The 144,179-nt window shown below is 39.7% G+C and overlaps 1 protein-coding gene across 1 annotated transcript; it reads right to left on the bottom strand.

Moving 5' to 3' along the window:
• Positions 1–30,730: 30,730 nt before the first annotated feature.
• On the bottom strand, positions 30,731–125,634 carry LOC131236971 (callose synthase 3-like). Its single transcript, XM_058234557.1, has 43 exons — positions 125,475–125,634; positions 125,039–125,266; positions 112,217–112,317; positions 87,442–87,566; positions 87,220–87,313; positions 86,937–87,047; positions 86,721–86,837; positions 86,478–86,570; positions 86,289–86,380; positions 85,302–85,428; positions 84,630–84,767; positions 84,454–84,530; positions 84,267–84,360; positions 68,913–69,035; positions 68,720–68,837; positions 53,482–53,816; positions 53,283–53,335; positions 53,113–53,173; positions 51,613–51,694; positions 51,490–51,539; positions 51,306–51,392; positions 50,251–50,385; positions 50,009–50,103; positions 49,752–49,836; positions 49,515–49,675; positions 49,226–49,349; positions 49,035–49,132; positions 48,811–48,949; positions 48,588–48,739; positions 43,229–43,338; positions 42,980–43,105; positions 42,785–42,853; positions 42,496–42,685; positions 42,232–42,406; positions 39,072–39,191; positions 38,867–38,985; positions 38,542–38,625; positions 35,291–35,403; positions 34,969–35,198; positions 34,091–34,882; positions 33,920–33,970; positions 32,078–32,263; positions 30,731–31,621 (listed from the first exon to the last, which is right to left on the bottom strand). The coding sequence occupies exons 2-43, from the start codon at positions 125,223–125,225 to the stop codon at positions 31,373–31,375; spliced, it is 5,868 nt and encodes a 1,955-aa protein (XP_058090540.1). The 5' UTR covers positions 125,226–125,266; positions 125,475–125,634; the 3' UTR covers positions 30,731–31,372.
• Between the last annotated feature and the right edge of the window lie 18,545 nt (positions 125,635–144,179).

The raw sequence follows: 144,179 nt of genomic DNA, 5'->3' as shown, positions 1-144,179 counted from the left end.
TTCCTAGCTTTGATACCATGTAAAAGAAGGAAAATAATATTTGCCTTTGAATGAATTTCTATTGAATCAGGAGACGTGGCTTTATACAAGAGATTTCCTTCCATCATGCTGATCTATTCTAAGTAGTGTGAGTATAATAGGCAACTAAACAAATATACAACTAATACAATATTTTTGTCAATGAATGATCGGATATTTTATCAATGAATGGCTAGATATCATTGACCTTCTCAACATACATGAACATGTTAGCCCCCCTTTGATTCACAGAGATTTTAAGAGCAACAACATCCTCTTGGACAAGAACTTTCATGCCAAAGTTTCAGATTTTGACTTGGCCAAGCTTGCCATCCCTTAAAAGTGCAGTTGGTTGGCTCTCTATGTATGAATTATGACTTTAAAACACATTGGTTTTCAATTATAACTATTAGTCCTATACATTACTAATCAAACCATTTTTTAGCTCTAAATTCCTTCCATATTGGAAGGTTGCACCCAATAATCAGTCCCATTGTTCAGGCTGATATTGTAAGGTTGCAGCCACTGGTATTAGGGGTCAGTTTGCTATATATGGTATATCCTCCCTTGTTCCTTCATTTCAGGACTGCGGTTCAATGATCCAAAACCTTTAAATGATGGGCCTCACAACTGATTGGATAACCCAAAAAGGAGAAAAAAATTAGAATGTCCTAACCTTTTATTATCTGGTTAATTTTCCTTTGAATATGAATTACCTCATTCTATGAACATTATCAAACTGGGCTGGATTTTTAAAAGCCCAGAACCGTGGAACCGATCCGAAATCGAACTATTTTTCATGGTCCGGTTCTAGGGTGCTAATGGTTTGGTTCTGATTCCAAAAATTGTAGAACTGTTAGGAACGGTTCGGCTCTGGTTTCACCCCAGAACCGGATCAAACCGACCCGTGTGCACCCCTAGCCCAAGTTAAGGTGGCAACCCTAGGCTTGTTTGATTGACCTGGGTTGAACACGGACGACCGACAGTAGCTGGACTACATGGGTTACTTGCACCCAATGTTGGTTGTGTCGGGGTCCTCCTAAGTCAATCAAATTAGTCTACTCGATGACTGATCATGTATGTTCACAATGTATGACATGACCAAATCGAATCTAGGATACTCCGTTCCCAAATGAGTTCATTCATAACCGTTAGTGCAATACGATCTATCTAAGACTCATGAGCCAGGCATGGTAGTATGGGACACCGTGTCTGAGCTATCGGCCTACGCTAGGGTGACGAGCATCCTCGTATTGACCAGTGAGCACTGATGGAGGTGATAAATTATTGTTCTAACGCCCCCTATCAAATTACCCAACTGATGGTTGCGTGCCAGAGTACCATTCGAACGACCTTGGTGTGAATGAAATTGGGTGACGAGCCATTTCCTTATGGTGATTTAGTTTAATATGATAAGCCCGCACCTCTGTAACGACCCAGCCACTGTTCATTCGGGCTGTGGTCTGAGCGTGGGTTGGGGTGAGCCATTTGATCTGGACCCCTTTCAAAAATAGCGCTTCAGTCGGTCGGGGCAACATGCTGGCTAGCAGTACTGAGTGATCATACTCGGTTTGGGTGACGACCCATACCGAGTTGATCCTCATACATTTAGGTATCATACCGTACCTTTGTAATTGTTGATTGGTGAGATAAACGGGTGATACTTAAATTTGGATTAAGGGACATTGGTAAGGATTCGCTACGTGTGGCAACGATCCACTTGATCCGAATAAAGACTTGTGATATAACATCGGTATCCTAGCTTCGCCAATATATTGGATGAATTGAACTTAATAATTACTCGGCTAACATGATCATTCATCGCATCGCATTAATTTAGAATGTGGTAAAACATGCATTGAAGTCACATGTTGAGGAAGTGTTGTCATTTACGAACCAGGTGGTCGGAGTCACATGCTGAGAAAGTGTCAAATGATGAGAACATGCATCATGTCATATCTTCATATGCACATTTAACAAGAATATTTAGGAAATGTTTGATTTCTTGTTTTATCATTACCCGCGCTGATTGGGTTGATAACATGTGTAACTTAGAACTAATGGAACCATTGAGTTAGCTACTCACTCCCACCTGATACGGTGTTTTAAAACACCAACTAGATGTATCATTGATGTAAGTACCACTGAGACCTCAGATAGGTTGGCTTATATTGGGTTGTGTTAACGCCGTTATGTTTTAGAAAATTGGGTGTAAACTGAAAGTTTTACACTTTAACTGTCTTGAGTATATATATTGTGGATTGTGGCTTGTATAATCCCATTTTGAGCGATCATCACTATTGGAATTGTATTTTTGACTCTTAGCCCTATATTTTTGAATCTTTTGTTATCTCTGCATCACTTTGGATCCACTAAGTGAATTGTGTTACTCTGATTATTCATGTGTAGAGTGAATGTGAATTTGAATGAGGTCGCATGTGCATTCTCATTAGGTTAACACCCGGAAACTCAAGATCGGGTATTTATACTCGGGTGCCGATTTTCGGGGTGTTATAAGTTGGTATCAAAGCGGAGTATTGAGATAACCAAGACCTTGGGAATACAGATTGTACAAACCACAATAACTAAGGTCGATATACTTAAGATTAGAGTTTGGTCCTTTGGGGGATTTTCCTAAATTTAGGAGTATCCATTAGTGTAGAAAATGTAATAAATTAGAGATAATAAACCTTAGGACCAAACTCCCTTGTTTGATGTGGTTTGAAACTCAAAACTCGAAAATTGGAGTCTAGGGTTTAATTTCCTATTGTGTTGATGATTTGGAACTTGAACTTAGAAATGATGAACTATAGAATCAAATTTTCGATTTTGCGATGCTTTCAAACTTTGATATTAAAAAAAATATGAATATAAGGACTGCCCTAGTTAGTTTTGTCACGTACGAAGTGTTTAAGTACGTGCGATTCCGACTTGGAATGAATAAATACGACAAATCCTTAAAGGGAGTAAAATTTAACATATGAATTCAATGGCTCTGTGAAATGAGTTATCCGGGCTTGGTAGAAACCCGACCAACAAGTACAAAGTTAAAATTTTATAGAATATGAATAGTGGGGCTTTGTTCCTCGAAGTAATAGTTAGGGGGTCGTTTGACACCATGGATTTAAGGATAATTGAGGGGATTTGAGAGGGTTTCAAGTCCCCTGGTTGTTTGACACCATAAGGGGGCGCTTGGTGCAAGGTATTAGATGGAATTAGGTGGGATGGAATTGCATTTGGTCCCATGCAGGATTTTCTTGATTTTGAAATTCACTACACGTGGGCCCCATATTGATGCATGTGTTTATCCATGCCATCCATCCATATACCCCATTTACATGCGACATTCTGGTTATACATATTGTTAAACAGATGTCTAAAATCTTGAGTCCGAGATTCTCGACCAGTTGAAGGTCCCTTCATGTAACGCCCTGAAAATCGGGGGTCGAGCAGGAGCCCAACACCCGAGTTCCAACACATCACTTATGCAACATAGATAATGATGATTTAATGTTTTCCGTATTAGTGCCTTAAACATGATTGAGATTATACCAAAACAACATATCATACTCCAGAGACAGTTAAATTACATAAGCGGAAGACTGTGATAGATGTATAAGATATATAAACTATTGTAAGTCTCCAGAGTGTGAACATGTTACCAGGTTAAATATATACATGTATACTCCTAAAATGAATAAAATGAACATACATGTGTATTCCAAAAGTACAAGAAAAATGACAAGTGTAATGGCGTCTAATCAGCATCCCTGTAACCTTGTCGATTAGAACACGGTCTACATAGACCCGCCTGATAACTACATGAAGGAGAACTCCTCCTCATCGTCATAAAAATCCGGCTCTGCTTTGTAAGCATCGTCATCATCTGCAACTATAATAGGGTCTGGTTGGTGTTTAAAGCACTGTCCCAGAATGTGGGAGTGAGTGATCAACTTAGTGGAACTATAAAGCAAAGGTTAACATGTTATCAATTCAGTCAAGCAGTAATGATAAAGCAGTACATCACTCATGTCCTAAGTACTCTTTTTAATGCAAGAATGATATGTTGTAATAATGCATGCCCTTGCCTGCACTCCCTCTTGCGACAACATCTTACGATCGCAACATGCACCACTCCCAGTAAACGTGCACTTCCTCACCAAAGCACCGTGCAATGCGATACATGATTGTGTTATCCAAGTTCTTAATTAGCCCTTTTTCATACAGTAGGATTGGGAAGCTAAGGCACATCCCTTTATATTATATACCCAAACATTGATCCATCTAAGGTCATCACTCCTAGTCATTCACATACGATAGATGATTCCAAGTCGCCACAGAGAGGCTCGTCACCTTAGTGCAGGTCTGGTTTATACTCTAGTTTACTACGGAGAGGCTTGTCACCTCAATGCAGTTTAGAGTATGCTTGAGGTCACTATGAGAGGCTCGTCACCTGATCGTAGGCTGACGGCACGAATACAATGTCCCATACCACCGTATTTGGCTCACGAGTCTGGGTTGCTTACTGAACACTACGGGGAAGCTCGTCACCCCAGCGTAGGCCGACAATTCGACCACGGTATTCCATACCACCATGCTCGGCTCATGAGTCTTAGCGGATCAAGGTACCAAAGTTAAACGGGTTTTCACTGGTGAGTTTGGTACCTTAGATTCAAGCAGTAACGTCCATACATGTGAACATACATTAGGCCAATCAGGTTGCTTGACAAGCTCGACTGGTACGAGCATACGTCGAGCCGATCGACATGGAGCGTGTAAGCACTCCCCGTGGCCTAACCATTGTCAACTAGCAACGTATGATTCGGATTCCTTGAACCTATCTGGCGTGGCGAAACGACCTCAACCACAAACTCAGAAATCCTTACTGATCGCCTGGACTATGTCATAGTCCCAAACACACTCCAAATAGCAATATACACATGTAGTAGCCAAAGATAGCATGTGAGAACTAAAATCAAATATAAATCATACTTTAAGCAATTCGATAAAACACATACTACACATGTACCGTACATAGGCATTTCATCCTTATCCCACATAATAGTAAGATAGGTTATATAAAGGATTCTATAATCATAGATAAGGAGTTGAGAATCTCATCTCAACACCCTCATTACACCCATTTTAAACAAGCATTTTCACATTCAGGCATTTTAACAAATACTTAGGCTACACATATCATATATATGTAATTCAGTAGTTATAGCAGGTTTTATAACAAATCCCTTCACAAGGGGTTCACCATACGTACAACAATCACTTATTCTCAGTCAATGAACATAAAAGGCACGAATCATAATTCCATACTCATTCAGGCATTTCAACAAACACGTGGAATGCATTAAAAATCAACATAGTCTACATATATACGTAATATACGAAAAATGTCGTATCTACGCACATGTGACAGCAATCAAGTCAGTTATAAATCATTATTGACATTGAAAGCCTTGAAAACCATAACCTAAACATTTATAATCCGCACCTTTCGCCGGTAGACTCACAAACTTAGTTTAAATGCTAAGTCATCGTCTGCAGCTCAACGGTAACTTATGACATGGAATAGGTTAACTACTGCACCTTTTACTCTATTTGGATCCCTAAAACAGATTAGGGTTAAGATTTCTTACCCAAGTATGGAGTCGGAATTGCCGAAATCGTGATACAGACGTGGTGGTTAAGCACGTGGAGCGGCAGGGATCGAATCCCAAGAATAACTCCAACTCACACTCACACTTTCCCTCTCTTTCCTTCTCTTTCTTCTCTCTTCTCTCTCTAGGGTTTAAAAATTCGTATGTGAAGGGAGAGAGAGGGTTTAAGGTCCTTACATAGACCTAGAAGTGATGAGAATGGCCCCAGGGCCATGGTACACTTAGGTTATAGCCAAAGACTGGCCGTTTCGGTCCAATGGAGCACATCTAGAGGCCTTTTTTCTGTATGCGGTCGGACTTAAGCTTCTTGACATTGGATCTAGGTCAAGCTGAGTTTTCGGTCCGATCGAATTTACAGATCGACCGTGGCGGACCAGTTTCAGTTCAACGGTCACCGGTACTCGATCAGGGCCACAAGTGCACTGATATGTGTTAAAAATTTTTCTGATCCGAGGGGGTAATTGGGTCAGATTCTGATGGTCTGAATCCTTAGATTTGGCCTACGAGCGAATGACTCAATTCACTTAAATCTGGGTTCGACTTCTAAAGATATTTGTGTTTCTCACACACTTCGCTCTGGGCTCAAGTTGTGCATTTTCGGACATTGTTAGGACTTGATTTCCGAGATGGTTATCAAGCCTAGTGAAGTGGTCATATTCGTATAGTTTTGCGATCATCAGACTTTCGACGTGTGATCCAAGTCCGATACGGAGTTTCAATGTACTCCCGAGAGCATCTGGGTTTAGGGATTAATCCTAGACTTTAGGGTAATATAGCGTTAACGATTCTATACATTTTGGGTCTTACAGTTCGTATTTAAAGTAATTAGTGCTAATTCCACAGGTAGTCTCGTTTAACACTTATAATTCTCGTCTAATTTCTAAAGGATTTGGTCATTAGTGATTTCTGCTTGAGGTGATACTCGAGTCTTTGTACGGATTTTTCCAAGATGTTACACTTCAACTAGTCGAAGCCCTTCTTCGACTAGTAGAAGGTTACGCAGACAGCGCGCGAACTGCGTAAATTTGAGGCGGTTTCCGGACTTTTCCAAAGTTGGTGCGTAAGCGGAGTTTCCTAAACTATAAATATAGGTCTCTAGGGCTATTCTAAGGTATTTCAAGGCTTTCTAAAGGTATTCCAAGGGTTTCTAAAAGGGTTCTAAGGTTATTAAAGGGTGTAGCAAGGGTGGGATTCGAGGTTGTTCGAATCGGGTAAGTCCTCTCTTTTTGTAAGTTCTATTTTCTTAGTGGATTTCTGTCGCTTTGTGTCATGGTTTTTTTCCGAAAGGGTTTTCCACATTAAATATTTGCATTCTCTTGTGATTGCTTGGTGCTCTTGTGTAATGACCCGGGAAATTTTGTGCCAAGACCCGAGTACTACCTCTATTTTTCTTAGTAGTTGTTTTTGGGGTAATTAGCGCTATACTCGATTGCTTGTGAAATTGGCATCAATCACTTTAAATTTGATTTGCATGACTCAGAATTTGTAGAATACTTAGCGCTATGTTACTCTGAAATCTGGGATTCATCGCTAAATCCAGTTGCTCTTGAAAATTTTTGGAAGTTCTGGATCGGACCTGGACCGCGCGTCGTAAGTCCGATAGTGATGATCTTAGGCTGTTTTGGTCACTATGTTGGACTTGGCTATTACCTCAAAAATCAAGTCCATGTGATGTTCTGGGTTGATTTGATTGAGTCCGGAGTAAAGAGTGTGAGAACGGTTGGAAATTTATTAAGCTTTTATGAAATCTGAGTCGTGTCGCTTGCGCGACGATTTTAAGCAATCTGACCGTTGAATTCTGACCTAATTTCACCCTCTGATCAGGAAAGGTGGCCCAGGCATGTTCTTATGCTTGTGGAACTGATCGAGATTCGGTGACCGTTGAATTGAGTATGGTCCGCCACGGCTGATCTGAAGATTCAGTCGGTACGAAAACTCAGCTTGACCTAGATCCATGGTCAGTGAGCTTAAGTCCAACCTTTCGTGGTAATAGGCCTACCGAAAGTGCTCCGTTGGATCGAGAGAGGCTTATTTTGATTATACCCTAAGTATACCTTGGCCGTGGGGTTATTTTCATCAATGTTAGGCCTATTTATAGACCTTAAAACCCTAGCTCTCTTTTCCATACGAATTTCCTAACCCTAGCTAAGAAAGAGAGTGGAAAAGAGAGAGAAAGTGAGAGAGAAGTGAGTGAATCATCTTAGATTCTTTCCTATTCTTCTTCATCTTTAAACTTTCACTTTTGAATCGTTATTCCGGCGATTCTGAGTTCATCTTTGGGTAAGTTAACCTAATCCTAATCTGTGTTAGAGCTTAGAATAGTCTTTGTGCTGTTGTATCTCATTTCTATTCTTGCCTTAGGTTATCCTGTCATCGTTAACGAAGACATATCGTCTGAATCAGTTCGGTGCTCTATTTCTGGATTAAGGTGCGGATTTTAATCGTATAGGTTATGGTTTTCAAGGCTTTCAATGCCAGGGAATGGTTTATTCTTGTTATGGATGAGATTTCACATGCCAAATGCTATGTTTATTCTGCGTTCCTGATATGCATGTGTTATATTGAGATTTGTGTATTCTATACGTATGTATAAAGTACCGTATACGTATAAAATATGAACACATGTTTGCCATGATTATTTGTCATGTACTTTTGCTAATTGTATGTGCGACAACTCCTTGACAAAAGGAATTGTCCAAATGTGTGTATTTCAACGTACGTCATGTATGTTGAGCTAGGTATTCTAAGTGTTTGTAGAAATGCCTGAATGAACTAAAGTGTAATATATTAACCTAATTGCGGGCGTCGAGAAGCGATTCTCAACACTCCTACTGTTGTGTATGATTTACTACATGCAAGTCATATTCCTTGTTGTTTAAGTTCGAGCATTACTTATGCTTACATTCATGTTAAGTTGATATTCTTCAAGTGCTCATATGCTACATGGTTGAAGTTGTTGTTCCATTACTGTTCTACATTCAATACGAATATCTGTTGTAGTGTAATGTGTTTGGGACTATGAATAGTCCAGAAAATCGGTAATCGGCCTTAAGTTTGTGGCTGAGATTGCTTTCGCCACAGAGGACGTGATTAGACGAACCCGAGTCGTATTAGAGTTGTCGGCAGTGGTTTGGCCACGCGGAGTGTTTGTGCACTCTATGTCATTCAACTCAACATGCGCTCATGCTAGTCGAGTTCGTCAAGTAACTCGATTGTCCGATGTATGTTCACCATGTATGGATGCTACTGTTTGAATCTAGGGTACCAACTCACCGATGAAATCCTGTTAACCATGGTACCTTAATCCGCTAAGACTCATGAGCCGGACATGGTGGTATGGGACACCGTGGTCGAGCTGTCGGCCTACGCTGGGATGAAGAGCCTCCCCGTAGTGACCAGTGAGCAACCAAACTCGTGAGCCGATTATGGTGGTATGAGACACTATATTCGTGCTGTCAACCTACATTGATTAGTGACGAGCTCTTATAGTGACCTCGAGTATGCCTAGATACCGCATTGAGGTGACGAGCCTTAGTGTGGTAATAAAGGTATGATAGGCGTGCATTGATTGGTGACGAGCCCTTTGTAACGACCTACAACCATATGATCGTATGAGATGCCTAGGACTAACGACCTTAGTATGGATCACTGTTTGGATGGTGATATGAGGAAGGTACCTTAGCTTCCCAATCCTGCTGTATGAAAAGGACTAATAATAACTTGGTAATCATGTTCATGCACCGCATTTGCATGTGTTTTGTAGATGTGGCGCACTTTGAGGCGATGTCATGCGTAACGTAAGATGAAGACGCTGAGGGTGTACGCGCGAGGGCACGCATCATTCTTCATACATCCTTACATTAACAAGAGTACTTAAGACATGTTTAATTGTTCTGCTTTATCATTACTGCTTGATTGAACTGATAACATGTTAACCTTTGCTTTATTGTTCCACTGAGTTGATCACTCACTCCCACATTCTGGGGCGGTGTTAAACACCCACCAGACTCTGTCTTAGTTGCTGATGTTGCAGATGTTGATGCAATCTCTGAGGCAGAGCGGGAGATCGAGGATGATGAGGCTGCTTTCTCTTTTATGCAGTTTTCAGACGGGTTCTAGTGAGCCTTGTTCTGATGCGAGGGATGCTGAGATTTCTTTTGGGAATTAAATGATGTAATTTGATACTTGTAATTTTGATAGCAACACTTACATTACGACCTGGTATGTATATGTATTTCAGGGATTCGCACATGTACACATATATATTTCTTTAAGTCTTCCGCTTGCTTTCTTCACTTATCCCTGAATTATATTTGCTATTTGGCTTAATCTATTCCATGTTTTATGCACTACTACGGACAACATACATCCATCATTGAATATGTTGCATAAGTGATGTTTTAGAACTCGGGAGCTGAGTTATGCTCGACCCCCGAATTTCAAGGCGTTACATCTTGGATTGCTATCCTATATCCATATCTGTGTGATTCCGCAGCACAAATATCAACAATACACGTGTACAAGTGAATAACATCTGTTGTGAATTTGGTCCGTTGATTACAATTCCATGGTCCACCAAACATGATTTGGCTTAGTCCGGTGTTTTCCCGTAGCAAATTTTTTTATACCAAGCATGGGACTGGATGGCTACAATACCATGGTATTTTTAGACACGCAATCATTATGCAAAAATGATGTTAATCCCATCTAAGATAATTCCATACCATTCAATTCCACGGACCAAACATACCTTAAAGTAATTGGGGGTTTCAAATACCCTCAAACAGGAGGTTTGAAATCCTTGGTGAGAGCTTAGATTACATTTAAAATACTTTCAAGAGTTGCATATGTAATATGTGTCACTAAACTATTAAACCATTGGGCACATGACCCACTAATGATATCCTAAAACAACTAGATTATCAATTGCATCACTATAATTACTTTAATATAATGATCAGTGTCATCCAAACATTGTCCATGTAAATCAAAAATTAAAAGTTGTTTGTTAGTCGCCCAGACATGATCTTGTGCTTGTGGCCGCTCCAATACTTGGAATTTCATCATTTAGAGCAAAGTATATATTTCAATGGGCTTATTACAATTATTACATCAAACATTACATACGTTCACTAATTAGAGATATTAAAGTTGATTTAGTAATTGAATTCAAACCCTTTTAAATATACTATGTATAACTACTTTTGGATTAAAGTTGATTCCAAATCTATAGTGTCATACACAATAGGAGGATTTGAAATCCATGGGGTTTCAAGTCTAGAGGGTTCCAAATCCATGCTCCCAAACAAGCCCTTAAGAAAATGGGAGGCCTAAGAAATAAGAAAAAGGAATAGGCGTGATGAGGTCGATTGCCATCTTTCTTAAGGGGATAACTACACTGAATCCACGGAGTTTCTCTGGACTCCTCACAGAGATACCCTGAATCCACAAGGAAAAATAAGAAAATAGAAATAAAATCTAAAAAATTCAAGAATTCATTGGTAGATGATAAAAATGAATTTACAATCCTTTAAACAGTGATACTAGACCTTGTAAGAAGTTTCAGAATCAAACTCTAACTCAAACTCCCTAAATTTTGTAACTTAATATAAATAGTAAATTTGCTATTTATAGTGTCCTATCTGGATTAACCACTTTATTCTTCTAATTTTTTTGAGCACTTTTCATGTTGGACACAACTCCTAAAGCTCAAAGGATAAAGATTTATAATCAAACTAAAACTTATTATAAATAGTTAAAACAGAAATAAATTGGATTTTTGACCATCGAGCTAATAGAATCTTGGAGACTAACTAGGTTGGTTGACTAAAGTATCTTCTCCCACCCCAAAATCATATATGGTACATTATGTAACTCATTCTGGTTTGGGAGATATGCTTGTTGAGTGAATAAATAAAGAAAGAAAGAAAAAAAGAGAAAAAATTTTTATATGCTTATATATACATATATACATATATATGTAGTAGAGAAAAATATAGGAAAAGAAAAGTTTTATTTGTAAAAAATAAAATAAAGAAAATCTGGTGGCACCACCGCTGAAGCGTCGGTGCCTCGCCGGAATCCGCCAAGCGACGGCGGTGCCACCGCGGGAGCGGCGGCTCCACAGCCAGATGGGTGGCCCCACAGCCGGAATTTGGACAGATTTTTAGATTTTTTTTGCCAATTTCTAAAATTCATATCTCCTTCAAATAACTTCGATTTAGGTGATTCAAAAGCCACATTGAAGATTGATATGTTTAGTTTCATATAAAAATAAATAAAAAATAAAATAAAAATTATAATGTAGTTAAATTTAGGATGATTTGATAACTAAATACTTATAGTTACTGGTTATATTTGTGACAAGTAAATCAAGCATATATTGTTAGATAATAGGTATATAGTGAACCTACTACTGCTGAACATGCTTACCAAATTGGGTTATCGACACTTTCAATTGCATGCAAGTAGAATGATGATCCAGAGGTTTAATTATTATGGTTAGAAAGTGTTGGGAATAATCACATTAATATTGAAAATTGAAAACATCATCATAAAGGTTGTATGTTATGTGATAAGCACAGTAATGACTTATAATTTACTTTGGGGGCGGCCGTGGATGCACAGATATGATATAGTCCCTTCCACGTTACATTAATTAATGCTTCAAGTATGGTTGAAATGACATTTAACATAGAATCATGGTAGATATAAAACCCTATATAGTGTTAGAGTCTTTATTCGCTAACGCGCGATACTATGAAATTTTTTTCAAAGAAAAAGAGAAACATATAAATGAAAAAGGTTCAGGACACGATGAAATTGATATTGCTAGAAGAAAAGTAGTATCAATTAAAGTTTTAAAGAAGGAAGATTCAAAATGCCCGAAAGTTCTCAATTCTAGCATGACAGAATGAAGGAAGAATTTTTTTTTTAATATTTTTTCCTTAAGAGTATGAGGCAGTCATGGTAGCCTCCTTTTGTAATGTTATCACTCAAACAAATGAAAATATTGCATACGAATTGCACAGTAACGTGCCACAACTAGAAAGGGTTAAACTATTCCCAGTCAGATCAAACAGATTTTATGTACCACCAAACTCCAACAACCTAAGGCCCATATTATTTTATTCTTTGCCAGAACATGAAATTATTGGTAAAACCAATGAGATGATGCCTGATGCAAAGATCTCGTTGAAAGACCTGGAAAGATATAGCCTAGTGAGTGAAAGGATCATGCAAGCTATGGGCCTCGAATGTGACGAACCGACATGGTTAAATAATATGCAGGTCCTAGTTGGTGTTTATGAAAAGAGGTGAAAAAAGTTTCTCAGGCCGGGGGCCTTTTCTGAGGTTGTATAGGTCAATATGATTAGCAAATTTCAAGTGACCAACCCAAAAGGATTAACATAATCAATTCGAGAAGTAAATAAAAATGAAGAAAAATAAGTGATTTAGTTCGAAATGGCCCCGACATAGATAAAGGATGGGAGGTAGCCTACAATTGATGAATTAAGAGAAGTAAACATGAATACAAGTGAAGAGCCTCGGACAACATACACAAGTACCAATCTGGTAGAAGAAGTAAACCAATACATTGAAATCTTGAAGGAAAACAGACATGTGTTTGCATGGATATATGTAGAGATAACTGGTTTGGAACTGATAATAGGGTTGCACCGACTTAACATCTCCAAAGAAAAAAGGTTGGTCAAGCAAGCTCAACGACATTTTCACGTAGACTTAGTTCCCCAAATTGCAGGAGAGGTGAATAAATTGATCAACGTGGACTTTATTAGAGAAGTGAAGTATCCTGAGTGGATAGCTAATATTGTGCATGTTAAGAAAAAGAACGAGCAAATATGAGTGTATATCAACTTAAGGGACCTCAATGAAGCGTGCCCGAAGAATGACTTCCCGTTGCCCATTAAAATTGCTCATCGACAGTACCACAAAGTATGCAAACATATCCTTTATGGACTGGTATTCATGATACAACTATATACATATAATGCTAGAAGATGAATAAGCTACGGCTTTCCAAATGACTAAGAATATATTGCTATAAAGTCATGCCATTGGGGCTAAAAAAATACTGGAGTACCATATATCAGAGAGCAATGCAAAATATCTTTCATGACAAGACGCATAAACATGTAAAGTGTTATGTCGACGATTTAGTAGTGCGTTCGGATGGTCACGGAAAACTTTGAGAGCACTTATTATCAGTCTTTTGCATACTAAAAAGGAAACAGTTAAAGATAAATTCGTAAAAATGTGCATTTTGGGTGTCGTTAGGAAAATTTCTCAGATTCATTGTCAGGCGCCATAAAATAAAAATTGACCTCGAAAAAATCAAAGCAATATAAGAAATGCCACCGTGAAGGACACTTTGTGAATTGAAAAGCCTACAAGGGAAGCTTGCTTATATTCGTCTATTTTTATCAAATTTGAAAGAAAGATTGAAAGTGCCCTGGTTTGTTAATTAACGTGAGGGTTGAGTCGATGAGTCAAGAGAGCCTCATATGAAGATTGTTCAAGCCATTGCCTCAATCGGATGTGTCCTCCGAGCTTGTCAAAGGTAAAGTAAGCCTCACATCCCACGTCCCAAAACACCTAGGTAAATAAATCCTTAAAAACCTTAGAACAACACAGGAGGCAAAAGGCTGAAAACTTATTCTTAAACAGGAAAATTTTCCAAGTTTTTCAGCTCAATTTGATGACATCGAGCTTTCATCGATGACATCGAACACTCAATGTCAATGACATCGAACAGGCTTTGATAACATCGAATTGAGACACTTTATGTCCAGCAACACAAAGTATTTGGACGGAATTCTCGATAAATCGAATATACCTTCGATGGCATCAAACATCAGTAATCGATGACATCGAAGGCTAGTCGATAACATCGAAGGACTTAGAGCATTATCCAGCAAGTCTTCCTTGAAAAATATTTTAATAATGTTAGAGGAATTGAGATAGCCTCGATGTCATCGATATTCAAACTCTGATGACATCGAGGGAGTATCGATGATATCGAAATTGGACAAAAAGTGTCCAGTGAGCTTTCAAGGAATGTCTTCTATGATCGATGAATAGAACTTGTACTCGATGACATCGATCTTCAGTTAAAAAGTTCCAGGTATATCTTCAGTTGAGTTCGTATCATCGAACCCATATTCAATAACATCAAAAGTATACGTTCGATGACATAGAACTTAGTCAGCCTCTGACTATTTTATTACCGTTGGAACATTTTTACCTATAAAAGGAAAGCTTGCCCTTGGTTACTATGAGAGAAAAAGAGAGAGTGCCTTGAGAGAATACTTGAATACCACATACCCTAGTCCTTTTTCTCATGGGAGTTCATCCTTCAATCCACCCTCATCATTGATATTCAATAGAGTGAATTGATGAATGAACTTCCCCATTCAAGGATCATCCAACTGCCATCTTAATGGCAAACCATTGAGTTGGGATCCCTTGAATGCTTGTAAGCTTGGAATCACTCATTCTCCAAAATAGGTAAATATTTATTAGAGTGGATTCCAACATAACCTTGACCTAACCCAACGCCTCGCATTGGAGCATCATCAGTGTTGCGAATCAAGGAAGCTGAAGAATCTTCGTCATTAAGGAAGGATATTTTCATCAACATGCAGAATGAGGCTCATCTACTTATCTATAAGTCATTAGAGTCCAGAGACCCTGTTGATCATTCTTTGTGTAGGATTGGGTCATAGGTAGATCTCACCCCTTATAAGCCCTCATAGGAGGCCTCCGACGGGAGAGTATATTTGGGTGTTTTGTGTTAATCCTTGCTCTTATGTAGGGCATAAACATAGGTCCTTTGTATAGGTCCTTGGCCCGTGTGGCCTAAACTAGGGTCCTTGTGTGGATATTTGGCCTGTGTGGCCTAAACTAGGGTCCTTGTGTGGATCATTAGCCTGTGTGGTCTAAAATCTAGGTTCCTTATGTAGATCATTTGCTCTTGTGTAAGGCATAAAACTTAGGTGCTTCATGTTAACCTTTGCTCTTATGTAGGGCATAAACTTGTGACTTGTGTAGGTATGTCTAGGTTCCCTATATAGGTCCTAGAGTCGACCTTGTGTAGGCTATAAAGGTTAGAGGTGAACTTGATTTAAAACCTCCGTTAGTGAAATTTGGTACACTCAAGGGTTGAGTGTGTCCACCGGGAGTAGAGTGGGCACATAGCCGAACCACTATAAACGACTGTGTTTGAGATTGCTATTTGTGTATTCTTTTATTGTATTTGCCTTGAGTGTTCATTTAAATCATGATACCATAAATATCTAGAACTGATAAGAATCACATCCCACACACTTTCACATGGTTCATCCATCATAGACTAAGTGCTATATCTTGTTTAATTATTGAATATTCATATGATTGGATCCTCTACTTGGCTTGGAAACCATTAGAGTTACACTCAGTAATTCTTGATAGTGGCATATTAAATTAAGATTAGGTTAATAGGATTTTTAATTATCAAGAAAATTCTATAAAGTCTTATTCACCCCCCTTTAGGACACTTTAACCTATTCCTACTTCTACTATAACGGTTCTTACCGCAATTTTAAAGATGTCAATCATTTTTCACCTTACGAAGAAATGGGTAGAGTTTAAGTGAAATGAATCATGTCAGAATGCATTTGATTCCATCAAGGACTTACTGAAGCACCCTCTAGTATTGACGACACCGATAAAGGGTAGAGCTTTAATTCTATATATTGCAGCATGTGAAAATTTCGTTGGTACTTTGTTAGTTCAATATAACGAGAAAAGAAAAGGAAAGTGCTTATATTACTTAAACGAAACATTAGTCGGGACAGAGCACAATTACTCCCATATTGAAAAGATGTGCGTAGCCTTAATTTTCATGGCACAAAAGTTGCGGCATTGTTGTTTATCTCTCAATATAATGTTAATATTGCAAGCTGATCTGATAAAATATATTATGATGCACCCGATGCTTTCAAGAAGTTTGGAAAAGTGGGTGCTACTCTTAGAATTCATGATGACATAAATGTCATCTAAAGCTGTGAAAGGCCAGGTAGTTGAAGATTTCCTAACAACGCATCCAACTCTTAATTATAAATAAATATCAGATAGTTACCAGATGAACATGTGTTGTTAGTTGAGTCGGTTGTGCCCTGCTAAATGTATTTTGATGGCGTCGCTTAAACTTTGGGTGCAATTACTGGAGTGATTTTTATTACTCATCATGGTGATTTGCTAGCATATTCATTGTATTGGATACCATGTGTACAAATAACGAATCCAAGTATAACACCCTCATTATTAGGTTAAAGATGGCTCAAGAGATGCACATACAAGTCATACTAATTTTCGAAGATTCTAAACTAATGATAGACTAGTTAACTACAAAGTATGAGATATGGAAGCCAAAATTATTGCCTTACTACAATCAAGCCAAAAGAGCTGTTAGAGGGTTTTCGTAACATTGATGTCCAGCATGTGCCCCAATAAAAAAATACAAAAGTTGATGCATTGACTAGTCTAGCTACAACACTTTCACGCCCTTTTAAGAGTCTTTTTTAGGGAACAATAAAAGAACATAGATTTTTGTTGCCACTTGAGTTTGAGACTGAGGCAGTAAAGTAACAATCAGTATCTTGTTTGAAAATAACGATCAATGGTTAGCTGCAAGTTTCATAGATTACTTGAAGTACAAGATTTTACCTGAGGATCCGACATCGAAAATACAAATTAAGGAAAGGGCAAAGAGATTTGTGATCTACAATAAAGTTTTATATAGAAAGTTATATAATGAAATGTTGTTGCGATGCTTGGACACGAATGAAGCCGAACAAGTTATATAGGAAGTCCATTCAGAAGAATGTGGAGCACACCAAGCTGGTCGAAATTTATTTCACCATATACACCGTATGGAATATTATTGGCAATCCATGTTTAAGATGCGATATCATCTGCCAAGCGATGTCATGAATGTCAGATACATGGTGACATTATACATATACCGACATAAAATTTACATCATTCTATGGCTTCATGGCCCTTTGTGGCTTAGGGGTTTAGATGTTATCAGCCTATCAACTCGTTGTCTTCGCGAGGATGTCATATATTTTAACGGCAACATATTATTTCTCCAAATGGACGGAAGCTATTATGTTACATGGCATCAGAGAAGAGGATTTGACTGACTTTATCCATCATGCGATTGTATATCGTCATGGAGTTCTGCAGAATATTATTATTGATAATGGTACTCCATTAAAAAAAATAAGAACATGGAAAAGTTATGTTGAAAATTTAGAATAAAGCTAATAAATTGGCAGAGGCTTTTAACAATACAATAGTCCAAACTCTAAAGAAAATTGTCACGAAGAATAAATGGGATTGGTACGATAGATTACGAAAAAGCTTTATGAGCCAATCGAATGACCCATCATATGGCAACCAAAGCTACTCTTTACTCCTTGGTTTATGGAGTTGAAGTTGTTCTACCAATTGAAATGCAAGTAACATCACTAAGGGTTGCAGTGTATGAATCAATTACATGAAATGAAAACACCGGAATAAGATGAATGGAGCTAGATGACCTGAATGAGAAGTGATTAGTATCTCAAGAGCACTTAGAGTTGTATAAGGCACAAATAACGTTAACCTTTGATAAAAAAATGTTTAATACTAATCATTTAAAAAAGGAAACATGATTCTAATGCTTAAACAACTCATCGTGGTTACGCACTAGACTAGGGGCAAATTTGACCCCAAGTGAGATGGACCACATGTCATTTCAGAAGTTTAATCTAATGGAGCCTGTCGGGTGGTAGATCAGAATGGACCTGAAATAGGAATATCTGTCAATGTTTGTTATATAAAGAAGTATTACCCTTGAAAATGATGAAAATTGCAGTTTTGATTATGAAGATTGTTCATGAAAAATTCAACCTAATAAAAAAGAAGACATAGGGCACAATTTGAAAAAGAGTAAAAATGATGTACAATGACAAAAGAAATGTCACGTAGCGACAAGAACGCTCTTTAATGAAGCAAGAGTAAAGAATGTCAAATCTCAAACTCTTATATTTTTACGGATGATAATCATTAATTTTCCAAGATGATGATCACTGATAATCCTTCAGAACGATGACGCCGACCATATTCTTAAATGTATCGCCAATCATTGCCAATTTTAAGGCAACAAGCTGCACATGAGCCTTATTGTCCCTAAGATTATCACCGATTATTGTCATTACCAATTTCAAGACACTAAACAATGCATAAGCCCTAACAATAATCTTTACATACTGTGGTGTGAGCAATAAGCCAACCATGCGTAAGACCTACATGGCGTCAAGGGAAGGGTGAAAGAAACGACCCTTATGAACGCTAGAATGATATCACCAATTTTATACAAGCCGTGGTATGAGCAATATACTAACCGCACATAAGACCTACAAACCGTGGTGTGAGAAATAAGCTAACCATGTAGAAGATCTACTGTCCGCGGTGTGAGCAATAAGCTAACCACGTGTAAGACCTATTGTTTCTATCACTCTTAGTAGCATCATAAGGAAGCCGAAGGCGATAATAAACCCCATTGTAAATGCATCTGGGTCATGGAGGTGAAGAAAAAGGACTGTAGCGTGTGACTTAATTGGCCAACCGTGCATAAGACCCACCAACTCTGACTTCTTTTTGATAGTAACTCATGGAAAGGGCAAAACAATGAATAGCTCCCCATTGATAGATTATTGGCTTTAGACTTGGTACCCTGATAGGTAGCCTTGTGAGTTCCGCAAACTCAAGAGAGTTACTGAGGCTAACCCTATGTGTAAATCCTAATGAGTTTACTGCCCCAATAGCTTTAAGGGCCCCATTGATGAATCACGGTCTGTGAACTCCCTAGGCTGCTATAAGCTCCATGAACTCAAGAGAGTTACCGAGGCCAACCAACGTAAGCCTTACTTGCTCCAAATACTCAATAGCTAAAATTGTGGATGCTCCAAATACTCAAGAGCTTAAACTTTAGTTAACGTCTTAGTTCTACTAACAGAACCCTAAGATGGTTCCGCCTATTAGAAAGAATATAGCATATAATATAATGATGGGCAAAAATTAGAATGAATAAATTATAACGATGCTATATGATTCCAAGTAAAATAAGATGTACATATGCAATTGCAACATGATTAATAAAGTTAGACATTAGTCACAATTATATGTTAGAGATGAGATAAAGAATGACAATTGAACAAAATTGTTAGCTCATTTGAATCATGAAATTGTTTTGAATTACATATTGTAAAATTTTAATACGTCATATCATTCTAAAATGCCCAAAGCTGACATGTATCCTTGTAAGTATTGATTGAATTGAACTTAAGCCGCAACAACATTAAGCTTGGCTTCAACAATAAGCCCAACTCTATTCGAAATTCTTGTAAGCTCTTGTTCCAATGAAACATCATCAGTCTTTTTCTTCGAGAGCTCTGATTCCTTAAGCTTTGTGATACTCATGTTCTTAGCAACATCTGCTTGAATCTTGATAAGTCTTGATTCTTCGGTATGCTTTATGGCTTCTAGGCTAGTAATCTAGTCATTAATGGAAGTCAAAACTTGCTCGAAAGCTCTTGCTTTCTCTTAAAGAGAGTTGCATTATTTATTGTATTAAAAAATAATTGAAGAACGGTTGCATATATCTTCATTGAGGAGCGATAATTCTTGTTGTCGGCGTAATATTTCCAGCATAATTTGCATACTTTGAGCAGATTCCAATTGTTGGAGAGAAGCACAAGATTGAGAAAGTGAATCATGGAGCTGTGAAAATGGTAATCTTGAAAGCTTTGCGGATTGTCTAAAAATGCCAAAGCATCATCGAGAAGAGGCCACTGTTCTGTATCCTTGAACATGTAGGCAATTTGCTGAAAGTGTGTTCTTGACTAGAATAAGCTTATAAGGAGGAACTTTATCTTTAAAAAAAAGGACATCAGATGTTGTCACCATTGAATTTGAATCCACAAAAAAGTTTAGGACTTGTTTGTCTGCAAGAAAAGAAGATAATATGATTTACGATAAGAGATAACATGATAATCTCATTATAAATAAGAAGACAAGAATTCTATAGTTACACCTATTGTCAGAATCACTGATGGAGGATATATGTGCAAATAAGGATCCGATGACAATGGGGGTTGTGGAAGACTTAGGGATATTTGCATGAGAAATGATGTTGAAAGTTGGTTCTACATTAACCATACTTAAATCCATTGTCATAGGAGTTGTTGCAACAACATATTAGGATAAAGGAATAGTTAGAGGGCCCACTAATTGCATCAACAATCACAACGACGCAGCTTCTCGTGAGAATTTCCACTACAACCTTTTTCTCGTGCGAAAGGACAGCTTCTCGCGAAGCTGGTCACCCTAATAGTTAGGGTTGTTGATGCCCTAGTGTGGATGCTTGAGATGACCGGACGAGGCTCCCGCAGCAGCTCAGATCATGTCAGCCCGCACCACCCGAAGAGGAAATATTCTTTCCTTCTTTCTTCAAGCTATGTTCCTTCTTTTTTCAAGCCATGAAAAAGGCTACCCTCCACGATGCTTAAAGGAGGGTTGGGATACGCCCCAAACGAAGGGCTGAGATTGAAGGCAGGCTGTTGCCTCATATTGCCAGCAAATCAATGAAAACAGGTTTTCATTTTCAGAGATGCACCACATGCTCGCCCGTTTGTGCCAATGATCACATGCACGCACTTGCCTTTCAATGTGCAGAAGAGGGTTGGTTTTGGTCACTTTTGAGGGTCGTACTCAATGGACGGTTCAGATTGCTATGATCACTTGAGACGGTGGGCCCATATTTGATCAAACGAACGCTATTCATTCGGCGGGAAGGTTTCCTTCCTTTCAAACTTATCGGGTCAACTGTGTTTGACTGCCCTAGCCAATTCGGTGCTCTGCAGGTACACGCCTCTCTATGCACACACATCACTCGTGTGGGGTCCACCGTGATGAGATTCCCAATCCACACCATCCATTCACTTGTGAGGTCCTAGCCAGAGCCTCTTACCAAAGATCAGGCAAATCCAAAGCCTAGGTGGACCACACTAGGTGATTTTTATCTAAATTTCTAGATTCCCATCGATCTGATGGTCGGATCCCTAGAAACTTGATCATCAAGAGTTATAAAGGTCCCAAGGGCCTATCAATAGAATTCTAATGATAGCTTTCGTTACCGGAAGCCAAGGCAAGGATTATCAATGTTCGAAATATCGGTATCGCATTATGTATCGCACCCCTTGGGATACGGATACGTATTGGTTATCCCATGGGATATATTGGTTGTATCATATAATGTATCGTTGTTGTTGGAAACATGGACAAACATTGAAAATTGTCGAAGTTTTCGATGAAATTTCAGTGATTGTTAAAAAAAGACATCAATACACACTTACAAATCAAAACATTACAAAAACAAGTACGCATAATAGATTTTCTTTGTATGTGGTCCTAATCTATGCGTTGTCTAAGTTAATTGATGCAAGTATATTCATATAATATATAAATGTAAGAAGACGTGTAGAAATACAAGCAATACATTCAAAAGCAAAAGTATAACCACTAAATTAGGCTATATACAAGTTTGATTTTATGTTTGGACATAAATATTGCAATCAGTTTGCGAGAAATTGAGAAAATTTTGATTTTTTTTTTCAATTTTTCACAACTCGGTCATTCTCCTCCAAATATCGAAATCAAAGCTCCAATCCATGATTTTTCATGCAAAATATAAAATCATGGATTTGTAACAATTCAACAATGATTTAATATGATTTACAGGAAAAATGATTGAAGATAAAAAAAATGCTCACCGGATCGAACATGTGAGATATATCCCACAACTTGCGTGTTTCGTATCGCACAGGTGGTATTCAAGATATATCGTGCGATATATTGGCCGATATCGGCGATATTTAAAAAATTGGGGATGATTAAATGGTGGGTTGTGAACTGAGTGCTGTAGGCCTGATAAACGGTGGATCTGGCGTATTGGGCCTGGCCTTTAAGATGATCTACAATTAAGGTCTTCCATAGTCAACATTGAGGGGTTTGAATGGTTCCTGGGGTTGCCTATTTGTTAAATTTATTAAAAGATGGTCCACAATGTAATCTGCTGGTAGACTTACCCGATGGGATTATGTAGACTTAATGAATAATGGATTTAATGGTTCGGGCCCTGAAATTGACAACAGGCGGTCTAATTCACCCATCAGGACGAATGATGGAGTTTGTTACTTTTTGGGTTATCCAGACCTAGGTCTTTATGTACCCCCTCCTCATTATTTAAAATTTTAATCAGTGTATGTTATCAGGCTCATATAGTTATTTAGGAAGAAACTTTGCGGTGTCAGCTTGGGTTATCCGATACCCGAGTATTAGGGAGATAGCGTATTACAGTCTACTCCCTAAAAAAAAAAATTTGCCCTCAAAATTACATGAGTTGTAACATTGAATAACTGAGGTATTTATCTTTCATTTATGCTTCTCTCTCCCAAGTTGCCACCTCTTCCCCATGATGTGACCAGAGGACTTTGATGAGTTGGATTGTTTTTGTGTACATAATCTATTCTTTGCGATCCAAAATATGGACAGGTTCTTCTGTATATGAAACGTAGTCTACAACCCTAACATACGGTAGAGTTGTGTCTTGTCTTTCGGATGATAAATTTTAAAAATCTTCTAATAAAAAGGAAACAGCCAAGCTAGCAGAGCATTTTACTTTGTGACAAAGAAATAGATAAAAGAAGAACAAGCATCCAATTGCATGGTATGACCTTATTGGTGTGTTGCCATTAGTCCCACCATGATGTATGCGTTACATCAAACCGTCCTTCCATTTGGCAAGTTTATTTTAAGGCATGATCTTAAAAATGAGACAGATCCAAAGCTTAAGTAGACGACATCTCATAAAGGATTAGGGATTGAATGCTTACCATTGAAAACGTCTTAGGGCCCATAGAAGTTTTGGATCAAGCTGATATATATATATATATTTCTCTTCATCTATGTTTGGGTGACCTTATCAACAGGTCAAATTAAGAAAAAACATCATGGTAGGCCTTAGGAAGGTTTTAAAGGTGGGTGTCACTGTCCCCACTGCTTTCTGTGGTGAGATCCACCTGAACTTTGGATCTTCATAATTTTTAGGCTCAAGACCTAAAATCATCTCTCTAAATGAGTGGAGGGTGTGGATATAGCACATGCATTATGGTGGGGCCCACATAATTGGTGACGTCAACACACTAACTAAGTCGGTGGCACATGGCACCGCGCAAGCCGCTTAGTAGGGGAGTAGATCAGGTGTTGCGTGTAACACCTTTGTTACCCTTACCGTGTAGGCCTACCTTGATGAGTTTCTGTATATCTATGCCCTCCATCATTTTTCTTATAATATCTTAGGATGTGATCCCAGAACTTAAGCAGATCCAAATGTCAAGTGGACCATAGCACTAGAAATAGGGGTGAATGACCATTAAAAGCTTTTTATGGGCCACAAAAGTTTTGAATTAAGTTGATCTTTATATTTTCCCTTCATCCAGGTCTGATTGACCTTATTAACGGGTTTGATGGAAACTAAACATTACAATGGACATTAATGTGAGCCCTAGGAATTTTTAATGGTAGGCATTAAATCACCAATTTTTTCACTAATATGGTCCACCTGAGACTTTATTCTTCTTCATTTTTGGACTCATGCAATAAAATGATCTTGAAAAACGGATGGACATCATGGATATAAATTAAATGGATTAAGTTGGTCCCAAAACGAGGGCCGCACTATCACTGGTGAGACGGGGCCGCATCTAATCTACTGCTAACGACTGACCACGATGTCTATACCCAAGAACTTACTGCTGACGACTTTTCAGGAAATCCACATCCCTCTTGCCAGATGCAGCTGACCTCAGTGTCGTTGTGTTGCCCACGTGGGCCCACCATGATGTAAGTTTTATATTCCCACCGGTCATCCATTTGGCGAGATTATTTTATAACATTAGTAGATCCAAAGCTCAAGTGGACCACAACGTAAGAAGAAATGAGAATTGAGTGTCTACCTTTGAAAACATTGAAAATTTCTCAGAGGCTACAAAACTTTTAGATCAAGCTGATATTTGTCTTGTCCTTTCATCCAGATTCGTGTGACAGTATGAACCTGTTAGATGACAAATAAACATCATGGTGGGCTCTATAAAGTTTTCAATGGTGGGCATCATCGTCCCCGCTATCCTCTGTGTTGTGATTCATTTAAGCATTGGATCTTCCTCATTTTTGGGTTGATGATCTAAAATAATATCTTTAAAAGGACAGATGACGTGGATATCATATGGAATGAGAACTTACATAAAATATAATCAAAATTCAAAAGATCGTGCTCATATTTCGGGCTCAATGTTGCTGATATGCCCTAGCATTACCTACTACATAAACAAATGGGCACAAGCCTCAGACGAAGCTCAGTAGAGTGCGTATGTGCGTGTACAATGCATATGATAAGAATACAAATATCAAAATATACAGAAGATGATAGAGGGCTAAACTCGCAAGTCCATGAATGCTATTAGTCATACCAAGGCTATGCAATGCAAGGCCTATGTGACCGAGTGTCATATGCTAGAGATGCAATGCAAACATGTCAATCCTCAACTAGTCCACATATTAAAATAGTTCGTAACTAAAAATATCATTGGAGTCTAATATTCTCTGACACTGGCTGCCTCCTATCACGTGCATGATCAAGTGAGTAACAAAGACCTCACCATTTGCATTGTTAGTTGTATGTCAATGCCCACCCAGCTTGTTGATAACAGATCCATTTCATGTGCTGATCAGACTCAACCTAGCATAATAACCCCCCACCCTCGGGCAGATAAGGTTACACCCATTTCTAACCGACTTCAACATAGTGAGAGATGTGGCCTACTGGTATTTAGCACTCGAGCGCTTATGTTATCTAATCGGTCTCGATGTTGGAGTATCCTACTAGTACCACAAGGTTTATGGACTTTCACCTAAGTACATCCATAGTGCCCAAGTGCTAAAACATATATTTTTGATATCCAATCCGACAAGCCACGGTATGTCTTTGAGGCCACAACCCTGATATTGCTAGGGTATGAAGGTAATCTTAACATACAGAATATGAAATGTATGAGTTATACTATTCATGTCATGCACCAACCTATGCATACTGCGCGATCATGTGGGGCAACCCTATCTCACATGGGGTCCCTTAAGTATCTCAAGCCAAAAGGCATATGCTATGATCAATCGCCATTCACAACAGGCATATAAATGATGTGTATGGGCAAATGAATGGGCATACTATCCATTACAATAAGGATGTTATCAGTGTGTCTTATCAGGCTAAGTACACTAGTATGTTATCATACATATCATGTGATAGTCGACCTCATTGGTGCATCATATACAGAGAGTGAGACCCAAACAACAGAACCCACCAGAAATATAAATGCTTATGTGGTGTGGCCCATGTAAAGGTGCACAAGTCGAGCTTGGCACAACTTAACTTGGCTCGACCACTGGTTGACCCCAGCTCGAACTAGGCTCAGCTCAGCCCTCGAGCCTGACTGGCCAGCTCGGCTCGATTCGGTCAATAACTCGGGCCAGTTCAAGCCAAGATCGAGCCTGTGCGGCATTTTCACAAACACGTGGAGTGCACTTTCAATTTCTTACTATATGTAAAACAATAACAACTGTTTACATGTATTTCATCAAACACCTTCTAGGCAACATCAAAATCAAGAAAAATGGGTATTTGTTTCATTTACATACCTTCCTTGCCACTAGCCGATACTTCGTTGAGTTATTTCATCAAACACTTGGTGACCCACATCAATATCAAGGTAATCGAGTCACGAAACTGGTTTGATCCGAGTTTGATTCGAGTTGTGGTTCGATCTGAGTCAAGTTGAGCTTGGGCAAGCTCCAACTCGGTTCAAAATTTTTTCGAGCTTAAAAAATCAGCTTGACTCGGCTCAAACTGAGTTTCAAACCGAGTCGAATCGAGCTTTTTTGAGTCGAGTCAAGTCGAGCGAGCTAGTCGAGTTAACTCGGTTCGTGTACAGCCCTAGGCTCACGTTAGACTAACATTGGCTCCTTATGTAGCCTGTACATTAAAAAGGTCTAGTAACTGGATGTAAGGCATGGATAAAATACATATGCCAAGGCGGGGCCCAATGGAAGTGACCTGGGTGGGCACTCACATGTGCAACATATGTGCTACTAGGCTACCAATCTATTGGGCATATGGCCCACTGATGATATCCCAAAACAATTAGATTATCAACAGCATCACTATAATTACTTCTATAGGATGATCTACACCGTATGCACATTGCCAACACAAATCTTCGGTTACAAATCATTGGTTAGTCACTAGGATGTGATCCTATGCTTGTGGCCCATTTGAGTCTTAGGATTTCATCATTTCAGGAAGGTATATTTCAACAGATTTATTACATTCATTGGGTATTACATACATACACTAATTAGATATTAAAGTTAATTTAATAATTAAATTCAAACCCCTGAAACATATAATGTATAAGTTACCTTTGGATTATAGGAATTTTGAATCCAAGGTGTCAAACATAGATAAGGGATTTTAAAAGATCTAGGGACTCCAAGTCCAAGGATTCTCAATTCAAGGGATCCCAAATCCAAAGATTTCCACCCCATAGTTCCCTGTGGTGAGGCCCGTCCGAGGTTTGGATCGGCCTGATATTCTGGCCTATGGTGTAGAGTGATCCGAAAAATCAGATGGACGGTGTGGATGGAACATAAAGATCAAGGTGGGTCCTACGAATGAACCCCAATAGCTGCAAAAGGGGCAGCCCCCTGGCCCAACTGCTCCCCTCGGCGCGGTTCACCTGAGATTCGGATATGCCTGATCTTGAAGCCCCTGGCGTAAAATGATCCGGCAAAAAGTATAAATGGTGCGGATGAAACATATACACCATGGTGGGTCTCATGAGTGGGCCCCCACTCCACACTCAAGGAGGTCGTGCGCCCTCTTTAGACGCTGGCAACAGCCTACTGCCCCCCCTATTTTTATATATATATATATATATATATATATCGGTGCACAGTGGTACTGGGAACTTAGACAAGGTGGATGTAATATAATAAGTTAGTGAAATCCATAGTGAAATCCACTCAACTATTATGTCATTGATGGAAATTTATCCATAGGCTAAAAAATCATCCGGATTAATGATTCAGGTGGGCCACACCAAGGGAAACAATTAGAGAGGGGACGCTTACCGTCGGATTTTTACATGGCTCACAGTAATGTTTATGTGAAATCCAATTCAATTATTATCTTTTTCATGAAAATTCATACATGGAGATGAAAAATTAGGTCCATGAGTGATTCATGTGGGCTACACCAAGTGAAAAAATTTGAATGAGGGATATTCTTTGCACTATTTTTTCTTATGTGGCCCACTTGAAGTATGAATGTGACTAATGTTTCAGCCGTATATTTAAATTTGTGTCACACACCTTATGATTGGAGTGGATTTCAAATACACATCACTGTGGGCCCATCCAAGCTCTTCCTATCTTGATTTGCTTGGCCAAAAGCTCTTCCCATCTTGATTCGCTCGAGTACGGGCGACTTTGGCAACTGCCTTGGTTAGCATCACCGACGCCAATCGGGGTGGGCTGGGGGTGGCCCCACCATGACGTGCATATGAAATCCACTCTACCATAAGGTTTAACTATATGGCTAAAAACTCAGCTACATCAATAATTATGGTGGGCCACATGAAAGGAATAGGCAGGGGGATGTTTATCATCCAAACTGTGTCATTCGGTTTGGCCCACATAAATCAAGCATGGGTATAGTTGTTATACCCTGTGTATGAATTTTCTCAATGAAGCTAATGGTTTGGAGTGGATTTCATATAAAAAGTCTGCTGGACCATGTAAAAATGTAATGATATGCATCCCTTCTCCCATTGTTTCCTTTAGTGTGGCCCACCTTAATCATAAATCTGCCTGTTATCTCAGCCCTACGGCTAAATTTCCAACAGTTACCTAATGGTTGGAGTAGATTTCACGTACGCATCACTGTAGGGCCCACCATATCTAAGTTCCCGAGAGGACAGGGAGGTGGACGGACGCGGATTATATACTGACACGTTGAGTCGTTGAGCAGCGAGACTAGCTACTGATGTGACGTCACCAAGTTTTGTGGACCTACTATGATGTATGATGTATGTGTTCTATCCACAATATCCATTTGGAGATATTATTTTAAGCCATGAGCTAGAGAATGAGGCAGATCAAAAGCTTTAGTGGACCCGCCACAGAAAACAGTGTGAAGATTGATGCCCACCGCTGAAACCTTTCTAAGGCCCACCACAATGTTTCTTCGATATCCAACCTGTTCAAAAGTTAACAAAGACATTAAAGAAGGGAAAATACAAATATAAGCTCGATCGAAAACTTTTGTAGCCTTTAGAAATTTTTAACGGTGGCGTCACTCTCCCCACTGTTTTCTGTGGTGGGGGTCCACTGGCGCATTGGATGTATCACATTCTTTGGATATTACCCTAAAATGATCTCTCCGGATGGATGGACGGCGTGGATAACAGAATTTGGTGACGTCACTTCAGTAGCAGTCTGCTGCTCAAGCTGTGGTGTAGCCAATCCACTCTCTCTCTCTATGTATATATATTTCTTTTTCCACCCAGGTGGGGCCATTTAGATGATCCACTTTATCCACCGGATTTGCCAGCTCGAGAGGGGTCCAATGGGCCTGACTCATGAAGGCTTGGACGAACAGGGACATCATGGTGGGCCTTGGAAGGTTTCAACAGCAGAGCTTAATGGAGACTCAGATATTCCTCATATTTCAGCCCATGGCCTAAAATGATCTGGAGAAATAGATGGACAGCATGGATCTAACAAATACATCAAGGTGGGTCCCACAAGTGGAAACCCACTCCCACGTCTACATGGGACGCTAGTGGGGGTGGTTTTCCAGCCCCACCGCTCCTAGTGGTGTGGTCCACCTATACTTATTAATGGCGATAAAAAAGATGGGGAAAAAAAATACAACCACACCGGAGGATTTGGTTCGTCCTCAAAACCAAAGTCCTCTCCAAGCAAACAAAGATGACTATGCAACCATACAACAGCTGCCTTATCTGACCCTCATCGAATCGACAGCTGAAAAACAGCTTGAAGAATTCAAAGCGGGAGAGAACTTTCTTAGTTGCAACCAATCTTTGCTGAAGCTATATTTTCAGAAATTGGATTGTAGATGATCCCCTATACTCAAAATCTGTCCAACTCGCCAACTGTAGCCATACTCAGATAATGTCAATGCATAGAAATAATACAAACAAAAATAATTCCAAGAGGAATTGTACAAGTCATCTCATCCCATCCGGGGGATACATATACGCTTTGGCCTTGAGTTTGTAGAAGTGGGACCCTTGGTTTGGTGGTGCAGACTGTTGATTTGATGCACCCCGACATGAGCAGAAAAATCCAAGAAATTTCATATATTGGAAAATCCTAGCTATCCAATTTCTGCCTTTATTTTTGTTGTGTACTGTTGTTGCATTTTTGTTCTCTTAAACATCTATTTATAGCCCCTCAATCCAAGGCTTACCCTTGTTCCAATTTAGGGAGATTATCTGAGCATGCTCCATCCATGACTGAAACCATGAGTCCCATTTATACCGTCTCAAGGCCTTGTGAAGTACGCATGTGAACTCTTGCCAATGCTTCTGCTTTGATGGATATTAGGACCTGTAAGAGTTGCCATTCTAAAAAAATGTCCCATGCACATCTTGAAACAATACATTCGTTGAGGTGTCATCTCTCTCTCTCTCTCTCTCTCTCTCTCTCTCTCTCTCTCTCTCTCTATAAGATCCTCCCTTACCTTCGATTTCATAATTGCAGTAGACAGCATTTGGGTATTGTGAACAAGGTCAAGAACGATAGTTAAGTCTCTGATAATGAAAATCTGACAATTTTTTGGTATTGGAACCAAATATATACTTTACATGTCTCAGCTTTAGAGAATCCCAAAGGTTAGTTCAGAAAGTGGGAGGTGCCGACTATTTACAAGAAGTAGCATTGTGGAGCCTCTGAGCATGGTTCTACTTACTATTTAACCTACGGGCTTCTGACCCACTTGCTCAAATGCCATACAAACATGTTAGGCTGGCACATGTGATTGCAGGAGTGGGCTTAGAGAACCTAATAATACCAGAGATAAGAGATACGCTGATAAACATTGCCAAAGCAAGTATTGCTAATAATTACGGAACAGATTTCTCTTACTACAGAAGGAATTGCATTGATTTGATTATCGGACTACCACTGACAAAATTGACAGAGAAGACATCGCTTAATGGAAGATCGTTATCTGGAACAACTGCTTGGGTCAATACTGCTCGAGTCAATACCATCATAAACAAGCACTATTTCTTCTCTGTCGAGGACCATCACATCTAATACAGATAAACTTCAGCAGAGATATCCGCAGAGAAGTGATCTTGTGACCCCTCAAAAAGAGCTGATCTCATGGAGATCCTTCATGGTGTAGAGATGGCCATCTAGAGCTGATTTTACTCTTTGTTGCGGGATGACCGGTCTTTCTTCTGACCACCAAGAATACGTGAGATCTGTAGACCTCTGCTGAAGGCTTGGTTGAACAGCATCCGGGTTTGGAATTCCGAAACAAATGGAAACCAGGCTAGAAACGCAACTGGGGTGAACAGAAGTAAGCCCATGATGATTTCATAGCCACGAGCGAGCGCCCGGACTGACCCCCAAAAGCCTGCACGTTGAACAAGTGGCTTGCAAGCTTGCGCAATCTGAAAATAGAAATGCAAACAGAACAATTGAAGTAAGCTGACAAAGAAGGTACACCTGATTGATATGGTAAGCAAAAGAAAAAGACACTTGTTTTTCTTTTTATTTATTTATTTATTATTATTATTATTTTTTTGACCCAGCAATGGCACAGGAGAGACCACCTTCCAGTAACCTAAGCAAACCACTGAACTTGTTGGCCCCCTCATCGAAGGGCCATGCCTGACATCTCTCTGATGATCCTAGACATCCAATGGAAAGGGAATATTGCACGCAATGGGTGGCGTTTGATGGAAGTCCAATCTGAAAGTTGGGATCATCCAACAGTTGGGCTGCCATATGAATGATATGATCACAAAGTAGTTGGCCCCACATGTACACCATTTATTGGGTCAAGCAAATGGTCACTCAAACATTGTATGTTTCCTTGAGAGAAGTGGCAGAGAGGATTAACGCACCAGAAGCAAACCCCATCCACTTGGCATAAATGCCAGAATACATACAACAATGTCCTGCACTGTCATATGGGGAAGGGCTATCAGAGTGATCAGAATGGAAACAAATGTTAGGAAGATAAGGCCCTTAAATAACCGGAACACGAGCTGAAAATTCGCACTGAACTTGCGCCTTCCCACGGACACAGTCTGCAAAAGCAAATACGCCATCAGAATAATTGAAGTGCATGATAAATAACTTAAACCTACAGCCAAGACCAGTTGCAAGACTGATTATAGAATATCAGTGGGCACCCTTTGCTTAAAAACATCAGTAAATCTAACTAGAACTCTAACCCAGAGAGCAACAAATATCCCTACTATTATGCACTTTTGGGCGCACATTCTACAGGAAACATTTGCTACCATTTTCTGACACAGAAAACCTTTATCTGGCTACTAAAGAAAACAATCTGATTCACAACCATTGTTCGAAGTATCTATGATATTATCGAAATATCCCCGATATTATCAAAATATCCCTGATATTAACCGTATCTCCAGCTCGGCGATACCGATAGCACTGGTAATGATACCAGCAACTCTAGTGGTATCAGAAATTCCAGGTATTGGCGATGCATTGCCAAGTATTGCCAATGTATCGATATCACCAATGTATTGCAAATATTTTCAACTGTGTGAATTCCACGTGTCGGTTGTATCACTATTGTATTGGCGATATTTTGATAATATCACCAATGTATTGATATTGCCAAAAATCGGTTTATTAAAATAATTTCCATTTCAAACTTTTTTTTTAATATGGGGGCATGGTTATATGCAATGTTCAAATTGTCGACGATAATATTGATAATATCATGATATTATCGTCATCGCAACATGGGCGACATCGAGACAAGAATCTTTCATTTCCTTTCCAGTTGTCGACGATTTCTTGGTGAAATATTACATGTTATCAATATTCTGAAATAGCGATGGATGTTTGGATGGAAGGTTGAATGGTTGGTTGGTTAGATGGGATGGTTGGACTGATTTCTTAAGAGTACACATGCTTTTAGGCCCACCCATTAAATGGAAACTTATTATGTATGCATTTTTATTTTTATTTTTGTAAATTTTTTATTCATAAATATGCAAATATGTATATTTTAGCGTCTTCGGAGGTTTCACTGAAAAATTCCGCTATTTTTCAGATGTTTACCCAATGTTTCCCCACATTTCCAGTTATTGACGATATCGATATTGTTTCCGTATCCTTGGCCAACAAAACTTGTAGCGATACTGATATTTCAGAAACTATAATCACAACTAATTAGTGATTTAAATATTGATGGTATTTGTTCATACTATCTATAGTGCTATGATATACAAGGGGGAGAGTTATCAAATATCTTTGTAAAGAACAAAATATCGCAATGTATTGGCAATAAGTTGTGATGTTTTGCCAAAAAAACCTTTAAACTCATTTTAGATATAATTGCATCACTTCTATTGGACACCACACAGTTTAGAACCTCACACAAAGGAAACTTATTATAAATACTTGTTTCTTGTAATTGTTTAAGTGTGTAATTATTTCTTTTTCAACATATCCTAAAGTTTCATTGAGAAATTCCATTGTCTTCCCAATGTTTCTCTCAAACAGACACTCCCCACTACATGTGATACCAATATGTTTCCATATGCCAAGGGTGCGATACATGCATCCATACCGATATTTAAACCACTGCAGCTAATCAAGGTTGCCAGGGGATGAAATTTGAAGGATTGTTTTGAGAAATGCCTCATCCTTGTTCCTCTAATAAGTGGACACCAAGGCTTGAGAATTGAAGGATTGTGACTTACCTTCATGACCAGCAATATAGCCACAATCACAAGCCATGAGATGCCGTAGACCTGCAACCAAGCAGAATTAATGCATATTTCTTCGAGAATGCAGTGTCATTAGAGGAATAAAACTGTCAACACATGCATGCACATATTGGTAAAATGCAGTAGAATGCTTAGATAACATACCAAAACACTCTTGTTCTGTTTTGTTAGTTTCAAGTGATAGACAAGCCCGTATTGGTAGATAAAGAAGCGCAGAGCTAACAATATCTCAGCAATGAGCCCACGTTTTCCTGAATGTCGAAGATGCCCCTGCTCCTTCTCCCACCATGATTCCCAGCTTTTTGCTGCGGGCACGCCAATCCCTCCGCGGTTGCTGATCCATTTGTTCCAATCAGTCCAGTCATCAACAATCTTCTGCCACTCGAATCCTGAAGGATTGAAGAGGAAGGGAGCAAAAAGCCATGTGCCCACCATGAACCACATAGAAACCGTGATCAAAATATATGCTACTGGATCTCTATATGAATTTCCAAAGATTTGGTACACAATAAGCAGGATCATCAGCTCGAGGCCCTTGACAAAGTGACTTCGGGAGTATAACCTGTAGTTCTCAGCAAACTTGGCATGAAAGACCACAAATCCACGACCTGTGCCTCTATACTCAGCACCTCCATGCAGTAATGTCCTTCCATAATAATGGGTCCTGGTCCCAAGAGAAAATGTAAAAAATACAGGGGCCAATTGTAATTGCATGAGTATGAAATCACTTAGTGCAGTGCGGAATCCTCTTTCTAAGCCAATTTCCATCATCATAGGCAGGGCCATTAGAAATCCAAGTTGCACAAAGGACTGAGAAGCAAGAGCCACTTGAAGAGGCTTATTGTATCTAAATTCCTGAGCCATTCCTTCTTCAAGTCCACTAAGAACAAGATACAGACGCCCATAAAGAAATACATATACGGTGAGTACAGTCACCTGACATATAGAAACAAAATGAGATTCAGATAGACTTTATGAGAGAGAATCAGATTCATGAAGCATTGCAGGGTTAAGAATCATACCAATGTGCTAAAGTAGAAACCCACGGTGGTGAAATAACATGACAACATCCGGAAGAAATCAAAACGGTGTCCAAGCCTGTATATGTCACGACTCAATGTCTGCTCACCATTGCCATTAGCTATCTTTGTCTCAAACATTGAGATCTGGTTAAGACCCACATCCCTACCTTTGCCAACTTGCATGTATTCATGATGAGTTACATTTCCTTCACGAAGAGTAGAATTGAAACCTGCCACATCAGAGCCGCAAAAAAGGATGAGTGGGAATGAGTGGATGCAATACTCCACTACTCAACAAAGAGGAGATCAGTTTTAAACATGCCTGCAAATATGTCCTCACTGAGATTGATGATCTTGGATGCTTTACTCACACCACCTCTTGTAAGGTGAAATAGTCTATCAAACACATCTGGATGTCCATAGTGAAAGCGGACCCTACGAGGGGAAAAAAGAGACTAATTAATACGTAGTTCATCACATTGAAAATTCATAATTACAAAATTATAACAAAACACTCCCCAATAAATAAAGGAAAGAACTTTAGGGATCTGTCAGGCTTCACATAGCCCCACGATTCTTGTATCATCAGAAAAAGCATCACAGGACTTGATATCTTTGGTGAGCCTCAGATCCATGGATAACATTAGTGCAAGTAACAATGGGCATTACCCTCAGCCTACTTTCATGGGAATTTGACTGACAAATTCCATGGATACATGGTTCGACAAAGGTCTAAATTATTGGATATCAGGCACTGGGTTTGAACATGCGGGCCTTCAATCCTCCAATGTCAAAGACTTATACAAACAAGTGGAGGAAGACATGGGAATTGTTTTGTGCACACGAGCCTTATGGTTATGGATGTCAGTTGTTAGCCACTACTTGAAATGGATCGAGAATATTCTCATTGGGGTTTTCAAGAGGCCGATGAAAACCAGCATAGTAGTAGAATGTGCCTCTTTGCACTTTGATTGATTTCGTGCAAAATTAGGTTCGTAGTTTTCACGCAGTTAATTTCTCTTCCATCCAGTCAACAAACTCTCCAGACCCAAGTACTCTCTACTCCTGATTTTGGGTGTTCTTTCTGCTGTTATGTGTAATTTAGATATGCCAATAGTGTTAAGCAAACAAGATCATGCATATCTTATGCCATCCATTATTCCAGCTCGTTCAATTTAGAGCCCAAAAAGACAAAGCACTAACTCATCCTGAGTAAAAGAAAAATATAATAGAGGAAATAGAAGTCGATAAGAATGACACATGGGGCCTAGTCACATATGCCTACATGATTCTTGTATCGGAAGAAAAAAAAAAATCCTTGGTGAAACATGGCTCCATGGATCCTAGAAACAGTAGAAAACATTCACCCAGAAATTTTTTTGTCTAAATAGACTATAAACTCTTTGATTGTAATCAACCTATGTAATAGACTATTAGATAGTGCTAGATTGTAATCAACCTATAGAATAGTCTATTTGATGTAGGAACAATGCATGAACTCAAATAATGTGTGAGATCAATCAACGAATTTAAATTAATTAATGAAAACTATAAATCTTGCTACCATCATAAAAAATATCAAGATTCTACAAGGAAATCATGCATAGTTTAAGCCTAAGTTGGCAAGCATCATCCTACAAGACCATTAAACATGAGAAACTAGGATCTAATGGATGTAAAAACATCTAAATAGGTTATGTCTATTTTAAAGGTGAAGGTCTAATACTACCTAAGGTTTATTGGATTTGGGTGTGGGTGAAGCTAGGGTTAGGAAAGTTTGGGGAAAAAAGGTGAAATTAACGTTAAAGCAGGGAACTGAATAAAGGGATTAAATGATTTAGGTATTAGGAGATGGAAATTAAGGTTTTGGATGAAGGGAAGTTAGAGATTTCAGGTTAATTGAAGGATTTGAAGATCTACGGCTTGGGAATTTAGGAAAATTGAGATATTTGGGATTTTAAGGTTAGGGTTTTGGACAAGGGAAGAGAGGGTTTTGGAGGAAGGGTTCAAAGAGGCAAGGGGGACTAGAGGAGTGGCCATACGGACCAGCCCGTGGGCTCGAACCTGTGGCCGTACAGTCACGTGTGGGGTCCGAACAACTAGGGTTTGGTATATAACTTTATGGTTTTGAGGAAAAGGATGAAGAAGAAGAAAAGAACATGTTGGAATAGGTTTTGGAAGAAGAACTAAGGAGATTTCAACAAAATACTTTGCATGAAGAAGAAGAAAAACTCAAAAATGGATAATTGGAAGCCTCACACTCCCATGATTGAAGATAAGCATCGCATCGATCTTCGTTCCAAATCGCATGGAACAAGTCTTCATCTCACATGAAGAAGAAGAAACAAAGGAACTTTGTTTTTTTTTTTTTTTTTTTAAGAGAGAAATCCACCATGGAGAGGTCACACACCCCCCTCTTTGCATAGTCTCAAAAACTTTTCAAAATTACAAGATAGACCTTGTTTAATGACTTTTGACCAAACAAACCCTAGTGTAATAAAAAAAACAAAACCACTCATAAGGTGTCCAAAACATAAATCAAATCCTAAAACATAAATGCCCTATGATGACAAGAATGCTTCACGATCAATGGCCCGATCATGTAATCCATGCGATCCAACGGCCTGATCGTCAAATTGTTCCTTAAAGCAACGCATGTGCATCTTCCTAGTGTGGGATTTTTCAGATGCTCGCACATGCACATAGGGTCTTCAACATGGATACTCGCAGAACCACAAAGAAACTAGGAGCTGCCCGCCTCCTCCTTAGATACATACGTAAAGGTGTACGTGATGTGATGTCTTCATCAACTCTCCTCAGCTGAGAAGAGTTCGCCTCTGACGGATTAACACTCTTATAACGCTCCAGGATGTCGGGATCCAAAGTTTGCAACTCTACCTCTGTGATCCATGTGCTATCTAAAATCAGCCTGTGATTCCACTTGACCAGGATTTTCAGAAATTCCCCATGGTGAGTGGAAATCGCTTGCCCATCCAGATAACGAAAAGAGCTATGCACATAGTTAATTGTCACCACGGTAAATACAACTTCACCTAAATTTCATTTCCATCGGCTATTACATTATAAGACAATAGATTTATACCTTGCTTATCATTTTTCTTGAATTTGTGAAGAATGAAGATCTCTCATAAGTCATCAATAGAGAAAGCAATCTTGGATCAACTAACAAGTACACATGAACATGCAAGCAAAGCTACATCAACCAATTTTCCTTGTCTACATGATATTCACGAGGGACAATAGGCATCAATAGAGAAGGCATCTTGGATAAAAAAACCAGTGCGCATGAACATGCAAATAAAGCTACATCAACCAAATTTCTTTGTCTATATGATATTCACAAGGGACGATAGGCATAAATAGAGAAGGCAATCTTGGATCAACTAACAAGTACCCATGAACATGCAAATAAAGATACATCAACCAAATTTCTGTCTGTATGATATTCAAAAGGGACAATAGGCATAGCTATGGCCACAATCCTTCGGAATTCACTTTCCTTGCAACCATTGTGATATTTACGGCCCACTTATGAAAATTAGAAATACTTACTTTAAGGGATTGGCCAATAGCCTCTGTCCAATAGTCACAAAACTGGTCTCTTGATTTGACATAAACCATGCAAGAGAAGAAACACTGCACAATCATCAAATACGAAAAGTTACCAAACAAAAGCCAAAAATTTGAACAAATCCGATTGCATCAGCTATATTTCATAATCACTGTATTTCCACTTAAATCCAAGTCAAGATCATCCCACATCTAAGCAGTCAGTTTATTTTTCTACTCAAATCCAAGTCAAGATCATCCCATGTCAAAGCAGTCACTTTATTTTCCACATAAATCCAAGATCACCGACAGAGTTAAAGCAACTTACCTGCCAGTGAATATGTGTTCCCTGAGTCCTAGTATTGTTGGATACCTCACACCGTCATGCTTTTTAAGAAATTCCTCCAGTAAGTTCCTCATTTTGAAGGCCTCTTCCATGTAATTATCCTGTAGAAATGTCCATTCAACAAGGTGACTTTATCTAGAGATCTGAGGTCATCATCATGGACGACAACTGGAAGTTCATTCTCTACCTGATTCATATCAATTGTCTGCAGCCCTTCCCCACGAGTAAAAATAATGGCATGATTTTGATTTTCTGGCTTTCCTTCACCCAAGATAGCTGGACCTGGAAGCTTTATTCGATAAATAACCTGTGGACAGTAATAAAAAGGAAATAAGGAAAAATGACATATTGAAACCGTATAGCGGGATTATACAGCCAGATCAAGATGGTAGAAGAAGGAAACTGAGAGATTTGTCTATGACTTGCTCCACATAATTATCAACTTAGAGACTCCTGAAAGAACGATAGAAAACAGTGAACACACACATACACAAACATTTATATAGGGGACTGATTACATGGAGTGACTGCACAGTGAGTTACGACGAAGTCAACTTGTTTGGCACCTGCATGACATGTGTATGGCATCCGACCCATCAAAGAAGTGTCCCACCATGATGATCACCCAGCATGTACACACATAGAGTGGGTCAAGTGACTCTATGGCTAGTTACAATGGAGTCAAGTTGTCTAGGGCCCACAGTGACATGTGTATGGCATCATCCCATCAAACAATTGTCACTACCCAGCACAAGCACACACTAACAGCAATGAGAACTGATCTGGTGCAGCTGGAAGTATGGTAACTGGACATCCAACCAGATCTTTCACAGGTGCGCACACATACCACAGCAAAAAAGAAATGCCCAGGTACAGCTGGGGTGTAGCTAAACTTTCATCCGACCCATCAAAGAGGTGTCCCACCATGATGATCACCCAGCATGTACACACATAGAGTGGGTCAAGTGACTCTATGGCTAGTTACAATGGAGTCAAGTTGTCTAGGGCCCACAGTGACATGTGTATGGCATCATCCCATCAAACAATTGTCACTACCCAGCACAAGCGCACACTAACAGCAATGAGAACTGATCTGGTGCAGCTGGAAGTATGGTGACTGGACATCCAACCAGATCTTTCACAGGTGCGCACACATACCACAGCAAAAAAGAAATGCTCAGGTACAGCTGGGGTGTAGCTAAACTTTCATCCAACCAGGTCTTTCCTGCCATCATGCCAGCTATGTACGACATCTGTACCATGCAAATAGTAAGCCCCACCATGAAGATCACCTATCACAAAAATAGGCAGTGCCAGGAGATCTTCATGGAGAAATGGTACAGATGTTCTACACAGTTGAAATATTGGTGGTAAAGACCTGGTTGAATGACAAGTTAGTGTAACCAGGTCTTTCCTGCCATCCTGCCAGCTATGTAGGACATCTGTACCATGCAAATAGTAGGCCCCACCATGAAGACCACCTATCGCAAAAATAGGCAGTGCCAGGTGATCTTCATGGAGAAATGGTACAGATGTTCTACACAGTTGAAATATTGGTGGTAAAGACCTGGTTGAATGACAAGTTAGTGTACTTCCGGTCATACCCGATCAGTTTCTCTATCACAAATGCTCACATACACCTAGTTGGTTATGGTCCAACTAGCACATAATTCCAATGTGCCACATGTGCACGGCATCCAAGCTATCAAAAAGGTTGGATGACAGTGTTTAAAATAGCAACGCTATGTAGCGTAGCTTAGCCTTAACGCTACATAGTTCATGAAAATAGCTTAGGTCGCATGTAGCTTAGCCTTTTTACATAGGCTATGTAGCTCACAGTATAAGCTATTTTTCACCACAACATTAAAATCAATTAATGTTTTCCATGATTTGTTATATGTTTGTATTTTCAATAAAATTAGTTAATATTTTCAATGCTTCTAGTAAAATTATGTTATTTAACCAGTTTCATTTTCTTTCTTTACCTTTATACTTAATCATTGCCCTTTCCTATTACTTTAGGTTGCATTTGGTTGCACTAAATATAATAAAATTTTATTAAATTTCATTATTAATCAATCTAATTTGGTAAAGAATATCATGAAATTGGTGCAACCAAGCACAAGCTTGATTAAAAATCTAGAAGTAGCATGTAGCTTATGCCACACGCTTTAGAGGGGTGAATTCTACGCTACATGTTATTTGCTGTTTAAAACACTGGTTGAACCAACCATGAAGAACACCTAGTGCAAAATCAAGCCAATCCACTCATCAAGTGGGCTACACCATCGAGAAAAATGCAGAGCCACTGATCTGATCTATAAGTACAGGTGAGGCCAACCTGTTGGGTAGATTAGACTGATTTTTTAGCAAAGCAATTTTTAAGGCGGGGCAAATGCCATTGATTGGTGAGATGTCAACACACAACATGCAGGCATTTAACCACTAGTTGGACAGGAACTAAGCAGTCAGACTAGTTGTTTGTGGGAATCTGTCTCTCTTTGTGTGTGCACATGCATGTATCGTGCATCAGGGTAAAATGCTGGCCTAGATGGAAAACACAATTAATTTGCGTTGCACACTGTATATCATCTATTTCTTAGACTTTTTGTTTTTTTGGCTATTTTTAATTGAGAACACACTTTATTCAATAAAGAAGCAGACACCATGCCAAACGAGATTGTCTGTCATTGCATGCAAGGGAGCTTAACATTTTTGCAGAAATATCCCTTCCCATATAATGTCCACTAGTTAGGGTCAACTGCAGAGTTTGCCATGTTAATGGTGCTAGGCAAACATATATAAGATTCCTTGACAAACACTGTGAGGAACAACATGATTGCACACTGGAATTTTTTGGCATTCTTTATTTTGATAAATGACAGCTGCAATCAGTGTTTAACAGCCGCCATTTTTTATGGGGCATTGTATGTAAAATGCATCCATGGCACTTCCATCATGGCCAGGTGAACCTGAAAGCCGGCATTTTGGTCTTGAGTCACACAATACAAGCAAAAAGTGACTAATATTCCCTTTATGGGAATGGGGTTTGGTCGATGCCATTGGATAGGGTTTGGTCGGCAAATGTTCAATCCTTTTACTGACCATATTTCTTTGAGGTGAATGTCCATTCCATGCTAGACAAACTTACTGCCAATGGCATCAGCAATTTGAGCTGAATCCTGGGGTTTAGTTGCGATGCTGTCAGTGCTTAGATCTCTGGTATCTACTTTCTTTCTCAAGTAAGCGCCTACTACATGATAAAAGATTATTGAATTTCATGCTTAACTCTATTGAACTCAAATTTCAAGTTTTCATCTAATCACAATCATGTGATAAGGCGTCACCTGGTCAAGATTTTGGACTGGCTCGACGGGATTGATGGGCTCAGCAGGATTCACAGCCTTTGATATAGCAGCCCTCACCAAAGCAGAATAATAAACCTTCTGATTTATCTTTTTTGTTTTATCTTTGTTTGGTTCTTCAACCTCATCAATATAAGCCACACGGAGAGAAGGATATCTGCAACATTAAAGTAGCTGCAAAAGGTGAAATCTATAACATAAATTAGATAACAATTAAAAAAAGAAACCAATATTTGATAGACATACGTTGTCATAAGCTTGAGAATGTCCTGTGCTCGTGCATCACCAGACCTCTTGTGAATTCCATATTGCTGGCAGGACACCACATAAGTGAACTTCATGTCAGAAACAGCTTGACATTGTGTCCACAATGATCTTTCCACTTTTGATTGTTCCTCAGATGTTGATTCAGCTGCCTTGTAGCCATCCATTAGATCTGAACAAAAGCATCCATCCATACATGAAAGGACAAATAATTGATGCAGGAATGGTGGATTACAAGTTTTTAATAATTACACAAGGATATACTAATTACCATCATCTTTGGCCATATCAAGGAAAGCCTGAAGTTCCAAAGCTTTACGGTAGTACATCATGCCTCTGACTGGTATTAGGTACAATGAAGAAGTCAACAGCAAAGAACCAGGACAAGAACAACGAAGGAACAGTTACAAAAAGTAAGTAAACAACAATTTCGCATATGATTCGAGTCAACCAGCAAGTCTTATACCAGTTCTTGTCAAAGTCTGTCCTCTATATGATGCCCAAAGACGAAGTTCATCTTCCAGTTCCACGTTTCCTCTGATTTCTTCTTCGGTTTTATATCCAATCCGCTCAAGAAAATTATTCCATTCATCTGTTCACCAAAAGGGAATAAACATGAGTTTCCAAATAGTAATTCAAATATGCTCTTATGTTAGAAGATAACCCAATCCTGATGCATGCTTGTTTGCATATCCTATGCGGGGCAAGAGTAAACCTGGGTAGATTTTCTGTAAGTAGAAAAGGATAGAAACACCATCTTCATTCGGTTCTTCAAGATCTTGTAGGGAGAAAAGAACCTCCTCAGTATAGTAGGGAGTCAAAACACTGCAACAAGAGGAATACTGTATCATGAAGAACATGTCATAGACAAACTAAAACAAGAAAATACTTGAAAAAAGGTGAAGTTGCATGGTTGTGCGATCAAACAAAGATTTGCAATAGAAGGATGTGGGAGGAAAAATTCATGCCTCTCAAATTGCATTGATACTTCATCATAGATTCATATGATAAGTGATGGAAAGTAGCGGCAAAGACCAAACGATCATGAGTTAAGAACAAGAAGAAAGATGAGCAAAGAAAATTATCTTAATCCTCCCGCTGAAACTAGGTGCTGCACAGATAGAGGTCAGCTGATGGGGACATCACGCGCACACGCGCACTCACGCCGCCCCCCCTACGCACGTACGTACGCAGAAGGAGGACCCCACCATCGATCTGGCTCGATGACGACGTCCAGAGAGGGCCTCCTAGCTAGAAGACAAGTTTTGGTTCAGAAAAGTGGCCCGATAGTCAAGAAAAGCCCACCATGGGATCTCATGATCGTGGCCCACTCATCGGATTGGTTTTATATTTTAAGTTTTGCTTATTGTTATTATTTAGAACATCGTGAACGCTTTAGATTTCCTCGTTTGATTTTTATTTTAGTTTACTTAATCGCCAAGTAATAGGTGTCGCATATGGTGCGAGTTTTTGGGTATAGGGTTCTCCCTATAAATAGGCACCCCTTGTAGTTCTTTTCATTCATTGAAGTTAATAAAAAAATTCCTGCTTTATTTTTCTGCTCTCTTCGTGAGTTGTGGAAGAATTCAAAAGTGGGTGCGAAGCCCTCCCTTTTCGAAGGGCTAACTACCGTGGTGCGAAGCCACATCGATCCCAATTCACCCCCATCTTCCATCATTTTTTTCCATCTTCCCCACCATCCGTACTTCGAATTTGTCCTTTTGTTGCATTAGATTTCTTCATTACAGCAGATTTCGGCCCGCAGGCGAGCTAAAACTTCGGCGGAGCACCACACACAAACCGTACATCGGATCGAGCTGAAATTTGGAGGTTTTGGAGTCCATCCCTGGCTGACCAGGGCCAAGGTGGCCTTTTTCTGAATAGTGGGCCCCACACGCGTGCGGCCGGGATCACACGCACGTCCGTCTGGGCCATTGTTGCTGTCCACACGCGGGATTTTCTTTTGGCTCAGGTTTTTATCCTCTTTTATCCTCTCATAGCCATTTTTTCATGAATCTTAACCCTATATTACATGATCCCTAATTGATTTGCCCCTTTTTATCACCTTAGGGTTCCTTGAATTGAAATTAGGGAATCCCTTGGATTAGGGACTGATTTTTAGGCATGAGTAGTTGATTTTACTTCCCTTTGACATTGTTTGGTTTATAATTTTATCGGTCCAGTCCTAGCCTGTGTCGGCTTGGACCCGCATAGATTCCCCTTTAATTGAATGTTTGGATTTTCATGTGGGATGTGGAATTTGTGTGATTGTTTTTGAATTGGTGTGATCTAAGCCTGCAATCTTGCATATCATATTTAATTTTCCATGTCCTGCATCAAATTTGGTATCAGAGCCTAGGGTTCTTGTAGGGGAATTCACAACATATTTAGGGTTTAGTTTGAGTCCTTCATGCATTCAGTCCATCATATATAGCTGAATTTTAGTAACAGTGTGTAGTCTCCTTCATATAGAGTCTCGTAGGGTCATTTAGTTTTTAGACGCATATAGTTGTCATAGAAGATCTTTAGGTTGAGCAAGTCACTATATGCCCACACGTACAGGTCGCAGTTTCGGTTTGCACCCTACACTAAACATGGAACAATTGCAAGAGTCACTAAACAAGATATCTCAGACGTTGGAGTCTATGATTAAGCGCTTGGAAATGGACCAATGCTGTGAACAGCTTGATGTACGCATTACCAGACTAAAGACCATCGCTAGGACAAACCCCACCATTGGGGTAGATGTCCAATCTCAAGCAGGTGGCCTGGAGGATACACTAATGAATGGAGTTGGTCAAGGAATCAATTATGGGTGTGCACCCGGACACCCACCCCATGAGAGACATAAAGACCACTATTTTGAGGGGTACAACATGTGTGGCCTTGTGGCTGGAGAGAGTGCACCAGCGGCTAGTGTAGAGTTACCCACTGAGGCCATTCCGGTAATGGATGAGTTACGTGATATCTTTCCTGATGATCTACCGAATGAGTCTCCCCCTAGGAGGGATATAGAGCACACCAGAACATGGGACACCGTAATACCTACAACCGAGTTTACGTTGAATAATTTTATTGATAGGTTCACAGGTCTAAGTCCTCGTGAAGTCCTTACTGATTATAGACCTAGGAAACTTATTGATCTTGTCCCTATGTCACTGTCCCATAGGCCGTCAGAGTCTGCAGAGTCTTTTGCGCATCACATTCATTCATGGCATCAAGAAATCAGGCAGAAGATCATGACTAATAATGAACATTGCACATTTTCTACAAACCAATATAAATTTTTCAAAGGATTCAATATTGGGGACTCTATGATGGTCTGCATCAGGCCCAAGCGGTATCCTTCGAGGGCCGTTCGTAAGTTACACGCGTGTAGCGCTGGACCCGTCAAAATTATAAAACGAAACGGTCTCAATGTGTATGAGGTAGATCTTCCACCTTCAATGGGAATTAGTTTCACATCCGATGTGGAGGATTTAGTTACTTTTCAGGGGACCACTGATACTTTGTTCGGCCCTTCGCCCACCCATCCTGATTCTCCATATTTATCCCTTGAACCATGGCCCATTCTCAACCCATTTTTCCAGCCTCTACGTCCCATACCTACCCGTCCCGACCCATTTTCTCAGCCTCTACCTCCCATATCTATCCTTCCTAACCCATATTTTCAGCCTCTACGTCCCATACCTACCCTTCCCGACCCATTTTCTCAACCTCTACCTCTCATACCCACTCTTTCTAACCTTTCTTTTTAGCCTCTACCTCCCATACCTACCTTTCTCGATCCATTTTCCCAACCTCTACGTTCCATACCTACCCGTCTTGACCCATTTTCCCAACCTCTACCTCCCATACTTATTCTTCCTGAGATTTTTTCTCAACCTCTCCCTCCCATACCTAACTTTCACACGCCCAGAGAGGAAATAGAGAATATCCAGGACCATCAGATAGTTTCAACGTCGGACGGCGGGTTTCAGAAGTACGTGGTTAAATGGAAGTCACGCCCAGCTTCAGGTAGCATGTGGCTCACTGAGGAGCTTCAGAGACTTGATCCTGACATCCTGAAGCGGTTCAGGAGTTTTATTTCTCCAGTGGCGAAATCTTTGCAGCCGGGGAGAATTGATGGGGACATCACGCGCACACGCGCACTCACGCCGCCCCCCCTACGCACGTACGTATGCAGAAGGAGGACCCCACCATCGATCTGGCTCGATGACGACGTCCAGAGAGGGCCTCCTAGCTAGAAGACAAGTTTTGGTTCAGAAAAGTGGCCCGATAGTCAAGAAAAGCCCACCATGGGATCTCATGATCGTGGCCCACTCATCGGATTGGTTTTATATTTTAGTTTTTGCTTATTGTTATTATTTAGAACATCGTGAACGCTTTAGATTTTCTCGTTTGATTTTTATTTTAGTTTACTTAATCGCCAAGTAATAGGTGTCGCACATGGTGCGAGTTTTTGGGTATAGGGTTCTCCCTATAAATAGGCACCCCTTGTAGTTCTTTTCATTCATTGAAGTTAATAAAAAAATTCCTGCTTTATTTTTCTGCTCTCTTCGTAAGTTGTGGAAGAATTCAAAAGTGGGTGCAAAGCCCTCCCTTATCGAAGGGCTAACTACCGTGGTGCGAAGCCACATCGATCCCAATTCACCCCCATCTTCCATCATTTTTTTTCCATCTTCCCCCACCATCCGTACTTTGAAGTTGTCTTTTTGTTGCATCAGATTTCTTCATTAAAGCAGGTTTCCAGATTTCGGCCCGCAGGCGAGCTGAAACTTCGGCGGAGCACCACGCACAAACCGTACATCGGATCGAGCTGAAATTTGGAGGTTTTGGAGTCCATCCCTGGCCGACCAGGGCCAAGGTGGCCTTTTTCTGAATAGTGGGCCCCACAAGCGTGTGGCCGGGATCACACGCACGTCCGTCTGGGCCATTGTTGCTGTCCACACGCGGGATTTTCTTTTGGCTCAGGTTTTTATCCTCTTTTATCCTCTCATAGCTATTTTTTCATGAATCTTAACCCTATATTACATGATCCCTAATTGATTTGCCCCTTTTTATCACCTTAGGGTTCCTTGAATTGAAATTAGGGAATCCCTTGGATTAGGGACTAATTTTTATGCATGAGTAGTTGATTTTACTTCCCTTTGACATTGTTTGGTTTATAATTTTATCGGTCCAGTCCTAGCCTGTGTCGGCTTGGACCCGCATAGATTCCCCTTTAATTGAATGTTTGGATTTTCATGTGGGATGTGGAATTTGTGTGATTGTTTTTGAATTGGTGTGATCTAAGCCTGCAATCTTGCATATCATATTTAATTTTCCATGTCCTGCATCATCAGCGCTGCCCACCACAACCAAAAAACTAGTATCTATGTTTGGTCCATGCGCTTCCATAAATACATCTATAACCGGGTTCTTGGTGGGGATGTAGGTAGCAGTAATCAAAAGATCTTTTCACCAATAAAATGATAATATAGTCTCGCTTTTTAATTGATATTTATGCAACTTTTGGTTAAGCTTTGAACAATGAAAACAGCTTTTGTGTTTTGCAATTTTCATAACCGAGTGCCTATCAAAGTCGCACCTCACCTGTGCAGGCACTATGCAGCATAAGTTTTTGCTTGAATTTATCCTTGCTATTCATAATTGAATCAAATCTTCAGTAATCGAATGCAGTACTCAAAATAACTAAGACTAGGAAAGAATACAATGATTTTCTAATATCATCAATATATTTTTCTGCACACTAATTGTCAAAAGAACTGGATTTCCCTTCACATTCTATTCAGGTTAACAGGCCCCTAACGTTGAGAGCATATCCGGTGCGAGAAAATAGTCTATGTCATGTATATTAAATACTGTCCTCAAAAGAAAGGAAGCAATGCATGAAAACAGCTGGTAGAGAATGTAAAGTTGACCGGCCTTAAGCATATAACCACAAGCCTTTTCAAAATAGAAGGGGTAGCAAGTTCACACATGCATCACAAACTTCCTAAATTAAACAATTAACTTCTGACGGGAAAAAAAAATCAAGGAATTGATGAGAGTTTGACATCTAGAGAACTCACGAGAATGAAAGCATATTACGAACTTTAGGTGCTGGCGGCATATCCATGAACAAAGAATTTGAGAAGAAAGAAATTCGCCTTCGGGCTTCTAGGTTGGATGGTACATCCATTGCAGACTCCTTCACAGTCAGCAACAGATATAGCCTGTTGATCTGGAACGAGGAAAATAATCAGTGAGCCACTATTAGAAGACCAGAACTTCTCATTATATCAGCTTGCTTACCCTCTCTTTCCAGGCTTCTGATTCAGGTAGTGGAAATTTGATTGCTCCAGAGGATGCAAATAACTGATATTGTTGATCAAGAGGTGTCATCCCTTCATACCTTCCATAAGAACCACCACCATGGCTTGAATCCAAAAGGCTGCCCAAGAAAAATGTAGAACAGCATTAAAACATCAACTAATAAATTAGCATTTTATGAAAGAATCAAATTGAAAATGCTTCACCTGGAAAACTGTTCCTCCATTATGTCTCTAGTCACAACCTCCAGCATGTCTTGGAAAAGAATGATGACCTGATCCCTTTCTTCAGGTTTATTGTCCAACTGAAATGATTAAATAAAGATTTGGCTTTTCTAGATTACACAACCAAGCTTGTTTGTGGCAGTATTGAAATATGAAACATTTCAGATACGAACCAAATATTTAATCAGCTTGACAAAATGGTCACAGAGACTAGGGAGAGCGCTCATCTTCAATTCACTTATTAGGGTGTCATTGGCTATATGTTTCTCAACTTCAGAAAATATATCATTTATGACCCTGAAATGTAAGTGAAACCACGGACAAGAATTATCAGGAAATGCAACTGTAGTGAAATAATAATCCCACCAAAAAAAAGAGAGAAAAGGGCAGAGCAGGTAGATCCCGTCGTATATCTGTTAAAAAATGAATTATTAGATCATTTGTAATTAAAACATTCCTTACTCTTTTTCACGTGGCCCTTCAACTAACTGCTTGATAATGTTTCTAAATGATGCATAGCACTCGCGAACAGCACAATACATGTAATTATCTGCATTGATTCTCTTTTTGAGCTCACGGTCCCTACCATTGCTATCTTTCGCCATATCCAATGCAATTGGAATCTAATAGCAAATACAGCATAGCATGTGAGCATAGGATTCAGTTTTTTAAGTACTAAATCAAACAAGCAATACAAACCTTGCTAGCAAGCAGGAAAGGAGGCCATTGGATAAGGTCCAAATCACGATCAGCCCAATATGGAACTAGCAACAAGTTCATTTCCCTGAAATTTTGAATGAGCTTATTACATTTTGTGACATGATAAATGAGAGCAATAAGAAATTAAGAAATAATACTTGATGAATCTCCTTAACATAATTAGCTCCGGGAGTCAATATTTCAAGATTCACAGTAGTCCAGGAAAAAAATTGCCAGTCTCAGCATGCTCCAATTACCTGTTACTTATTAAATCTTCCTCTCTAAAACTACTAATAATTTTGTTCCACAGTTGGGCAAATTTCACAGCCTGCTTCTCTTTATTAGGTGGGATCTGAAATAACAAATTCACGTCCATGTAATTTCAAAGTTGATAATTGGAGTTATTACTAACTCCATAAAATAGTAGCAACCACGGGTTAACAACAAAAAAGAGATTATCATTCTAGCTGTCTGTTGCACAGTTGAAGGAGCTTTTGACCTCAGCAAATTTGCGAGATAATGTGGCCCTAAACCCTTTCTTCTTAGTTTCAGTCTTCTCCAATGGAACCAAGCGAGCATTAAAAGCACCCGGCAAAGATTGAAATCGGGACCTTAGCATTCCTAATGTTCGAATCTGTAATGAATAAGAACATAGTAAGGCAAAGGTATATTCCCATATCAAGAACAGAAATGAATATGAAAATAGTAAAGCAAAGGCTTATCAAGAACTAATGAGTATGTTGTGTCCAGTAGAATTTTTTTAAACAAAAGGGATAATTATAAAAGGTTGCCATAAGGGAGAGACAGGTGGGAGCCATCTGACAAATTAACAACATGAAAAAACTGAGCCTTCTGACAAAAAAGAAGAAGAAGAAAAAGAAGAAGAAGAAACTATGAGCTGAAATTATGTATTGGATCACTATTTATATTTCTGGAACTTCAGATATTAGATATTACTTAATTATAAAAGGTTGCCATAAGGGCTCAGGTGGGAGCCATCTGACAAATTAACAACATGAAAAAACTGAGCCTTCTGACAAGAAGAAGAAGAAGAAACTATGAGCTGAAATTCTGTATGTTATCAAAATTTATATTTCTGGAACTTTAGATATTACTCTGGATAGATACAGACACATAGCTATCACCACTAAAAGAATAAAATCGATTAGAAAAGTGAGTGCTGTAACCACCAACACCACAAGCAAAATGAGAAAATGGAAAAAACCAAGGACATACTGACACATATACTGCTCTGCACATAAAGAAAAGGATGTACAGACACAAGCATGCACACATGCTGGTGAAACCAATGGCCTGTGAACCTTTGTACACAAGTGTGATTCAAATCCATGGAAACACAGTAAAATGATGCCAATGAATGTGCACAAGTAGATATCTCATTGTGTTATGCGGAACGTCCTGCGGTATTAACAGTTGGGCAAAAATAAAAATAGAAAGTGCCAGCCACAACAGGGTTTTTTTTTTTTTTTTTTTGGGGGGGGGGGAGGGGGGGGGGAGCATCAAGAATTACTGAAAGAAAGAAGCTTCACCAACCTCTCCAAGACGCCGAAATGCACCATAAATACCTCCAAATAATGTGGAGAAAATTGCATACCAAATCTGGGTATCCATGAAATAGACCTGGAAAGCATCATGGTTTCAGAACTCAATAGGAAAGAACACCTAAGGATATGAAACAGACAGAGAGATCATCTGTCATGATTAGTTAGAATCATACAAGAATGATAGGAGCCCATAGCGCTATCACAACACCTATGTTGCTCTTCGCTGCACACAGCAAACAACAATTCGTTAAATATTCTTTCAATTAACAAATTTTGAAATTTTCAATCACGAATACCTCGTGGGAAAAATTCATGCCATTGAAATGTTCTGATCGGAGTTGCCATGATAGATTTCGTAGGGCCCACAAGAGGCTTTATCTGCAACCATTTAGATAGTAAGCGGCAAATACTGAAAAAAAGAGAGTATAATTACCTGCAGCAATAATTCAGAGAAAAACCCTATAAAAGTCACGAGCCATGATGATTTAAATATGTAGCCTATATAGAACTGAAGAACATACTAAACACAATTCATGCATCAGGACTGCCGAAAAGAGCAAACACATAGTAGTATAACAGAAGCCTCTGTTTCCAAAAATTCATGTAGGAAGTAAGCATGGGCTCACTACACACTCTGATTTTATTTATACAACAGTGGCAATAGTACCTTCAGTCATGTAGCTTACAACAAATACCAATTTATACTGGATTTGAATTGTATAAATGAGGTGGTGAGAACAGATAAGAAGGTTTATTCACTTACCAGTGATAGGATGGACACAGTCCATTTTGATGATTGTCCCACAAATCATTTAAACACTTTGCGATACCGCTAATGCCCCCATCAAGATAAGGGCTTTAGCTTTTCCATTGTATGTGTGTGTGCAAGGACTGAGCTCTAACTTACAAATAGTTAAGACTGCTAAATTACATCCATCTCCCTCATGATTCCTAGCATGTCACATTTGCATGACATCTAACCCATCCAAAATGGACCCGTCATGAAGATAACCTAGTGCAAAAATCAGACGAACCAACTAATCAAGTGTAGCAGAAGTGTACGAAGGATCAAATCCATGGCTGGCCTTGGCTTACCCATGATGAAGACCTAGTGCAAGAGCAAGGCCAAGCCACTCATCAGGAGGGGCATAAGTGTACTTCAGACCAAATCCACAGCTGCCATGACTTTCTACAGTGGCCTGCATAATGAGTGGATCGGCCTAATTTTTGTTTCTAGTATACTTCATGGTATGCCAACCTTTCAGTGTGGGCACACCTGTCTATATATGCATATAGCCAGGAGGAGATGGACAGCGATTCAGATTCACGGTGCTTCTCATTTGTACCCTGGGAAATCAAATTATCATTCTAGACCTGGAAAAAACAATGATCGAAATGGACCACCCACTGCGTGCGCCCCACAGAAAGGAACCATCATGCAAAAATACACCAATCAACATCATGATCCAAACAGAAGCCTCCAAGTGGAGTGATTTTTATTGCACGGACAACTGAAGGTGGCTAGATAGACAACCTAAATGATGATTGAGCAACCCTATGTGCATTAACGAGTGTTCCATGATATGGTGAAATCAGTACCTAACAATTAGTATGTGCATTTAGCAATTAACACTTAGAAATTAGCATTCCCAGATATCAATATGGTATGGGTACCTAACAATTAATTAGCATTCCCAATTAACCATTTAACCTAATAATATGGTGATATCAGAAGCTAACAGTTAGCATGTACAATGCTGCAAATTATTATTTTTAATGGCTGTCGAGAATAGTACCTCAACGTAGTAACTAAATGCCAATTTTGTTATCATGAGAAGAACCCAGAACATGGTGTACCTGAAAGTGGGGAAAAAAATCTCAATAAAATAAAGATCATATTTAGACATCTAATAACTAATGCTAAAAAACCTTTCCATCCCACATTCCCTTGGATGGCAAATCTTACTTGAAAAGTGAGAATGTGCTTTCATGCATTCCCCTTCCTACATAGAGCCGAGGCTGCCATTATAAAATCAAGGACGCTTCAGCAAAAGATAAACAGACACATTATACGCCACCTACTAATCAAATGGCAAGAAAGTTAACATTCAGATATTATTACTATCTTGCACTATAACTAATTTTCACATGGTTGCTCCACATACCTGAGACCACCACATCATGATAGTTATAATCTTATAGTTCGACTGTTCAAGGAAACGTCTGATGAAGGGAAACAGAAACAATAATGCGGCGAGCATATTTGGTGACAAGTATATAACAATGGCCAAAATATATAATGAAGGAGCATTTTGGCTATTCCCAATCCAGTTTTTGATAGTCTTCGCTAGTCCAGGAGGATTCTCCCATGTATAAGCATAAGATACTGGTAAAATTATCACCCACGCTGCAGCTGAAACAACCTTTAAGATGTATCTTAGCTTAACTGGAAATGACATACTTCGCCTTGATTTAAAGCTCATGATAACGTCGAGAACAGCTGCAAATGTGAAATAATGAATAACAGATAAATTTTGTGAAGCACAATGATATTAACATACTAAGAAGATTAGGCAATTCCAGTATTAGGCTGATTTGAGCTATGCAAAACACATTCCTTAAAAATAAATAAACAAATACAAAGTAGCATGTAAAATGGGAGAACTGTTGAGACCTATGGAGCCATGTAGTCATGAGGAGTATCATTTCTACACTTTCATATTTTTTGAATTTCATGTACTGCAAAGCACCATATTGTACACTTATCAATATTAATAAGATGGGGCTAGGGTGTATTTAGCAATAGAAAGAATTGATTCTCCATTAAACAGCATTTGAGAACTATTTTTTTTACATAATAATTTTTTGTTAGTTTCTGTATACTGCAAGACCTACAGAATTATTACAAGAAAATTAGGAAGGGGAGTGAGGTCATGATGAGGATGTGGACAACAAAATGCTGATGGATCGGGCTGATGTACTTGCCAAGGAATTTTAGGATGGATGAAAGAGTGGAAATGGGCCCAAATATCTTCCATAATGGGGCCAAAACCATAGACCCAACAATGGACTACACATTGTGGCACCCATGGTATACTTTTGGGTCCACAAAAGGGTCTTTTGGTGACATTTACCTCAAGTTATGAACTTTATCTTACTTTTTGACAAATTGTGATTTTTTCGTTACTTATGTCCCACTCAAGTAGATAGGTTTTTTTAGTCAATTTCCTTTAAATTAAGATCGTAAGGCAGAGATTATAACATCTACTCCAAAGTTTATGTTTGATGTAAAGCCCAGATTAGTACTAGGGTTTCTCTTTGTATAAAAACTCAATAAAGAGAAAACGTTCAACAGCTTTTGGGCCATTTTTCATCTCTACAAGCCTTGGGTGTCAACCTTTCTCCAATGTTTGTGCAAGTACACGTTTTCACAAGTGGGGCGTGTGATCTAGGCCATCGAAAATGGTGAGAGCTTTGATTGTTCACTGGATACTGCCTTGTTTTTCCTTTCTTTTCAAGTGGAAGAATTCCTATTCTTGGATCGGGTGTGTTTGGGTATGACCTGGTTCTAGGGTTTGATATAACTGCGTGTGTATTGACGAATCTCTTTTGTTGGCCATACCCAATTTGCTATTAGAGCCTCCGCTTGGTTCATTGTTTCGTTCTTGCGTGAACTCGTATTTTATGATTATGATGATTATGTTTCGTGCACGAGGAAGGAATGAGGAAGAAACAAATCCAATAGAAGAGAGACTTGCCATGTTAGAAAGGCAAATGCAGACCATCTCCCAACAACCCACTACGCTAATTGCAAGGAATGAACCACCAAATCAGGAAGATAATGGCAATGAGTCATTGTGGGAGTGACATTAACCCATTCCATTGTGAAGCTCAATTTGTTGAGCCACGACGGGAAAGAGTGAGTGATTATGATAACCAAAGTAGGGAGTTGGGAGTGAAGGTGGAAGTCCCTAAATATCATGGTATAGCATGCACGAGACAATTTTTTGAATTGAATTGATGTAGTGAAAATGATTTTTTTTTTTTTTTTTTCAAAGATGTGGACAAAGCAAAGAAGAAGAAGAAGTGACAATAATCACCAATTAGCTGACAAATAGAGCTTCAGCGCAAGTTAAGGCCACCAAAGAAAGGTGCGGAGTACGCAAAAGAATTCCATCATTTGGGGGCTCGAAATAATTTATCCGAGACCAAAAGCACCTGGTTACTCGTTTCATGGGTGGGTTGTGGCTCACAATTGCGAATTAATTGGGGATTCAACCAGTGTTTATTGTTGTAGAAGCATGTAGGCAAGCCTCCTTGGTTGAAAAGAGGAGCAAAGCCATGTATGGTCACATGAGAACTTTTAATTGATCTACTAGTGTAAGACCCGAGGCCCCGACATCAAGTTCGTGCATTGGATAGCCGTTGACTGTAGGTCTATTGGCCCGGAGAATATTTTGACTTGATCGAAATGTTGTTTTGTTATCAAGCCGCAAGCCGCATTTCAACCAAATGTCCGAATTTTAATATACGGACTTAAAATTACACAATCTGAGAAATGACAACTATGTCCTTATTTTATCTGGCGGTGGGCCATCATCGAGTTTTCAAAATCCGTTAGATCCGAGAGCCTAACCGTTGTGACCGTAGTCGAGTTACGAAATTACTGGCGGAAACGACATGTCAATATGACACCCGGATTGTAAGTTATGAATAGATATGCACATATATATTTTGATAAAATAACTCAAATGACCTCGATTTTTTTAAAATTCTCGGAATGTTTTATGTCAAATCACTTAAATAACATTTTAAAAAAAAAAAATTTGTTACCATCAGCTTAAACTTCTCAAAAATATCACAAAACACCTCCCAACCCTTCTTTTAGACAAAAGCCAATTTTAAGACCATTTTCGAGTCCATAAACATAAAAACCCTCTTTCAACAACCCATTTCCAGCACTCTCTTCTAGCTTAAGTTTGAAGTTGAGAAGAAGAAGAAGAAAAGGAAGCAGAAGCCGAGTTTGAAATCCAATCCTCTGATTGTTACAACTTACAAGTGAGTGCATAGATTAGGAGCACGCATATATGTGCATTAGATTACTTGAAAGCCTCATAGAAGAATAGATGTTTTTGATTTAGGGTTAGGTTATTGCTGGATTTTTTGATGTAGTTGGTTAGGTTATTGCTAGATTTTCCTTGAAAGCCCTATAGAAGACTAGATTTTCATTTAGTTGGTTAGGTTATTGCTGGATTTTCCTTGAAAGCCCCATAGAAGAATAGATTTTCTGATTTAGTTGGTTAGGTTATTGCTGGATTTTCTGATTTACTTGGTTAGGTTATTAATGGAAGATTGGATGATAGAGATGATTTAGTTTTGTTTAAATTCATACGTATTTCCATCAGTTTCTCTATTTGTCCCTTACAAAGTCCGCCCGCTACCTGTTTGACAAAACATTTGAAAGAGTTATCCTTCCCCCTTTTGGTGTAGTTGACTCTTGAGAAAAAACATGCTTGTAGCATGAAGTCTTATAGCGGAATGAATCCCGGATTGGATTTAGATTGGCTAAGTCATGTGTATATCATATGCATAGTTCATAGATGTTGTATCATTGTACGATTGAGAGTGAATGATTCATATCATGGTATGGTGATCACAGTGGGTTGTGTTGCGACACATGATATGTCTATGAGTAGTATGTGAACCGTCTAGATACAGGATGCATTACATGAGACCCCTATGAGGAACTTAAATTCACAAGAAGACCATATGAGGAAGGTCGTCCAATGCTTGCCTTGAAAAACATGATATATTGTGCTTGTGTGGACGTATGCATATGGTGATTGTAAATGCAATGAAACATATTTTGTTATGACTTGAGTTGGACACCACACCGGAAATGTGTAATTCAACAGGACATGATTAGAGGGTCCCTGGGTGAAAGTCCCTAAACCCCGATTGGTACCATTGGGAGCAACCAATGCTTAGACCAGGTGGAAGAACAGAGCGCTGGAATGCCAAAATACCAAAGTAAGCGGTGACTCCCATCGACGCGTGTCAATTGGTTGAGAGGTTTAACCTGACTTGCTTATGGGCAAGCAAAGATAGGTTGTGTGCGACAAGCTCGTAAATTGTCCGCAATCGTTTTGCTAGATGATTTATGACTTCTCGCTGTTAGGCAGATAGTGAGATTCAACACAAGTGGGTTTGACTAGTTCAGCCCAAGAATTATGTAGTCCCACCTCTGTAGTTAACCACGGTGGAAAAGCCTGTGCAAGTGGGTAGCAATCCTATGCGGTCCCACCTCTGTTTCAGACCTTGGTGATCCAATTGGGAAATGTGAAAATTTTGGAACATGGAAAGTTACATCATGCATTGTATATTTCTTTTATTGCTATCGGCTCAATAGGCCTGTGCATGATATGAGCATGACATGAAACATGCATTTTCACTGCACACACGCACTCACTGGGCTTAGTAGCTCAAGGTTTCCTTTCTATTTTTTATTATTATTTTTTTTTACAGTTAAGAGTAGGGAGCTGAAGGAGTATAGATTACAAACTCCAGTTGTCCTTTTTGTCTTGTACATATCAGTGTATATATTTTTTTGTAGTACCTTGTATATGTACAACAGGTATAGTAAATATGACATGGTTTATGTTTTGGTTTTACCTTGATGTGCTTAGTTGTACACAGTAACACATGTTGAATATGATGAAATTTTGAGAAATGATATGTATGTGTCATCTTTACTTTTAGAAATCCTCCTTGTGGAGCCTCGCTTATGGGACTTGGTATGCGATAGTTGGAAGCCCCAAAATCGGAGTTCTACGGAGGCTGTCAACCAAAATTTGGTGTATAGTAATCACGGATTACTGACACTAGATTTAGGGACGTGACAACTAGCATTTGGGGGTCGCAGTAAGAAGCCTGCAGGGGATTCAAGTCAAGCAAAAAATGCCACTCTAGTGTCTAGGTCACGAGTTTTGAACAATAGGACAATAGGATGAACAAGTCAGAAAAAACATCCAGTGCTACAAATGCAACGAAGTTGGACATATTCCCCGCGAACGTAGGAAGTAACAAGTCAATTTGGCTAGTAGCTCCGAAGCAATTGTGGAGAAACAGTCAATTGACGATGAGGGTAAGACCACAAAGGGAATGTATAATGTGGATTATGATACTAACAATGGAGAGTACGAAATATTCCGAAAGGCTCTTCTTGCACCCAAGTCACCTAAGGATTTACCGATTAATATCTTCTACACGAGTAGCACAGTGAATGGCGAAGTCTACGCACGGATCATCGACGACGACAACTATGAAAAGGTCATCTAAAAAAAGGTAGTAGAAAAGCTCCGGTAGAAGACCGAGAGGCATTCAGTTCTTGTCGTTGTTTAGTTTCTTTCACGATTGGTAAAACCTATCATGACAATGTGTAGTGTGACATAGTCCAATAGATGGACGTGTGCCACATATTATTGGGTCAACCAAGACAGTGTGATCAACGGACCATTTACAATGGTTGGAAAAATACATATACCTTCATGAAAGATAATAAAAAATAATATTGAAACCCATGAGAGAGGATCTGGGCGAAACCCGTAACCTTATAGACTTGCTAGGTTTAAGCAAGGTAATAAGGTAAAGGTTTCCTGTCATTGTTTAGTGTCTTTCACGGTTGGTAAAACCTATCATGACAATATGTAGTGTGACGTAGTCCAATAGATGGACGTGTGCCACATATTATTAGGCTGACCAACGCAGTACGATTGGCGCACCATTCACAATGGTTGGAAAAATAGATACATCTTCATGAAAGATAAAAAAAAAAAAAAATATTGAAACCCATGAGAGAGATGATCTGAGCGAAACCCGTACCCATATTAGACTTGCTAGGTTTAAGCAAGGTAGTAAGGTAAAGGTTTCCCGTTGTTGTTTAATTTCTTTCATGGTTGGTAAAACTTGTCATGACAATATGTAGTGTGAACATAGTCCAATATATGGATGTGTGCCACATATTATTGGGTCGACTATGGTAGTACAATTTGTGGACTACTATCAAGAAATCTAAACTTCAAATCCTCATCACTAGGTTTGAGGAAATACGTATGGAAGAAAGTGAAATATTCATGGACTTCTATACTAAGTTAAATGACATAGTCAACTCAATGTGGGGTCTTGGAGATAGCATCCTATAAAGTAAAGTCTGTGCAAAGACACTGCGCTCATTGCCTGAAAGGTTCAATTCAAAAGTCACTGCCATTCAGGAACTTCGTGATATGGATAACATGCAGGTTGAAAAACTTGTTGGTTTTTTACAAACCTACAAGTTAAATTTTAAGGCTCCTAAAGGCAAATCCATAGCCCTAAAATCTTCTAAAGGCATTTCTCATAATTCTAATAATTCTGATTGCGAAAATTCAGAGGATGATATGGCACTTTTAGCCAAGAAGTTTTATAAAATTTTCAAAAGCAAAAAGAGAGTTGATTTTCAAAAACCCTCTGAGAAGAAAAAGGGTAGATCTAAAACTTAGAAATCACTTAAAGACAACAAATGTTTTAACTGCCATGAATACGGGCATTTGACAAATAAATGTCCAAAGAAGGACAAACCTAAAAGAAAAGGTATGTTGGCTACATGGGATGAATCATCCTGCTCTGAAGCTTCTTCTGAGTCAGATGATTCTGAATATGAGTCTACTGATGAGGATAAGGCCTTAATGACTCTAGCCAGAGTCACTTCCTTAGAAAGTTGTGATTCAACTTAAGATGAAAATTTGAGAAGTGATCCTGAAAATGATGAAGATTTTCAAGATGCCTACCATGCCCTATACAGGGAGAGTTGCAAGATAGCTGTAAAATTAAAACTTCAAAAAGAAAAAAAAATTTAAGCTAAAAGAAAATTTTGATACTCTAGTTTTAGAAAAATCGCATTTATCTGATTGTTTTCAAAGAACCAAGTGCGATTTAGATTTCAAAACATCTCAAATTGAAAACCTAAAATCAGAGAATGATAATCTAAAATTAGATGTCTCTTCTCTCTTGAGTTTGAAGGTTACTTGGAGGTATGCCCAAGGTGATCCTAAACTAGAAAGACTCCTAACCGGATCTAGGAAATGTGGCGATCGATCTGGTTTGGGCTATGATAAAAATACCCCTCCTAAAAGTAAGCCTACCCCTCCTAAGTTTATTAAAGGGGAATCCTGTAACTCAAAAGGGAAAAGTCTAAATCAAAATAATTTTCAAAATTCTAAAATTTTTCATACTATGAAACTTAAAAGCAATCATATACACTATAGAAATCAGAATCATAACCCTTTGGCTAAAAAAATTGTGGATCTACTTAAGGAGCTTTTAAAATCCAACTCGAATGGTAGAATATATAACAAGTACAAGTATCGAAAAACCAACAATGTTCCAAAACCTGAAACTGTAATGAAATGGGTCCCTAAGGTTACTTGTTTGGTTGCTCACACTGCTTTCAAGGCTTCAAGTCAATCAAAGCGGTACCCAGACAGTGGATGCATAGACATATGACAGGTGACAAAGATTTGTTCACCATTCTCAAAGATATGGATGATGGTTCCATCACTTTCGGTGATGGTAGCAATTGCAGAATTGTTGGCCAAGGTACGGTTCAACTTTTTAATCTTCCACCATTTGAGAATGTCTTATTTATAGAAGGTTTTAAGCATAATCTCTTTAGTATATCACAAATCTGTGATAATAAACATAGCGTCAAATTCAACAATCAAGGGTATGAAATTTCTAATGAGAATGGTTCTGTGATATTAATTGGTCACAGAACTTCTGAGAACTTTTTTATAGTCAGTAACTCAAGCTCGTCTAAGTTATCATGCTACATGGTCCAAACCAATGAATCCGATCTATGGCATAAACGCCTAGGACATGTACACTATCGTAGTCTCTATAGACTAAGCAAAGGTGACGTAATACGTAGCCTACCCAAGTTAAAGAAAATGGATAAAATCTGTAGCGATTGTTAGATTGGAAAACAAACTAGAAGTGCTCACAAGAAAGTGAACTCTAGTGCCACATCCAAACCTCTTGAGCTTCTCCACATGGATCTAGTTAGACCTACTAGAACGGAGAGTCGAGGCAGTAAAAAATATATTCTGGTAATTGTTGATGACTTTACCAGCTATACATGGGTAGTTTTCATGAGAGAGAAATCTGAAACTCTCGATGAAGTGAAAAGGGTACTCAAGCGTATTCAAACTGAGAAGGAATCACCAGTTATTAAAATATAAAGTGATCATGGTTCCGAATTTGACAATAGCAGCTTTGAGAAGTTCTGTAGCGATCATGGGATATCGCGTGAATTTTCTGCTCCTAAGACACCTTAACAAAATGGGGTTGTTGAAAGAAAAAATCGTGTACTTCAAGAGATGGCTAATGTTATGTTAAATAGCATGAAAGTTCCTAAAAATCTTTGAGCTGAAGCTATTAACACTGCTTGTTATATTATTAATCGTGTATATTATAGAAAATCGAATAATAAGACTGCATATGAACCGTGGTTCAATAAGAAGCCAATAGTCAAATATTTTCGAGTTTTTGGTAGTAAATGCTATATTCTACGTGACCGGGAAAATTTGGAAAAATTCGACACCAAAAGTGACGAAGGTATTTACCTAGGATATGCTCTAAATAGTCGAGCATATCGTGTTCTTAATAAGAGGACCAGTGTAATTCAGGAATCCATTAATGTTGTCATAAATGATCATCTGAATACCTCTAGTTCAGAAGATGATGAAGTCTCATTATTTGATAAACCAGACTCTTCATCTAGTCAAAATAATGACACTGAACTACGATCAGTTAAAGACCATTCAACTGACCAAATACTTGGGAATCCTCTCACTGGTGTGCACACTCGTAAACAACTTGAAAATATATGTAACTATGTGTGCTGTACTTTCCAAATTGAGCAGGCCAATGTAAAAGAAGCACTTGCTGATGAAAATTGGATTATAGCTATGCAAGATGAACTTAATCAATTTGTTCGAAATGATGTATGGCATTTGCTTCCTAGACCCAATGATAAACACATAATTGGAACCAAGTGGATCTTTAAAAATAAGTTTGATGAATTAGGTAACATTATAAGAAATAAGGCGAGACTGGTTATACAAGGGTACACTCAAATAGAAGGCATCGATTATGATGAAACCTTTGCCCCAGTAGCTCGTCTTGAATCTATCAGACCGTTCATATCCATTGCTTGTTACAAAAATTTTAAAATCCATCAAATAAATGTCAAGAGTGTATTCTTGAATGGTGATCTGCATGAGGAAGTATATGTAGAACCTAAGGGTTTTGAAGACCCTAAACATTCTAACCATGTTTATCATCTAAAAAATGCACTCTATGGTTTAAAACAAGCTCCTAGGGCATGGTACGAAAAGTTGACTAAGTTTCTACTAAGTCATAACTTTGTAATGGGGAGTGTTGATAAGACATTGTTTGTAAAGAAATATAATGATCACATTCTAATAGTGCAGATATATGTTGATGACATTATCTATGGATCTACTTGTGCTAACATGTCTGTTGAGTTTGCAGAATTAATGAAGTCTAAGTTTGAAATGAGCATGGTAGGACAATTGAACTATTTTCTAGGTCTGCAAGTGAAACAGCTTGCTGATGGGATATTTTTCTCTCAAACCAAGTATGCTCTATACTTGGTGAAAAAATTTGGGTTTGAGAGCGGTAAAAACTTCGATACTCTTATGAGTATGACACTTAAACTCTCTAAGGATTCAACAGGTAAAAGTGTAGATCTTAAGTTGTATCGCAGTATGATAGGTAGTTTATTATATTTAATTGCGAGCCGAGCTGATATTGTATTCTGTGTAGGAATCTGTGCTAGATATCAATCGGACCCTAAAGAGTCCCGCCTGATTGCTGTAAAGCGCATTTTAAGATATGTCGCAAGTTCGGCCACACATGGCCTTTGGTATCCTCATGATACTAAGGTTCAATTAGCCGGTTATTCAGATGCTGATTGGGCTGGTAATATTGATGACGGCAAGTCTACCAGCGGTGGCTGTTTTTATATCGGGAACTGCTTTGTTTCTTGGCATAGCAAGAAATAGAGTTCTGTATCTCTTTCCACAGCTGAGGCTGAGTATATTGCAGCCAGTAATGCTTGTACCCAACTTGTGTGGATGAAGAGAATGTTAAGTGATTATGGATTTGCACAAGATACTATGGTTTTGTATTGTGACAATTCTAGCGCAATTAACATTTCTAAAAATCTAATTCAGCATTCACGAACTAAGCATATTGACATTAGATATCATTATATTCATGAATTAGTTGAAGATAAGATTATTTCAGTAGATTATATTCAAACTGAAAATCAACTTGCTGACATATTTACAAAGTCACTTGACAGAAACAGGTTTGCTAAGTTGAAATTGGATATGGGTATGTGCAATATGAACTGAAATATTTATGTTTATTTGTACGATATTGCATGTTTTTAGTTTATGTTATTTTGGCAAATTTTTCTAAATTTCAAAATATGAAAATATGCTGAATTTTCGAGGTGCTCGACCAGTCGAGTACACACTCTCGACTAGTCATGGCACGACTGGTCGAGTATGTACTCAACCAGTCAGCCCACTCGGGTTTATGGGTTTTTATTACTTAAAAAGCTTTTTCTTTTCATTTGCTTCATCTTCCCAGCCAGCCCTAGCACGTCCGGTCGTACCAACCTTCGATTCCTTCATGGTTAGTGCATCATTTTCAATTTCCTTGTAGATTTGGATTCTTTACACTTCCATTTTCTTGTTTTTGTTGTTTATTTCAAGGTTTATGGTGATTTATTGGGTTTTCTAGCTAAAAATCTAATTTTCTTGAAACCCTTCTTTCCTCTTGTGCAATCCTTGTATTCCTTGTTTTCCTTGTTGCAATGGAGAGTAGAAATACGAAGAAAGGATCTCGTGGTGCCTCTTCTTCTCATTCCGCTCCTATCACGTGCGCCATCTTCGGTCACCCGAAGAAGATCCCGAGTATGTGCGGGATATTCGCTTACACAACGTGATAGTTGAACGGATGGTTAACACTGATAATTTGGCACATTTTAGTATTATTCCACTCCTTCAATCTGTAGGATGGGATAACATTTTACATTGGGGCGGTCGTGCATACTGTTTCATTACACAGGCCATGTTTGCTTGCATTAGTGACTTTTCTACTGAGAATCTAACGTTTACCATTACAACCGGAGAAGGTCCAATTGATATGGACAGTCACTTAATTTCTAAATTAATGGACCTTCCAGTCAATGATGACGGTATTCCTATTTATACTCTTGTAGCAAAACCATCTGAATCTGAGAAAAGAATGCTCACTAGAGTTTTATGCAACATGAATGCGGAATAGAGTTCTGGGAAAGCATTCAGTTCCAAATATATATTACCAAGATACAGGGTTCTCCATTGAATTTTCATTTCTAATGTCTACCCTAGGTCTGGTAACAAGACTGAGCTCACTACTTTCATGGCTCATATCCTTCATTCTATTGTTATTGGTGTCTCTGTTTGTCTTCCATCTCTTATCTGTTACATCATTATTCAGTTCCGTCTCCATCCAGGTCATAGTGATATACCTTTTGCCTATCTTATAACTGCACTAGCCACCCATAGTCTTGTGGCTATGCCTGTTGGAGAAGCTCTCATTAACCATCTACCATTCAACAACTCGAACATAAATAAGATGAATTTGAGGTTGGCTCCAGACCAAGTTGATGTGGGTGCTGGAGGAGCAGTTGAAGCAACTGAAGAGGAGGATGCTTTGCCTCCAAATGATGTCAATATGGATTACATATTTGATGAGATTGAGTCTGACTCTGCGGCTGATCCTGATTTTCAGCCTTCTGATTTCGATGCGCGTTTGCGATCTCTTGAGGAGAAGGTAGAGGGTATACATGTGTCCCAAGAAACTCAATTTAAATACAAGCGCAAATATCTTAGGAGCATTAACAAGGGACTACATCAAATAGATCCTTCCATACCCCCTCCTTCCTCTGGTTTAAATTAGTGCTGAATTTCTGATTTGTAATAACTTTTATACTTGGATTTCTCTTGACTCTATCTGCTTCGACATGTTTTCTTGTTTTTGTGGACATGTTTTTAATGGTTATCTTGACAATGTTTATGTTATCTTGAACTTCCGTCTTACTCTCATTACTCATTGCTCTTATTCTACTATTATATTTTCAACATTTATATGCTCTTTCCTTTGTCATATTGTGACAAAAAGGGGGAGAATTTGTGTTGGTATGTCTAATGATATTGGATTCTATGGAGTGGAAGATGTGAAGAATATGTGAGGAAGTGGTTTTTTTTTTTTGGATCTATTCTCTTCTCTTGGATTCTATGGAGTAATGTAGTAAGGGGGAGTATTGGTTTGTTGATTTTTGCTGACCATTTTTTAACTGGTGCATGATTCTTTATTGATCTAACTGGTGCATGATTCTTTATTGATCCAACTGGTGCATGATTCCTTGGTCCTTGTTTGTTTTGTCACAAATTTGACAAAGGGGGAAATTGTAAATGCTTTCTTATCTAGCTCATAGGTTTGTCAAATTTTGTAGTGCCAAAACCTCTTGGAATCTATATCTTGTTTAACAGCATTATAAGATCAACTACATGGCATCCTTACCAAGCTTGTCTACATTCAAGTATAAGATCAAGAAGTTCAAGTACAAGATTAAGAGGTTCAAGAACAAGAAGTTCAAGTACTAAATCAACTCTTCAAGCTTCAACTACTTCAAGAGAATGATATATGATGATTCAACCTCTTAAGTAAGGTTTGTTTGACCCTAGATTGACCTTAGGATGGGTCATACAATTTGCACTTATATCATAAGTCATTTGATAATGTTATAAGTTATTTTTTGACCAGTCCTAGTCATGGTTCTACTAGTCCAGACACTGGCTCGACCAGTCCAAGAATTTTCTCGATCGGTCCAAGGTTTGATGTGAATTTTCGGAATTTTCGGTTGGACTAGCAACATTTCTGGGTCCCACTTGACCAGTCGAGTTCAGTGCTCAACCAGTCGAGCAGGCCACTCGACCAGTCGAGTAGCGATCTTATCTTATCGCGTCAGAAATTTTAAAATGTTGTTGGTCCTTCGACCAGTCGAACTGACCACTAGGCCAGTCAAGCGAACAGTATTTTTGCCTATAAATTGAGGACGATTTTCAAAGTTTGATAACTCATTCCAAATGAATTAAAGTCAAAACTCTGAGAACTCAGTCCCCATTATTGTGAAGCTATTGTGAGGTATTAATATATTATTTTCATAGCTTTTTGGTTATTCAATTCTTTGATCTATTGATTCCATTTTATTTGATATTAAAGGGGATTTTTGTATTTAACCCTTTGTGAGATCCAAGAAGTTGAATCCAAAGTAGCCTAAGGTTGGATTTAAATTAAAATTCATTTAGACCTAGAACCCTATCATTTGAGAGATTGAACATTGAACATTGAACATTCTACGTCTCCAAAGAAGCAGTTCTACCAGGCTACAACGTAATACTTTCTTCAAATAAGTATAACTTTAATTTTCTGTATTTGGTTTGTAAGATTGCCAGAAAATCTTTCATTTTTGGTTTTAACTGAGATAGCCAGAAAATCTCAGTGAGTGGGGTTTTTAATTGTGGTAGCCCTTTGAAAACACAATTGTGAAGGTTTTGGGTGAACCTTGGAAAACCTATTTCATAGTGAAAGCCAATATCCCGTGGATGAGGATATTAGGAGTGGAATAGTTGTGTGGTTGTTTTCTAACAGTTAGTGTACACACAAGCAAACCACTATAATTGCTAGAGTTGTGAATGTTTATTATTGTGCATTTGTGGTGAATGATTGTAATTTATTTTCTACACATGTGGTGAATGTTGTAATAGCAATAGATATTTATTTCTGTTTTATTCTTTATTCCTCTGTATTGGTTTGAGACTTTGATACACAGACCGTTCTAGAAATCAGGTTGTCCTACCATAAGCCATTGGTTTTTGGTGTAAGGTTGTCCTTAGAACAACATCTGTATCAACCTCTCAATACTTGTGCATTTGAGGTTGCTATTTATTTCTGCTATTTGGGATTGATAAGTGTTATCTTGTTCTAGTTCTTTCTTAATTCTGCATTTAAATTTTATTTTGGCATAGTCATATTCATTGACAAACAATCACTCTACAAAGAAATTAAACTGAGAAGAGAAAAATGCAAAAAAAAAAAAAGAAAGAAAAAAAACACAAAATGTCCTTTCTAACCGTATCGGTTGAAACCGATACGGCTATAAGCTATAAAATATCGCTGTCAATATGGCCTGATACAATCGATATGGGCTGATACGGTACCATTTTTTTCACAACAGGCCGATATGGAACCGTATCGCATATCGTATCCAAGCCCCAGCCCTTAGGTCAGGTTTAGTAACCCAAGAGGTGGCCCTTAAGGGTCGGGTCACCCAAGCTGAGCCAAGCAGCCCGGCCCATTGCCACCCCTACAAGTAGGTAAATCGTTTCTCTTACCCATTATTGAATATAACACCTTATAATTTGTTTTTTCAACAATTTAGGAAATCAGCACCTCTATGAGTGTTTGCTCCAAGATATGTATGGCAGCTCCAATGCATGTATGCCAACAGAGTGTGCTTAACAGACCAAGTGTTTTAATAGCAGTTGGTGAAGAAATCCCTGTTAAACCTTTGCATGCCTGTAGCCGTACATTGACATCCAATTCATACAGCTGATGGTGACTGGTCTTCATGAAGCACTAGAAACCTATATTTTGAAGACCTATATAATGGCTTTGATGCTACGCAAAACACAATCAATGGTGATTTGTGAATGATCAAAGTGTCTAATCCCAGAGAAATCTTGGGTCAAATATAATGAGAAAAGAAGGGATAAGGGCCAGGGCATCCCAGTCCAATGATTACCGATGACCCTATCTACGACATACATACAATGAAACCTAAAGTAACATAAAGGGGCATAAAAGCCCTTATTAGAAAAAGCACTAATATCACATGAACTGTGTGATAGGGAAACCAGCATTGTGTTTAAGATCAAGGAAATAATTAGAATAAAGATCTCAGAGATTCATGAGAACCAAATATGAGTCAAGTTAAATGAAGACACAAAATAATCGAAGCCTATCATAAGCAATAGGCAGTAAAAATGGATAATGGCTCAAAAAAAGTCAGGAGAACGCCCACTCAGGAGCTGTCATCATCATAGCCTTATCCCAGCTATTTGGGGTCAGCAACTCAAAAAGTTTCAGACTAATAAACATAAATTCAAACCTAAAATTAGTATAAAGATAACGCCCAATACAAGATCGATTATTGCTTCAACCTACCATGTCCAAGCTTCAATATTGCAGCAGTAATAAATATGCTCAGCACCTTTTTGAAGACTCCACCATCAAATATAGAGCTTGGTGAGCCGGATCCATTCCAAGCAATTATAATCATTGCCTTAGAAGAGTGAAGAGGTTAGGATAGAAACCATATCACAAAATTTATGAGAGAGAGGAAAAGAACAGGCATTACCTGTAAACACAAGATAAAGAAGCCCCACATTCTATCGAAACTTCGAAAGACATGCCAAAATGAGCGAATCTCAACAAAATTAATCTTGCCCATCCATCGGTCCCTGGTCACAGGTCTGTTCTCCTGAACAATTATCATGCATATGAAGTGCATTTGATATTAGTCCATTTTTAACAAAATCCCACTTCTATGATAATAAAGTACAATTGCATGCGAGCAATTCCAGATTAACCAAGGAAAAATCTTATCTAAAGGATCAGCAACAAGTTCTTAAAATCCATGCTCACTTAAGCAATAAATAATGCCTGAATCCAACCATTTGGAAAACAGGCATCGCATCTCAAGTTCAGACCTTCAGAAGCCTCAATTGAACCCACCATTTTACAGTAACAGTCAGATTTCAACTCAAAAGACCTTGGCCTAGTGGAAGACGAAAGAAAGAAAAAAAAATAAATCTCGGTGGTGCCAATAGTTTGGTATACAGGGGAACCTTTGAAATGAAAGGGCAGTCAGTTAAAATATAACAAGTGTTCCAACATAAATCTAGTTTGCAGTCTCCAATCAGATTCTAAGAGTAGCGTAGCATTTTTTTCCAGCGATAAGGTAAAGAAAAACAATAAGCTACTTAAGAGTAACTTCCACCTCAGAAATTTCGGCAGATAAAGGTAACATTGGTGGTTTACTCTTTTTTATTTTTTTTCTCTCTCTAATAGCTGTGTGGACCCTCAAGCTCTCGACAAGCAATGGTAAGGATAAGTTTCCAATACTGGTTATTGATGAATTGCAAGATGTGCATTATGACGCCTGATATTTTATTATTTTTAGTTGGACCTGAGTATCTTTGATCATATGATCTCCCACCATGGTGTCGTGGCAAATCCCAGCCCAGTAGCTAGCATGGTCAATTGGCCCCAAGCAACAACTTCAATGGTCTAAGGAGCTTCTCGGGATTGACAATTTACAACCGTATGCTCATCCTGGACTACACTAAGATTAGTGCCCTGCACACGGTGTAACTCCTTACTGATAACTTCCAATGTACAGCCTGTGGCCATGGTTTTAAATATCATCCAATACAACTTGGTATCACCGGAATCATTTCAAAGTCGATTGGAACTGGGACAGCTCCAACTCAATCCGAGTTGATCTGGAGACTTGTTAGTCCGAATTGGGATAAATTGGCAACGTGTCAGACTGAGTCACAATCAGAGAGAGGCTTCTTTTTCCTAAAAAATGTGCACGATGAAGATGGTTGCAGAGAGAGAGAGAGAGAGGCTCTCTTCTTTCTTTTTTTTGCCGAAATGTGCATGGTAGAGATGGTTGGAGAGAAGACGGAAAGAGAGTTGACGTGAAGAGTAAATAAATGCATTGAAATACGTTTTATTTTTTAAATTTTGCTTCTTTGATAATATTTCTCATTTTCATTTTTTCTTGGAGACTCAATCCATATCAAACGAGCCATATAGGTCTATCAACAATGCTACTCAGTTCCATATTCAGATGAGTCGCAACAGAACCAATATTTAGATACTTGATGATGGCAAACAATGCTTCTGAGGCACTCAAGGAGTCAATGATGACCACCCCAGTTATGACTCTTCTGGATTCTTTGAAGACTTTTGTCGTCAAGTGTGACGATTCAGGAATTGAGATAGTTGTTGTCCTTGTGCAAGAGGGAAGACCCATAGTCTTCTCTAGCAGGGCATTGGCTGGCAAGAATCTTGCACTTTCTCCATATGAGAGAGATTTTAGTTATTATTCATGCCCTTGATAAAGTAAAATGGTGGAACATGATTCGTGCAGCCAACCCGTTGTTGTCCTCGTGCAAGAGGGAAGACCCATAGTCTTCTCTGGCAGGGCATTGGCTGGCGAGAATCTTGCGCTTTCTACATATGAGAGAGATTTTAGCTATTATTATCCATGCCCTTGATAAAGTAAAATGGTGGAGCATGATTCGTGTAGGCAACCCCTTGATGTTGATGAATCACGCCATCACCAAATGGCCCATCAGCCTTCTTGGTTGGTACTTCCAAATATGCACCAATCACCTAAGCCTTAAATTATTTCTAGAGGGAACAATATTTCCTCCCTGGAGTGCAAAAGCAAATATCCAAACTCCATCAATGTTTGCGATATGTATTGCATCCATTGGATACAGATATGTATCGGTTATCGCATAGGATATACCATTTGTATCAAGTAATTTATCGCACTTTTTGGGAAACATGGGGAAACATTGGGAAAATAGTTGATTTTTTCAATTAAACTTCAGGACTTGTTAAAAAAGAACTTAATACACACTTACAAATCATAACATCTCAAAAAAGAAGTGCACATGATAGGTTGACTTTGGATAGGGTCCTAGGCTATGCACTGTCTGACTGAACTAATGCAACTATATTCAAATTGAATGCATAACATTTAGAGTGTATGTGATTATCACTTCATCAAACACTCCTAAATACTTCAAAATTAGTCTCAATTGACAGTTGGTTGAAGGGAAATTTTGAAAAAAATAATATTTTTAAAAATTTTAATTAAAAAATGATTTTTACTTTTCGAAAATTGACAAGGGCTTAACAAATCAGAAGATCAGCTTCATACATACTTGTTTAAATTCTTGGAGTGCAACATTGCAAGCATTTTAGGATAAATTGGGGAAATTTCAAATTTCTCCCAATTTTCCCCAAATTGGACCACCTACACTCAAATTTTGAAATTAGAGTTAGAGTGTGTGTGATAAACATTTCATCAAATACTCCTAAATACTTTGAAATTATTCTCAATTAAACAGCTGGTTGAAGGAAATTTTTTAAAAAAACATGGAGAACATGAAGAACCAATGGATATCGAAATGAAAGCTTCGACTCCATGATTTTTCATGCAAAACGTGGAGAACCAGTAGATTTATTACCATTTGACACTGATTTAACATTATTCCAACCAAGAAAAATGGATTGAAAATTGAAAATGCTCACTGGATTGAACAGGTGGGATATATCAGCACCACCTGTGCGTTTCGTATCACACGAGTGGGATACGAGATATATTGTGGGATATATTGGACGATATCGCCGATATGTAAAACATTGAACTCCATAGATATAATTATGACATTATGTACCACCAAGGGAAGGAGAAAATGGCAATAGGGGCTTTCCCGGCAATTTGAAAGCTATCTCCATGTTGAATTTTCACTTGTGAATGATATTAGAAAGGAGTGTCAAGAGCATCCTAGGAATAGGGACATCATGCAACAGCTCCATGTTGATCCCTATGGCCATTTTGGTATACATATCGTGAGGCTCACAACTATATTACAAAGAAAAGTTAGTCATGCCAGGAGTTTCATGCTTCTCCATCTGTCAGTCATTCTGGTTATCTGAAAATGTACAAGAGGTTATCCCAAAGCATGTTCTGGCATGACATCTGAAAGGATGTGAAGTGGTTTGTAGCCAAATGAGACACCTATCCTTTGAGACTTTATTGGGCCTAGCGGCTGGAGAGACCCTGAGGGGACTCCTCTCCTTCTCCCTCAAGTGGTGATAGACCACATCACGGATGAGGGGACCCGCACCTCTGCCAAGAAGGACAAACAAGTTTGGGTCCCCTCTTTGACCGGGGAATTTCAGATCAGGTCAGCCCAGCAAATTTCCAGGTTGGCAGGGGAAACTAAATCGTGGTCCAAATGGGTGTGGCACCCCAAGCTTCCTCCAAAAATCTCGCTGCTCACATGGAAGATTATCCATAAGGTGATTCCGATAGACACTAGAACTCCGGACAAAGGAATTCACATGGCCTCCAAATGTGATTGCTGCCCCCCTTTGCTACTGCCCCACATGGAAACAATCGATCACGTATTCTCTTCGGGGGGCATTGCTATGGTGGTGTGGGACCATTTCCAACCCCCATTCAACCTAGGCTCGTCGGCCCATCATACAATGGTGGGTAGAGCAGCCAAGTGGTGGGCGGTAGCTGCCCCATCTGATCGGCTGCATATCTTGAGAGGTCTCACTCCGACTCTCATTTTCCGAGAGATCTGGAAGTTTAGAAATGTCGCCTGCTTTGACAACTACTTGTTTAACGCGACTAAGGAGATTGCTTCGATCCACCATTGGATCTCCACTCTCAGCCCCTCCCTCCCATTTCCCAAGGTAGCGAAGCGTGCCTCGGCTTCCGCCCTAGCAGACTTGGGGATCGAAGGGGCATCGTTTCATCGGAAGAGAATCCAAGTTGTCAAATGGATTAGACCCAAAAGGGGATGGGTTAAAATTAACGTAGATGGCTCCTCGCTTGGGAATCTGGGCCCCTCTAGGGGTGGTGGCATCTATAGTGATAGTGATGGCAACTTCCTACCCGCCTTCTCTTCCGAATACGGTATCGGCTCCAACTCTCGTGCAGAGATCTGGGCAATCTAGGAGGGCCTCTCTCGCTGCGTCGAGCGGGGCTTCTCAAAGGTGGAAGTCGCGAGCGACTTTAATTCCATTGTAAGGGCAATCTCCTCGAATCTGGCGCCCGCGTGGCCCATGTGCTACCGGCATGCCAGGATTATAGCGCTCATGGGTTTGATGGATGTTACTATCTCCCATACCCCCAGGGAGGCTAATGTGGTTGCCGACAACCTTGCTCAGAGGGGCAGTAACAATCAGTCCAGCACCTTTTTCGCTTCTCAGGCAGCTCTTCCAGGTATCACCAGAGGAATGTTATTTCTGGATAGGGTAGGGTTGGGGAATTTGAGGGAGAGTTAATCTTTCCTTGGAGCCTGTCTTTCTTTTCTCACGATAGGTGGGCCTATCGTCTTTTGTTGAAAGGTCCACCCGAAAGCTCTCTTGCAAAATCTTTTTTTATGAATGAAAAAATCTTTCACTGAAAAATAAAAAAATAAAAAATGAGACACCTATCAATGGAAAACACCAAAATACTGGGGCAAATCTATCGATCATTAAGTTACAACTGTTTCGGATACTGGAGCAAGTCTTGGGAGGACATATCCAAATACTATAGGTTCATCTTTATCAAATAGTAAAAACACCAAAATGGTTATGGTTTTTTGGCTCATTAAGTACCTGCACTTCTACACTCTCTTGCCCCTACACGGAAGAATCAATGGCACGAGCCTTCGTTCATGATGTCTTAAAGATGCATGGAATGCTTCAATTGGTTGTAAGTGAACCCTGTGTTACTTAGAAAGTTTTGGCAGGAATAAACGTTATAACCCACAAATGAACGGTGGTAACGACTATGGCAATGGGCATCATGGCTTCCATGAGTTGAATGTTGGACAACACCATTATCAAACATCAGAGAAATGTCTCCATTTGAGTCACCATATGGTTGGCCACCACTAACCATTTGGTCATACTTGGTGAGAATGGGCATTGTTAATTAGGTAGATCATAATTTCCATAGTCATGATCAATGATTACTGCATCGATAGTATTGACCGATATTATCTATATCACACGTTAGCTATATGAAAAATGGGTGATTTGAATTCTTGGGTATCGTGCAAAGCATCACAAGAATGGGCATTGTCGATTAGGTAGATCATAATTAGTCATGATCAATGTTTACTGTACCGATATTATCGGTATCGCACGTCAACGATGTGAAAAATGGGCGAAGTATCCGAATTCTTGTGCATCATGCACTATTTCGCGAATGATCACCGATATCGCAAAATATCACGAGATATCATTCATCGCCCTTCCTCGTAAAATTTCTTGGTATCGACGATACCTATCAACATCCGACATGACAGCAAGCCCCTTCTTCAAAAAAACCTTTACAAACTCCATTTTCCCCCACTTTTTCACACAATCTTCTCTTTTAAACACATTGTGGGTGGATTTCAGTCCATCCTTTGCAATCTTTAAGGAGAAAAACCTATATTTCAAACCGGAATCAAGGTTTTTGCAGATTTAGAACTGGTTCTAATTCGGTGAGTGATTTTACATTTCAATCCTTTTTTTTTGTTTAAATCATACAAAATCAATGTCAAAAGGTTAAAAATTCTTGATTCTTCATGTTATGCATGTAAAATCAAAGATTTCAACTTTCAATTTTGAGATTTGAGAGTTGGTTGCAATTTCTGATTTCAAGGAAATTGGGGAAAATTCAAAATTGGGGAAATTGGGGAAATTGGGGAAAATTCAAAATTGGGGAAATTGGGGAAAATTCAAAATTGGGGAAAATTCTTCATCGTTGACGTGGTCTGATTTCAAGGAAATTGGGGAAAATTCAAAATTTTCCCAATTTCTCCCAAATTGGTTGCAATCTTACACTCCAAAGACAAAATCAAATATGTATTAGGCCTGATTAACTGATTCATGATTTTTGAAATAAAAAAATTATAATTTATGTTTCAAAATTTCACTTCTAGCAGCGGTCAATTGAGTCATATACACTACAATTTTAAAATTTGAGGGCAGGTGGTCCGATTTGGCGAAAATGGGGGAAAATTCAAAATTTCTTGAATTTCTCCCAAATTGGTTGCAATCTTACCTCTAATCACGAAATCAAACATGTATGGGGCTTGATTTACATATTCACGTATTTTTTCTGATTTAAAAAATATATATATTTAATTAAATAAATATATATATATATACTATTTTTGCCCAAATTTCTTTTGTATCAGGGGTGAATTGATAGCATTTTAAGAGCATTTAGACGTGGTTGATGATTTTTTAGACTATATAATTATACATTTATTTTAAAAATAATTAATACATGTAAAATATTGTGGATGTAGTGCCCTGGCTTTGTTAACATCAATGTTTTAAATAGCTATGCTATGTAGCGTATAATGTATGCTACATAGCTCATGAAATTAGCTTAAGTTGCATGTAGTCCACACTACTTGATAATTTGCATATGCTACACGCTACATAAGAGAATAAACTACACACTATGTAGCTTACACTAAAAGTTATTTTTCGCTACAATAAAATCAATAAATGTTTTCAATGATTTGTTGTTCCATTTTTTTATTTTCAATAAAAATTAAATAATCTTTTCAATGCTTTCAGTAAATAATACTAGTAACAGTATTAAATCAGTTTCGTTGCTCCTTTACCTTTATACTGAATTATTGTCCTTTCTTATTACTTTAGGTCGCATTTGGTTGCACCAAATATCATGCAATTTTGTTTAATTTCATTATTAATCAATATAATTTCACGCAAAATATCATGAAATTGGTGTAACCAAGCGCAACCTTGAATAAAAATCTGGTAGTGTGTTGCTTAGGCTACACGCTATGTTGCTTACGCTTCATGCTTCAAAGAGGTATGCACGACGCTACACGCTATTGACTACTTAAAACATGTTAGGAGGAAGAGGAGAGAGACAACCTGATATTGAATGAAGATATGGCACCCCTATTTTCAATAATATTCGGGAGTGTTTGCAATTTGTGTGGCCTCGTGTCGAAGAGTGGAGGGGTAACCCACTTGAAGGAACATTTAGTGGGAGAATATCGCAACGTGTGAACTGCCCTAAGTGCCCACAGGATTTGAGAGTGCATATGAGGGCTTTGTTGAAAAAAAGTGAAGATAAGAAACGGCCGTACTACATGGGAGAGGGAGATTAGGCTGGAGTTAGGGCACGCACCATATGCAGGTGAGGATGTTGTGGACATTGATGAGGAGAATGATCCTGATTACAGACGCGCACGTGAGGACTCTTTATGGGATCAATGAGGGGGGGGTGGACTTAACTAAGATCACACACCCACGAATATCAGAGTGAGCCCACACTTCAAGAATATGATAAGTAAAGTGCAGCATGTGGGTGAGCGTGTGGTGCCACCCACGCCATGTGAGGTAATGGAGAAATACTTAGATGATGAGCACACAAAGATGAGGCATTATGTGGAGGGATATTGTCAGTCATGGGAGATGTACAGCTACACCGTGATGTGTGATGGCTAGGCCAATAGATGCCAATAATCAAATAAAAAATGCATATTACATCTTTAAAGTATTGGAAAGGTTGGATCAACATCGAGGGGATCTTTCTCCTATTGCAAGGAAGCGTGCATTTGACACCTTCCCTTTATTCTCTTGCTTGTGTTTAACACCTCTCGTGATGTGTGACGGTTGGACCAAATCGACGAGGATGTTCATAAATTTTATGGTCTACTGCAAGGGACGGACAGTGTTCTTAAAGTGCATAGATGCCCGTAATCAAATTAAAAATGATGATTACATTTACAAACGCATATTACATCTATAAAGTATTGGAAAGGTGGAATCCACATCGAGGGGATCTTCCTCCCATTGCAAGGAAGCTTGTGTTTGTCACCTCCCCTTTATTCTCTTCTTCAATTAATAGAGTGTTGAACATAATCAGTGTTTTAAATATCGACGATATTGGCCGATATATCCTACGATATTTCTTGTATCTCACTTGTGAGATATGAAACACACAAATAGTGGGATATATCCCACATGTTCGATCCGGTGAGCATTTTTTTATCTTCGATCCTTTTTTACTTATTCTGTAAATCACGTCAAATCAGTGTCAAATTATCACAAATCCATGTTTTTTAATGTTTTGCACGAATAATCATGGATTGGGAGATTTGATTTTGAGATTTGGAGAAGGACCAAGCTGCGGAAAATAGAAAAATAAAAATAAAAATTTTCCAATTTCTCACAAATCGGTTGCAATCTTTGTGTCCAAACATAAAATCAAACATGTATGTAACCAAATTTAGTGATTCTTCTTTTGCTTTTGAATGTATTGCTTGTGTTTCCACAGATCTTCTTACATTTATAAATTATATGAATAAACTTCGAATATACTTGCACCAATTTAGTTAGACAATGCACAGATTAGGATCCCATATAAAGAAAACCTATTATTTGCACTTGGTTTTTTTTTTTTTTTTTTTTTTTTAATGTTTTGATTTGTTTATTGATGTCTTTTTTAACAATCACTGAAATTTCACAGAAAAATTCGACCAATTTCTCACAAATCGGTTGCAATCTGTGTCCAAACATAAAATCAAACATGTAACCTAATTTAGTAATTCTTCTTTTTCTTTTCAATGTATTGCTTGTGTTTCCACACGTCTTCTTACATTTATAAATTATATGAAAAAACTTTGAATATACTTGCACCAATTTGGTTAGACAACGCACAAATTAGAACCCCATATAAAGCAAAACCTATTACGCACACTTATTTTTTTGTAATGTTTTGATTTGTGTATTGATGTCTTTTTTAACAATCACTGAAATTTCATTGAAAAATTCGACCAATTTTCAAAGTTTTCCCTTGTTTCCAACAATAGCGATGCATTACGCAATACAACTGATATATCCCATGCAATAACCGATACGTATCTACATCTATATCCCAAGGGTGAGATACGTAATGCGATACCGATATTTCGAACACTGAACATAATAAGGCAGTAGATGGCATTTATGGACAACATAGACGTAATCTGTGTTTTTAATCTAATTATTGCCATCTATGGACTTTAAGAATACCATCTGTCCCCTGCAGTAAACTACAAAACTTATGACTGAGATCCTCGTTAGTCCAGTCCAACCATCACACATCACGATGCAGCCATACATCTCCCATGATTGTTGATATCCGTCTACATAATGCTTCATCTCTGCGTACTCATCGCCTAAGTATTTCATCATTATCTCACGTGGCATAGGTACCACCACACCATCACCCCAATACTGCACTTATCATATTCTTGAAGTGTAGGCTTGCTGCGGCATTCGCGAGGATGTGATCATAGATAAACAAAAACTTTTCTATGAACTTCCCGCCTTCTTCCTCATATCCCCTCCACTCATTTCCTTAAGTTTCTTCCGTGTCCCACCAGCCGTACATCTCCCATGACCGACGATATCCCTCCACATAATGCTTCATCTCCACATACTCATCGTCTAAGTATTTCCCCATTATCTCACATGGCGTGGGTGGCACCACACCCTCACCCCCACGCCACACTTATCATATTATTAAAGCGTGGGCTTGTTACGGCATTCACAAGGATGTGACCATAGATTAAAAAAAACTTTGCTATGAACTTCCTGCCTTCTTTCTCACATCCCCTCCATTAAACATTTCCTTAGGTTTTTTCTGTCTCACCCGCCTCATGGTAAGTCATCGGATCTGAAGGTAGATCCGATACCCGCATGCTCCTGATATGGCCCATACCCCATATCCCTCCCCTCCAACTACCCACCAAAACTCCCCCATGCCCCACTGCCCCTTCCTCCACTTCCCCCTACTCCACATAATGCTTCATCTCTGTGTACCCATTATCTCATGTAGAGTAAGTGGCAGCGCAACCTCACCCCACGCTACACTTATCATATTCTCGAAGTGCGATCTCGCTGCGGCATTCGCGAGGATGTGATCATAGATTTTTTTGAAAAAAAAAACTTTGCTATGAATTTCCCAGCTTCTCCCCCACATCCCCTCCATTAAACATTTCCTTAAGTTTCTTTTGTGTCTCACTCACCTCTTTGTAACTCATTGGATCTAAAGGTAGATCTAGCACCCTCATGCTACTGATACGGCCCATACACCCTCCCACTCATGCGTTGTTGACCCCTCAAATATGGTCCTACTCAACTCCCACCGCCTTTGTTAATCCATGTCCCACCGATCCTGTAAGGACTCCTTACGCGTGCGTCAGTAATTAGGATCATAAATAAATAAATAAAACTTTGCTTGAACTTCCCATATTCTTCCTCACTTTGCTTTGTACCCCATGTCCCACTGATCCTGTAAGGACTTGCAGGCACGTCTATAATTAGATTTTTTAAAAAACTTTTCTATAAACTCCCCACCTTCTTCCTTACATCTCCTCCACTAAACATTTCCTTAAGTTTCATTTGTGTCCCACTCGCCTCTTTGTACATCATCGAATCGAAACATAAATCCAGTACTCACATGCTGCTACTACAACCCATACCCCATCTCCCTCCCTTTCCCCCCGTTAATGCATTGACCCCTCAAATTTGGGCCTACTTGCCTCCCACCGCCTTTATTGATCCACGTCCTATTGATTTCGTAAGGATTCCTCACGTGTGCTTCTGTAATCAAGATCATCCTCCTCATCCAAATCCACTACATACTCACCTGCATATGGTGCCCCCCTAACTCCAATTTAATCTCCCTCGCAATATGATCGTCTCTTATCTTCACATTTTTTTTCAACAAAGCCCTCATTTGTGCTATCATATCTAATGGGCACTTATGGCAATCCACAATGTTGTGATACCCTCCCACTAAATGTCCCTTCAAGCGGGTTACCCTTCAACTCTTCGACACGTAGCCACAAAAATTGCAAACACTACCAAATCAATTATCGAGAATAAGGGCGTCGCATCTCTATCCAATATCAAGTTGTCTCCCTCTTCTTCCTTCTGACATGTTTTACCCCCAAAAGAACATTGTGTTAGCAAAGGCAAGGTACTACATCCATAATTGTTAACATTTATTAATTATTTTTTTATAAAAAAATTATAATTATATTATCTAAAAAAAATCATCAACCACCTTTAAAAGCTTTAAAAATACAGCCAATTGATTGCAAATCAAAATAAATTTTGGCCAAAAAAATATTTTTTTATTACTTTTATTATTTTTAGTTAAACAATTTTTTTTTCAAAAAATCAGAAAAAATATATGAATCTGTAGATCAAGCCTCATACATCTTTGATAGCATGTTTGAAGTGTACGATTCCCACAAATTTGGGGGAAATTGGGGTAATTTTGAATTATCCCTAATTTCTCCAAATTAAACCACTTAACCTCAAATTTCGAAATTAGAGTGTATGTGATGATGATTTCATCAAACATTCCTAAATACTATGAAATTGGACTCAATTGACCGCAACTAGAAGTGAATTAAAAAAATTTGTTGCATTAATTTTTTATTATTTTTTAATTACAAAATATTTTTTCTGAAAAATCACAAAAACTTCATGAATCAGTAGATCGGACCTCATTAATGTTTGATTTCGTGTTTGGAGTGTAGCATTGCAACAAATTTGGGTGAAATTGGGCAAATTTCAAATTCCCCCAATTGCCCCCAAATCAGACCACCTACCCTCAAATCTCGAAATCGAAGGTTCAAATCCTTAAGTTCTCACGCAAAACATGAAAAATCAAGAATGTCTAACCTTTTGACACCGATTTTGTATGATTTAAACAACAAAGGATCAAAATGTAAAATCACTTACTGAATGAGAATCAATGCCAAATCTGGAAAAAAAAAAAAAAAAAATACTGATTCCAATTTGAAATTGAAGTTTCTCACGAAACATGAAGAATCAAGAATTTCTAACCTTTCAACACCGATATTGTATGATTTAAACAAAAAATAAGGATGCAAATGCAAAATCACTCACCGAATGAGAATCGACCCCAAATCCGAAAAAATCTTGATTCCGGTTTGAAATCTAAGTTTTTCACCTAAAAGATTGAAAAGGATAGACTGAAATCCACCCACAATGTGTTTAGAAGAGAGAATAGAAGGAAAAGTAGAAAAATAGAGTTTGGGTTTTTTTTTAAAGAAGGGGCTTGTGGTCCTGTTGGGGGTGTTGGTGGATATTTGTCGATAACAACGGATATTGTTGATACTAAGGAAAAGGCGCTGATATCTCATGATATCGACAATAACTCACAATACATACCGATACATTGCACGATACATAGGAATTCAAATGCTCAACCCATGTTTCATATTGTTGGCGTGTGATACTAATAATATTGGCCAATATTATCGATACAGTAAACAATAGGAACCATGTCATGGCTCTATGACACAAAACCCAATATTTCGCTCATTATTAGCAAAATTCGAGAGCTAGTTTCATCTTCACAAGTATCCTTTAGTAGGTTCCCTCGAGAGTAGAGAGGCTAATGATTTAGCCAATAGACTAGCAAAAGAAGGGGTCTCCTACTCCTTTGTGTTGGGATTTTCATATCCACTGCCATGATTGTAGTTTTTAAATTGCATTTGCCTCTCTAATAAAATTACATTTCCTAACTAAAAAGAAAAGAAAATCCTTGACTAAGAAGTATATACAACCAGGACACAACATAAGTAGTTATAATATATTGTAGCTATGAACATTTGAAGGGCAACATTCAATGAGTGAGCTAGCATCAAATTCACGTTTTATCCAAAACCCAAAAGTTACCTTCAATTTCATAATGAAAGAAAAATTATCCTAATAATTGCCAAGTCTAGGACATACCCGGTGTTTTAAGTAGCGTGTAGCGTAAGCTACGTGATACTTAATATTTTTAATTAAAATAATAGAAAAAATATGATAAATTTTACAAAATGCATAATTCCTATGAATTCTTTACTGCGAATCTAGATCATCAACAACATTTCCATGCAAAATCTCTGTCTCTTTGCCTTCAAACATCTCTTTCCATTCAACAAGTGAGCTAGCATCAAATTCACGTTTTATCCAAAACCCAAAAGTTACCTTCAATTTCATAATGAAAGAAAAATTATCCTAATAATTGCCAAGTCTAGGACATACCCGGTGTTTTAAGTAGCGTGTAGCGTAAGCTACGTGATACTTAATATTTTTAATTAAAATAATAGAAAAAATATGATAAATTTTACAAAATGCATAATTCCTATGAATTCTTTACTGCGAATCTAGATCATCAACAACATTTCCATGCAAAATCTCTGTCTCTTTGCCTTCAAACATCTCTTTCCATTCAACAAGTGAGCTAGCATCAAATTCACGTTTTATCCAAAACCCAAAAGTTACCTTCAATTTCATAATGAAAGAAAAATTATCCTAATAATTGCCAAGTCTAGGACATACCCGGTGTTTTAAGTAGCGTGTAGCGTAAGCTACGTGATACTTAATATTTTTAATTAAAATAATAGAAAAAATATGATAAATTTTACAAAATGCATAATTCCTATGAATTCTTTACTGCGAATCTAGATCATCAACAACATTTCCATGCAAAATCTGTCTCTTTGCCTTCAAACATCTCTAAGTGTGATCACTTTTCTTATTTATTGAAACATACACAAATTCACAATATGGACCACACTTTGGATGGTCCGGATTGATCTAAGTGCTTTATCCACGATATGGACCACAATATGTAGTGCCATGTGTGATGGGGATGATCCATTGCCATTTTAAAATAGGTGTTGAACTAGCATTGGAAGAATAACTAAAAGAAAATAAGATTTCAGGTAGCAAACACTACCTGCGCTACACGCTACGCTACGGTACATGTAGCGTACACTACATGCTCTGTAGCTTACGCTACATGCCTCATAGCTTACACTACCTGCATATGCTACGTAGTGTTTTTGCTACACTACGAGCACTACTGAAAACACTAGACATACCATACAAGAGTGAGCTGAGTAGCCCATTATCAATGCAAAAGGCAAAGATGCTTGTAAGATGTGCAATTCACTAGAAGTGAAAAAGACTGATATCCTTAATGATTTTGAGACCAATTGATTAGCAATAAGTAGTGCACTTCAGTAGAAGTGAGCCAAATAGCAACAATATGAGGCGAGCCCAAGAATTACACAACGTAACTCTGGAAATCTAAGGGAGCAGGAAGGGGCAAGAGAACTTCTAAGACTGGCATCCTTAATGATTTTGAGATCAATTGATTGGCAATAAGTAGTGCACTTCAGTAGAAGTGAGCCAAATAGCAACAATATGAGGCAAGCCCAAGAATTACACAACGAAAACTGGAAATCTAAGGGAGCAGGAAGGAGCAAGAGAACTTCTAAGAGAAAAAATGTTTCTGGACCTATCTTAAATAATCAAACATAAAACTATTCTCCCATTGCAGCAATATTGAGTGGGCATGGACAAATGAAAGGATTTCATTTTTGGAGAGAGTAAGGAGTGGCATAATCTTCTAGGACTTGCACCCAACCCAAACAAATCCACCATATAAAAATGTATATGGACTAGCAGTTAGTTGAATACGATGCTTCCACATAAAACGATGACCAGAGATCACATCCTCTTTTTCCAACATAAGAAGGAACCAATGGTAGATAGACAAGTTGATAATTATTCAAACCGTGCAGCTTTGTACACAGTAATTTATAAAAAATAACTAAAGAACTAATAAGGATCATGCATTAGTTACGATAGAAAACATTCATTAGCATCATTACAGAAAGAGGATTAGAATCCAAAAAAAAAAAAAAAAGAACTTTGTAAATGTGCAAAGTGTTACAAAAATTGGAACAAAGAACAATAACCAGTGCACCTCGAATCCCAGTAAATAAGACGATTTGTAAATGTAGTGGTCAAGTAACCAAATGGCCTCTATATAATAACTTACTCCATTTTTTTCACCATGAAGCACTTCTAGAGGTTGACAAAAGAAATCAGCATCGGCCCGCATCGGCCAACCTAAGCGGAAACAATCGACTGACCTATCATTTTACATGATAAAATTATTTCATCAATGACAAGCAGGATATTTTGAAACTCAATCCACACTATAGATAATCAACTCTAGTATTTACCAGAAGTATTCATTTAAGTCATCATAATTCCTCCACTGTGAATGCTTCGATTTTCCTCTTTTGCTCCTTTCAGCTTCCTACCAAACAAAGTGTTTAGATTAGAGAAATACAACCTAAATAACAAATGGGACAGAAATTTGACTTCACTAGATTGGAAAGCCGACCAAGTGTGATACCTTCGCAATTGTTTCATAAATTGGTGTCACAACTTTCCTTAAGAAGGCTTCTTCGTCACCCCCATAGGCTGGTTTAACATTCTCGCCAGTCATTGGACTGACATTCCCCGCTAGCATACCATAGAGTTCGAAAGCCATCTAGAGAAACATACACAATGTGGCAAACTAATTATGGATGAAAAGACCAATCTGAGAAGTCTAGACCACACACACACACACAAAAACAAAGAGTACACAACCCCCCCCCCCCGGGGCTTTTAACTCCATTTCTTTCATTTCTCTTCTTAAACGACTTCAAAATCAACCCATCGTCAAAATTCTCAGCTAGAAATTTCACTTCTAAAACACCTAGTAGAGATTGTCTTCACTTGGGGTGGATCCCCAATCCCCATCATTGCAGCCCCTATGTAGAGTCTATCTGTTCAAGGCCAAATTGAAGTCACTTTTTGTCGCAGAATAACAGCCCTTTCTTTTATCGAAATTAAATTCTACAAAAGTTATAGCCCTTTCTCTATAAAAGTTATAACAAGCTATTGCATAAAAAGAGGGTTTTTCTTTTCATTTCTTTTCTTTTTCCGATCATTCGAAGCAAAAGCAGTTATCATATTTAGAATTTAAAAATGTAGGTGTGCTCGAGAACTGTAGAATGGATATTAGACTTTCAAGTCTTACATGATGATAGATATAACAGAGGCATTCTGGCATGAATCTCAAGTTTGCAGCTTCACCCCAAATAAGAAGATACAGGCCCATATACAATAGTTTGCGTTGTTGAAGTTCTTGCTGGATAGTTGGCAACCTGCAATTTAGGAACAATCACAAGCTTAACAAAAATATATATATAATTATATATACAAATTGAAAGATAACAGCAATTTCATTAAAACCATGCCAAAACCAACACGGAACTGCAAAGCAAACAACCTTCACACAAAATTTAAATCACAAGACTTCAGACTTGAAGCCCACCCCAAAACTTTAACCATCCTAAACACTTCCCCCGCCATCCCACTAATATTTTTGGAGGCATTGACTATTTCCTTCCCTCTAAAGCCCCCAACGAACTGCCATGCTGACTAACCTCCAAACCATCCTACCATATTTCCTGAACTCTCCACCATGCCAAGCCAAAATGTGATCCTCAATGTACTCTAAGAAAACCCACTCCATATTAAAGAAACCAAGGACTCCCTCCCAAACCTTTCGTACAAAAGGACACTTTTATGAGAAGGAGATCAATGGACTCTGCATTAGCCATGCACGTGACACATATATTACAGAGCATTAGCGATCTCTTTTGAAGATTGTCACTCGTACCCTTCTTTCTTCCCACGAGCCACACAAACCGCCACCAAATCTTAGCCGTATGAATGATACGAATTTTCCTTGAGGGATTTGTGAGTATCTCGTAAAAAGAACGAACTGCAAACTGGCCCAACTTGTCGCTTTTCCACACCATCAAACATGGATAAAAACTAGAAAACTCGCACAAATTTTGGTCAAACATAAAACCTGAAACAGATGAAATATTGAAATCATCTACCAAGGCCAAGACCCAAAAAAAAAAAAAAGATAATATGCCACCAATAGTAGAGAACCCAAGCACCTCAAGTCCTTGACCCAGAACATCAGGACTAATTAAATTTTGAAAATGCTTACCAAAGACTACTCTTGCGATCTAAATACTTGCACCACTTCTTGTAGTTCTTAAAAAGCTTCTTCATGACTTCAGTTAGTGCGCGCTCATCCAACTGTACTAACAATAAACTCAATTAACTAGGTCCGATGCAAACAAAATAAAACTAAAGCAGGTGCAATATCAAAGAGAACTTATGCAAAACAGAAAACCTTAGGTTGCTGATCAGGCTTTGGAAATTGTCGTATGTGGACATTTGCAAGTAGTAAAATCAAGTGTTCCCTTTGATTAGACACATTATCCTTCTGCACATAACAACAAACCAACAAAATATAAGACCCGCTAAACCACAAGGCACAAAAGCAGTCAATTGAGCTTTCATGGAATGGTTGTAGAGCACAGGAATCAATCATGCTCAATTAAGAAAATATGGTTTTTTGCAATGTTCTCTTTACCTGAAATCCAAACGTGGCCTGAAGCCAATCAAGAACGTCTTCGTCTGCCTTCTTCTTGTAGTCCGTTGGCCATGGTAGACCCCTAGTATTACGAAGTGCAAAAACAGCTGCTTGAATCTGCCAGTTTAAATGACTGCATTTACTCAGCAGCGTCTCTAGAAGGAAAAATAGGATTTGGCAATGATGCATCCAATGGATGAAAGGGTGAACGCCAACCTCAGGATACCGCATGATAGCCTGATTTGCACTATCAGGATCGAGAGGAAGAATGTTGTATGGCACATATATCTCCGTCTTTTCAGCAACCTTATTGTGAGCTTCCAAAATCTAAAAGAAAGCCCAATAATTATAGAACCAGTTATATGTAAAAATAAGTGACAACAGCTTAACTTGAAGTGTGATTTATGTCCAACTTGCACTGTGCAACAGGACACCTGCATCAAATGTGCTGCTCAATCCAAAGAAACAAAAAAGCTACAGATTGTGAGATTGTCTTTACCTCATGATCGACTTCAACAGACTGTGTCTGATTGACAGCCTTCAAGACTTCGAAAAGGACAGCAGCTGTTTGGTATGCTTTGGTAAGTTGAGCACTGAGCAAATGGAGAAACCAAACCAACATGTATAAATAAATCAAAAGTTTACAATCAACGGTTTCAATTTCCAAACTCTGCATCACCTAGAAGATGGTTGTTTTGAATCTCTCAAACAAATAACTCACCGATCAGCTTTATCAGCAGCATTTTGCAATGCTTGGATATACTTTTTATAATAATGTTGATAGAAGCTCTGCATTTCTCGTGCATCACTCTTCTTCACCCTTCCCATCAAAGTTGGATCATTTTCCTGAAAACAAGTACGGGAAACTTCTTTGTTCAAATGAAAGAAAACAGGCATAAGGGTGGTATACGTATACGGATATTGCAACTCCAGTGGCCTCCAAAGTATAGTCGAAACTAGATTATCAACAAATTAGGGATATCCAATGTCTTATACAATATTTCAAATCATCATCATCAATTAAGCCTTATCCCAATCAATGTTTTAAATATCGACGATATCGGCTGATATATCCCATGATATATCTTGTATCTCATTTGTGCGATACGAAACGCACAAGTAGTGCCGATATATCCCACACGTTTGATCCAGTGAGCATTTTCAATTTCCAATCTCTCTTTTTTTTTGGTGGAAATTATGTTAAATCGGTGCCAAATGGTTACAAATCCATTGGTTCTTCATGCATGAAAAATCATGAAGTTGGAGCTTTGATTTCGATATCCATTGGTCCTTCATGTTCTCCATGTTTTTTTTTTTTTCAAAATTTTCCTTCAACTAGCGGCCAATTGAGACTAATTTCGAAGTATTTAGGAATATTTGATGAAATGATCATCACATACACTCTAATTTCGAAATTTGAGTGTAGGTGGCCCGATTTGAAAAAATTGGGGAAATTTCAAAATTTCCCTAATTTCTCCCAAATTGCTTACAATGTTGCATTCCAAACATGAAATCAAACATGTATGAGGGCTGATCATCTGATTTGTTAAGTCCTTGTCACTTTTCAAACACTCCTAAATCATTTTTTAATTAAAAATTATTAAAATATTAATTTTTTCCTGAATTTTCCTTTCAACAAGCTGTCAATTGAGACTAATTTCGAAGTATTTAGGAGTGTTTGATGAAATGATCATCACATACACTCTAAACGTTATGCATTCAATTTGAATATAGTTGCATTAGCTCAGTCAGACAACGCATAGCTTAGGACCCTATACAAAGGAAACCCATTATGTACACTTCTTTTTTGAGATGTTATGATTTAAAAGTGTGTATTAAGGTCTTTTTTAACAATCCCTAAAGTTTCATTGAATCTTTTTTAACAATCCCTGAAGTTTCATTGAAAAATTCAACCATTTTTCGAATGTTTTCCCATGTTTCCTAAAAAGTGCGATAAATTACCCGATACAAACAATATATCCCATGCGATAACCGATACGTATCTGTATCTTAAGGATGCAATACGTAACATGATACCGATATTTTGAACATTGGTCCCAACTAATTGGGTCAACATACAATATCTCATCTATAAGCTGGAACTAAAGCACTTTTTTTACATTGATGCAATAGCATTCAACGATCACCAAATCCCACCACAAGATGCCACTCCCAAGTCCCAAGTATCCTAGAAATCTTCAAACCTCTTTCCACATAGCCCACATGTAATGTCTTGCCAACAAATTATTTATGATTGAGTTATATATTATTTTATTTTATTTTGAAGGATAAGCGAATTACCAATTATTCTACTTCCCTATAGAATATGTTGCCCAAACAAATCTCTATATGTTCTAAGCAGTCATGAGTTAAGATTTTATCTTACCACAGTGCACAAAACATTTCTACCCTTGAAGATACAAGAGCATATCACATCTTAGCTTGAGGTGAAGGTAGACCACCGGCTGCTAAAAGTACTTTAAAAAAGGACTTAAAAGTCGAACAGTGAGCCAGACAATCCCACACCCAAACTATCTACCACTACAACCAAGCAATATTTTACGATATAATGCACTAAAACTCAGCAATGATAACAACTGCAGGGGGGGAAAAATCAAAACACAATGCAGAAATTCAAAATCTGCAACAAGAAGCGAGAAATTTTCAATTTCAATTTCTAAGCCAATCCCAAATTTCTTCATCAAGTTTATCAAAAGCAACAAGGGAGTAGCAGAAGAGCTTAATAGGATGGTGGGTAAGGCATGCATGGAGGGGTGGGTAAATAAGAGGGTTTAAAGTGGAGAATGCAATTCCAGGTTTAACACTTACAGTTTGCTGACCTCCAAATGGTCAACAAGTGGTACGAGACTGTAGCAGGACAAAAGGTAAATTTCTATAAAAGATAAGGGCATTCAGCCAGAGGAGAGAGGAGTAGCAGAACTTTCTGGTGATGGAGTGCAAACTGGTCACTTCTGTCCAAATATATGGACTTCCTCTAAGTGTGGCAGTAGACCAACAAAAGGGTGTTGGCAGGTACTCAAATGTTATCTACATGGGAAAAGAAAAATCTTTCTTTGGTAGTCGAATTGCTCTCATCAAGGTAGATCCATGATGTTAATTTATTTCCTATTGACATTTCGATGTTCCATGCTTGTGATTGATAGACTGCATAGATTACAAACAGATTTCCTATGGAGGGGTATGAAAGGAAACCTGAAGTATTATTTAATGGTCTCTAGTTGGGGAATTTTTGACCCAGAATTTAGAGGATGCCCCTGCCTGTTTTGCTCCAGGACGTTTCATCATCCTAGTGACTAACAGGGAGGTTTCTGTGAAGCACCTAGTTTTTTATGTTTTTAGCCATGAGGGGTGGCTTGTTCACTGGATCAGTTTTTTTACAATTCCTTTTGGAGGCAAGATTATTTCTTATCATCTTGTTGCCCCTATGTTGATGTTTTTGTTTTTGTACCCTCTATAAATGGAGTTACAGTTAAAAACACTGAACTCCACATGTTCAGAAAATGGTCGTGGAGACTAGGTGGGAGGCCCAAGGTGGGTGTTTGACAATTGAATCTTCAACGTATTGGGTATCCAGAGCTTGGAAAGTAGTGGTCAAGGTAGAAACAAGCTTCCAGGAATGCATAAGCTACAAGGTTGGGGACAGAAGCAAGATTACATTTTAAGAGGATCATTGATGTGGAGAAGGACATTCTCTAGAGTTCGACTCCTACATAGTGGTGAGATGAGGGAAACTCTGAATGCTAGAAATAACCTCAAAATAACAGGGATATGTTTACCATTCTAATTGCCACAGGAACTCGAGTGATGTAATTGAAGAATATAAAATATTTATGCGGTTGTTGGACTCGGTAGAGCCCCCTCTAAAAGGATGAGATCCAACAGTATGGAACTTGAATCCATTAGAGATGTTTTTGATTAATTGATAAAATGCTCACCTCATAGGAGCAGGTGAGGAGAGTGCACAGATGCCTAGTCTCTGGTTGTCTAAGGGCAGGGCTCATTGCTTTTTATTGGTTTAAAAGATGGGTCAAGGTGCCACCAGTTAACAATTTTAGAAATAGACAACAACATATTATAAATTCTTGTATTATGTGCCTGAAGGCAGAGTAGACAGCAAACCACTTGTTCCTTGAGTCCATTTTGTTAGGTTGCAAGCTACAACAAGGTGCTAACAGTTAACCATCTTAGAAATAGATAATGAACCACCTGTTCCTTGAGTCCATTTTGTTGGATTGCAAGCTACAGAAAGGATCTGACAGTAATCCATCTTAGAAATAGACAAGAACACAACATAAATTCCCGTATTATGTGCCTGAAGGCAGAGGACACAAAAACCCACTTGTTCCTTCAATCAATTGGCAATGGAGATATGGTGCTGGGTTCTTGATATATTCGAGAAAGCATGCATGCCGCATTCCATTAGAAGATTTTTATGTGATGGAACATCGAATTTCTTGACAAAAGCTAGTAGATTATAATGATAGGGCCAGGCATATAAGTACCTATACAAGCAGAAAAAAGATCACCAATTTTCTAGACAGGCCATTTAACCTCCGTATCAAGTATTTGATGCAACGCTCATTCGAATTAAATTTATCAATGCTTGTAAATTGTCAAAGGACCCATGATAATGGTCTTCAAATGCTTGTATTTTTGATGCAATGCATAGGGGTCATCATCATCAACCCTTTGGATCAAGCCAAGGGCAGATTTTTTATGGTCAGCATCAGGGTACACGTATTTGACCATGAATGTTCATACCAACTACCAATTTTGGTCCCCATGAGCCCCACCTCAAGCATAGAACATCTAGACCATACCATGAAAAGAATTGATGATGGGGACATCAAAGGACCTACTCAGGTGTACCAGAGATGGAGACGACCACTCACATCAGCGCATCTTTCTTTGTGGATAGGAGGCAAGTTCCAGATAGAGCCCATCGGGCCATTTTGAAGACCCCACATGCATTAGACGTGCATCAGGAAGACCCCACTTTAGGATGATGCATGTGGGCTTCTTAGGAAATCATTTTAATCATAGGATTTCTATTTCGTGTCGATCTAACCATTGGATCTTGTCAATTAGGCCATCGGGCCACCGAATCTTTTAGATCCGGGCCCCTCGGACGTTGATTTTGCTTTTTTTATGTTTTTTGTTATTTTTAGGATTTATTTGATGGTTTAGATTGATAATAAATATTTTAGTTTTCTTATTTTGGATGATAGGCCGCTTCACTTAAGTGAGTGGCATAGTTGTAATTATGCTGGATTTTTAATTATAAAAGCACAAGGGGGTGGAGTTCCAACCCTAGTGGAGATTTGAGAAGAAAAACAAAAAAAAAAAAAAACCTCCATTCCTATTGAATTGTGGAAGGGTAGATACTTGTTTGGTGGGGATTCCCCAAGGTACATCCTTCATCTTCCTCTTCTTCGAAAGGTATTCTTCTTCTTACATCCTTTCTCTCTTCTTCGAAAGGTATTCTTGTTCTTCTTCTCTTGTCTTCCTCTTTTCCTTTCCATTACAACCTTCCAAACCCTAAATCTTCAATTTCCTATTTTTTCCAATTTTTAAAAAACCCTAATTCCAGAATCCCCAATTCCCATGAACCATAATTTTCCAAATTTCAAATTTTCCCCTTTCTAACCATAATCATAAAACCTACAAATTTGTCCATGAGTGTGGAACGTGCCTATGCTAAATTGGAAGTTCTATCATTCCATCGGGCCTAGTTTTAATTGATTTATGTGATTTCTTAACATGCAGGAAGGTGATTTAGATTAAATCAAATTTTATTTCCTGTTGTTTACTCTTAATTACTTGGTGGGTAAGCAGCTTTTGTTAATTGAATTACTTTATGGACTCTTTCATAATCTCCACGTTACATGCTAGCATTAAATCATGTGTCCTGCATCAATTGACGATCTGAATGATTCGGGTTTCCAGCCCCACTTGGACTCATTCATTCAATAATGGAGATTGCTGCGAGGTGTCCAATGATCCCACACACTTTGTAGTTAAATTTCAGCCCTAATGGATCTCAGGTCCGGCGGTGGACCCTCACCCCACACCTAACCAATTGCCCAAAAACATGATTAGCAGCCTATGGACCACTTTTGCGGGTACCAAACAGCATCGAAACAACAAGAAATTGGCCGCATTAAATTTATCGAGAGCCTAAGTTCGTGTAATTTTCGACATCATTTCAGCAAGTTATGACCAATTTCAAGGACACCTTTTCACACTGTTCAATAGACAAACATAATTTCTCTGCCAAATAGAAGTCACTAGATACATCATCAAGGGATTCCAATCTGAAGGACGAATCTTCATTTTTCTTTTAACTTTGATAATTGAATTTCCTATTCTTTTCTATGAGACTATGCCTTTAATTCTATATCCCAAGTAATCACTGCAAACCCCTAGATAAGGCCGAAGCCACAAATATACAAGAAAAGCAAAAAGATTTACAAATCCCCCTAGCATTTTGGGCCTCCAGCAAATTAGGCATAAGCTTTTAAACTTCCGCCCATTCCAGAAATAGGATTTTAGCCCTCCCAAATACCCCCCAAACGTGCCCCCTACAATTCCTGAAACATCAACCATTCCTCTCTAACCAAAGAGCCCAACAACCTGCTAACACACTTAAATGCCACATTTTCCTACCTAACTTTCCTATTCCCCCACCATGCCACATCAAAAGAAAATCTTCGATTGAACTCGGCATCACCTATGCAATCCGAAATAGATTGAAGAAGTTGTCCCAAGCCTTTCTTGTAAACGAGAAATGGATACACAGATGATCCACCATTTCCTCGGCTCGAAGACACAAAAGACATGCATTCGGAAGAATCATGTTTCTTCTACGAAGATTATCGGAAGTTAGAACTTTCTTCCTCCCGACTAGCCATGAAAACACCACCACCTTTAGAGGAGCGTCGTAATGCCAAACGAAGGATGTCGGACAAAACCCGCTAAAAGAGTCTTCCCCACTACGGAACATATAGAATGATTTCACTTAGAACTTCCCAAATTTATCTTTTAACCACCCAATGTTGAAGTAGCCAGAATTACCCTGGAGAGCAAGACTGCAAACCTATAACTTCTGTTATTTCTTCCTCCACCAAGTTCTTTCCATAAGGCAGAGTCCAAACTACTTCCCTTCCCACTATGGAATATCCCACTATATGGAAGTCCCCACCAATCGTGGAAATAGATTGTGCAAACTTTTCTCTCTAGCCCACCTATCTTCCCAAAATCTAACCTTCTTTCTATCCCCCAATTGCAACCCAATCCCTTCCCAAAATTTTTCTCTAATTGATGTGACAGATTTCCATAGGAATGAAGCTCTATACATTGAAGATGATTTACTCCACCAGCCCCTATCATCTAACCCATATTTCCTACCTATTACAATTTGCCAATGACACTTTTCTTCCACCCCAAATCTCCAAACCCATTACCCTAGTAGAGCCACAATCATGATCTCCAACCTCCTTTACTACCCCTCGATCCTGCGGGATGCATACTTCCTCCCATTGCATGAGATGAAACTTTTGTTGGTCTTCTGCTCCTTTCCATAGGAAGTCCCGCCTAAGTTTTTCCAATTTTTGCAATACAGACTTGGGGCATTTGAAAAGAGACGTAATAAATTGAAAGGTTAGACATTACCATCTTGATCAAAGTTATTCTCCCACCCATTGGCAAATGTCGAGTTTTCCATTGTGACAATCTTCTCTCAAACCTATCGATCACTTTGTCCTATAGGTGTTTCGTCAGTCTAACAACACATAGAGGAAGCCCTAGATATGATGTTGGAAAGGAACCCTCCCTACAACCAAATTGATTAGCGTGTATCTTCAACTCAATGATTCCCACACCCAAAATTTCACCTTAAAACCTGAAACTGCCTCAAAGTTGACAATGATTGCCCGAAAGTTTTCAAAATCTTAAGAATTTGCCTCACAAAAGAGCAAAGTATCATCAACATACTGCAAATGTGAAATCTGGAAGTTAGTTATCCAATTTGTCCCATAGATGTTTCGTTGGTCCACCAACAAACAGAGGAAGCCCAAGACATGACCTTGGAAAGGAACCCTCCCTACAACCAAATTGATCAGCATATATCTTCAACTCCTCCATGATTCCCACCCCCATAATTTCACCTTTAAACACGAAACTGCCTCAAAGCTAACAATGATTGCCCGAAGGTTTTCAAAATCTTGAGAATTTGCCTCACAAAATAGCAAAGTATCATCGGCATACTACAATTGTGAAATCTAGAAGTTGGAGTTGACGCCTTTCATCAACCATTACGATAACGAAAAGATATGGCGATAGTGGGTCCCCTTGACGTAGGCCCCCAAAAGTTGAGAAAAAACCATTGGGTAAACCATTAACCAGGATAGAGAATTTCACTGATCTCACACATTTCTACATCCAAGATCTCCAAGACACCAGACATCCGATGTAGCATATAGTCCATAAATTCCCTATCTACATAATCGTAGGCTTTTTCAAGATCAGGCTTACAAACAAGGTCTTTTGACCCTCTTCTATGACAACAATCAATGCACTCATTCGCCACCAGTAAGTTATCTACTATCTGTTTGCCTTAAACAAAAGCCCCTTGTGAGTCTGAAATGACCTCCCCCAACACCGCACAAAATCTAGTTGCAAGTATCTTGGCCAATATCTCACACTGACCACCCAGCAGCAAACATATGGGTCTAAAGTCTCTCGGGCTTTTAGCACCTTTTTCGGAGATCACCACTACAAACGTGGCTCCTAGCTCTAAGGCAATGCATCCTTTCTCATATAATTCATTGATGAAACTATACACATCATTCTTAACCAACTCCCAAAACTATAGATAGAACGCAATTGGAAACCCGTCCGGCCCTGGTGCTTTGTCACTACCCAATTCTTGCACTGCTTGATTAGCTTCTACCTTGAAGAAGGCCTTTTCTATAGATTTTGCCACTTGTGAAGGCATGGTGTCGAAGGACAAACTATCAAGCAGCAGCCTTTTCCATTCTTCTTTTGATAGTAGATTCTGTAGAAATCAACTATTGTATTACATACCTTAGCCTTTCCTTCCATTCCTTCCCCCTCTACTCGTAAAGATTTTTTCTTGTTTACCCTTGCCCTTGCGCTTGCCATAGCATGGAAAAATTATGCTTTTATCTCCCTCTTTCAACCAAATAACATGTGATTACTGGCACCATTTGATTTCATCCTATCACATTCCAGCACTGTATTTAGCATGATGCACTTCCCGCCATGCTCTTTCCTAACTCTTCCTTTATATCAAGATTCTGGATTTGTAGCAAAAATTTTATAGTCTCCTCTTCACAACCCCCTAGCTCTTCTTTCTTCCATTTGCATATTTCTTTTTTCAACATTTTTAATTTCTGGAATAGCACGAATCCTTCCTCCCCCCCCCCCCCCCCCACCGAAAAGGATCACCACCATGGTGTGTCGTAAAGGCCGTTACGTAAAGGTAACAATGGCAACCATTACACGTTACGGGGTCATAACGGCCGTAATAGCCGTTATGGAAAAAATGACCTATAATTGTTGTTAACAGCACGTTACATCCCCTATAAAGGCTCTTCTCCCAAAAGTTGAGGGGGCTAAAGAAATTAAAGACCTCAGACCTATTAGCGTGATAGGGGGGCCTTATAAGATTTTAGCCAAAGTCTTGGCATCTCAGTTTAGAAATGTGCCTGGCAAGGTTATCTCCAATAACCAAGGAGCGTTTGTTAGTGGTAGACAGATCTTAGATAGTGCTCTCATCACTCAAGAATGCATTCATGAAAGGCATACGAAAGGAAAGATTGGCATCGTCTGCAAATCAAATATTGAGAAGGCATGTGACTATGTTGACTTGAGGTTTATAGACTACATGTTAGACTGGTTGGGATGCAGTCAGAGATGGAGAGGATGGAGGAGGGCTTGTGTTCAATCCGCCTCCTTTTCGATGCTCATAAATGGTTCTAAAGGCTTCTAAAAGTCCTTGAGGGGTTTAAGGCAAGGGGATCCATTATCTCCTTATTTGTCGTGGTTGGAGAAGCGCTAAGCAAGATTGCTTTCCAAGGGAGAGGAGAATGGTATGTTTAGTGGTTTCATGGGGGCTACTACCAGCGTTTCCTTCTCTCACCTTCAGTATGTAGATGACACTTCGTTGTTGTGATGCGGATCAAGTATCGGTGGATAATCTTCGAAAAGTAATAATGTGTTTTGAGGCGGTCTCAGGTTTGAAGATTGGCGTTGCAAAGACAGAAATGTTAGGAATCAATGTGAACAACGAAGATGTCCTCCCTTTAGCTTCATGTTTTGCGTGTAGAGCTAGAGCTTCCCCGTTAACATACTTGTGTTAGACAGGCCACATGGCCACATGCCTTGTATAGCCACATGCCTTGTATATCTAATTTCTATAGATAGATGATTTTGTCTTTATCATTTACCTTGTAAATCTCTACATATTCGACCCCTTTGGGTTGTCTCAAATACAACAAAAAACCAAAAGGAGAATTGTTTCTCTTTGCTCTCAGTTTCTCTTTGTTTTCATGGTATCAGAGCCATACTGATCCGGCACCTCCTTCGTCATTGGCACCACCTCCTGACAGATCCAACCTTCCATGCGTCAGCAAACCCCTGCGGCACCACCTCCTGACAAATCCGGCTCCTGCTACATTCCCCTGCCCTGTTCGACAACCCCCAACCCATCCCCACACCTGTCCGATCGCACCCTACCCTATCCGACCGCCCCCAGTCCTGTTCGACGAAACCCAGCCCTATCCGACCACCCCTAGCCCTGTCCGACGAAACCCAACCCACCCCCAGCCCTGTCTGATCACCCTGCGTATGTCCGATCTGTCACTGCACACCTCCGATCACCACTGCGTACGGCCACTCACCAGTGTGTACGCCCCTGTTGCCTCCATTGCACACTACTGCTTCTGATCACCACTGCACACGTCCGATCGCGCCTGTTGCTGTTGCTGTTCTGTTGCTTGTCACTGTGACCAGCCCTCCAGTTGCACGATACCTCCTTCCTTGGCGTGGTTTATATTACTTCCTATATATGGACAAAGACTCCCGTACAAAGGCCCCACGATGTAGTTTCGATGGTACCGACTACAATCCATGGGCTATCCACTTTCAGAGTTTTCTCAAGGGTCGTGGTTTGTGGGGACTAATTGATGGATCTATTCCTGTCCCCCACTTCCACAGATGTCGACAAAGTGGCTGAATGAGAAATGAAAAATGGACGGATTATTACCTGGATTCTCGATTCAGTTGACCGGTCAATTGTTGTTGGTCTCACGCCACATCGCACTGCTAAAGCAATGTGGGAGCATCTCCAGACAATTTATAAACAGAGTAATGCGGCTCGGTTATACTGCCTAAAACAAGATTTGGTTCACCTTACTCAGGGTGACAAAAGTATTCAAACCTTTTACTCTTCCATTGTTACAATTTGGACAGAGATGGCTATGATGGATCCAGAATTTCCTAATGACTTTAATATCTTCCAATCAATGCGCGATAGTGCGCACGTTCGACAGTTTCTTATGAAGCTGCGTCCGGAATTTGAGCATTGTAGGGCTGCTCTCCTGAACCGTAGCCCAACTCCTTCATTGAATTCTGTTATTAATGAATTATTGGCTAAGGAATAACGTCTGAAAGTTCTCTCCCACGTCCCCAACTCAGGGACCATCTGATCTGGTACTCGCTGCATCCACCTCTGCACCAAACCATAGTTCCAATCATTTAACTTGTTGTGGCTGCAACAAAATGGGACATGTCGTCGCTCAGTGTAAAGATTGGTGCACTTATTGTCGACGAACTGGTCATGGTATTCAGGACTACCGTACACATGCCTATGCATCCTCTTTCGGCTGTAGAAGTGGTGGTTGAGGTCATGGCCGTGGCTCTTTCTGCTACGTCTGCGACTATTTCTTCAGAGCCTTCTGTTAGTGATACTGCATCTAATATTTCTGCTAAAGAACCTTCCTCATCTTTGACTCCTGCGATGCTACAGCAGATCGTCACGGCCCTTTCTGTGGCGAGAATGTCAGGTATATCCGTATCTTCTACATTGTTCTTCGATTGAGGTGCTTCCAATCATATGACTGGTGACATATCCCATCTTCGCGACATTCGTCCCTACACTGAAAATCAGGCTATTTATACTACGGATGGCACTAGACTACCCATTTAGTCCATTGGATCATTGATTCTCTCTTTCTGCCAATCACCAGTTCACCCTTTGTGATGTGTTTCATGTCCCTAACCTCTCCTCCAATTTAATTTCTGTTGGTCAACTTACATCCAATAACTGCTTAGTCATATTTCTTCCAAACTGTTGTTTTGTGTAGGATCCGGCAACGGGGAGGGTAATTGGGAAGGCTAGGAGGCATGGTCATCTGTACGTACTGAACTTTTACGTGCTGAACTTTGACCCATCTGTCACTCTAGCTCATTGTTTTTTTTCTCCATCTTCATCAGATATTTATTCGGCAAATAAATTATGGAAACTCTGGCACATTCGCCTACGTCATCCACATTCAGATCGGTTAATTCAGTTATTTTGTTCTGGCATGTTAGGGAATATCTCTCTTAATAAAAGTGATTTGGATTATTCTTGTTCTTCCTATTGTCTTCCAAAAAGTAAGTGTATTCTCTTTCCTCTAAGTACTACAAAATCATCATCTATGTTTGAACTAGTGCATACGGATGTCTGGGATCCTTAACCAATTATGTCAGTCTCTGGGTTACGATACTATGTCATATTTATTAATGATTTCACACGTTACACCTAGATTTACTCTCTACACTCTTAAGTCACAGGTTTTTGAGAAATTCAAATTATTTCACTCCATGGTGGACACTCAATTTCAGGTAAAAGTTCAAACTCTCTGCGCTCTTGATTCAGGGGGAGAATATCTCTCAACAGATTTTCGCACATATCTTTAGGGTCATGGGATTATTCATCAAACCATCTGTTCTGATACTCTAAAACAGAACGAGGTGGCTAAACGAAAAAAATTGTCATATTATTGAAACTGCCAACACCCTGATGACAACTATGAGTGTTCCTCGTTCTTTCTGGGCCGAAACAATGTTACATTCAGCCTACTTGATTAACCGAATGCCAACCAAAGTTTTGACCAGTAAATCTCCCTACTTTGTTTTCACCGGCTTACCTCCTACATATTCCACATTTCATGTTTTTGATTATGTATGTTATGTTCACCTGGCATCACGTGAACGTAACTATCTCCAAAATCAGTCAAATGTATGTACTTGGGCTTTGGAGAAACTCAGAAGGGTTTTTGATGTTATGATCCCGTCTCACATCATGTTCGGGTTTCACGAAATATTGTTTTTCTGGAGCATATTGCCTTTCATTCCTCTGTTCCTCCTCTACACACACCAAACTCTCCTGGTCTTACCACCTTTCCTAACATTCCTTTTGCCTAAAGTACTCTCCCTCGTCCGTTACAGGTTTATTCACGACGGCCACGTACAGATCCTCCGCCTACTACTCTCCCTATTGTACCTGTTGCCGATCCAGAACCCACCTTGATACGTCGTTCCTCCCGTGTACATCGACAACCTAATCGCTTGATATACTCTATGTCTGCCATGAATGCTACTTTGGATACTGTATCTATTCCTACTTCATACACTCAGGCAACCACTCATGATTGTTGGAAGAAGGCTATGCAGAGGAACTTGCAGCATTGGATGATAATCATATGTGGGACATTGTCACTCGACCCACTGACCAACAATTAATTGGTAGTAAATAGATTTATTTTATAAAGCCCAAGTCTAACGGATCATTGGATCGATACAAGGCTCGGCTTGTAGTTCAAGGATACAAACAGGAACACGGAATTGATTATGATGACACATTCACCCCTATGGCCAAGATGAAAATTGTTCGTACTCTTTTGGCAATATCATCCATTCATTCTTGGCCACTCACTCGGATGTGAAAAATGCTTTTCTTCGTGCAGACCTCCAAGAAACAGTATATTTGAAACCTCCTCCTGGCTCTTTAATTCCTGCCAATAAGGTATGTCGTCTAAAAAAAGCTCTGTATGGCCTCAAACAAGCACCTCGGGCATGGTTCGAACGCTTTCACGATGTTGTTACAGGTGCTGGCTTTACTCAAAGTGGGCATGACTCATCTTTATCTTTGTGCAACACTGATCACAGTATTGTCATTGTTCTCGTATATGTTGACGACCTACTCCTGACTGGTAGCGATGCTACTGGCATCTCGGCATTAAAAGAAGTTCTGAAATCATCCTTCGAGATGAAGGACCTCGGCCATCTAACATACTTTCTTGGGCTTGAATTTTCACGTTCTTAACGTGGGATCCTAGTCAGCCAGCGTAAATATACCAAGGATCTTCTTGCTTTGGCCTCATTGACGGATCAGAAGACAATTTAGACTCCCTTAGAATTTAACGTTCAACATGGCCGTGACGATGGTGATCGTCTTGCGCAGCCCACATTATACCGCCGTTTGGTTGGAAATCTGGTTTACTTAACAATGACTTGCACTAATATTGCATACGTTGTCCAAGTTGTCAACCAGTTTATTTCTGCTCCTAAAACTCTTCATATAAGTGCGGTGTTGTGCATCCTATGGTACCTACGTGGAACTCTAGATTGATCACTGTTCTTCTCCTCCACAGCAGCTCTGGACCTTTGTGCTTATTCGGATGCTGACTGGGCCGGTCGCGCTCTCACACGAAGATCTACCACTGGCTACTGTATTTTTCTCGGCACTTCTCTCATCTCTTGGAAGTGTAAGAAGCAGGCCACTGTTTCTAAATCAAGCACGGAGGCCGAGTATCGAGTGATGTCAGCTGCTTGTAGTAAACTTGTCTGGTTACGTGGACTTCTTTCTGACTTGGGCGTTCATCTACAGAATCCTACTCCACTACATGTAGATAATCTAAGTGTCATTCAGATTGACTTTAACCATGTTTTTCATGAACAGACAAAGCATATTGAAGTTGACTATCACTTCATCCGAGAGAAGTTTCAGTCTGGGCTCATTTCTCTTCCACATGTCGCATCCCATGATCAGATTGCAGACATTCTCACGAAGTCCCTCACTTCTGCACGTAACTCATTTCTAGTTGGCAAACTATTACTTGTCAATGACCAGCATTAGTTTGAGGGGGGGTGTTAAACTGGCCACATGGCCACATGCCTTGTATAGCCACATGCCTTGTATGGCCACATGCCTTGTATATCTAATTTCCATAGATAGATGATTCTGTCTTTATCATTTACCTTGTAAATCTCTATATATTCGACCCCTTTGGGTTGTCTCAAATACAACAAAAAACCAAAAGGAGAATTGTCTCTCTTTGCTCTCAATTTCTCTTTGTTTTCAACTTGGGCAATTTCTCTTTGTTTTCAACTTGGGCCTTTCATTGTGTATTGGAAAGCCCCCAATCCACTTGTGGAATAAGGTGATTGAGAGGATTGGAAGGAAGCTTGCTTCCTAGAGGAATCGTCATCTTTCTTATGGTGGTCGGTTAACCCCTATAAAGACGACATTCGCTAATATGCCGATATTTTTCATGTCTTTGTTCTAGTGCCCTAAATCGGTTCTCTCTAGGTTGGAAAAGTTAAGAAGAGATTTCTTTTGGAGAGGTTCTTCAGAGGAACGAAAATTCCATCTTAACTGGGGAGAGGTGGAATTGGGGGGGCCAGAATCAAAAGCTTGGAATGGATGAATATTGCCCTTCTCGGTAAATGGATTTGGTGATTTGGAGTTGAGCGAGGGAGTATGTGGAGGGAGCTCATCACTAGCAAGTATGGAGTGCAGCGTGGTGGGTGGTCGATTAGAAGACCTATTTACAGAGCCTCTTCTATTTGTAAGGGAATTGTAGCAATTGAGCATTTGGTGCAAAAAATAATCTCTCTCTCTCTCTCTCTCTCTCTCTCTCTCTCTCTTGTAACGACCATCACCTCAGATTTTGAGGTGATATTTGGTGTGGGGATACGTCTCTTCAAAATTTATCCCCGAGGTTCGCTCGAATTGCTACAGATCATTTTGTAAGTGTAGATGAGTGCTTCTCTCCTTGCAATAGCTCCTTTGTTTGGAATCCTCCTTGTCATGGGAATTTGACAGATGCTGAAACAAAAGAATTGGTGTGTTTGCTCAAATTGCTAAAAAATTATATGCCTTCAAGTCAGAGTTCAAGCACACCTTGGTTCGGCTCATTCTTCGGGCTCATTTATGGTGAAGTTTTTCTATGATATGATCTCTAAATTCTCCATCTCTTGCGCCCGTCACCCATTCCATCATTGGTTCTACAGGTCCCCTCCTCGAGTGGTGGTTTTTGTTTGGTTGGTGGGTAGAATGAGGATCCTCACCATTGATAATCTTCAAAAACGATCATTGATCTTGCCAAATATATGCTTGATGTGTATGCAAGATGCAAAATCGATCAATCATCTCTTCATTCATTCCTCGTTTGTGAGGAAGATTTGAGACCATTCCTTGCTTTTGCTTGGAACTATTTGGGTGATGCCCAAGGCGATGGAGGATCTCCTTGAAGCATGGCATGAGAGAGGATCAGGAAAGGTTGGAAGAGCTAAATGGAGACTTCTTATTATGGCCATTTTGTGGGCAATATGGGGTGCTAGGAATGCTTGATGTTGTCATTCATAGGATCAAAGGACTTTGTGTTGAGTGGGCAGCTTATGTTAAGCCTACTTAGGCTCTTGGGGGGGTTTCCTTTTTACTCGTTCTTTTCTCTTTTGTTTCTTTCACGCCTTTTAGTGCGCTTTCTCAATAAATTGTTGTTATCTCTCAAAAAAAAAAAAAAAAACAAATTTATGGCGACATATAAAGATTAAGGACAAATCTTCTTCCCTAAGATATGCACCTAAAAGTTACAATACTGGACTTTGTGACGCATTTTCTCTTCAAGCTCAATGGAATCTAAACGGCTTTCCTCTCTTTACAGTCCATATGATGATGTGCCAAGAGTAGATGGTTTTGGAGATTGTGTGGGCCCCATGTGGAGTCCAAACTCTCTGAAAGTTTGTAATTTTCTTCGTTTGTGCTGAATTATTTCCTTGTTTTTTTTTTGTTTTTTAGATTTAGGTTTATTTATTATTTATTATTATTGTTCCTATTGGTTGTCTAGAATTGGGGTTTGTTTTAATTGGTTAAACTTATCTGCAAGAGATGTATCCCCACGAAGAAGTGTATTATGTACATGTCTCTTCCTCATGCGTTGGATGGTCTGCAAACTAAAGAAATCCCTTAGGCCTTAAGCAGTCTTCCAGAGCATGGTTTGAGAAGTTTAGTTGAAATTTTTATCAAATTCATTTCCATTTGAGCTCCTACGCTGATTTTGTATTCATAAAGCATGATGGTACTGTACATTCACTATTGTTCTCGTTATTTAGTGATAGTGGTGTGGAAATGGCAACTGTTAAATCATTCTTGGCAAGTACCTTTGATTATTAAGGAGTTGGAACTCTTGAAATATTTTCTCGACATTAAAGTGGCTCAATCAAAAAAGAAAATCTTCATGTCTCAATGGAAATGTGTTATTGATATCCTCACAAGGCATATATGATATTGCTCATGTTGTAAGTGCCACTAGTCAATTCCCACGTTCTCATCATCCAGGTGCTATCTATTATATTCTTCGCTACTTGAGAACTCCTCCAAGCAACGAGATTGGGTATTCCAATAATGTTCACCTAAAATTTGAGTGGGTACTGTGATGTGGGTTGGTGGGCTATTAACGGGCTAGGCTTGGACCAAGTCGAAATTTGTCAAAGCCCAGCCCACAAAGTAAAACCTAGGCCCGAGCCCGGTCCTTAAAGATTATGCATGGCCTGAGCTTGGCTACCAAGATTTAGGTTGCTAGTTAAGGGTGGTGTTTTAAGCATCAACAATATCGACCGATACATCCCACAATATATCTTGTATCCCACCTGCCCGATACAAAATACACAAGTAGTGGGATATATCCCACATGTTCGATCTGGTGAGCATTTTCGATTTTCGATCCTTTTTCTATAAATCATGTTAAATCAATGTCAAATTGTTACAAATCCATGAAAAATCATGGATTGGGAGCTTCGATTTTGAGATTTAGAGGAGATGGGCCGAGTTGCGGAAATTTGAAAAAAAAATAAAAATTTCCCAATTTCTCGCAAATTTGTTGCGCAATCTTTGTGTCCTAATATAAAATCAAATATGTATGTAACTTGATCTAGTGATTCTTCTTTTTCTTTTAAATGTATTGCATGTGTTTCCACACACGTCTTCTTACAATTATAAATTATATGAATAGACTTTTTCTTACATTTATAAATTATATGAATAGACTTTGAATATACTTGCATCGATTTAGTTAGACAGTGCATAGATTAGGACCTCATACAAAGAAAACCTATTATTTGCACTTGCTTTTTATAATGTTTTCATTTATGTGTATTGATGTCTTTTTTTAATCATCACTGGAGTTTCATTGAAAAATTCGACCAATTTCCCAATGTTTCCAACAACAACGATACATTACGCAATACAACCGATATATCCCATGCGATAACCGATACGTATCCATATCCCAAGGGTGCAATACATAACGTGATACTGATATTTCGAACATTGGTAAAGGGTACCCCATCATGCATGATATATGACAAAAATACCCTTGAAATCCTAAACAAGCCAGGTGGGTCAAGTTGACAAGCTCCTAAATGAAGCCTGAGCCCAACCATATTATTAAACGGGCTGAAATTTTGGACGTGGGCCTGGCCCTCTAGCCTAGTTTCTAGCATAAGCCTAGCCCAAAGCGAGCCAGGCCCATTGGGCTAGTTCGGCCCGTTGAGAGCCCTACAAGTTGGGCAGGTTCCTCTTAATGCTGGAAAGTCCATAGATGCTTATGTAAATTTTTTAGAGGAAAAATCATCTAGTGGAAAGTTAAAAAAGAAAAAGAAAAAAAAAATTAAGTGCAGACTATTGTGGTTCGCCCAGTAGAGAATGGGTTGATGATAATAATGTGAAGAAAATAGGACAAGATTGAGAGAGAAGAAGGATGAGGAGAGTTTGGGAAAGATGTTGCGTTAGGCTTTCTTGCCCTAACACACAATATTTTATTATATTAGAGCATATAGTACACCGCAGGAGAAGAGGAAAGTGTGCACATGCACTTACACTAAAAGGGCCACTAACCACATACACAATACACTAGCATTCTCTATACTCCCCCTCAGGTTGTAGCATAGATATTGATCATGCCCAACTTGTCATGAACACGATGAAGAGCATCTCGACTCAAGGACTTTGTAAGAACATCAGCAAGTTGATCCCCAGATCAAACAAAAGGAGTGACGATTTCCTTAGAAGCTACTTTCTCCTGAATAAAGTGACAGTCGACCTCAATATGTTTGGTTCACTCATGAAAACCGGGTTACGAGCAATATAGATGGCCGCTTGGTTGTTACAGTGAAGAGGAACAGGATCTGAAGGAGGATAGCCAAGTTCTTCAAGAAGGTTGCAAAGCCACACAAGCTCACATGTCACACGAGCCATAGCACGATATTCTGCTTCAGCCGAGGACCGAGCAACAACCGGTTGCTTTTTGCTCTTCCATGTTATAAAATTGCCACATAGGAAGGTACAGAAGCCGAATGTAAAGTGGCAATCGTAAGTACTACCTGCACAATCAGCATCGGAATAGCAAGAAAGATAAAGATGACCATGCAACTAAAAGCAGAGGCCAAGACTCGGGGCTGATTTTAGATACCGAAGTATGCAGTAGACAATCGTGAGATGGGAAGTACGGGAATTTGCATGGATTGTCTAACAACGCCCACCGCAAATGAGAGATCTAGGTGAGTAATAGCTAGGTAAATAAGCCGGCCTACAAGTCGTCAATACATCCCAGGATCAGTAAGGAGAGCACCATCATCTAGTCGAAGCTTCTATGAAGTATCCATGTGAGTGGTAGCGGGCTTGCACCCTAAAATTCCGGTCTCCATGAGAAGATCGAGCGCATATTTTCGTCGTGACAAGACCAATCTGTATGATGAGCGACCAACTTCAATTCAGATTTAGTAGCAAAGAGGACAAAGATCCTTGATTTCAAACTTGGTCTTCAAAAATTCTTTGTCCTCCCTCATTCGAACAGAATCACTACTGGACAGAACAATATTATCCATATAGACAATGAGAACCATAATGCCCGTCGATCAACGACATATAAAGAGAGAATGATCAGCATGACTACGAACAAAGCCGAACTCCAAGAGAGCTTGACTAAATTTTTTGAACCATGCACGTGGGGATTGTTTGGGTCCATAAAGAACCTTCTTCAACCCACATACAAGTGCAAGGTTGTGGGAAGCAACAAAGCCAAGAAGTTGATGCATGTAGACTTCCTCTGCAAGGTCCCCATGGAAAAATGCATTCTCAACATCAAGTTAAAACAAGGACCATGATAAATTAACGGCCAAGGAGATCACAACGCGAATCGAATTAAGCTTAGCCACTGGAGAGAATGTCTCGAAGTAATCCACACCATGAGTCTGTGTATAACCCTTAGCAACAAGACGGGCTTTATAGCGATCAATGGAGCTGTCTGAAAGAAACTTGACCGTATAATCCCATCGACATCCAACAGGTTTATGACCTAAAGGAAGTGGCACAAGGTCCCGAGTATGATTCTTCTCAAGAGCAGGCATTTCTTCAATCATCGCCTTCGTCCAGTCAGGACTTTGAAGAGCATGTAAGAGAGACCGAGGAATAGTCTGTGATGAAAGGAAAGCTGCAAACAACTAAAAAGACAGTGAGAGATGATCATATGAAATGAAATTACTAATGGGGTGTTGAGTACAAGAGCGTGACCCTTCGTGCACGGCAATGGGGAGATCTAAACTCGAGGTAGGAGAGTCACCTGAGCCAACATCCAAAGTGAGCGGAAGGGTGGATGGCTGAGCGTGTATAGATTTATCTCGACGATGATACACAGGCAGAGGCTTAGGCTCACCCTAATTGTAAGACCCGTGACTCCGAAATCTGGTTTGTACACTGGATAGCCGTTGACTATAGGTCCATTGGCCTCGAGAATGTTTTGACTTGATCATAAAGTTGTTCTGTTATCAAGCGGCAAGCCATATTTCAACCTGATGTCCGAATTTAAGATATGGACTTAAAATTAAACAATCTGAGAAATGACAATTATGTCCTTATTTTATCTGGCGGAGCCCCACCATCGAGTTTTCAAAATCCATTAGGTCCGAGAGCCTAACCGTAGTCGAGTTACGGAGTTAATGGCAAAAACAGCATGTCAATAGGACACCCGGAGTGTAAGTTATGCATAGATATGTACATGTATATTTTGAGAAAATATACTCAAATGACCTCGATGTTTTTAAACTCCTTGGAATACGTTAGTTCCAACTACTAAAATACATTGTGACATACTGAGTGTGGGGTGAAGGAGAATAAGAGGAAAAGAATTGAGACTTACCAGTCATATGGGAGGAAGCTCCAGAGTCTATGACCCACGAGGTAAGAGAAGATGACGCAAGAAGAGCAGTACCTGACTGGGCCGAAGCTGCATGAGATGGCTCAGGAATATCACGAATGTGAAGCCGCATAAGGGCATCATATGCAGCCCGAGAAATGATAAGAGACTCCCCTAAAGTAGGTTGCTCAGCTGTCGGGGTGGAAGATTGTCTCGGGAGCAACTGTGGATGCAGCAGAAGCAGTGGCATACGTAATACGACCATGTATCTGCCAGCAATAATCAACGGTGTGATTAGTTCCACCGCAATGTGAACAAATGCAGGAACCATAACGTCCTCATCCACATCCACCACGACCACGAAGTCTACGACCGCCATGACTACGGTCTCCCTCGCGGACTCTACCACGACCAACAAAACCAGAAATGCACGCTGAACTAAAGGATGGTACCCAAAGGCCAAGAGAGGACTGATCGCCAACAAGATGTATCGAACACTTGGGTGGCACAAATGAATGAAAATGAAGAGTAGAAACAGTAGCACGTTGACACATGGCATAGGCTATCGTCAATAAGAGAAGAGGATCCTGCATAACAACTTGATCTCGAACATGAAGATAATCGGAATTCAACCCAGCTAGGAACTGCATGATACGAGTATCGTCTCGTTGCTTATGGGCATGTTCATGATCCTCTTTACATTTGGAAGGAAGAGGCCGATACATATCCAACTCATCCCACATACCCCGAAGCGTCGAATAATAATCTTTTAATGACCTTGAATTTTGTTAGATCTAACCAATTTCTTCAATAGGCTGGAATACCCGTGAAAAATTTTGAGATTCTGAGAATATATCATGAAGCGTATCCCAAATGCCTTTAGCCGAGGATAAAAATATCACTGAGTGGCTAATCGAGGAATCCATACTATTCAACAACTATGCAATAACTTGATAATTCTCATTTGTCCAAGACTCATAGGTAACATCTGTAGAGCTTGGGAGATCATCCAAAATAAACGACAACTTCTCGCGGGCTCCTAAGAACACTTTTACAGATTGTGCCCATTGAAGATAGTTGTCACCATTCAACTTAGTGGAGGAATACCCGTGAAAAATTCTGAGATTCTGAGAATATATCATGAAGCGTATCCCAAATGCCTTTAGCCGAGGATAAAAATATCACTGAGTGGCTAATCGAGGAATCCATACTATTCAACAACTATGCAATAACTTGATAATTCTCATTTGTCCAAGACTCATAGGTAACATCTGTAGAGCTTGGGAGATCATCCAAAATAAACGACAACTTCTCGCGGGCTCCTAAGAACACTTTTACAGATTGTGCCCATTGAAGATAGTTGTCACCATTCAACTTAGTGGAGGTAATCTACAGGGGGTTGGATTCAAGAGACCCTATGCCAAGAGATGAGGGCCCTTTGTTAACCATAGGAGAGTCCAAGAGAAATAAACCTATACAAAGAGAGGCCCTACACCAAGAAGGATTGATTCAAACAACTCTATCTCACTCAATCCTTCAAGATAATAAGAGATAAACCTCAAATAAATAGCAATCATCCAAAATAACATGAAACTTGGTAAAAAACGGCCCAGCCGCACGTCCGTTTAAGGTTAAAACCTTCTCAAACATGGATCTTAGGTAAAAAAATCCTCCATGGGTAGCTTGGAAGGAAGATTTTGGTCCATCTTGAGCAAAGAAACCAAAGAAAAGCTTACTAATTTGAGGTAGATCGAAGAAAAACAAAAGATGGGCACGATTTTCAAATTTCTCTATTTCGCCCAAAATACCAAAAAAGGAGGTCCAAAAAATTCTGAAAAAATCATGACAAATCTTCTAAAATCAAGATCTATCAAACCCCTAAACTTTTAGCTCAAACGGAGTCCATGTGTCCGTACAACGCTGACGTCAGTCGTACAGCTGCTGACGTCAAGAAGGTAACATATCGCCTCTCAATCTGTTGGATGCGAAATGCCTGGATCTATTCTCTAATACCAAGTAGAGAATGGTTTGATGATAATAATGTGACGAAAAGAGGAGAAGATTGAGACAGAAAAATGAGGAGAGTTTGGGAAAGATGTTGTGTTAGGCTTTCTTGCCCTAACACACAATATTATAATAAAGCATATAGTACACCGCAGGAGAAGAGGAAAGTGTGCACATGCACTCGCACCAAAAGGGCCACTAACCACATACACAATACGCTAGCATTCTCTATACGCTCATCTACTAAGGCGGAATATTTTTATGGCTCATGCTACGTGTGAAATTATCAACCTTCAATCTCTTCTTTAAGAATGGTTTTGAAGTCTACACTCCTATTGTTTTATGACAATCAAATTGCCATCAATATTGCCTCTCACTCAGTCTTCCATGGGAGGACTGAGCAAACTGAAGTTAACTGTCACTTCATGGGAGAAGATTTCATCAAAGTTGTTATGCACTATGTTCGTTCGATCCAATGATCACTTAATTAATATTCTCACAAAAGACGGTTCTATGGGCATGTGATATCTATCCACTAGCTTGAGGGGAGTCCAGAAGTTGGAGATTATGTGTGACTGTATACTGTGTGTAAATGTGGAGTATGGGGTTATTGTTGGTGTTGTGTTGTATACAGTTTTAGATGGTCCTATGGCACCCCATGTTACTTTGTCATTGATGTTTTATTAATGAGATGCTTAAGGAGAGAGCAAGCTAAATTTGGCTACATCCTTTTCTTTCCCTAACCTCTCCTCCTTTTTCCTTCCACCCTTCACTCAAAAGACAATACTTTTTACCATGTAGTACAAAGACACCACAATCTTCATAACAATGAAAACATATTCTTATCCATGACATGTTGAATAAAGAGATGACAGCCTCTGAAATGGTGATGAAGCACTCCTCCATGCATTTACGAGTTATAACATTAACTAAATAAAAATGCTACAATATGATGCGGACATCAGTGGTGCACCCTTTAGAGTGTACCTAAGGAGGCGTCGCCGACAAAGTATTGGAGCAGAGGAATTGATGTGGATGGACGTTGGGTCCATCGGACCCATTTTTCGACCTGCTACGAGTGCAAGAGCGACATGACCGCACCCTGACCATAGATCCATGGGTCGGATTTCACACCCTACCACACGGGTGTTTTAGTTTTAGGCGTTTTTGTTCTTTTCCTTATTTCAAGGGCGTCATTGCACTTTCTTTACTTTTCGTCTTTTTGTTAATTTTCTTGTTTTCAGGCGCTTTAGTGCACTTTTACTTTTTCCATAGCTTATATATACGTCGTGAGAAACCCTATTTTGATTATTATTGAATGAATAGAAATTTGTCTCTTTTCTTCCTATTTATTCAAGAAATTAGGGTTTCAAGATTGGCCCTTGGTGTTGAGGATTTCACCCCGATTTCAAGTTTCCTTCTTTCTAGATTTTCGAGGTGCGGGAAAAGGTAAAAATCATCCTCCTTTTCTTTTGACAACAAAAGGACTTTTACCTTCTTCATCCCGAACCCTTCGTTCTTCACCCCTTTCGTTCCTCTCTGGATACCTTCATTCTAGTTTGAACAGAAAAGAGGGAAGATTAGTCAGCAGGATTAGATCCGAACTTGCCTGTGGACTGACTTGTGCTAGATCTGTGATATCCTTATATCCTTAGGTCCACCCTTTTTACTGTTTACGCGATTTTATGCTAAGGGGCATGATACTAACGGAATGACCTCATCTTTGTTTTGAAATTTACCTAATCCCTTTAACTGGAAAGGGTTAGTTAATTGGTGTATTTATTTGAACATTCTTTAACCTAATTATACATGCATATAGGATTAGGTCATCACATGTCCCTGCATCACAATATCAATTAGCAAGCACTTTTATGAACGCCAATGAATACATATAGGAAGCAATATTTGTGAAGCAAATGTAATGCCTACCCTTTCAAGACGTTGTAGAAGAGCAGTTTTAAATTGACGGACACCACGTCCACTAGAAGTGGGATCCAACCTGTGAGCTTTCTCAAAGGCATAAAATCGACCTAGTTTGAAAGCCATCATTGATATGCATTAGATTTAAACAAAACAACCATAAAAGATACGAATTAGAAAATATCATGTCAAAATTTTACGCTAAGCATGTGAAGCAAAAACTACTACAACAGAGAGAGAACTGATAAGCAAGTAATCCTAATGAGCACAAATGCACAACTAAAGCAAGGTGACAAAGCTAACATCAACAATATGTATAAAATAGAACACAATGATTTCCATGAGGAAATTGATAGCCAATAAATAGTTTTCAGAGTTGCTAATTATGAATAGCTAGAATAATAGAAAGGAAATTCAGTTCCAACTTCTGATTGTTCCAACACAACAATGATCTCCTAACTTATAATGAGTGTGACGGTCAAGTGGATGAAAAGTTGGCTAGAAATGATATCACTAAAAATAACACATCATTAACATGAGGAAGTTAATAATCTTTCAAAAAGAAAGTTTATAGCTACTAGGGGAAGTGGGCATGTCTAGGAAACAAAGAATAGAAGAGATCTGAAAGGGGTGGTAATGCAGGGGCAATTTCACACCTGGCTCTAGTGGGGTTGCCCGTGGGATGCAGGGGCACACTAGGGGTGGGCAGCCCGTGTGAGGCGGGGGTGGCTCATGTGAGGTGGGCCCCACCTGTGTGAGGTGGGTGGCTCGCGTGAGGCAGTACCCATGTGATTTGGGGCCCATGAGGGGGGTTCGGCCAAGGTCCTAACCCATGAGATGTAGGGCCTGAGCTATGAGATAAAAGGATTGATTCGCCATGCTCTAACCTTTTAAAGCAAGTGGTTAATTGTTCTGCATCAAATTGGTACCAGGGGTGATTAATGCAGGGGCATTTTCACAGCAAGCTCGAGTGGGGTTGCCTGTGGGATATAGGGGCACACTCGGGGTGGGTGGCCCGTGTGAGGTGGATGGCTCGTGTGAGGCGGTACCCATGTGATTTGGGGCCCACGAGGGGGGTTCGGCCGAGGTCCTAACCCATGAGATGTGGGGCCTAGGCTATGAGATAAAGGGATTGATTCATCATACTCTAACAGTTCGAGCTTTTGGAGCAAGTGGTTAATTGTCCTGTATCAGGTGGGAAAAAAGGGAGAAATTGTCACCAAGGATCAGGCTACACATAGAGAGAGAAAGTAAGAAGGGCACTCATGGTTTCAACGATGGGCAACCCACCTCCATGTTTTCCTGTGTTGTGGACTAGTCAAGCTTTAGATTTGTCTCGCATTTGGGCTGACATACTAATATTAGCCAACATAACAAATGTACAGTATGGGTCTCACACAATCATCACAATTCATAGTGGACCCCATAGGGCCTTTGTTGCTTGTTCTCCCTACTACACTTTGTGCAAAGAAGACAAGAAGTTCGCGCGCAAGCTACTCACATCAAAGAACTAAAAAGATGTGGGTAAAATCGAAGTCGTTGCAAACTTTTTAAAGGTGAAATTCGAATGTATGCCAAACAACAACCACATTTTTCAATTCCCAAAATACCCCTAACTTCATTTAAAATGTATTTCCATGTACTTTGAATATTCAAAGTTTTCTACCATACACAACTAGTGTGTGTGTGTGTGTGTGTGTGTGTGGTATTGTTCTTAAGCTATAGCATATAGATATTTTTTGGAGTAACTAATGGAAAACAAAGTTGGAAAGGGAACACGATACTTACTTCTGAACATTTGACAACAACCATACTATCAATTTATAATCGACACAACCATTGGACTATGGCTTTTCCAAGGGATGGCCCATTGATTGGACTACCCAATTTCATTGCCAAGTGCACCAATTAACAATATGCAGGATTGACACCATGTAACAAAGAGGAAGAAAAAGTTTTTGACTTTTGAGCTTCCACATACACACGGTTTGTTGATGTTCCCAATTCCTCCTTTTCTCTTTTTTATTTTTGCAAAAGGTTAAATAATGGTGCTTCCAATTCTATTGTGGGACCCATGGATGAACGATCCATCGCATTGATATTATAGGCCCCACTGTGGACGGTGTCCCGATCTATGCCAAATTGGAAGTAAATACTTTTTTTACTTTGAGCCTCCACATACGCACGGTTGTGGATGTTCCCAATTCCTCTTCTTTTTTCTTTTTCTTTTTCTTTTTCTTTGTTTCTTTTTGAAAGGTGAAATAATGGTGCTTCCAATTCTATTGTGAGACCCATGGACGAATGATCCATAGCACTAATCTTCTAGGCCCCACTGTGTACGGCTTTGCCCCAATATATGCCAAATTGGAAGATTTAGGCCTATAAATAGAATATTAAGAAAACACGTTGCAAAATAGACATTCAACGGAAAAAAAAAACTAAATATCGAATGGTTAGGATCTTCTGATTGGAGTGATTTTAAGGCATTCCCCATGGGCACGAGACCCAACTCAACAATACGCAAGTGTGAATCTAAATTTGGACCAATTCAACAGGTCCAAGTCCAAAAGTTATACCCAATCACTAAATGTGTCAGGTCTCAGCATGATTTTGAATATCAAGTTTGAGTGCAAATTGCTTAGAAACGAAATGGCAGACTCACCCAAACTCGTTTTGTTCTAATCATTTCCATCTTGTTTCAATCTTGCAACTCATTCTTGGCCTAAATAGATATAGACGATGTGTTGCTACTAACGGGCCCGTTTGAAAACTTGTATACAATCCGCTAAGAGCTACTCTAATAAAAGCTAGAGAATTAGGACTTTTTATTCTAGCTCTTGTTTTACAATAAGCTCGCTTGGTAAAATCACTTGTTCAAAACCGGAAGAAAAAAAAAAAAGCCCTTATTTGAAATAAGCAGGTTCGATAAAACATTCAAATAGGAGCTTTTTTAAAGTTAGTCCATGTGGAGTACACTTTTAATGTAGACCATTCAAATAGGAGCTTTTTTAAAGTTAGTCCATGTGGAGTACACTTTTAATGTAGACCATCATTCAATGAAAACAGCGTGTGTCATTCATTGTTACACTTTTAAATTTAGTCCATGTGGAGTACACTTTTAATGTAGACCATCATTCATGTGTGGCTAGCGTTAGATGTGGGTCATTCATTGTTACATGGGGCTTGCCTTGATGTGGGTCATCCATCATGCAGGGCCACCACAGATGTAGGTTGTCCATCAAGCCAAACACTGGATATGGATCATCCATCAAGTGGGGCACACCTTTAATGTGGACTGTCCATCATGCAAGGCCCGACTTTGAAGTGGGCCATCCGGCATGCGCAACACGCGTTAGATGTGGGTCACTCATTGTTGGGGTGACCTTCAATGTGGACCGTCCATTATGTGAAGACCGTCTTGATGTGGGTCATCCATCATGCAAGGCCCAGCTTGGTTGTAGATCGTCTGTAAGACCCATATACCTGTGAGACCAACCGTACGCTTCATTTTCAATGCCGGCACATTCCGGGCAAACCAGATCGGCGAGCTTCGATCGTAACCCTATTTTAGTACCGCAACGATCCGAAACTTGTACATCGACGACCGCGTGGGCACAACAATTCTAACACCGCGCAGCACGCCCCATTATGACACCCAAATTAGAAGTTGTAGTTTTTGGTGCAATCTGAGGTGGGTCGTGCAACGCACACATGACGCGGGCCTCAATGTACAAATCCCGAGGTAGTCCAATCAACTCATCACTCACACATCGCTCTCTCACCCCATTAGTCAAATAAGCCCATGCCTCCCATCCCTCACCCATACCCTTGCCCATGCGAAGCCACTCCTCTCTTTCATTCCCTCTCCCCACTCTACCGCTCCATATTTTCCTATTTCCCTCTCTATCCAAAAAATTCTACCACAAACTCTAAAACTCTCCTCATTTCCACAACTTTCATAGCAAGTGAGAGTGAGAAGAGAAGAGATTAAAAATAAATAAAAAGAAGAAGAAGAAAGAAAAAAAAAAAGATTAGAGAAAATTAGAAAGAAAGAGAAGAAGAGGGTGCTTGAGAGAGAGTGTTTAGGAGAGAGTGTTTGAGAAAGAGTGTTTAAGAGAGAGGTTGAGGGGAATTTTGAGGGTTAGAGGAGTCTAAGAGCTAGGTCCATCCGAGCCACCCGATCGACGATCCAGCCCAATCCGACCGTCCAACATCATTATGAGTGCAAGGGAGGACAAACTCTCCATTTTTCCTCACTTTCTTTCATATCTTTAGCTTAGGCAAAGAATAATTTTAAATATTTTCTTATCTAAGTATCTTCTTATTTTAGGCATTTTCTTAATTAGAATGCTTTGTTTGTTATTTAGGTGCTTTCCTATTTTCATAGATTTTTAGATTATATATCTTTTATTACATATTACAAGGTTGATTATAAATAGGACATATGGCCTATGGAATAAGGGAAGCTAATTAATATTATGCTTGAGAGAGAGTGTTTGAGAAAGAGTGTTTGAGAAAGAGGGTGCTTGAGAGAGAGGTTGAGGGGAATTTTGAGGGTTAGAGGAGTCTAAAAGCTAGGTCCATCCGAGCCACCCGATCGACGATCCAGCCCAATCCGACCGTCCAACATCATTATGAGTGCAAGGGAGGACTAACTCTCCATTTTTCCTCACTTTCTTTCATATCTTTAGTTTAGGCAAAGAATAATTTTAAATATTTTCTTATCTAAGTATCTTCTTATTTTAGGCATTTTCTTAATTAGAATGCTTTGTTTGTTATTTAGGTGCTTTCCTATTTTCATAGATTTTTAGATTATATATCTTTTATTACATATTACAAGGTTGATTATAAATAGGACATATGGCCTATGGAATAAGGGAAGCTAATTAATATTATTCTCTTTATGAAATTTTCCTATGTTCTCCACAGTGGGGTGTTGAAGGGAGGGAGAGTGGTCTCTATTTCTAGACTAGAGGACTACTGAGCTTGCTCACAGTCTTGCATTTGTGATCTCTAGCATTCGGCTAGAAGATTTTTGGGTCTTTTCCCAAAATCTCTTTCTTTTCATATTGATTTATTTTCTTTTCCTTTCAGATTTGCATCAATATGTTTTTATCAATTCAAGTCATGAGCCCATAGATAAGGCTGATCATACCCTCAAGCGGGCCACACTAAAAGACAGTGGGAAATGGGAATTAAGTGCTTACCATTGAAAACTTTCACGAGCCCATTGTAATGTTTGTTGCCACCCAACTTGTCTGTGGGTCCTACTGTGGACCCCACCATGATGCATGTGTTTAATCCAACCCAAGTAGGTTCCACCTTGATGTATATAATATATATTATATCCTCACCGATCATCCAATTTACTAAATCATGCTATATGCAAAGACCCAAGCATGTGGCCGATTCTAGTCTCAAGTGGGCCACGCCACGTAGACCCTTGCCTTGCTAGAGGGGCCAACTAATCGGGTCCCACTCTCTATATTTCAGGCCATTCAAGGCCGAACATCACATGATATGTTTGATAACATGCTAGGGTACTTAGCCTAATAGGTCGACACCGATAATATGCTTAGTGTAATGGATATCATGCCCATTCATATACCCATACGCATCATCTGTATGCCTGTTATAATGACAAATTAACGACGAATGACAAATTAACGATTGATCATAGCATATGCCTTTTCAGCTAAGTTACTTAAGGGACCCATATGAGATAGGGTTGCCCTGCATAATCATGTGGTACGCGCAGGATTAATGCATGACTCGGATAATGTGATTGCATTATATGTGACACATCGCATCGACTCCCTAGTGACATCATAGAGGTAGTCTCGCAGTCTTACTGTGGCTAGTGGATGAATTTATGGACACCAAAAACAATTGAGGTTACAGGGCGTCACAGACATCCCTGAGTGAAAGTCCCTAAACCTTGTGGTACCAGTAGGATGCTTCAACGTCTACATCGAGTGGATTTATGGGAGCACAATGGCCGAATACCAGTAGGACGCATCTCCCACTGTGTCGAGGTCGGTTGGAATGGGGTTTAACCTTACCCGTCCTGGTGCAGAGGGTTATATGCTAGGTTAAGTTTGACCAGTTCGTGAAATGGGTTCACTATCGATGAGCCGAGTGATTTCCGTGTACTGCTGACGAGGCGGATAGTGAGGTCTTGTGCGCTCGCTTGGTCTTGCGCGCGATGAGCAACAATGAGTGTCGGAAGTGTACTGGACCCCGGTGATGATCCAATTGAGAACTATAATGATATGTGGACTAGTGGAGGATTGGCATGTTGCATTACATCCTTAGCATATGACATTTGGCCCTGTAGGTCCTTGAATCACATAGCTTAGGTATGGTTGATAGTATTTATGGACTTGTCAGTTGGCCCTCCATCATTCTGCTTACTCTGACAGTTGTATGCTTGGCACATGCATTGCGCGCGCACGCCCGCACTCTCTAAGCTTCGTAGTAAGCTTACGCATATTGTTTACGTGTAAGTTATGCTAGACCGCAACAACACTGAGGAAGGAGCATGTACCTGATCTTTTAGACTTTTGTTATATCAAATATTTCCCTTCCAGCACTATACCCGAACAGATATTATAGTGAAAATGTGATTATGTTTTTAGTTTGGTACACTTGTGGTTATACTCATGTACCAAAAAAACAAAAAACAAAAAAACAAAACCCTAAAAATCCTCCTTATAGGATCCCATGATCGGAACCTAGCGTATGGGAGCTAGAAGTTGAGAATGGGGTACAACAAAGGCTATCACCACCAGATTTGGAGCTCAGGAATTCTATGACCCCGTTCACCGAGTTTGGGGCATGACACCATCCATCATGTCGGATATTGGAATTGGATCGTCCACCATGTGGAGCCCACCTTCAACGTGGACAGTCCATCACGCGAGGCCCAACTTCGAAGCTAGTCATGTGGGGCCACCTTGGATGTGGATCATTTGTCATTAGGGGTCAACCTTTTATGTGAACCATCCAGATGTGGACCATCTATCATGCAGGCCCACGTTGAATGTGGGCCATCATGTTGGACGTTCGATGTGGATCACCCATCAAGAGGGGCCCACCCTTAATATGGATCGTCCATCATGCAGGGCCCAAGTTCGAAACACGTCATCCATCATGCGGGGCCCACCTTGGATGTGAGTCATTCATTGTTAGGGGCCAACCTTTAATGTGTACCATCCATTATGTGGGGCCCACTTTGATGTGAGTCATCCATCATGCAGGCTTACCATCAATGTTAATTGTCCATCATGTGGGAGCCACCTTCAATGTCTGTTGCCCATCATGTGGAGCCTACCTTTGATGTGGACCATCCATTGTGTGGGCTCCACCTCGATGTAGGTTGTCCATCATGCTGGGCAACCTTTGGTGTGAACTATCCATCATGTGGAGAGATGAGAACGAGAAAGGGAAGAGGGGGAGGGAGAGGGAGTAAAAAACTTAAATGTCCACCCGCTTTAGCACGATAAGCTCCTAATGAATAAGGGCATGTTTGGCAACTCTTATCTAATCTAATAAGAACTTGGGAATTAAGACTTTTTTATTCTAGCTCTTGTTTTACAATAAGCACGGATAAAAAATTACTTTTTTGAAAATAAGAACGTTGGTAAAACATTCAAATAAGAGCTTTTTTCAAGGGTAATTGTCATTTTTAAAAATTACAACAACTCCATTATGATCAGTGTGAACTTTCGTTTCTCTGGCTATTGATTGGATGGCTAAAATTATCCAATCAAGAGGAATGGGCAACTAAAAGAGGGACCCACCTTCAATGTAGGTCGTCCATCATGTAAGGCCCACCATCCATCAGCCCACCTTTATTGTGGATCATCCATCATGTGGGCCCGCCCACCTTTGATGTGGGTCATCCATCATATGGGGCCCACTTTTGATGTTTGCCATCCATCATGCAGTGCACCTTCGATGTGGACTATCCATCATGTTGGGCCACCTTGGATATGGGTCATCCATCATGCAAGACCTCAAGTGGAGCCCACTTGATGTGGATCGTCCATCATGTGGGGTAGCGCTTTGATGCGGTCATGCGGACCATCCAACATGTGAAGCACACCTTTTATGTGGACCGTCCATTATGTGGGCCCACCTTTTATGTGGACCGTCCATTATGTGGGCCCACCTTTGATGTGGACCATCCATTATGTGAACCCACCTTGATGTGGACCATCTATCATTGGGCCCACCCTTCAATGTCCACCATCCATCATGTGGTCCCACCTTTGATGTGGATTGTCTATGGTGTGTAGCCCACCTTCAACATGAGCCATTCATCATGTGGACCCACCTTCAATATGGGCCTACCTTCATTGTCCACCATCTATCATGTGGGTCCGCCTTTGATGTGGACCATCTATCATGTGTGGCCTAGCTTCAATATAGGTCATTCATCATGTGGGACCACCTTCGATATCAACCGTACATCATGGGAGCCCACATTCAATGTCTACCATTCATTATGTGTGGCCCTATCTTTGATGTGGACCACTATCATGTTTGACCCACCTTCACTATGGGTCATTCATCACGTGGGCCCACCTTTGATGTGATGGGAGATATTGTAAAGAGAAGAGAATAGGGCAATTCAGGAATTTCTTTAAAATTATACCAAAGAAAATGTCTAGCTACTCTCGCAAAATAAGCTCTTAAGAAAAAAAAAAAAGAAGAAGAAGAAGCTCTCGATACCTAAAGAATTAAGAGGTAAAACCTTTTGTCTAAATTAGTAGATGTAAAATTAAACTATTATTGAACAATAACTTTTCAAAAAGAGACTTATTGTTTTTAGAAATAAGCAAAAAAGCTCATGAAATAGAGATTCCAAACCACCCCTAAATAAACTTTCCTTCCCTAAAGAGTTAAAGAGGTAAAACTCTTATCTCTAAAATAATAGATGTTATACCAGACCATTAGAAAATAATTTAATTTCGATAGAATGACCTATTTTTTAAGAAAAAGCAAATAATCTCTTATTTGTAGTGATACCAAACAGCCTCTAGGTCCCATGGTCCAATGATCCAAACCATTGATCTTACCAGCCCCAACGACTGGAAGATTCTAAGTACCTAGACCTTCCAGTAGCCTACAAATAGTTAGTTAAGAAAGCATAAAATGAATGTCCATGATCAGAAGAAAGAAGGTCAAACATCAAAGGATTAGGATCTCCTACTTTGGTGATTTCAAGGCATCCCCATGAGGGCGGATTATAGGAGTGTCAATAGGCCGGGTTAGGGCCCGGCCAAGCTTTGTCCAAGCCTGGCCCGTAATTTTCAACTTAATCCCAAACCCAACCTAGGCCTGTTACGGGCCAAAATAGTCCAGCCCGGATTGTTTATACTGGGCCTGGTCTGAGTCTGGCCCGGGCCCGAGCCCAAGCCCAAAATTAACAATACCTTGAAGAGAGAGAGGAAGAGAATGGGACTTTGTCACAAAGAGAGAGAGAGAGAGAGAGAGAGAGAGAGAGAGAGAGAGAGTTAAATAGAAGCACTCACAAAACCATCAATTATCACTTGATCAATAGTCTAGATTACCAATTTATGGGCCCCATATATATAAACTCAGGGCCCATGTATATATTGTACAAATGCACCACCTGAGTATCACACAAAACCTCCCATCCTGATCGCAACCGTTTCCCATACCGAAGAAGAAGAAAAGGAAAAAAAAAAAAACCTAAAATGCCGACTCAAATCCCACAAAACATATACCAGAAATTGAAGGGCGAGAGGGGCAGAGATGTAAATAGTAAGAAGAGGAAGGGGCAAAAAGGACCTGAATTGAATTCTTAGGTCTCGAGCATGGAAGCGAGAGCGTGTAGGATGTTAAGGTTAGGGTTTGCAAGGGAAGAGGTGATCCTGGCCTTCAACTTCTAGGCCCTAGATAACAAGGCATTGTCCTCTGTCCTAGTGTTTTAAGGGTCTTCCGATTCGGGTGGTGCCACGGCCTGAGATTCCATGGCGGGTTCCACTCATTAGATGGGTCACACATGTATGTTGAGCTTGACCATTGACCATTATTTTATTTTTGTGATGTGACCCACTTGGTTAGTGGGTCAACTTGATTTGTGCACCAAGTGATATTTATTGTGAGGCCCACCATTTACATGGATCTAACGTACTAAATTGAAAGTTGTTTGCCCAATTGATGCGTGAAGGCGATAGATCACGTAAGCATACAATGCTTGAGTTGAGAGTGTTTCTACTACATTCTCAAGTTATCAATTGGCACCAGTGTGGCTCCATGATTCAGTGATCCACACCATTGATAGGATTGGACTCACAGCAACTGAGCCATGCAACAAGGAAACAGGAAATTATATAGCTAAGAAATAGCTAAGAAAAGTATAGCAACGGTCGGGTGTGGGATTTGTCCATGAAACAAATAGCTGAGAAAAGTATAGCAATGGTCCGCATTCAAAAAAAAAAAAAAGGTCAAATATTTAATGGATAGGATTTGTCCAATCTTGGCTTTGTGTGCACAGACCGGAGTATAGTTGCAAGAAGCATGAAGCAAAGCAACAATAGATTCAGGGTGGGAGCGAGGAAGCATCTATTTCAAAATACTTCAAGAAGCGAGAGTGGGAGCCCGATTCTTGGAGGCAGGAGCAACACATAGTTGGGAGGATTGTGCAACTATAGTTGGAAGGATTGTGCAACTAAGAACTACAGCCAGACCCAATGAAAACCTGACCTGTGAGATTAATGGGTCATGTGTGGGACCCTCCTAAGCCCAAACCCCCAAACATGGTGAGGCCCATAAGATCAATGACAAGGACTAGCAAGTCATAAACCCAATTTGTAAGTTTTCTAACAGTAGAGACATTATAATTCCTCTTTAATAAATGGAATCCTAAGTGTATGCACTCCTAAACAAGTTCCCAAAAATAAAATAAAATAAGATAAACAAAATATGAGCATGTCAATTGGCAACATAATACATGCACAAGCACATTTCATACTTGCAAAACAAACTACCTACCATCATCGATTATGCGAAATTATATAAGCTTTTACCTACAAATTTGAAAATGAATGCACAAAATGTTCTCCCAATAAGATAAAGACCAGTGACCGCTTCCATGGTTGCGCTTGGATGCACAATTGCAAGTGGAGTCAACTGTGAACACTAACTTCAATCAAGACGAATGATGTTTCCTGGTATTCAAAACAAGTAGCCCTCAAATTGCAGCTAGGTTCCTATCAAGTTCCGACTTAATTGTAATGTAATTGCGACTTTGCAGCCCAGAGGTAGAGCCGCAACATGGATGCTAATGAAATTGCAAATTGGTTACTTCCATTAGACTACTAACTGGAATTCAAATCGATACTGCATATAAGTGTAACTGAAGTGATACTACATCCAGTTTGCATACAAAATTAGAAATAATAAAAGATGGGGGAATTATCTGAAGCTCAACTTGATGAAATGCAGTTTACTTGGGTCTCCAGTTTGTATGAGTGGGCCCATGGTTCAGCAGTCCAAACCACTGGTCGTTTGGACCACTGCAGTAGCAAGAACCCAAGAATCCTATCAACAAATCCTAACCTTTCAACTTGCAACATGAATATGGACAATTCAGAAAAGATATCCAAGTCCACCCTCAACTGGGGGGAAAAAAGAGCACAAGATCAGTGTCATTGTCCTTCCACAGAAGATCACATCAGATCAACAATAGAGATCACCAAACCATGAGGCCCACCAGTGCAAATTGACAGCCCAACTACACTGCATCAGATCAACGGTTGAGATCACCGGGCTATGGGGTCCCGCCAGTGCAATTGGACAATTCAGAAAAAGATATCTAAGTCCACGCTCAACTGGGAAAAAAAAGCACAAGATCAATGTCCTTGTCCTTCCACAGAAGATCACATCAGATCAGCAATTGAGATCACCGAATCATGGGGGCCCACCAGTGCAATTGACAGTCCAACTACACTGCATCAGATCAATGGTCTACATCACCGGGCCATGGGGTCCCACCAGTGCAATTGACAGTCCAACTACACTGCACATCCTCAGGTCGATTAGCCTATGATTCCTCAAGAAAATTAAATTTTAATTTCCCACCCCAACCCCCCAGTTCCCATGGGCGGAAGCCATGTGGGGCCCACCATGCTGCCCATGAGAAATCTACTCGGTCCATCGTTTCACAAGCTCACAATGGGACAGGAATCCAAAAATGGTGCATATCCATAATTCAGGTAGGCCACAACAGAAACGAAATGCCCACTGTTTAGGCCTTTCCAGAACCCGTCATGTTCTTTAAATATCATCCAAACCGTTCATAAGGTTATTCACACTGGGATGAACTGAAAACACAAATATTAGCGTGATGGTAAGCTTTTGTAGCCCCACAGAGGTTTCGATGGTGGGCGTTCAATCCCCACTGTTTCCTGTCATGTGGCCCACCTGAGTTTTGGATCTGCCTCTCTTTTTTGGACTCCTAGCCTATTTTGAGCTTGCAAAACCGATGGACAGAGTGGATTTCTCACGGAGATTGAAGTGGGCCCCACATAGCTACTGCTAGCAGGAACTTCCTGTTGGTGGGGCACAGGCAAGTCACGTCCGCAAGCGAATGCAGACGAGAGAGAACAAAAATGGCCAGAACAAATCAAAAGGAGGAGAAAATCAATGACCGTCTCCAACAACTATGCAATCCACATTCAAAAGCAAAAAATTTAAAATAAATAAATACAAAAGAAATTTTTATTTTATTTTATTTTTTTTAAAAAAAAAAAAAGGGAAAACAAAATGCAGCGAGCGAATGCAAGTAGAGGAACTTACACAGATAAGCAACCCTAGGATTAATCGATTCGATTTCATTGGCTACGCGAAGAATCGGAGCAATCTCGACAAGCGACGATGGCACGACTTCACTGTTGAAGATTGAAGAATCCCCCAACGCGCCAGCAGTCTGCGTCCTCTGCAGCCGCCTCTGCGGCATCTGTTCCGAACCCCGACTCGACGACATTTTCTCTCCTCCAAATACAAATTAATTTAAAAATGCTCGTTCTTCCTGCTAAAAACAACCCCAGAAATCAAATAAAATGCTGAAAATCCAAAACCAGCTTCGTTTTCAGTAATAAAAGGAAGCAGAAATGAGGGAAGGGGGTAAACTAGATTTGAAAACAATGAAAAATACAGCATCCTCGACGCGAGAAAAGGGACATTGTTGGTCGGGTGCAGAATAAATGCTAAAAAGAAAAGGCAAAAACCATACGGAGGTGAAATCGACATTAACGAGGAGAGTATCAAGGTCGGGTGCAGAGAAATGCGTGCATGCGAGCGGAAGAAAACCCTAGCAGAAACAGAGAGAGAGAGAGAGAGAGAGAGAGAGAGAGAGAGCAAAGGTGTTGCTGCTGCGTTAAGCTAACTGGATAGGAAGAAGTAGCGAGAGACGAGCGTGTGCATGCGTGGGAGGAAAAACAAAAAAAGGCAGGTCGGGCCAGGTGGAGTGAAGCTTTTGCTTTTTTTTCGACAACAGCCTCGGTATTTGTGAATACTACAACTGTGCCATTGCGTTATTCGAAATTTCGAATTCTTAGTCCCTTTAACAAAAGCTTAATTACGGAAGTGCCCTTATGGTGGTAATAGGCATTTTTGGGTTGCTATGAAAGAACTGGTAGTCCGCATGAGTACCAAATTCCCTATACGTGGATTGTTGTGGCCACAGGTTGCAGGCTTGCAGCTGCGCTTGACTATGCCGGCCGGGTCCATCTCCCATGAGCTGAGAACTCCTGCTCATGCTAACCAGCCCTGGGGATGTGCCTGGCGGAGACGAGGTCAAGCCCGTGAAACAAGTGCTAGGTTGAAAGTGTTCAAGTGTGTCAGGCAGGCCCACTCAACCTCGGCCCAACGAGGTGTGATTGGTCCAGCTGCAGCTTGGAACTGTGTGATTCGCATTAGAGAATAGATGGCCCCTAGCGCTCAATGTGTTGTCTCAGTATCTCAGTAAGTTTCTCATGACTTTCACATGCCACTAAATCATCAAAAAATGCTTTATTAGAGCCGGTTGAATCGTGATAAGGTAGAGCAATGTATGCCCATTTGGCAAAGCACCTTTAAGAAAAGAATAAAGAATACAACACTCGGAGTGCTTTTACATGTCAGGTGGGTTTCAACTGACGCTTATTGGCAATGCGGGTTAGGTTGGGAAGCCCTCACCACCCACGGTGGCGCGGTGACGTAGGAAAAATTGATTGGTGGACTGCATGTTGTCAAAGATGGGTGAGTATATATCCGGTCGAAAAATGCTTTAATAAAGACTCAAGTTCATATCTGACAATATACAGCCCCGACAGTTAAATCTCACCATGTCACGGCATCATCATCAGGCTGTGAGCTCCTCACCACCTACGGTACCATTTCTCCTTGCCAGTGAGGTGAATGTACGAGCTGTTGTTTTCTACTACACTATGGTAAATTGTTAGAAATAGGTATTAATTATTTCCTACCATAATCCCAACACCGTCCTCAAGTTAGAGTTTGATGTTTGCTTTTTAAGGACCGGAAGTGAAATGTGCATTTTATGTGGGAGCCATTGTAATGTATATAGTTTATCCGCGTTGTTCATTCATTCTACTAGCTGATTTTAGGACCTGAGCTAAAACATAAGATAGATCTAAAGCTCAAGTAAACCATATCATAAGAAACGGTGGAAATTAAGGGCGTGTTTGGCCAGCTGTATTAGGTGGGATTAAGTTGGATGGAATTGTAGAAGTTATAATAAATGTGTAAGGAATTGTCTCTGGATTGGGTTTATCCCATGTTTTTTAATAATATATTTAGAATATATGCATTAAAAAATAAATCCTAAGATTTACTTTCAAATTACATTTGGATTGAACATGATGCGCACAAATCCATCCCATCTCACACTCTCTTACACAAGGCTCATTTTTCAAAGTGTACAAAGTTAATTTTAATTCCATTTCACTCTCCTTCCAAACATGCCATTCTGGAATTTAGAGTGGGATTAGTAATACAAACCAACTTAATACAACATAATACCAGTGGCCAAACAAGCCTTAAAGGTCTACCATTAAAAACTTTTGCGGGCCTAGAAGTTTTGGATCAAATTGATATTTGTGTTATCCTCTTATCCATGCCCGTGTACCACCACTATTTTTGGTGGTGTGGGTTACTTGAGCTTTGAATTTACCTCTTTTTTTGGGCTTATACCTTCAAATATTTCAATAAAAGAGATGAACGGTGTGGATATCTCTCGTACATTATGGGTTCAAGTGGACCACATAGTGGACTACACAGTGGGGATTAAATGCCCACTATTAAAAACTCATCGAGAGAGGTAGATCATCTAGATTAAGTTAATATTTGTGTTGCCCCCCTTCATCAAGGTCTATATGACCTTATGGACGGGTTAGATGGAAAATAAACATTATAGTGGCCCTTGGGGAGGTTTCAAGCAGTGGGTATCATTGTCATCGCCTTCCTTGGTTGTGGTCTACTTGGGATTTGGATCTTTCTTATTTTTGAGCTCATATTTTACAATAATATGAAAAATGGATAGACAGCTTGGATAAAATAGATACACCATGGTAGGCCCTTAATAGCCCCCACCTTGATGAATTATTGTCCAAGGCAAGTAGGATACAATTGGCTTCCTAAAGATGGGCATCGATTCGAGTCGGACCAAGTTAGGGTTGACTCGACTCGATTCGGTTTTGAAATAGGCCTGACCTAAACTCGATCCAACTCGATACCGAGTCCAGCATGCCTAACTTGATCCAACTCGATACCGAGTCCAGCATGCCTAACTCGATCCAAGTTCAATCTGGCCTGCACTAATCCGAACCAAGTTCGATTCGGTCAGAATTACCGAGTCGGGTCGAGTTGGCACTGAGTCAGATTGAGAAATGAGGGAGGGAGGGAGTGGAGAGGAGAGAGAGGAGGAGGGTAATGGTGGTGGATGGGTTGTCAAGCTTGGAAGAGGAAGAGGAGGAGGATGAGGGATCGAGGGAAGGAGTGGAGAGGAGAGAGAGGATGAGGAGGAGGATGAAGGTGATGGTGGTGGGTGGTTGCCGAGCTTGGAAGAGAAGGAGGATGAGGGAGGGAGGGAGGGAGGCAGAGGTTGGGATCCGGTTGGAGTAGAGTCAGAGAGTCGGGTCGAGTCGAGTCTAATTGGATCAAGTTTCAGTTCGAGTTACTGGGTAACTCGAACTCGACTCAGTTTGAATTCGGATCGAACGAAGCTTACTTGATTCGGAACGATTCACCATTTGGTTCAAGCCGAGTTGAGTCGGACAAGTCGAGTTAGCAGGATTGGGTCATCCGGTGCCCACCTATGCGCTTCCTACCCTGCCTCCATTAATATTTATTCTTAGCAATGATTGATGATAATCGCCAGGTAATCACGGTATAAATGAGAGAAACGACCATGTGGTCTTAGGCACCATCAAGTTATTAATAATACTGGGAAATCAAGATGGTCCGAATGAAAGGGATGACAACATGCTTCCTTCTCATAGTCATCAGCTTTCCAAGCCATGGATGGCAGCATTGTAGTGCAAGATAAAAACCGGACATCATGTGCAGGCCCAGCACCGAAAATGTCCTGGGCCAGGAGGTAGGTCCACGTTCTAGCCGATAATTGGAAAAGCGGAAGAAACTGACAAACAATCCACACACAAATACACATCTATGCTCCAATCATTTAAGCTAGCTCATTTGAATTTTGGCCAAGGAAATCTACAGTAGGGCCGGCCTGATGAACGGCTTGGATCTCGCACATACATGAAGTGTTGGCACCTGTGGGCATCGAGTACTTGGAACGTCAATTCACGCTAGCGAGAAATTGTAATTTCTTGAGCCGATGGCGGAGAAGCAGGGAACCTTCACTTTCACCTCCTCACGTGAAAGTAATCATCACCTGTGAGAGTGGGCCCGCGTGTTTAACTTATCAGTGATGCGATTATGATCATTTGACCGTTGGGATTGACGTGGACGCCGTACGCGAATCGATAGCTACCTGCAATTAAAGTGCTTGGATTACATGCAATTAGTTACAGTGGAGGTAGTGGACTGTACAGTGAATAGATTCAACTGTCCATCATCATGTGCTCCATGGATTCACGCATCCATGGAATGACCACACACGTCCAAAAGTTGGCCCACATTTATAGCCATCCATTTTCCAAGCATGCTGGGATTGGTAGGCCCGTCTGTTCGTAAGGGGCTGTTTGGCCGGGCGGATTAAGAGGGATTAGGAGGGATGGGATGGTAAAATTCCGGGATATGTCAAATGATCGAAACGGACCGTTGAACTTGTCCCGGGATACAGCAAACCCAGATCTTAAATCAATCCACTGGCATCATTATCATTACCTTAAAATTGATCCCATCCTTCTTAATTCTCTTCCTAATTCCGTTCATTCGTACTGGGCATGTTTGGTTGGACAGATTAGAAGGTAAAATCCCGAAATATGCCAGGTATGCCAAACGGAGTCGATAAACTAATCCTGGGATATAAGCAATCCCATGGATCTTAAACCAATCCACTGACACCACCATCATTACCTTAAAATCCATCCCATTCCTCCTAATCCTGTGGGATCAGACCGGCTAAACAGGCCCTGAGTGATTGTTTGGAAACTAAGCACTCCGTAATGGAGCCCACAAAATAGATGGTTTGAATTCTTTATTTAAACCGAGTTGATGGTACGGATCAATAGATTGGGCTGCCTACGTGTCCACTTGCAACTACCTAGTAGCCTACTTGAGGTGCAGTGGAGCACTGGATCATTCTCACCGGGAGTAGCAAAAGTATCCACAAAATCTGGACTCGTTGATACGCCAGCTCAGGAGTGCGTACAACACCCAAGCTCTGTGGGTCCCATCATGTTTGATATGCAAAATCTACACCGTCCATCTAGGGCCCACGGCAACAAATCATCCAGAGCTGCAGTACGGGTGGGTCACACCAAAGGGAACAATGGGGATGGAAGGTGGATGCTAAACACTGGTTTGGGTGTGGGGCCACCATAGTGTGTATATTTCATCAAAACCCGTCAATAAGGAGTAACTCATCAGGATGAAGCGAAAATCTTAAAATTAGCATGATTAAAAACTCATGCGGGCCATAACATGTGAACTTCCGGTTTACATAAAATTTACATTGTTACCATTGGTGTGGCCCATCAGAGTCTTTTATCAAGCCGTTATTTTGTATATACGGTTCAAATAAATGTTATCACCGGATAAGAGGAGTGGATTTACACATGGTAGGCCCCGCAGAGTTAGGGTTTTACGTGCTTCGCGAAATTCCGGTCCTTTTTCTGGGCGTTTCTGTCATTTTACACTGAAGTGTGCATCTGTCCACTGGCAGAGGTACACCGTGAAAAACAAGATCAACCGAGTGGGCATTATGGTCCATTTACTAAAATTCAAATCGTCCAAATTTGAATATGGACGAAAGTGTTGCCCTGTTTTCGGGCAAACGGTGGGAAAAGCCGTTTCGAGAAACGGATAGAAATATCATATCATGACGAAATGACCGTTATACCCTTGCGATTCGGGAACCTGTTATCCCCTGGAGAGGATGTACGATGTGGAGCCTTGATTTTGGTGGAGACGTGGCCATCAACACGTGATCCAAATCGTTGGTTTGATCGGGCCTACCGCGGATAGACTATCCATCTAGAACCCATTGACATGAATATAATACAACCATTTTCTACGTGTCACCGGCATGGATGGATAAGAAATGTCCAGTAGGAGTGTCAACGGGCCAGCCTATTGACAGCCCTAAATTGGCTAGACGTTGGAACGAAGGATGTTGATGTTTTCAAGAACTTTGGATCGTACTCTAAGATTCTGTGGACACCTCAGATCAACGGTCTGGATCAAGGAACCATAGTCCGCGAATGTGTGCAATCAAATGCCGAGGATTTTGTTCATATCCGCCGTCACAGAGCCAGGTATTTTCACGAGGAGTTTTTTCCTACTGTACGCTTCACCTTTAAGCCAGCAAACTTAGGATGCCCGTCCAAACTTACTATACCAAACCACGCCCTTGGTGTGCGGGCGAGTTTTCACCGGACCAAAATACCTCGCCATTTCTTCCGGAAGCCGATTGGCCGGCGTGCGAAGACGAGATGCTCCTCGAAATCTAACTTGTACGAACGGTTCAAAAGAGGTCAAAGTTACCTGGCCTCACAGTTATGTATTTACTATATCCACAACATTCATCCATATTTCAAGATAATTTCAGAGCATTATAAAAAAAGAAAAAATTTGTATCCAAAGATCAACTGGACCACACCACAAATTGTTGGAAATTATACAGATTAATATATTTCTGAATAATGTGGAAACTAAAAAATTATAAAATAATCTGAAATTAGGACAGGCTGAAGCACGTCTGAAATGATGTCCTTAAAGCGTTATTTGCCCCTACTCAAGTGAATTGAGTATGCTGATAGGTTACAGGCAAACCGCTTCTAGGATACGACGAGCCTGGTGTGGGTCTGCATTCAGCAAATACGAAGGCCCACCAAATGGAACTTGTATACACTATATAGCAGAGTTACATTATAGAAAAAGTTTCAAAAGAGAAAGAAAAAGAAGAAACTTCTTTTGATTTAGACCAATGCAATGGTCAGTTCTTCAACCACTGGTTCAGATGAACCGTTCTAGACCACACCGTTGGTCTGTTCTTCTAGCAAAGGTTCAACCCTTACTGTCTTGCTGAAACCACTGGAGTATTAGAGAGAAGTAGTGAGCTGTGTCTCAATTCGTATGGGCCAACTGGAGTGGGTTGAGAGATGGTTTGGAAACCCATCCAGACCCTCCTTTTATAGGCTATGATGACTGGGGGTTATGGTCCAGGGAATTAAATCCCATGACCGCTTTCTAATTGTTGGAGAAAATTAGCCGTTTTATGGCCATTTTCTGACTGTTGTGCATAGGCCATTAAGCTGTTGCATGCTGACTGTTGTGAGACAGCAGCTAGCCGTTTTCTAGCTATTGGGCTAGCCATGCAGCAATTACAGCTGGACCCTGCACTAACTGCACAGCTGTTACAGATCTGTTGCAACAGCTCTATTTTTCAGCCCTCTATATATTCTGGAGGACTCATTCAGTCCTCTAGTCTCTCCTTCATCCAGTCATCCGCCTTAGTCACTTAGTCGTACCGCGACTCGCACACGTCTCGCTCCGGTTCGCTCAAGGTCACGAAAGAGCGACCCTCTGCGACACGATGCGGACGTGCGAAGTGCAAAGTGCAAAGTGCATCACTAGTGCCTCTACAGCCACACTACCTCACCTGCCCACGCCCTCACACCGAGTTCGTGCCCAAGCGCGGGTGTTCCAGTGCTACGCACTAGAACACGCAAGGTCCATAATCCTTGGACTAGGTGAGTAAATATTATAATACTCCACTGTTTTCATTTAAACCATTTTTTCTTCTCTTCCATTTCCCATGTGGGACTTCCTAAAAACCCACAAAATGGTATTTTTCAAAATAAAAATAATATATCATATATTATTTTTATTATTAAAATATATTTTATTAAAATCAATATTTTTGCAACAATCCTCCACTTGATTTTTTATAGCATATATTTTTTTTCGGTTAAACAATTCTGCCAGAATAATTAGCTTATATGCATAAAGAAAAATATCTTTCGATTTTAATCTTTTCTTAGTGTAAGTATCTCAAAACTCTGTCGAAATAACTAGTAACCATAGTGTTGAATCAGTTATTCCTAGATAACAGAGTAGGAGAAACCACACACATATTCGATATGTGTTTGTTAGAGTTCTCACAATCTTACTCAGCACAATTAATGGCCATGTGCTTGTCCTAATTCGTGAACGATCCAAAGAGAAAAACTCTTAACTCTCATGAGAGACGGCACAATCTCTACGTTCATACAGGTGAAATCCTTCCAGTGTCTCCGTTACTATAAGACACTTATTCTTATAGACTGGATTTCATTAAGAGTTCTAAGACTCAATTCTTTTTCATAACGCTTAGCACTTATCTATTATGGATGAGGTTATATAATTTAGTGCTGAAAACTTTCCACATATCAGTGACTTGATCTTACCCATTAAATCCAAAATTAGAAATTTTCTTACTTTAGGTTGGGTTACCATCACTGGTGGAACTTTGGTTGAAGAGTTTCAACCCCATCCCTCTAGATGTAGCCTTTACTGCCTCTCTCGGTAGAGGTTTAATGAAAGGATCTGCCAGGTTATTACTTGATTCATATAAGAAATAGCAATAATTCCATCTTGAATTAATTATCTGACATAATCATGTCGAAGACTGATAGTCTAGACTTACCATTATAAGTGCCGCTATAGGCTCCAAACAATGTGGCTTCACTATCACAATGTAGTGACACAGCCGATATAGGCTTTACACTGAAAGGAATTTCTAATAGAAGATCCCTTAGCCACTCAGCATCTTTACCTATTGCAGCCAGGGTTATAAATTCAGACTCCATAGTCGAATGCGTTATGCAAGTCTGTTTCTTAGATCCCCAAGATACAGCTGCACCTCCTAGGGTGAATACCCACCCTGTAGTAGACTTGTTGTCCCCTGCACTCAATATCTAGCTCGCATCAATATATCCTTCCAATACGGCAGAAAACTCTGAATAAAATAGTCTTAAGTCTTTAGTTGCTTTTAAATAACCAAGGACTCTACTGATTGCATTCCAGTGTTCATTACTGGGGTTACTAGTAAACCTACTAAATTTACTTACAGCATATGAGATATCAGGTCTAGTGCATTGCATAGCATACATAAGACTCCGTATCGCACTCGCATATTCTAATTGTGCAAATGTTCTTCCAGTATTTTCTTTCAGCTTGATACATGGATCAAATGAGGTATTTGCTTCTTTTATATTTAGATGGTTAAACTTGTTTAATATCTTCTCAATATAAGGAGATTGACATAAAGCATAACCCCACAATTTTTTAAACTTTGATACCTAGAATGGTATCAACTTATCCAAGATCCTTCATTTTAAATACGGAAAATAGAAACCTCTTTGTTTCAGTCATACCTTTCATTTCATTACTTATTATTAACATGTCATCAACATACAAACAAATAATAACGATATAACTACCATTTACCTTAGAATATATGCATTTGTCAGCTACATTATGCATGAAACCATAAGATAATATTTTGGAATCAAACTTCTTATGCCACTGTTTTGGTGCTTGTTTTAATCCATACAAAGATTTGACTAATCTACATACGTTGTTTTCATTTCCTGGTAGAACAAAACCTTCAGGTTGTTCCATGTATACCTCCTCATTGAGATCATCATTCAGGCATGCGGTCTTTACATCCATTTGGTGGATGTAAAGATGATGTATAGAAGCTAGCGCAAATAATATCCTAATGGATGTTATCCTAGCTACAGGTGAGTATATATTAAAGTAATTTATCCATTCTTTTTGTCTAAAACCCTTAGCTACTAGTCGAGCTTTAAAGGTTTGGATAGTTCTATCAGTGTGATATTTCTTCCTAAATACCCACTTACAACCTATGGGTCTAGAACGTGGAGGTAAGTTTACTAGTTCTCATGTTTGGTTTGATAGTATGGATTCCATTTCATCATTTATACCTTCTTTCCAAAAAACTGAGTCCCTAGAGGATACAACCTCTTTATATGTTTTAGGATCATCTTCTATAGTCATCATTATAGGTATTTTTCTTATAACATTTTCTCTATCTCCTTCTATAAGATGGAAAATGATGCGTTGTGAGTCTATGTAGTCATCTCCTAGACTCTTCTCTATTCTTGTCCTTTGACTCCTACGAGGTTCAACAGGAGCTTCCACTATATGTGGAGCTGTGTTGTATGATTCTCTATTAGGAGTTTGGATTTCATTATCCTTTGACTCCAAGGATAATGAGTTCTCAAAGAACTCAATATCTCTTGATTCTATTATTGTATGAGACTCTATATCTAGAAGTCTATAAGCTTTACTATTTTGTGCATACCCTACGAAGGCGCACTTAATAGCTCTTGATCCTAACTTAGTTCTTTTTGGATCAGGGGTTCTGTAATATGCAAGACACCCCCACACTTTTATATATCATAGGTTAGGTTTTCTACCTCTCCGTGTTTTATATGGAGATATTTTATATTTTTTGGACGGAATTCTGTTTATTATATGGTATGTTGCAAGCAGTGCCTCTCCCAATAGACTCAATGACAACTTTGCTCTTATCAGCATTGAGTTGACCATTTCTACTAATGTTCTATTTTTTCTCCCAGCTATTCCGTTTTGTTGAGGTGTGTATGACGCTGTACATTGATGTATCATTCCACATTCTTCATAAAAGTTATTGAATTCATTGGAGAAGTATTCTCCTCCTCTATCGCTACGGAGAATTTTTATCTTCTTATTTAGTTGATTCTCTACTTCTGCTTTATATATTTTAAACATGTTTAATGCTTCATCTTTGCTTTTTAACAGATGAACATACACATATCTAGAGCAATCATTTATAAAGGTTATGAAGTACCGTTTACCTCCACGAGTAAGAATGCCGTTTAACTCACAGATATCACTGTGCACAAGATTCAATATTTGAGACGATCTTTCAACACTTGGAAAAAGTTTCTTCGTCATTTTGGATCTTATGCACACTTCACATTTATCGGTTTCATTATCTATGTATGATATTAAACCATTATTAGCCATGAACCTCAAGGTACTATACCCTATATGGGCTAGCCTATCATGCCACAGTCTAGCAGATTCCACCATATACGTAGAAGTACTACTTTCATTTAGAGAAAACTTAACCATTCCATTACAAGCATATTCCTTTCCGACAAAATTTCTATTCTTGGACAGAATCAGTTTACCTGACTCATACACCACCCGTATGCCTAGTTTTCCCAGAAGATCCCTAGAAACTAAGTTTCGCCTCATGTCTGGGACGTGCAGTACATTAGTTAGAATCACTTTCTTTCTAGAGGTGAATATCAGTTCGATAGTTCCTTTGCCGACGACCTTCGGTCGGACTTTATTATCCATTTGGACTTCTTGACCATCGGTCAATTCCTTATAGGTTTTGAAGGCTGATTTATCGTAGCACACATGTACAGTAGCGGCAGTATCATACCACCACCTTGGAACTTTGCCTTAGATGATATTTACCTCAGTGATCATAGCTACGATATCGCTTTCTTCTACTGCACTTGTCTCTTTTTTAGATTTGCGATAGCGACATACTCAAGCATAGTGTCCGGTTTTTCCACAGACATGGCATGGGTTGAACTTTTCATTTTTCTTTTGGGTATTCTTCTTGAATTTTTCTTTATTAGGTTGCAGGGAATCGTCCTTTTCGAGATGCTTGTTATTAGTGTTTTTTACAGCATGTACCTTGGACGAGGTATTCCCGTTATCATTTTTTCTATCGCGGTTACGGGATTCTTCCTCAATCCTGAGGTGTTTCTAGATTTGTTCCAGTGTGTAGTCCTCGGTTTTATGCAGCAACTTCTTTCTATAGTCTTTCCACATCAGTGGCAATTTAGCGCTTATAGCCCCGACTTGGAATGATTTAGGAAGATCGATTTTTATCGCTTTGATTTTGTTTACTATTAATTGCAGTTCTTAGATTTGGGGTAGCAGCGGTTTATTATCTACCATGCTGAAGTCAAAATACCTGACGATGAGAAACTTGTTAGTACCTTTTTCTTCAGCCTTGTATTTGAATTCCAGAGCAGCCCAGATCTCCTTTGCTGATGATGTCTGTTGGTACAGATCGTATAGGCAGTTGAAGAGAGCGTTCAGAATGTGTCCTCGACACAAGAGTTCATCTTCGGCTCGTTTGGTACGGGCAGCCACCTATTTAGGTGTCTTTGTCGAATGCTTTAGATAGCGCTTATAGATTTGGATCTAATATGTAATAGATCTTCAGTGCTGTCATAAGAAATTTTAGCTTATCTTGCCATCTTGTAAAATTGGTTCCATCGAACCGATCAAGACGTATCAAGTCCTGATTCATCAACTTGATGGATGAAATACTATCGGCTTCCATTACAGAATAACGCTTTAAGATTGTTGGAAATTATACAGATTAATATATTTCTGTATACTATGGAAACTAAAAAATTACAAAATAATCTGAAATCAGGACAGACTGAAGCACGTCTGAAACGTTGTCCTTAAAGCGTTATTTGCCCCTACTCAAGTGAATTGAGTATGCTGATAGGTTACAGGCAAATTGCTTCTAGGATACGACAAGCCTGGTGTGGGTCTGCGTTTAGCAAATACAAAAGCCCACCAAATGGAACTCTTATACACTCTATCTGGCAGAATTACAATATAGAAAAAGTCTCAAAAGAGAAAAAAAGAAAAGAAACTTCTTTTGATCTAAACCACTGCACTGGTCAGTTCTTCAGCCATTGGTTCAGATGAACCGTTCTAAACCACACCGTTGGTCTGTTCTTCTAGCAAAGGTTCAACTCTTGCTGTCTTGCTGGAACCACTGGAGTATTAGACAGAAGTAGTGAGTTGTATCTCAATTCGTATGGGTCTGCTGGAGTGGGTTGAGAGATGGTTTGGAAACCCATCCAGACCCTCCTTTTATAGGCTATGATGGCTGGGGGTTATGGTCCAGCGAATTAAATTCCATGACCATTTTCTAGTTGTTGGAGAAAACTAACCGTTTTATGGCCGTTTTCTGATTGTTGTGCATGGGCCATTAAGCTGCTGCATGCTGACTGTTGTGAGACAGCAGGTAGCCGTTTTCTAATTGTTGGGCTAGCCATGCAGCAGTTACAGCTGGACCCTACACTAACTGCACAGCTGTTATAGATCTGCTGCAACAGTTCTATTTTCCAGCCCTCTATGTATTCTAGAGGACTCTCATTCAGTCCTCTAGTCTCCCCTTCATCCAGTCATCCGCCTTAGTCACTTAGTCGCACCGCGACTTGCACACGTCTCGCTTCGGTTCACTCAAGGTCATGAAGGAGCTACCCTCTGCGACACGATGCAGACATGCGAAGTGCAAAGTGTGCCACTAGCGCCTCTACAGCCACACTACCTCACACTGCCTCACATGCCTACGCCCTCGCACCGAGCCCGTGCCCATGCCCGAGATCGAGTCTGAGTCTGAGTCTGAGTTTCTCCTGCATAATGATCCAAAACTTCTGTAACCCCTGAAAGGGTTTCAATGGTAGACGTTCAATTCCCCATTGCCTTTTACAGTGTGGTCCACTTGATAGTTAGATCTATCTTATTTTTCGTCTCAAGCCTTAATATGAGCTCGCCAAATAGATAGATGGTTTGGATATAACACAGGCCTCATTATGGGACCCACAAAAGCAACACATAAAAAAAAAGAAAAAAAATAACATAGAGTGCCGCGGCACTACCGCCAGTTGGGTGGCAGTGCCGCGGCAGTCTGGCAGATTATTATTTTTTATTTTATACTGGGAGAACTTTTTCTCCCTTACATTTTTCTCTAATACATAATTATATAAATATGTATATAAAAATATTTTTTTATCTTTTAATTCATTTATTTGTTCATGTATTCAATAAGCATATCTCCTAAACTAGAATGATTTGTTTTTTTTTTACACACGCACACACACCCCCACACACTCACACTAGTGGAATTTCACCACCTATGGATACTCGAACGCTTGACCGGGTGTTGAAACTCCTAAGAGTCTACTACCCGAGCAAGAGTAAGGATCCAAACTAGAATGATTTGCTTAACGTTCCATATATGATTTTGGGGTAGGAGAAGCTAATTTAGCGGGGCAAGCATGAGATTCAGCGGGGCAAACATGAAATTCAACGGGGCAAACATGAAAATGAGAGGGCAAGCATGAAAATTAACGGGGCAAACATGAAAATGAGTGGGCTCAATATGAAAATGAGCGAGGCAAGCATGAAAAAGAGTGGGGCAAACATGAAAAAGAACGGGGTAAATTAGAAAATCAGCGGGGGAAACATGAAAAGCAGCGGGGCAAACTAGAAAAACAGCGGGGCAAACTGAAATATGAGCGAGGCAAACTAGAAAATCAGCGGGAGAAACATGAAAATCAGCAGGGGAAACATGAAAAGCAGCGGGGCAAACTAGAAAAGCAACGGGGGAAACATGAAAATCAGCAGGGGAAACTAGAAAAGCGGTAGGGCAAACTGAAATATGAGCGGGGCAAACTAGAAAATCAGCAGGGAAAACATGAAAAGCAGCGGGGTAACTAGAAAAACAGCGGGGCAAACTGAAATATGAGCGGGGCAAACTAGAAAATCAGCAGGGGAAACATGAAAATTAGCGGGGGAAACATGAAAAACAGCGGGGTAAACTAGAAAATCAGCGGGGAAAACATGAAAAGCAGCGGGGCAAACTAGAAAAACAGCAGGGTAAACTGAAATATGCGCGGGGCAAACTAAAAAATCAGCATGGAAAACATGAAAATCAGCGGGGGAAACATGAAAAGAAATGGAGTAAACTAGAAAAATCAGCGGGAGAAACATGAAAATCAGCGGGGGAAACATGAAAAGCAGCGGGGCAAACTAGAAAATCAGGGGGGGAAACATGAAAAGCAGCTGGGCAAACTAAAATATGAGCGGGGCAAACTAAAATATGATTTGGATTATCTGTATACCAAGAGTCATACTAGGAGGCCCTTATCTCTCTTTTAAGATTTTACAAACACCTATATACAACTGTTAGAAAGAAACCTCATTTTTCATGATATGCTCTCTTTAGTTTTTTTCTTCCCTCGTCAATATAACAAATCCATGATATACAAACTCAATTACAACAAGCTACCCGCCGACAAGTTCACAAAACCATGATCCCTCTATCTTGGAATGCTAGCATGGAAAGCCCGTTGTAGAACATCAATCCAAGCTGCAAATATGGACTCTTTTAACTGAGCCCACTTGAGGATTTGCCGATTTTTCCAAAAGGAATCATAAGGTCCATGCCCAACTATGCAAGTTTGATGGATCTAACTATGACAACACCCCAAACTCACATAGATTTTAAAGTTGCTACCCTCAAACCTTAGATACTTCTTTAGTTGAACGTTGACCATTACATAGTTTTATGCCACTAATTAGAACATTAAGATTATCCTATTGAAATTTTTTATACTACCCTTTCTGGAATGAGACTGAACAGACCAGTCCAAATCATGGATGGATGATGTGGATTCCTCACAAACATCACAGTGGGCCCCACCTACCATCCGAACTTCCTCCAAAGGTCTCTCATAATCCGTGCTCGACCTCAAATCCCAAACCGTTCTCTCGCCCTAAACCCTCAACTCTTGTTCTCCCTCTCGTTGCGCCTCAAAGCCCCAAAGCCCCAAACCCTCTTCTCTTTCTCTCTGTTGGCGTTTTCCAGGTATTTTCTTTCCATGAGCTTTAATTTGTTTTCATTTTCTCTCAAAATTGAGCGATTTTTCTCCGCTATCTTCGATTTTCAGCTGATGAAACCCTCTTCTCTCTCTCTCTGGTGAATTTTCTCTCATTTTCAAGTTTGCCCCGTTGATTTTCTAGTTTGCCCCGCTCATTTTCTAGTTTGCCCCGCCCATTTTCATGATTGCCCTACTCATTTTTCATGTTTACCCCGCTCATTTTTCATGTTTCTCCCGCTGATTTTCTAGTTTGCCTCGCTCATTTTTATGTTTCCCCCGCTGATTTTCTAGTTTCCCCCGCTCATTTTCATGTTTCCCCTGCTTTTTTTTTAAAGGAGGGTGATGCCCCTAAAACTTTTGATAAATGAACAGACGATGTACAAGGAACAATTTCGAGTGAGCTCCACAAAAAACATCGGGCCTCACCTATCATATCTGCTATTAAGAGAAAGAGAAACAAGAAAAAATGTGTCAAGCTGCCCCTCAATGGGCATAAACACTACAAGGAAGACACCACCTCACTCACCAACAACAAGGAGGCAAATCCGACTCCTCCACTCTTCGACCTTCTTAAAATCCCATGGGCTGAAGCGACCACTCTCCCTACCTACAATATTCCACTTATACAAACCAGCCAGCTGCCTATACCACCGACTCAAGTAGGCCACACCTTCCCATCCAGCCCTCCCAACTTCTGACCATAGACCATAGTCTGCTGCTATGATCTCACATCTAAGACCTTAAACCAACCTTAGCGACAACACCTCCAAGGGAATGCCCACCACAACAATACATAGGCATCATCCACTAGAAGAAGTAAAGAAGATAGACTGAAGCAAAGACTGAAACAGAGGACGAAGGAGGCAGCAACTTCTCAACAGCAAACTACGACGAGGACCTTATCTGGCCAGTTGTCTCACCCAATTGGATCACAAGCTTTATTTTTCCAGCACCATATGAGAGAGGCATCCCATACCAAGATCAGGGAAGCCAATCAGGAGGATCAACTGCCACGGCCTCCCCAAACACCGAAAGCCCAAAAAATAGGAGAACAACCTGTACACTGCACATGAGAGGATCTAACAAAGCCTAGCCATCAACGTTTAACTTCACCGTAGGCTCCCCATTGAAAAGGACCGAGAACCAGCAATTTCCCCAACGTGCCTCCATCAAGGAAATCCATCTATCACTAAAACCAAATCGCCTCATCACCTTCTTGAGAAAAACCCAATCCACCCTATCATAGACTTTCTCAAGGTCAAGCTTGAGAATGAGATTGTCGCCTTTAGCTTTCCTGTCAATGTTGCGCATTGCCTCAAGCGCCATAGCAACATTCTCTATAATAGACTTGCCTTTCACAAAATCCCCTTGCTCCATGGAAATAAGCCTAGGGAGGATCTTACTCAAGCGGGAAGCTAGGATCTTTGAGAAGATTTTGTAAATAACATTGCAAAGGCTAATCGGCCGGTAGTCTACAAACCCTTTAGCGGCTGGATTCTTTGGGAGAAGACTGATCAACGATGTCGTAAACGCTCTATGCATTTGACCTCCTTCCATGAAGAAACATGCTACCTTATGAATATCATCCCCGACCACTTTATCATGCTTTCCCCGCTAATTTTCTAGTTTCCCCCGCTCATTTTCTAGTTTGCCTCGCTCATATTTCAATTTGCCCCGCTATTTTTCTAGTTTGCCTCGCTCATACTTCAGTTTGCCCCGCTGTTTTTCTAGTTTGCCCCACTCATATTTCAGTTTGCCCCAATGTTTTTCTAGTTTGCCCCGCTGTTTTTCTAGTTTGCCCCGCTCATATTTCAGCTTGCCCCGCTGATTTTCTAGTTTCCCTCGCTCATTTTCATGCTTGCCCCGCTGTTTTTCTAGTTTGCCCTGCTCATACTTCAGTTTGCCCCGCTGTTTTTCTAGTTTGCCCCGCTCATAATTCAGTTTGTCCTGCTGTTTTTCTAGTTTGCCTCACTCATACTTCAATTTGCCCCGCTGTTTTTCTAGTTTGCCCCGCTCATACTTCAGTTTGCCCCACTGTTTTTCTAGTGTGGTCCACTTGATAGTTAGATCTATCTTATTTTTCGTCTCAAGCCTTAATATGACCTCGCCAAATAGATGGACGGTTTGGATATAACACAGACCTCATGATGGGACCCACAAAAGCAATACAGAAAAAAAAACACACACACACACAGACGGTCTTGGAGGTGTTTTTTTTTTTTTTTGGAAGAACTTCTTCTCCCTTACATTTTTCTCTAGTACATAATTATGTAAATATGTATATATAAGTATATAAAAATATATTTCTATCTTTTAATTCATTTATTTGTCTAAGTATTTAACAAGCATATCTCCTAAATTAGAATAACTTTTTTATTAAAATTTTTATTTTTTATACACATGCACACACACCCCCACACACTCCACACTAGTGGAATTTCACCACCTATGGATACTCGAACGCTTGACCGGGTGTTGAAACTCCTAAGAGTCTACCACCTGAGCAAGAGTAAGGATCCAAACTAGAATGATTTACTTAACGTACCACATATGATTTTAGGGTAGCAGAAGCTACTTTAGCTAACCAACCTAGTTATTTTCCAAGATTTCAGTGGAGCAAACTAAAAAATCAGCGGCGCAAACTAAAAAATTAGCGAGGCAAATTAGAAAATTAGCAGAGGAAACATGAAAATCACATTGAATGTATGTAGTATATCCACGCCGTCTATCTGTTTTTCCATCTAATTTTAGCGGTTTAGCCCCCAAATTAAAGCATATCAAAAGATCAAGTGGATCACACCACGGGAAACAGTGGACATAATGATTTCCACCGTTGAAACCATAGTGGGCCCAACAGTGATGTTTGTTTGTTATCAAACCTATTCACAAGATCATACAGACATGGATTAATAGAAAAAACAATTATAAGCTTGATCCAAAACTTCTATAGCCCCTAAGAAATGATCAACAATAGAAGTTCAATTCAAAATTTTATTTGGTGTGGTCCATTTGAACATTGGATACGTTTAGATTTATCGGCTCAAGACATGAAATTATCTGTTAAGTTTGCCCTGCTGATTATCTAGTTTGCCCCGTTGAATTTCACGTTTGCCCTGATCAATTTCATGTTTGCCCCGTTAATTTCCTAGTTTGCCCTACTGATTTTCTAGTTTGCCCCGTTGATTTTCTAGTTTCTCCCGTTGATTTTCTAGTTTGCCCCGCTGATTTCCCAGTTTACCCCGCTGATTTTCTAGTTTGCCCTGCTAATTTTTTTATTTCCCCCGATCAATTTCATGTTTGCCCCGTTGATTTTCATGTTTCCTTCGCTGATTTTCTAGTTTGCCCCACTGATTTTCTAGTTTGCCACGTTGATTTCATAGTTTGCCCCACTGATTTTCTAGTTTGCCCCGCTGATTTCATAGTTTGCTTCGCTAATTTTCTAGTTTGCCCCGCTGATTTTCATGTTTGCCCCACTGATTTTCTAGTTTACCCCGCTGATTTCATAGTTTGCCCCGCTAATTTTCTAGTTTGCCCCGCTG

Source organism: Magnolia sinica, chromosome 2 (assembly GCF_029962835.1).
Source record: "Magnolia sinica isolate HGM2019 chromosome 2, MsV1, whole genome shotgun sequence".
NCBI lineage: Eukaryota > Viridiplantae > Streptophyta > Magnoliopsida > Magnoliales > Magnoliaceae > Magnolia > Magnolia sinica.
The sequence above is the reverse complement of the archived record's forward strand: the minus strand, read 5'-3'. Positions and strand labels throughout refer to the sequence as shown.

Excerpts from the sequence above, each read along its gene's own strand:
- LOC131236971 (XM_058234557.1), bottom strand. The coding sequence starts at position 125,225 with ATGTCGTCGAGTCGGGGTTCGGAACAGATGCCGCAGAGGCGGCTGCAG. Across the intron at positions 84,531-84,629 it reads TTTATGAAACAATTGCGAAG|GAAGCTGAAAGGAGCAAAAG; the intron begins GTATCACACTTG and ends TTTGTTTGGTAG. Across the intron at positions 53,817-68,719 it reads AATATTGAAGCTTGGACATG|CTGTTCTCGACGTTATCATG; the intron begins GTAGGTTGAAGC and ends TCACATTTGCAG.